Raw genomic sequence first — 136,895 nt, 5'->3', positions numbered from 1 at the left:
GGGGGCGTCAAGCCCACGTGACGGAGCCCCCGGGCCACGTGACTGCCGCTCCTCAGCCCGGGGGGCCGGGTGGGGTCCCAGCTGCTGGGCGGTGGGCGGGCAGAGCGCTGCCGCTAATCTGCGGGGCCGGCGAGGGTGGGTACGCAGCGTGGGCTTGTGCTCCTTGGGGGACTTCGGGAGTGTCAGGCGGAGGAGGTGGGGAACCCCGGCGTTCTCGGAACCTAGAGGGCACGGGTGGGGGAGGGGGCGCCGCCTCTAGCCGGAGCAGCCGGCGAGCCCTGAAGGGAACAGAGGGAACCTGTGTGGCTGGAGGGGCGGATCTGTCCCCGGGGAGGGAGGGAGCCCTGCCTGGCCGGCGCCGGCCCCCCAAGGAGAGAGAGGCTCTTTGTCCGGGCTGGGCTGCAGCTGAGGGGGGCGGGAAGGCGATTCCGGGCCCTTCTCCAGAATGGTCCCCTCTGGAGGGCCGAATGGATGGGGAACTGCACCCTAATACTTACGTCTGCTGTCCCCACAGGTGGTGGGCAGTGGCGGTGGTGCTGGCTACGCTTCCCTCCCTGGGCGCAGGTGGGGAGACCCCCGAAGCCCCTCCGGAGTCGTGGACTCAGCTGTGGTTCTTCCGCTTTTTGGTGAATGCTGCTGGCTATGCCAGCTTTATGGTACCTGGCTACCTGCTGGTGCAGTACTTCAGGCGGAAGAACTACCTGGAGACAGGTGTGTGGGGAAGTGTGCTAGGTCCATATTAAGCTTGCTAGCTGGCTGTCTAAACAAGGACGTGGCTTGGAAAGGGAGGCAGGACCGCAGGCCTGACAGCAGGGTGGGCTGGCTGCTCTGGGGAAGATATGAGGTGCTGGGGAGAAGACTGGGGCTTCACCTTGTGTGCCTTCTTCAGGCAGGGGTCTCTGCTTCCCCCTGGTCAAAGCTTGTGTGTTTGGCAATGAACCCAAGGCCTCCGACGAGGTTCCCCTGGCGCCCCGGACAGAGCCTGCAGAGACCACTCCCACTTGGCAGGCCCTGAAGCTGTTCTTCTGTGCGGTGGGACTCCAGGTAGGTAGGGCAGGGAGGCAGGCTCTGCTTCTCTTCCTGGCTTGGCTCCCGTGGGCAGGGACTGTGGAACCATAGTTTCCACCTGACCAGCCCCAACCGTGTGCTGGTTGGTGTGTTATGTGTCCCCCTCCTCCCAGGGGCACACAGTACCACCATCTTAGAGGTGGTTGAAGGAAATGTCTTTTTTCCCCTTTTCTGTGATTTATACTGTGCTTACTATTAACATATCTTCCCTGCAATGATGGGTGGCATATACTGTAAACCTAATGGTAAAAGTTTGGGGAAGCCATTCAGCCTTCCCCCACACTGCATGAGACTGAGACGTGCTCAGATGCTGACCTCGTAGCATTTTGGAGTGGGCACTAGTAGTTCCATCTCATATACCATGTTGAACTGACAGATGTCCGATCTTCTCTAAGAATTCTTGCCTCCCTGAATTGGTTGGGAATAGATAGGAAGATACGTGGGATGAAGTCAGCTCTAACATACCCTACCTACCGTGGAGACAATTCGGTCTGGGCAGTCCTAAAGCATCTGTTGCTTTGTTTCACACACACTTGATTCCCTGCAAGGTGAATCCAGGCTTGAGAAGGGAGGGGCAACTTCTACCGTGTTCCCTCGAAAATAAGACCTGGTCGGACCATCAGCTCTAATGCGTCTTTTGGAGCAAAAATTAATATTAAGACCCGGTCTTATTTTACTATAGAACTGATGGTCCAGCTAGGTCTTATTTTCGGGGAAACGGTGGTTACTACAGAGCAAGTGCTTTAAATCACTTAAATACCATTCTGTAAAAGAGGGAAGTTGTTGAGATCTTTTTGCCCTTTTTCCTCTCTGTTTCCACCCTCCCCCACCCAGGTGTCTTACCTGACGTGGGGAGTGCTGCAGGAAAGAGTGATGACCCGCAGCTATGGGGCCACAGCCACATGGGCAGGTGAGCGGTTCACAGACTCACAGTTCCTGGTGCTAATGAATCGAGTGCTGGCACTGATCGTGGCTGGCCTCTACTGCCTCCTCTGCAAGCAGCCCCGGCATGGGGCACCCATGTACCGGTACTCCTTTGCCAGCCTGTCAAATGTGCTTAGCAGCTGGTGCCAATATGAAGCTCTCAAGTTCGTCAGCTTCCCAACCCAGGTGCTGGCCAAGGCCTCTAAGGTGATCCCTGTCATGTTGATGGGCAAGTTGGTGTCCAGGCGCAGCTATGAACACTGGGAATACCTGACAGCCGGCCTCATCTCCGTTGGGGTCAGCATGTTTCTGTTGTCCAGCGGACCCGAGCCCCGCATCTCCCCGGCCACCACTCTCTCAGGCCTGATTCTGTTGGCAGGCTACATTGCCTTCGATAGCTTCACCTCAAACTGGCAGGATGCCCTGTTTGCCTATAAGATGTCATCGGTGCAGATGATGTTTGGGGTCAACTTCTTCTCCTGCCTCTTCACAGTGGGCTCTCTGCTAGAGCAGGGGGCCCTCCTGGAGGGGACCCGTTTTATGGGGCGACACAGTGAGTTTGCTGCACATGCCCTGCTGCTCTCTGTCTGCTCTGCGTGTGGCCAGCTCTTCATCTTCTACACCATTGGACAGTTTGGGGCCGCTGTCTTCACCATCATCATGACGCTCCGCCAGGCCTTTGCCATTCTCCTGTCTTGTCTCCTCTATGGCCACACCATCACTGTGGTGGGGGGACTGGGGGTGGCTGTGGTTTTTGCTGCCCTCCTGCTCCGAGTCTATGCCCGGGGCAGGCTAAAGCAACGGGGAAAGAAGGCTGTGGCTGTTGAGTCCCCTGTGCAGAAGGTTTGAGGGGCAAAGTGGAGGGCCCTTACTGTATCCTTTTCCTCTCCTACTGTAACTTCTGAGGCTGCTGGCTCAAGGGCAAAATGCAGGTGTTTTCTGTATGAAAGCAGCTCTGCAGTTGGGGGTGGGGAGCCCAAGGAGGCAGCCTTCCCTTTTGCCTTAAGTCACCAGTCCTCTAGTAGGCAGGATTCTTGAGCCCCAGGTAAGAGATGAGTCCTGTGTGGAGGGGCCTCTCCCCTCAATTTCCCGGAAGTCTTGCCCTTGGCTCTGCCACCAACACCTCACCTGTGCTTGTCCCCTACCTTGAATAGCCAACCCTTTTAGACTTCCAGAGACCTGCATTTCTTACTCTGGTGAGAAAAGCACAAGTATTGTAAGCTCCGAATGCTGCTTTCCTAGGAGTAAGTGGAAGGCGGTGCGGTGCTAGGGAAGGAGGATGGGAGAGCCCTGCCTAGCACCACCACCCTCTGCTCCTGGATCCCTAGGCTCTGCTCCATGAGCCAGTTGCAGGTTTTGGTACTTCGGAAATGTTTTAACTTTCTGCTCTCATAATTTTATTTTATTAAATTAAATTGCTGCAATGGGCTTGGTCCCGTGTTTTGGTTGACTTGCATTTACCTTCAGCCAATGCTTTGACTTAAACTGCTACACGGCCCCCAGTGACCTTAGCTTTTGATGTACTACTAGCATGTACCAGGTAACCTGTATTCAGGATGATGACAGCAGGTTAAGATTTAGACAGAAGCTGAGGAAACTTCAAAGGTAGCATTCTATCCACTTTACAAGGGAGAGCAAAACTGTATAAAACTGCATCTTCTTTATTTTGCATACTTTAATTTCAGGACAAAATAAACAAAAACTCCCACAACACACAACATCCAAACCCAATGTCAAATGTGGGAAGGGAAGGCTGGAGGCCCTTGTATCCCCACCTTAGGCAGAAAGACAGGAGAGGAAAAAACCACTAGACATGAGCAGAGGAAACCAGGTGCCAGGGCCACCTAGGGCTGCTGGGGGAGCCACGGACACTATACACAGGGCACGCCGTCTGCAGGTAGAACTCCTCCTAATCTACTTCTTCCATGCGAGATGCATCCTCGTCACCCTCCAGGGGGGGGATCTCCTCTGGAACAGCAGCACTGGGTTCTTCTGCTGTCACTTCATCTTCGTCAATGCCTGCAAGTGGGAAGAAAGTCACATGACGTTTGACCCAAATAGCATTCCGAGGAATCTGTCCCGGGGAGACAAGTTCCCTGGTAAACGGCACTCACCTAGGCCCAGCTTGATCATGCGGTAGATGCGGTTGGAGTGGGTCTGGGGATCCTCGAGGGAGAAGCCCGAGGACAGCAGCGCGGTTTCAAACAACAGCACTACTAGGTCCTTGACGGCCTTGTCGTTCTTGTCGGCCTCCGCCTTCTGCCGCAGGGTCTCCACGATCGGGTGGTCGGGGTTGATCTCCAGGTGCTTCTTGGCCATCATGTAGCCCATCGTCGAGTTGTCCCGAAGGGCCTGGGCTTTCATGATCCGCTCCATGTTGGCTGTCCAGCCGTAGGTGCTCGTCACGATGCAGCAGGGTGAAGACACAAGCCTATTGGAGATTGTCACCTGAGGACAACCAAAAACCTTAGGTTGGCACTGAACCACATTGCCATGTGAAGGCAACAATAATGGTATTTTAAGTTCTGTTCTCAGAACAAATGCCTCATCTTCCAGAAAGCAACGCCCAGATTTACAAAAATGGCAACCTTAAACCTGCCTGCTTGAGAGGGAAACGGCCCTAAAGGCATTGATTATAAAATAGATCTTAGTCCCACAATTGCTTACCTTCTCAACCTTCTTATCCAAGATTTCTTTCATGAGTTTGCAGAGGTTTTCAAACTTGGCCTTGCTCTCTTCCATTTTCTTCTTCTCCTCTTCATCCTCAGGGAGCTCCAGGCCTTCCTTGGTAACTGAGACCAGGCTCTTCCCATCAAATTCCTTGAGCTGTTGTACGCAGTACTCATCGATAGGCTCTGTCATATACACGACCTCGAAGCCTCGCTTCCGCACTCGCTCCACAAAAGCCGAGTTGGCAACCTGCTCTTTGCTCTCACCTGTAGGGTTATTGAATGTGATTCAGGTACTAGAACACATTTTACCACCAGTTCCCAGGCATCCCTCAATGTCCCCACCTCTCCCCTACACCTCTAAGGAGAGGCTTTGATCAGATGTAGGCTCCAACGCACCAGTGATGTAATAGATGCACTTCTGGGTCTCTTTCATGCGCGAGACATATTCTGAGAGAGAAGTCATTTCATCTCCAGACTGGGAGGTGTGATAGCGGAGCAGCTCAGAAAGGCGTCGCCTATTAGTTGAGTCCTCGTGGATTCCAAGCTTTAAGTGTGGAAAAGAAACAACCAATCTTCCTTAGAAACAATCTCTTACCCTCTTAACACAAATGAAAAAAAAATCCACAGTAATTAAGTAAGCATTTGCTGCCTTCTTACCTTTAGGTTTTTAGAAAACGCCTCATAGAACTTCTTATAGTTCTCCTTGTCTTCCGCCAGCTCGGAGAAGAGCTCAAGGCACTTCTTAACAATGTTTTTACGAATGACCTTCAAGATTTTGCTCTGCTGGAGCATTTCTCGGGAGATGTTCAAGGGCAGGTCCTCAGAGTCGACCACACCACGGATGAAGTCTGCAATCAAAAGGGAAGGAAGCACAGGTGAATGAGGTAGACAGCCACCCAGATTCAGCAGGCTACATTTTCCCATGGAACCTTCTGTACTTATGGTGCAGAGAATCCTTAATTATCTGAGACAAAGACTTTAGTCCCCTTGAGAATGCTGAAAGCCTCACAGGACTTGACCCAACTGTTACATTAGGCCAAGATACTCACTGAGATACTCTGGTATCAACTCATCACAGCTGTCCATGATGAACACACGCCGGACGTACAGTTTGATGTTGTTCTTCTTCTTCTTGTTCTCGAAAAGGTCAAAAGGAGCCCGACGGGGTATGAATAACAAGGCCCTGAATTCCAATTGACCTTCCACAGAGAAATGCTGTTAAGAAATTCAAGATGTCATTAGTGCACTTTCAGGTAAAAGACTAGCTTTTAGTCCCAACACCAAATTATCAAAGTGGAACAAGGATCTTCCCTAAGTACTAACGATAGGGCAGCTGTTGAGAAAATTAAGCCCTGATGTCCTAAACGACGAGAACAGTATAAGCTTTGTATGATCCTTGAGTCAATGAGAACAGTCAATTGAGAACCCAGGATGTATAAGGCCAGCATGAAGACAAAGTTAGGTCACTAGAAAGGATGTCATTTCTCCACCCCGTGGAAGTGTCACCAGTAAGTGAACTCATGTGGTTCCATGGCTTTCACTCCCACTACCAACCAGCTGGGCAAGTTCCACGTGTGTATGACCAGCAACACCCTTCTACCTGCTCCTATTGGCCCAGCATGCAAAGCGTGTCACCTTGACTGCCAAGTGGTCTTCCCAGTCATTGGTTAGGCTCTTGTAGAACTCTCCATATTCCTCCTGGGTGATGTCATCAGGGTTTCTGGTCCAAATGGGCTTGGTCTTGTTCAGCTCCTCCTGATCGATGTATTTCTCCTTAATCTTCTTTGTTTTCTTTTTCTTATCCTTAGCACTATCTTCGTCATCGGAGCCCACGTCTTCAATTTTGGGCTTATCGTCATCATCTTTATCCTCCTCTTTCTTCTCACCTTTCTCTTCCTCTGCTTCATCATCACTGATTTCTTTCTCTCGTTCCTTCTCCAACTGAAAGCACCAAAGACAATAGTTTCAGAGTACAGAACACCAGGGATAACAAAAAACCAGGAACCATGCAATTCTCCAGAGCAGCAGACGTCATGTGTTGGCAGTTTCCAGCGCATACTCACATAAAGGGTGATGGGGTACCCTATGAACTGTGAGTGCTTCTTCACCACTTCTTTGACCCGCCTCTCCTCTATGTACTCTGTCTGGTCTTCCTTAAGATGGAGGATCACTTTGGTACCCCGGCCAATGGGCTCACCTACAAAGTCAATCACAATGGAACATTAAAAAATAAAAAAAAAAAACTAAATGCACAACTGTAGTGAAATAAAACTGCTTTACAGATAGGACACTCAAGATGTCTATTTACGTTTCCCCTGCATTCTAAGCCAGACACTTTCACAGTTAAGCCAGCTTACCGTGGTCAGCTCGTACAGTGAAGGAACCGCCGGCAGACGACTCCCAGGCATACTGCTCATCATCATTATGCTTTGTGATCACAACCACTTTTTCTGCCACCAGGTAGGCAGAATAAAAGCCCACACCAAACTGTCCAATCATGGAGATGTCTGCACCAGCCTGCCAAAAAGTTTCAAAGTCAAAACAAATTCTGAAAACCATAGAAAGCCAAAGAAAATAGATAAACACGAATGGTGTGTGCCTAGCTAAAATACCACATACCTGAAGAGCCTCCATAAATGCTTTAGTACCAGACTTGGCAATGGTTCCCAGATTATTTATGAGATCAGCTTTGGTCATGCCAATGCCAGTATCCACCAGAGTCAGAGTACGTTCCTGGGGGTTGGGGATGATGTCAATTTTCAGCTCTTTACCACTGTCCAACTTGGAAGGGTCAGTCAGGCTCTCATAGCGTATCTTGTCCAAGGCCTGGAAATACAAATTTTATTCTTACAATGCTGCTTTCTTAAAACACAACTCTTCATCCAATAAAAAACTTCATTTTTTATTCCTCAATAGCTTCAATTCTGATTACCCTTTGAAGTTTAAAAACCACATACAGTTAGTTACACTATTCCATCTATCCATAGAGTAAGACAAACCTTTTTGGAATGCTAGGTTTATCCCCTTCAATAGCAGGCCCCACAAAAATGCCAAACCACCCCTTATCACTTTTCCGGATTGCTAAAAACAAACAAATACAGCCACGAAGACCCCCTCCCCAGCACTTACATCAGAAGCATTACTGATCAATTCCCGAAGGAAAATTTCTTTGTTCGAATAGAAAGTATTGATGATGAGAGACATAAGTTGGGCAATTTCTGCCTGGAAGGCAAAAGTCTCCACCTCCTCCTCTCCATGGTGCACTTCCTCAGGCATCTAAATAAGAATAGTCAAGAATTACAAAAGAACAGGATGGCCCTGAATTTAAGACTCCTAAAACTCACCCCAATTACAGTGAACACTGAGAGAGAGTTGGTTCAAACTGCTCTGAGCGAGGTACTACCTATCCATTCCCCAAGAGGGTTTGCTTTCTTCAAGATTTCAAGATGCACCCTTAGTCGCAAACCATTTGGGGGCTGGGAAGCCAACACATTCTTCAACGAAACAGAAAAGCAGGTTTTTTGGACGTCAAACTACTGTTAAGCGGTCCATGTACCAGCAGCCTCAGCATCACCGGGTTACCTACCTTGTTAGAAATGCAGAATATTGGCCCCCAACCTACATGTCTCAAGTTAAGAATTCCAGGAAATCCACACGCACGTTTAAGTGTAGAAATCCCTAACCACAGTTTTATTACCTTTTTTTGGTCTAGATGAAGTAGAAAAACCCGAGGTCACTCGTTTTATGGTAACGGCAATAACGTGCAACTGCTTCCCAAGTAGGTACCTCCTACCTCGCCCAGCACGGGATTGCTGACTCACGTGGTAGGGGAGGGTAACCCGAGAGCGGTGGGATACCCGCCGGCAGGGGAGGGGGACTATTAAGACAAAGAAGCCGATAAAACAAAAGCACAGTCGTGACCCCTCAGCTCACGTGACTCAAGTATAGGCCTAAACACAACTAAGATGGTGGCCGTGGTCTACCGGATCGACCCTCGTCACTACCGGACATGCGTCGGCCAGAGCCACGCGAAAACGGGGTGCCGCCGCGCAGCCTCCCTGCGCTCCAGCATTCGGGCACCAGGGCGGGGCGCCGGGCTCCAGAAGCTTCCAGAACAATCTCAGCTCTGGGAGAAGGGCGGGGGTTGAGGAGCCCACGAATCTTCCAGAACCCGCCTCCTCCCCTCCTCCACGCCAACACAGGAAAGATCTAGAAGGACGGTGGGCCAGTAGGGATCCAAAGCGTTCCTTGCCGCGGACCCTCAGGGACTTGAGAAACGCGTCTAAATAAAACAGGTGGCACAGCCAGAACAGCACCAGGCTGTGCTGAGTCACACCGAGCGCGCACACCCACAACCCTTGCGGACCCTCTAGCGCCCCGTAGCCGCGGTCCGGAAATGGAGGGGCAAAGATGGCAGCGTCCCGGGCCGGCGCAGCCACCACGTGCAGTAGCCCACTACCCCAAGGCCACTGCGCGGCCCACCTCAGCCAAGGCTAGTCCTGGCCCGGGGGAACCTCCGCCGCCTAAGCATACCAGGGCAAGCAAGCTCCATTCGAGAACCCCCTCCCACCCACCTCGGAAATTGTGTTATCCCAAAGGCAGCCCAGCACAAGATCTGGGCTTTGGAAGGGAAAAGAAAGATGAAAGACGCTCAAAGACAGAAAAGGTTGAAAAAGTGCGGCCATACCTTAAAGGTGAAGAGACGCAAGTACTAGAGAGAAAGGTGGACAGCGACTGTGACCGGCGCACACCCCGCTACAAGCGCGCGTGGGGATAACTCAAAAGAAGGACTATGTGACCCTCTAGTCGCTCTATATAGGGCGAAGTACAAGCCAGATGTCCTCCCACGGATCCCTCCGCCTTAAAGCAGGATGCCTGTCAGCTCCGCACCTGCCGCCGCCCGCCCACCTTGACGTCATGGCCAAAATAGGGGAGGAGACAGTGAAGAGCGGGAGCAGGCGTTCGCAGGAGCGCACACTATTTTATTGGCTTACGTATCCCCATCTACGCACTTCACAGGCATGACCCCACCAGAATTAGAGGTTGGGAATGCTTAGATGGTCTAGGTGGATTTAGGGTCCAGGGTCCCACTGATTTCCCTTAAAACCTGTGGGGCAGGCCCCTCCACTGATACGTCCTGGCCTTGAGGGACACCTAAAAAGGGGCGGATGGAGGCGGCCAATCACTCCGACCTCCGCTCCCAGGCTAGACCTCCCTCTTAGAATCTGCCCTGCACATTCCTACATCCCGATGAGGGGAAAGGGTTTTCTCTGGGGCGGTACAGAATTCCAGGCCCAACTTCGGGCAGCCGCCGGATCCCGGCCCTCCGGTGGTTGAGCGGTGGTGGGCGGGGGGAAGAGCCAGCGTTTCGCAGCGGGGCGTGGCGCCGGCCCAGACTGGTGGAGGGACTCTTTGCGGCGGAGGGAGAGACAGCGGCAGTACTGCGATGCTTCCAGCAGTTTCCAGACCCCAATTGGCGGTCCCGCCCCCGCCCCACCCTCTTCCCTTGAGGCTCCGCCTCGCCCGCTGCGGCCTGGGTGGTGTCTCTGTGGCGCGGCGACAATTCTACCAGAGTCACCCGGGAGCGGGTAGGCTGCGCCAATCCCCTGTACTCTAGGAGGCCGCGCGCGGGACCCTCTATCTCACCTACCGGGTCCAGCTGGCTTGGCACTGCCTCGTGGGTGGGGTGGAGCCCAAAGGGAGTGATTGACTGCTCCTGTCCCCCTTCAGTCACACAGCACCCTGCTCTGCGGGAGCCGCCTGGCGCAAGCCGAGATAGGTCGCTTTGGAAGGGACCCTCCCTCTGGGAGGGACCCAGCCTCTGTAGCTGACCATGTGTGGAACGCAGAGACGTGCCACCTCCCTACATACCGAGGTGTGATTAAAAGATAGGGTGAATATTTAAATTTAAAAAAAATTTATTGGGGCTGGCAGGTGCCTCAGGTGGTGGGAGCGCTGTACTCCTAACGCCCAGGGAATCAGCGCTGTACTCCTAACGCCCAGGGAATCCGCTGATTTCCCACATGGGCCAGTGAGCTGCGCCCTCTACAGCTAAGATTGTGAATGGCTCTCCCTGGAGCTGGGCTGCTGTGAGCAGGCATGAGCTGCTGTGAGCTGCCCTGAGCTGCCGGCTGATGACCGACTGCCTCAGCTGGGGGGAGCGCAAGGCTCATAATACCAGCATGGGCCAGGGAGCTGTGTCCTACACAACCAGACTGAGAAACAGTGGCTTGAACTGGAGTGTGGGGGGAGGCGGAAAGGGGGGAAACAGGAAAAAAATTTTATTACAATAAAAGGCACATTGCCATTGTCTTCATCCTCCATTATGGCAAAGCTCTGTGTAACACATTGCTTCTGGTATATGGCAATTATTGTCAAATAAAAACGTTATGGTGTGTCCTCATCCACCTTATTCATGGGATATGGCACTGTGTGACTTCTGGCTCTTCCCTAAAGTCAAAATGACTACGAAAGAAAAACATTTTGAATCGATTCAGAACATCGAGGCAGCCACAACAGCTCAAGTAAAGACACTCACCAAAGAGGACTTCCAGAAATGCTCCAGAAAGTGGCCAGAATGATGGGATAAGTGTGTTCAAAGCGAGGGGTATTAATGGCAATGGGTCTTTTACTGTAATCATTTTTTTAATTTAATCATTCACCGTAGTTTTTGATCACACCTTGTAAGCACATAGAGCTGTTTCTCAATCTGGTTTTGTTTCTTTTCACCCGCCTACCTCCTGCAGCTACCTAGACCTGGGGAGGGGAGGGTCTCCAGGGGACCCCTGCAGGATGCAGTGCCTTTTGGAGGCCGCGTGAAGACACTGGTCAGATAGCGCCGACGTCAGACGTCCAGAACCAAGTTGTCCTCCTTCAGCTGTGGCGCCTGATGCCCAGAGAGCTGCAGGTTGCCTTGCCTCACCCGGCTCTGCAACTTTGCATGCCCTCCAGCTAGCAAACTGACTTTGCCTTTCTAAGGCCTTATCTTGGAAGCCTGCTGGACCCATAGCCTCTCCAGGATAGAATGGCCACTCCCTGCTCTGTGACCTTGTAGATGTCCATCAACTCCCTTCCTGACCCACTCTGTCTGTCCCTGCAATGCTGGGGAGGTGTTCCCCCACCACCACCTGAAGTCCTCTATCGCCAGCCTTGGTGCCCAGTTTTCTTTCCTTCCTTCATATTTTCTTTGTTCGTGTGTGGAATTCCAAAGAACAAAGGACCCTTGCTTTCCTTGCCTCACATCCGAGACCTCATCACCCTTGCCACCAACACCCCAATTTCATCTCTCCTTACCCATCTACACCCCATCATTATGGTCTGTGAGAAACCTGTGGTTGGGAGATGTCAATGAGTATGGGAAGGGGCATGGTGCTGCTTCCAGGAAGGCTCCAAGATTCTCTCGATCGAAATCTCAAACAAGGAGCATAGTCCCTTAACACACCCCCTTTCCCTCTGGGCAGAAGGGGCCTAGCTAATTACAAATCTGTTTTCTAGTTCACAAGGAGCATTCACAACATCTCACAGTCCTGTGAAGAGGTAAAAGTGAGACTGCATATTCTAGGTATTGGGAGGGGAAGGCTTCAGGGACTACATCAGGGTCAGTCAGCTCAGAGCCTTTGGTACACTAACTCCCTTGCTGCAACCCTGCTACAGAAATGGAGTGGGGAAGCTGTCTCCCCTCTCAGGACACAAGTCCAAAGCAGAGCGGGAATCACTCCTCTGGATCAGTGTCAGGACCAGAGACTACTCAGGGGTTTTCTAATGGGAAAAATCTCAAATCTTGAACCAACACAGAAATTCCAACTTCTCTTCTGGAGGCTTCCAAGATGACTTCTCCCACTCATTGATGCTCAGTAAGCCCCCACTGTGAGCCTCACCTGGGGATGCAGAGATGCATGAGGACAGGGAGTCTTTAGCTACTGGGCACTGCCCCAGGCCAAATGTGAATCATAGCAGTATGGGAGAAGATCAGAGTCTCCTAACTCATTCCTGGGGAAGGCGGCAGTCTTAGGGCTATGGCTAGCCAGGCCACGTTACCGGTCTAAGAGAAAAACAAGGCACAACCCTGACAGAGGGACCATAGTCCACGAACCCCTGAGGAAGGCAGGAAGAGCTGAAAGTGACTCTGCAGGCAGGGGTCAGGTTTTAAAAAGGCCCCAAATGCCATATCAAGAAGTTCTGACCTTAACTGAGGGTGAGAGAAGCCACTGGCGGCTATTAAAGATGGTTTAACCTCCCCGCCCCCATCTCCAGAATCCTACTCCCAGCAGTACTTGCAATGCTTGATGTTCCCTAGATATCCATTATTCCTGACCTGGCCTCAAAGACCCAGCCCAACCTTTTGCCATTGGAGGGCGGCGACATGAAACAAGACAAACTATGGCCTGCAGCTAGTGAGCCAGTTGCTTGTTTTTGTATGGCCTATGGGTAAGAATAGTTTTTACATTTTTTAATGGTTGGAAAAAAATCAAAAGATAATATGTTGGCATGTGAAAAGTATATGAAATTTAAATTTGTGTCCACAAAGTTTTGCTGAAACACAGCCACACTCAGGCTCATTTGTTTACATGTTGTCTTTGGGGCTTTCGTGGTGTGATGTCATGGTTGATAGTTCTGACAGAGACCACAGAGCTTGCAAAGTCTAAAATATTTACTCTCTTACCTTTTACAGAAAAGGTTTGCAGATCCCTGATTTAGCTAAAGCTAGGTGAGGTCTTGGAGGGAGCATGGAGACTCAGGCTGGGCAGAGGCCTCCTGCCGCTGCTCAAACTGAGAGATCTCCTAGTTGGGCAGCACCACTGGCGTTTCAAGGGGATCTAGGAGGCTGCTGAGGGGTGCTCTGATAAGGGGCAATGGGTGAACAAGGTACCCAGGGGGCATCAGGACATCAGGGATTGTACAAGCATGGGGAATAGCTCTGGATCCTTAGCTCTCAGAACAAGCTCAGGACCTGCCAGGTGTGTTCTGTCAGTTCTGGTCCTTTCCAGTTCCATAGGGTTTACATCTCTGAATTTCATATGGAATACCCTGAAGTGACATCCTCACAAGCCAATAGACTTGATGTTCAGATACTCGTACATTAGACAATTGAGCAGGTCTGCATGGCCAGCCTGGACTCTGTTCCTTCACCTCAGTTTCCATGTTCTGCTGGGACATGCGAAGTCTCTTGTACAACTTTCAAAGCTCGCTTTATGTGTTAGTTCATTATTATTATTATTATTATTGATGCTATGGTAAATGGAAAATTTCCTTCAATTTCTGTTTCCCAGAGCTTGAAAGCAATGGATTTTTGTATATTGAACATGCATGTTGGCAAATTACCTTATTAATTCTTTTTATTTTATTTTATTGGTTTTAGGTGCACAAGACAAAGCAATATTTAGACGTTTATCATTTAAACCTTATTAATTCTTAATTTGTTCATCAGTTTTTTTTACGTTTTCTAGGTATAACCTTATCTATCAGCTGAGAACAATGACAGTTTGGTTTCTCCCTCTCTAATCCTTGTGTCTCTTATTTCTTGTTATACTGCACCAGCTAGGACCTGCAGAACAATGATGAGTGGAAACAATGATTCTGGGCCTTTCTATATCATTTCTGATCAGAAAAAGAATGCTTCTACTCTTCATCATTGAGCATATTTGCTCTTTCTATCCCTAACTTATCATTTTAATCTAAATAGGTATCAAAATTATTTTTTCTGCATCTATTGGGAATATCATTTAAAAATTTAATCTATTTATATGTTTAATTTATTAATGACTTACTAATATTAGACTGAAATGATCTATTTCTTTAAAGTTTTGTAGAACTCACCTATGAAACTGCCTAAGTCTGTAGTTTTCTGTATGGAAACATTTTAACTAAGGACTCAATATATATATTTTTTTAATAGTATAGGAGTATTCAGGTTTTCTACCTCTCCTTGAGTCAATTTTGCTTAATATTTTTTCTGGATATTTCTTGAAATCTTTAAATATTGTGGCATATTATTTTCTTTGACTATCTTTTTAATCTCTGTTCTATCTAAAACATGTCTCCTTTTTCATTCCTAAAATTGTTCTCCATATCTTATCCCTTTTTTGTGTGACATTTTGCCAGAGATTTATCTATTTTATTTATATTGACCTTCATTTCATTGTTTTCTTCTTCTTTAATTAATTAATTTATTTTTTAATTTATTTTTTAATTTATTTTTTAAGGAGGGTGCAGCTCACAGTGGCCCATGCGGGGATCAAACCGGCAATCTTGGTGTTATCAGCACTATGCTCTAACCGACTGAGCTAACCGGCCACCCCTAACTTCTTTATTTTTTAAATTTATGCTGAATTTTTATTTCATTATTTCTATTTTCTCTGGGTCAATTCTGTTGTCCTTTTTCTATTTTCTCAACTTTAATATTTAGCACATTAAATTTCAGCCTTTTTCCCTTTACCGATATAAGGATTTAAGGCTACAAATTTCTCAAGTACTATTTTAGCTATATCCCCATAAGTTTCAATGCATATTGTTTTTATTATAATTCGGTTTTAAGGATTTTCTGATTCTCCTTATGGTATCTTCTTTGATCCGTCTGAAAGTGTTTTATGCTTCTACAGACCCCTGATCTAGCTAAAGCTAAGTGACGTCTTGGAGGGAACATAGAGACTCAGCCTGGGCAGAGGCCTCCTGTTGGTTCTCTGACTGAGAATTCTTAATTTTTAAAAATATTACCCTTTAGTTGTGTTGTAGACATACAAAGTGGTGTGTATTAATACTGGGTCTTTTGTATTTGAGACTTCTTTTGTAACCTAGAATGTGGCTAATATTTATAAATGCTCCATACATGCTTGAGAAAAAATATATATTATCTAGTTGTTGGTAAAGGTCTAAATATGTTATATCTATTAAGTCAAGCTAGATAATTGTGTTGTTTAAAACAAAAAAACACTTAGAAACTCCACAGGACATAGCTTGGAGAAGGGAGAGGCCGAAGGTGGAGAGATGGGACAGGGTGGGGAAGAGATGTGTGTACATCTTTTCTCAGAACGATAGAAGGTGGGGGCTGCGGGGAATGGAGAAGTACCGCTCTCGGTTGCAGGAAGTCTGTTTTAGGTATGTTGTGGGCCACCACGGAGAGATGTCCTAGAGGCAGAGGCTGATGGCTGTAGTCATGGGCAAGAACCAAGTCCTCAGGGAGTGTAGTGAGGCCAGAAATTGCGATCTAAGTTATGCTGGAAGCGTAAATCAGACATCTTTGGTAACTTGCTCTATTAATACACATATGACTGTGTCTTAACTCTCCAAGGATGTAGTATCAGTGGCCTAAGGGGTGTGACTCAGTGCTGCCTACCTGCCATTGTCAGCCCAGCCCAAAATTGTTTGTCCTCCTCCTGCTATCATGCCCACCAGGCCTCCCTTTTTGTCTTGGGTGTTATTCAGTGTTCCAGCCCACCTTGATGAAGAAAGTAAAATTTAACCCCAAATTAGTTCAGCCCAGAGCAGACTATAGGCAGGGGAAGGTGCAGGGGTCAGACAGTACCACAAACAACCGTGACCTACTTAACTGTTCTGCCTGCCACCTGTTTGGCCCCCGGTACAAGTCACTCCTCAATGTACAGGTCTCAGCTGACTTCTAGGTCATTCATTGGGCCCAGTGCCTGCTTGGTCCACCCACACCCAGATAAAGGACTAGTAGTGCTACTGGGGGGAACTGAGGTTAGATGTCAGAAAGGACTTTTCTGGTTTCACCTGGGAAAGATGATATGGGAGTTCAAAATTCTAGGATGCTTGGGATCCCTGTGAAAAGAGATGACTCTGGAATGTTTTGGAAGCAGGGGAGGAAGGGGCACCAACCCTGCATTACGGTGCCACGCGGTCACATGAGACCTTGTAGTATCTTTCCATCCCCTTCACTGCCTGGGAACTCTCTCATCTGTGTGTGTGTGTGAGTGTGTGTGTGTATCAGAGAGAGAGGGGGATGCAGACATTTATCAGGTGCTTTGCAGTTTACAAAATATTTTCCATCTTTAACCTTTTCAGCCCCGGTTTTCTGGAGTAAAATGGGTATAGCAACAGTTAGCATTTCATAGGGTAATTGGGATAATGTAGGAAATAATACATATGTGATTAAGACAGTGGGCAGTGACAGGTGCAAGTAATAGTTGTTTCACAACCGCGAGAGGCAGGCTGGGCAAGTGTTACTGGCCCTGCTTTACAGATGAGTGGCTCCGAGATGGAAAGTGCCTGGCTCAAGGTCACTCAGATTTAAAGGGCAGTGGAGTCCACCTGATACCCCGTCTGGTCTCCCTGGCCAGGGGTCAGATGCGGAAAGCTGCAAGGGTTGGGGCTGCGCTCCCGCCAGGGGGCGCACGGAGGGGTGACGTCATCCTCCTCCCCTCTCCCTCGCTGAGGGGCGGGGCTGACCAGGATCATCGGCTCCGGTGGTTTCTCGCTCCGCGTGGAGCCCCCGCCTGGGCCATGTGGTTATCCGCTTTCCGCGCCAGGCGGGGTCCCCAAGGGGTAGTTCTGAGAATGGCTGCGGTGGGGGAAATGAGGCTTGGTTCTCGAAGCTTCCGGGGCGGGAGGGGGGCTGGAGGTGTGGGGCAGAGGAATGGCGTCTGGGGAGGAGCAGCGAGCCGCTTAGGTGGGGGGCCGGGAGCGCACCGTGCTGGGCACCACGCGTCTCTAGGGTCCTCACATCCTAGGTCCAGGCTTTCCCGCAGACTCCCTTAATTCCCTTAGCAAGTCCATACATATATGTTACCCCGTTTTAAGAACAAGATGCTGGGTCATAGAGGATGAGTAATTTGTCCAGCGTCCCACAGCTGGTACCTGGCACGCCCAAGATGAAATCCTAGGCTCTGAATCTCAACCACCCTACAACCCCATAGGAAGGTCTGGGAGAAGGCAGCTTTCATAGACAGAGGGCCCCACTTTTTGGGGTCCTGCTGACTCATTTAGCACGAGCCCTGCAGTCTAGAGCCAGAATGCCAACTGGCTCATTGACAGGGAGCACCAGGACTCCTGAGGCTTTTAGCGGGCTTTAAATGAGCACATCCTCTCCCAGAGGGGACCCACTGTAGAAAGCCAGGTCATGTGGAGACAACTAGAGCCCCAGCTAGGAAATAGGCCATTGATGGGTTGATTGGGTGGGTGGGTGGCTCCTCCCATCTGAGGTGCCCATGTCTACACTCATTGCCAACTTGCCCCAGGAACCAGACAGGCCTCACTGCCAGCCTGGCCTCCCTGTCTAATCGGCTGGTTGGCTGACCTCCCTCAGGCTGCTGCTTTTCCTGTGTGACAAGACTTATGTTTCAGGCAGGGCCTGCTGGCCAGAGAATGGCTCTTTTTAAAATGACTGCATTTCTCTGCTCACATCTATTTTGAATCACTATCATAGTTTAACTCTCATAGTTGAACATTCTGAGAATAATTTATGTTCCCAATAATCAGGTTTTTCCTGTCAAGCCACCCCCCCACACACACACACATTATACTGCCTTCACCATCTTTCCATATTCACCTGAAAGAATTGATATATTCATCAGTTATGCCTGAGGCTTCACTTCCGTTTTTAAGGAAGACTGATTGTTGGGGCTCTTCGCTTTTGAAAAATGTAAAGCCCCTACAATTTACCATATCAGATCAGACTAGAGGGAATCTCTGTGTTGCAGTAGCAGCCATCCCAGGGTGGAGAACAGCTGAATACATAGACTGATGCTTTGGGCAGAAATGTCCCATGGAAGGAAGGTGATGACCAGCATAAGTCTGGCAGTATCAGGAATACCTGGCAGATTCTCATGCTCAGACCTCCCCACTTTATAGGAAACAAAGTCCTACAGTGTTTCCCCGAAAATAAGACCTAGCCGGACAATCAGCTCTAATGCGTCTTTTGGAGCAAAAATTAATGTAAGATCTGGTCTTCTATAATACCGGGTCTTATAATATAATAAATATAATACCGGGTCTTATAATAAATATAATACCGGGCCTTATATTAATTTTTGCTCGAAAAGATGCATGAGAACTGATTGTCCAGCTACGTCTTATTTTCGGGGAAACACGGGAGGAAAGTGGTGAAGCTCATGCCTCCCACAGGCGGTGTTGCCTGCAGAGCGCCCACTTGTGGTCTCGAGCCATCACTGCAGTTGGGCAGGCAGAAGACCTGGATGCTGCTTTTTCTAGCCCCTATTCCTCCCCGTTTTCAGGTGAAAATACTGTGGTCAGGAGAACGGAAATGAGTGAGATTGCAAACTTTCGTCATTTGCATTAGGAAACGTCCTGCCTTTCTGGGAAGAGTCTAAGATAATACTTTTGGTAAAATATTCTAGTAATTTTCTTCAACATCAGAGTAAGTACAGAAAGAAGTGACTAAATGTTTTTTCCTCCTTCAAATCATTGCTGGGCTTGGGGAGCGTACTTAACTCCTATCTCCATCCCATGGGCACAGACAGCGAAATGAGTGCTACCACCCAGCTGGAGTCAGGCATGTGAAAACTGTGTGGGACGGAACCAGCAGATACATGGAGCAAACATTTATGAGTACCCCTGGGAGCCAGGTACTGCACTTACAGCTTAGCCAACCTATGAAAAGAATGTAGACTCTTACCTGAAAAATGAAAGTCTGGTAGCTGGAATAGGAGAAGCGCCTGATAAAGGATGTGTTGCAAAGTTACAGAAGTTCCGAGGTGCAGAGAGGGAAGAATTGCATCATCTGGCTGTTGATGTTGCTGATGGTGGAAGATTTGGAAATGGTAGGCCTGTTCCCGGGAGCGAGACCAGCAAATGACTAAATTTGTTTTCAGATAATCCTGTGGCTATGTGTGGGATGGTTTGAAGGAGACCTGGACAGGAGTCCTGAGAAGCCAGGCAAGAGGCGGCGAAGGGACCCAAGGAAGAAACACAGGATGTCTGCAGGGCTGACAGTACTGAGGAAGGAGCCCAATAGGTCTTTCAGGTTTGGGTATAATAGGGAAGTCTCGAAGGACTGAGAGGAGAGCACAGGCTTATCTCCGCCTGACTCACTGGCTCTGCAAAGACTGGAGACCCTTACTTTTGAACCTCAAAGGAACTGCCTTGTTGTCACCAACCTCAGATATGTACTCTGGTTCGATATGGAGTACATGAACTCATTCCCCGTACAATGATATACTAACTACCCTTGAATGAGGCCTGAAGCCTTCAATTAAATTAGACTCAGAAACGAAGCCCTGACAGAGAATGCCAACTCTTTAGCAATTTGCTGGTCACGGATCAATGAACAATCTGGGCTGTGTGGTAATACCTCCTGCCCTTCTGGGAAGTGTGAGACATGTGCTGAGGGCCAGGGTCAACGAAGTGTGTGATGGGGGGTTTGGGGGTGGGGGTGGGTCCACGGTGGCCAGAGCTCTGGTCCCATTTTCTGTCAGGAAGAGTCTTTTTTTTTTTTGGGGGGGGAAGGGGAAAAGGACTTTATTGGGGAACAGTGTGTACTTCCAGGCCTTTCAAGGTACTTCCAAGTCGTTGTCCTATCAATCTTAGTTGTGGAGGGTGCCGTTCAGCTTCAAGTTGTTGTCCTTTCAGTCTTAGTTGTGGAGGGCGCAGCTCAGCTCCAGGTCCAGTTGCCATTTCTAGTTGCAGGGGGCACAGCCCACCATCCCTTGCGGGAGTGGAGGAATCGAACTGGCAACCTTGTGGTTGAGAAGACGCACTCCAACGAACTGAGCCATCCGGGAGCTCAGCGACAGCTCAGCTCAAGGTGCCGTGGTCAATCTTAGTTGCAAGGGGCAGAGCCCACCATCCCTTGCGGGAGTCGAGGAATGAGGAATTGAACTGGCAACCTTGTGGTTGAGAGCCCACTCGCCCATGTGGGAATCGAACCGGCAGCCTTCAGAGTTAGGAGCATGGAGCTCTAACCGCCTGAGCCACCGGGCCGGCCCAGAAGGAGTCATTTTTGAGAAGGGGGACCCAGTGGTATGGCCCCCTCCACTGAGACGCTCTCATGGTTCCACACCATCCCACCTCTCCCTAGGCCAGAGTTTCAGAAGAGGGCCCAGCTTCCATGCAGAGACACCTAGGCCCCTTGTTCGCCAGGAAGTCTGAGCTTTGGTGTCAGGGCAGAGTGCCAGGTAGGAGAGAACCCTCAGGTGCAGCTTCTTCTTGCCGGGGTGTGTGGGAGTATAGCCAGGAGCTGGGTGAGGGGAGGTGGGTAGGGGAGAGCTGACCAGTTTTGCAGAGCTCATTCCCGGGGCTGGGGTTGAGGACAGTCAAGAGGGTGACAGTGAAGACAAAAGAAAGATGGGGTGCTGTCTCCATTCCCCAGTGCTATGGAAGGAGTGAAGCAGCCAACAATCTGGGTGTTGTGGCTCCAGGCCTATCCCTCCTCTGTGGTCCCAGCAGGGGGCACTGCAGCCCCTCTGGGGCCAAGAGGATGAACTCCCACCCCACCCCCAAACTTGGACCCAGGCCCAGAGCTCGCCAGGACCCAGCTGGGTCATGCTCATCCCCCCAGACTCAGGCTGCCATCTCTCTACTCTCTCCTGGGCATGAAGCCGTGGCTGGAGGACACAAGGAGCCACGGAGACAAAAAAAAAAAAAAAAAAAAAGTTTATTTACTCAGACAGCCTCTGTAGGTGCCTGGTTTCTGTTGAGTATAAAAAAGGCAGTACAATGGCAACTGAGCAGGGTGCATGATGGGTAGGAATAAGATGGGGAGCAGGGAAGGGACAGGGAGAGGTTACGGGAAGAGGCACGGGGAGAAAGAGGGGGATGGAAACATCAGACTGGACCTTAGAACAGACAGTCCTGGCCCCTAGCCAGGCAGACAAACATACAGCAGACATACAAACACACACACACTGAGCCGAGGAGCCTCTGCTGTGCCGCTCAGTCAATGATCGGTAAGAACCAAGAGTGGGGTATTCGAGCACAGGCAGTGACTGCGTCCCCTCCCCCGACTCTGACCCTCAGGCTCACAATGTCCCCACTGTCCACCCAGAGGCTGGACACCGGGGCCCCGCACAGGTCATGAGAAAGCAGAAGTCAGCTAGAAGAGAAAACCACCAGCTCACCCCTGCCCATCTCTGAAGAAGGGGCAGGAGCAGGAGCCCAGCGCAGTTCTCTCTCCATCCACGGTCACACGATCGCCCGGAACAGGAAGGAGAAGACAGCCCCCAGCGCCAGGCCCAGAGACAGAAAAAAGGCCATGATGGCTCCAGCTGTTTCCGCCTCAGCCGGCTTCACTTTCCTAAAGGAGGGAGGGAGGCAAGGCCACCTTAGGATGGCTCCCACCCAGAGCATCACGGGAGACTTGACTGAGCACCTCATTCTGCTGGCCAACCCGTCCTGCTTTCCCAACCCCAATCTGTCTTTTCCCTCCTGGGGGAACATGTCCTGGGTGCTGTCTTCCACCTTACTTGCGAGCCCCCTCCCACATCCCCACCTAATCAAACCTGTGCACCCCAACCCTCACTCCTCACCTTCAGCCTAGGTGCCCCTCCCTGGCTGTCTCCTCTCTCCACCTGGGAACCTTAAGCTCCATTATCAGGGTTTCCTTTTGCCCTCTCTTCCTCCATTGCGTGTTCCCCACTGGGGCTCTAGACCCTGCCTGATGCCACCAAGTTCCCTACTCACTTGGGCCCGAAGCACATGCAGAGACTGGCAAGGTAGCCGTTAGAGAAGGCGAAGGCAGCCACGAAGATGAAGAACCAGGCGTCGTGCTCAAAGACCACCGTCAGGTATCGGCGGGGCTGGACGTTGCACAGCAGCAGCAGGGGCACGAAAACCAGCCGGGCTAACACCAGGCTTGGTAGCCAGCGGCTGTCCTTCCCAGGCTGTGGGGACCAGGCAGTGCCTCAGCCCGGGCTGGCCCCCAGGGCTCCATTTGGAGCCCCTCAGGATCTGTACTGACACCTCAAAGCCTGGTTACCCTTGGGGGTACTGATTGAGAGGGGGCAGAGTAGAGCCTTCTGGAATGCTATAAATGTTTTCCATCTAGACCTGGATGATTATGCAGGGAGTATGTGTGTGTGTGTGTGTGTGTGTGTTCATTAAGCTGTACACTTAAGACTTGTATACCTTACTATACATACTTCATGCCTTGTTTTTTTTTTAAAAGCGTGGTCCCCTTGCCACATACTTTCCTGGTGCCCTTTCTGGGTTTCAAGGGGGGCTCCTGCATCTCACAGGGGCTTGGTGCCGTCTTCTACTTACCCACATGGTTACAGCTGTGAGGCTCCGGCCCAGCCAGTCAAAGACATTGAAAGTCAAGAAACAGGACACAGGAATGAAATAGTCTCCTGGAAGAGGAAGACTACATTAGGGGATGGTTATTAGGTCCAGAGGTAGATTTAGCAAACTTGACCCTCACGGGGGCTCAGTTTCCCCAGCTGTCAAGTGGAGAACATGCTTTTAGCCCAAGGAAGGGCAAATGAACCAGGAGAGTCCCAGGGTCCCTCTCCCCGACCCCAGTCCCTGCCCAACCCCATCCTGGGAACCCCTGGTGTCCTCACCCCAGGCACTGGTGCCTGCAATGCTGGACTTGACCTCAGCAGTCACAGCGGGAAACACCCCAATGGTGACCGTGAAGATGAAGCAGACAGAGAGAGCCGGGACTAAGATCTGGAGGAAAGGGACCCAGGCCCACGTCTTCATGGTGTCTGTGCATTCAAGATCGAAGAATCCCCACCCCGACACACATACACACACACGCACACAGACACGCACATGAATCCCAGAGAGTGGCCAGTCTCAGGTCAGAAAGGGATGGACTGCATAGTGCTGGGCAGAGGGTGGAGAATGAGGAGAGAAAGAGGGTAAGAGATAGAGGGCAGGGCACCCATGCGCCACGCACATTTTTGAGGATGGCTCGGACTGAGTGGCTTTTGTTGGTGGGCTGAGAGTTGGGAGCTGAAACTCTAGACTCCTCTTTGCCTGCTCTTGGCTCCTCTCCTGGGAGGGGACAGGTTGTGGAAGAATCTTCAAGTTATAAGAAAGACAGAGCAACAGGAAATGACACCAACATTTCCCAAAGGGGCCGGGGTTAGCTGGGGGTGGACATTCCCTTACACAGTACACAGCCACACCCTAACACTTAGCCAGACCTCCTCTAAATCCCCATAGCGACAGTCCCTGGGTCCAGTGCTCTCCCAGGAGCCTCAGCTCATGTTACACCTTTTCCAAGAATCTGAAATTGCTTCCCACTGCCCTCAGGCGAATGCCTTGAATAAGGTCATTCAGGATCCCCCCCCACTTTATTTTTCCCAGCCCTTATTTCCCATTGTCCCCCTTATCCGACCCCTGGCCCCTCTGGCCTCTGGCTCATTTCTCTGCCAGCAAATTGTGTACTCATTCCTGTCCTCTGTGCCCCGCTGCCCCCCGCCAGAGGCCGTCCTCCACCCCAGCTTCCTCAGGAGACTCAGACCTTTACTAATGAGATCCAACTTGGTCTCCTGCTCCCCAGGCCCTTCCAGCTTGAGCTGCCGATAGTAGCAGTAGAACTCCTATCAAGTGAGGGAGACAGGAAGTGGATTCAGGGGCGGGGTCTCGTGAACCTTTGCCTCCCCCCAGGTTTCAGCCTCAGAATACCCTTGCTCTGGCACCCTGGAACCCCCCCGACGAAAACCCCCTATTTTCTCCTTTTGCTCACCAGCCGGGGCAGGCACAGGTAACAGATGATAGTCAAAATGATGACCACACAGGCTGTGATAAAATAGCTGAAGGCACTTTCTGACAGCTCCGAGCCACCTGGGGTGGAGGGTGTCAGTGATGAGACAGGCCCCGCCCCCTTCTCCCCGCAAAAACTAAAGTGACAGGCAGATGGACAGCAACACTTACTGGCAATGGCACAGATCATGGCCACCGACGCGAAGATGCCTGCCAGGCCCTGACCACTCATGATGGGGGCCGTGTAGTTGGCAGGCAGGAGGCCAGCCAGACCAAAGAGGCTGCCCTGCAGGATGGCACCGAATGCTGGGGGAACAAGGTGGGCATTAGCAGGGGAGGGGGCCGGTTGGGGTTCATGGGAAAAAAGGTCCCTGTGACTCCTGCCTTCCTCCCAGGGAGTCTTGACGCTCAGTGGCCCTTCTCTCCGGCCCCACTCTGGCCTCTCAGCCCTGACTGCCCATGGCATCCATTTCCTCTGGGGGTCGGAATGGACTCCCCTCTGGCTGCCTGTGGTCTGAAGGAAGGGTGGGGGCATGTGGGAAGGTCTCTGCCCCAGGCCCCTCCCAGCCCTGCTTACAGTTAATGAGCATGATCTTGACCATGGTGATGACGAAGAAGGGCAGGGCGTCCAGGTGCACCTTCACCAGGAGAGCAGTGGTCAGGAACACCAGCAAGATGGCCACCAGGCCGCCCAGGATCCGCACAGACTGGGGGATCCTAGGGGACAGGCCAAGGTGGCAGCGAGGCGTAGTTAAGGCAGGGGCTCAGCCCAGGGCGCCGCGGAGGCAGCCAAGGCTCAGGCAGGGCCTGGGCGCTCACCTCTGATGCAGGAACGAGTTGAGGCAGGTGAAGATCAGCAGGGGCAACATGGCACACAAGGTCATGACATTGTTGAAGATGGCACTCAGAAAACTCCGTGGTGGAGCAGGTGTCGGGGTGGCGGCCGAGGCCTGGATGTCCCTGCTCACGTTGGCAGTGACCGAGGACGCATTCTGGGGCTGGTTCAGGCGGTTTGTGAAATACTGTGGGGGACGCAGAGATGCGTGTGGGCACCTCTCTCGCTGTGCCCACAAGTACAGACCCAGACCCGACATGCCCAGTGAGATATGCCCCTCGGAGCCCAGTCCTCCCAGGCTCACCTGAGTGGCTGTCATGAAAAAATTCCAGGGGAGCAGGGTCCCCAGACCCAGCATGAAGAAGATAAGCCAGACGGCTTTGTACCTGGGGATGGGAGAGGAAAGAGGGGCCAAGTGACCCGCCATCCCACCCTCCTTCCCAAATCAAACCCAGGGAAGTCCATCCCTCCCTGACATTCAGTCCCCAGCTGTCCCAGGGCTAAGGGCATCTGTTTTTTTCCCAGTGCATGTGCCCTCCTATGGGTGTGTGTGGAGGGGGAGGACTCCTGGGATAAGGAAAAGGGCCCGGCAGAGTCCCCAGGGGTGGGGGAACCAGAACTGAGTGAAGGGCATGTCTCAGGATGGTGGTTTTCAGCCCCCTGAAGACTTGGGGGACCCTGCAGGCTTGGAAACCAGTGGGACACACACATCCGGAGGTGGTTTTGGAAATCCTGCTAAAGGCTGGGGGTGGCGGGTGAGTAAGAAAGCAAACAAAGTATTTTTCACCCCTGCCGGGAAGGCTGGAAGTGATTATACAGTCTGGGCAGGGAACTGTGTAGCTCCCCAAAGAGGATTCTGAGGTCAAGAAACTCCAGACCATTCTGGACCTAGGGGACAGGCAGGCGTGGTGTCTTGGGGCAGCTGGGAAGTGAGGGAGCTGTTTTTTCTGGGCCCAGACAGAACTGGCTTTGTAGGTCACACCACGTAGGGTAGGCTAGGAGGTATCTGGCCATTGGATGCCAACCTGGGCCCCAGAGTATAAATAAGAGCAGCTCCAGCTTTGGCCAGCACATAGCCCCAAGCCCTATACCTCAGGGCCTGTGTGGGAGGGGCCAGCTTCCCAGCCTTCAGCCTTGGGCCCCCGCACTGTGGTCTCCAGATATGTCTACCATACCCTCCCACAATCAACATCTGCTTTCTTCACAGAGATGGCAGGGACAAAGCCCATGCAGTTGGACAGGTCTGGCCAGAGCACTGGGCGTGCCCTCACACAGGGAGGGCCTGGGGGAGAGCTCCGATTAGGCAGGTCTGAGCCATTACAACGGCCTCTTATACCCCCTACCTTGAAAAAGAGAGCGAAGGGCTTGATTCAGAGACCCAGGATGGAGAAACTCCCAGCCAAGGTCACACACGATAGAGGGTCAGAGTGGGGCTGGATGAGTGCAACAGGTGATGGAGATGGAAAGGGGTTCAGAGAACGGCTGGGAGTGGTGAGGCTGGGAAGGGGCAGGCAGGCAGCCTTGGAGTGGAGGACACAATGGAGGGAGCCAAGCCTGCACTTACTGTCTCCTTAAATTCTCTCCCATTCAAATAAACCTCCCCTCTATTTTACAGGTGGGAAACAGTCCCAGAAAAATCAGGCTAAGTGCCCAAGGTCCCACAGCTAGAGCTGGGCTAGTTCTGTGGCCTTTGGCACAGGTGGGAGACAGAATGGGCAGGGGTAGATGACGGGGTCAGGGGCCTGTGTTGAAGAGCTTTGGCCCTGAGGCATGACTTCAACTTTCTTGGGTCCTAGGCTCCTTGGAGAACTCGAATCAAGCTACAGCCTCTTCCTCCAAAACATATGTGCATGATTACAGTTGCGGGTCTAACTTGAGGGCAGTCACAGGCTCCAGAGGTGGGGAGGAGAAGGTCATATGAGGCAGGGGCAGCCCTGAGGGAGGGGCGAGTTCTGCCAGATGTGCTCTGGAATGAAGAGTACTGCCAAGTGCCTCCCCCATGGTGGTAGAGAAGCCAGAAGCTGCTGGCTGGCTAGAGAGCAACAGTGGAAACACTGACAGGCCAGGGAGGGGCTGCCACTCACCAACCCTGGCTCCCCCCACAGACACCCCAGCCAACATCCAGCTAAGGCATGTATAGCCCCCACCCTTGATACAACCTGACTCACAGCTACATGGATGGATGGCCAGTCAGCAGTGAGAACTCCAAATTACAAAGAACACTGCCTCCAGCTCCCCTGGAAACCCATCTTCACTCCCTTGGATCCCCAGCCCAGGTCCCTCAGTACCTGTCCCGAGGCTGGTGACTGGTTGTCATGGTGACGGCGGTCTTGGTTTTGTCTGGCTGACAGCTCCCTCCCTCGGAGGCTTGCTGGGGGCAGAAGCAGTGTGAGGCCTTGTCTCCACCCTGTTTCCCCACAGGCCTCTTCAGACTCTTGAGGGGTGGTTAGGAGGGGGCAGGGAAGACATGGCTGGCAAGCTCTAGAATCCAGCAGGACCCTCTCCTGGCCCTGCCTCTCAGGATTGCTCAATCTGACCCCTCTGGCCAGTCCTGTTGGGTCCCCCTGCCTGCTCAGGCTTTACCTGGCACCAAGCCTGGCCTGGCTGCTGCCACCGCTATTTTTATCCAGCAGCGAAGCAGTTTGTAAGCTGGGAAACCAGAGGGTGGAGAACAGGGAGAAGGAGGAGGACTCTGAGAGGGAGGGAAAGACAGGCAAAGGCAGGGAAGAGGATGCGAGGGGTCAGGGACAATGACGACAATGGAAGGAGGGACAGGATGAGGGAAACAGAAAGGAGATAGAACAGAGGGGGGAGGGGAGGGGAGAGGGAGAGAACAAAACGAGCAGATCTGCAGCAGCACAGCCACAGGGTGAAGAGTGAGGCCAAGCCACAGAGGCCTCCCCCACTTCTCTGCAAGTCTGACCTCTCCACCCTCCTGGGGGAGCCCCTGGACTCATGGCTAGGGTGCGCTCTGAAGAACCTCCTAGAGGCACCCCAGACTCCAGCCTCTCTGCTGGTGGCACCTTCAGCTTCCTTTCCAGCCATTGCCAAGGAGCTTCCTAGTTCCTGGCCAGTTTTCCAGGAAAATACTTCCTGATAGGTGTGGAGCACAGCTTTTTCCACAACATAGCCTGGCCTCTCCCCTCACATCCACTCCTGGCCTCAGGGTCACCCCATCCCCCCTTGGTTCCTCCCTGACTCACTTCTAAGCCCCAGCACTCTTCCCCTTTCCGAGAGCAAACTTGAAGGGAAGATTGGAGGGGAGGGGGGGACAGGACACAGGCCTGACAAACTGCATAGTCCCAAAGCTCCTAGCCTCCCCACTTGGTGTCCCTCTCCTGCTCCCCCTTTGTGTTATTTCTGTAGCCAGGACCTCTTCAGCGCCAGCTTTCCCTTCGGATAGCATGGAAAGCCAGGTAGGCATGTGCTGTGCATCCCCCACATGCAGGTCTAGCTCTGGAGCCAGAAGGACATGGCTTTCCCCCTCGCCCACCTGGGCCAGCACTCACCGGGTGCCCAGACTTGCCTGCAGAAGGGTGGGAGCAAAGGGGCCTGGGCAGTCCCTGGGAGGTGGTCCTAGCTCCAGCTCAGGTGGCAGGCTTTGTCCATAGGATCCTCCTGAGGAAGGGTCCAGAATGAAGACAGTGGCACAGGGCATATGCGGAGAGAACCCCCCAGGCCTTGCTGTGAGAGAAAGCGTCCCCATTCTGAGGAACCACATACACTCAACCAGGGAGATAAAAAAACAGCCCTGTAGCCCAGGAGATAAGAGACCCAACAGTCTCAGCAGGGGAGCTGGGGGTGGGTCTACTCACAGGTACAGCCGGTGCTCCAGGTCCCAGCCCAAGGCAAACAGACAAGGTCGGCTAGGCGGGACCCCAGCCCTCAATGGGCTTTTCTGTCAGTCCCAGTAAGTTCTCTCAACCCCTTCCTGGGTAAACTCCACCCTCCAAAAATCTTCCTGAGCACCCCAGCCCACACCTGAGTTGTGAGACAGGGAAGGGAGGAGCATACCCAGGTCCTTTCAACAAATATTTACGGAGGACCTCTGCCCACTAGCCAGGCACTGGGGACAGAGTGATAAACAAGTTTTTACATTTTCTAGAGGGATGGGGGCAAGAGGGTTCTACCCTGAGGGGTGGAAGGAGAAGGCTCAGGACTCAAATTTTCTATTAGGAAATAGGGAGGGGAACCCCCAGCTTCTCACTTCAGCACATCGTATGCTTCACCCTACCCCCACCCCACACGAAAGGTTCCCAGCAGTAAAGAGCAGGAGCAGTTTCAAAACAGAGCAGAGACTGGGTGGCGAGAATAGGGTATGTCCCCATCTTTGATGAAATCTGCCTCAGGCTAGAGGAGTATTACTTTCTGCCCTATCCCCCAGCTAACACCCCTGCTCTGTTCTCAGGAAACCCACCCCAGTCCTGGGCAAAATTCAACTCCAAGGACAGCCCCCACCCCCCCATCCTGACACGCAGCAGGCCAGTCTAGGTGTTTTACTTCTGCCTTTGCCCAGTAGCAACCAGGGATATGATAACAGCTCAGGGCGTCTGGTGTCCCTCCAGCCTTGCCTTGGCCAGCCCAGATGGGGTCCTGAAAGCAGCTACCAACCTGAGCACCTCCCCACATCCAGGTTCCCAACACCTCTCATGCACCCCAGCTTCTAGACACACCCTTGTGGTAGCATCAAATGCTCCACTCCCCAGGATCCCATAGGGGGCCAGCCACTACCTGCAGCTACCTACTCTTCCCTCACAACCATCCATAAACTAGTTCTAAATTGTCTCAATTGAACATATAAGGGCAGCTCAAGTTCAGAGCCTAAGGTCACAGATCTAGTGCATGAATGAGGTGGAATTCAAATTCAACAGTACAGCTTATTCTAGGCTCCTTCTGGGATGGGGAGGAAGGTATAAAGATGCTGGGAGGTGGGGGTGCTCTAATCCAACTAAGGGGGGAACATTAGGTGGGGGCCGAGGTCACCTCCAGTCTGACATGACTGCCAGGTGTAAAGCAGCCCCATCCCCCGCATTAATACACACAGCCTGCCACGGAGAGCTCACACAGGCAGGTGGACAAGTGGAAGGGTCTAAAGGTTACCAGAGGACTACACAGAGGGGAGGTCCCAAGAGGGGTGAGGGGCAGCCCTCACCCACCACTGCTCTCCCCTGGGAAGAAAACGTGAAGCGTGTGTGCCTTGTCCTTTCTCTGAGTGAAGGAAGGGTCCTCTTTTGGGGAATAAATGAGGACGCGACCAGGAACACGAGTTGGCAATAAAAGGCGGGGGTTAAAAGGACAGCTCCTCCACCTCGGGTTCAGCGTGCCCTCAGCCCCATTCTCCTCACCCTGCGTAGTTAGCGGCGCAGCCCCTCCCCTGTACCAACAGGATTGATCGAGATTAACCATCTACTAGCCCTTTGCGGAGGTCAGCTCAGCGACAGCCAGTTTCTGGCCCAGAAGAAGTGCCACCCCGGCACCACTCGGGTCCCGGTCCCCGCAGGGTCCCCTCTCACCCCGACCCTTGCATGCGGCTCTGTCAGCTCCGCACGGGGGTGCCCTACTGGCGTCTCCTCTCGCGGCCGCGTAACTGCCAGGCCCGACTTCCCTAACCTCGTGGCAGGCAGGAAGTGGTGTCTTCTGCCCGGGGGTCCCCAATTCCCCTGTCCCCCGGCCCTAGGCAGCACCTGCTGGGAAGAAGTCCTCCCGCGATGAGATCCACACGCTCTCTGGTCGCTTCCCGCGCCCGCCGCAAAGCATTCAAACCCGCCTTCCGCTGGGCCCGCCCCGGGCGCGCCCCCGCCCCCGCCAGCTCGCTCGCCTGCCCCAGCGCCGCTCGGGCCCCGCCCCGGAATGCCCCTGCCACCCGCACAGCCGCACGGGACCCGAAGGGGTCCCCCATCCCGAGCCTCTGCGCCCCCCAGGGCGGTCTGGCCCACACCTTGTGTTATTTCTGTAGCTTGTACCTATCTGGGCCGGGCCCCACTAAAACCTACCCCAGCAAGGAGCACGCGGCGCTGGAGCGTCGAGTCTCACACGGGTACCCCCAGTCTCTTCTGCGCCAGGGCTTCACAAATCCTACGGAACTCGTCTCAGGGCTCTGTCAGCTACAAACCTGCTCAGACAGGCCCCGCCACCCCCACGTGCGTACTCCATCTCAGATGTTCCGCTATCTCTCCCTAAACTCCCTCGCACACCCCTTTCTTCCACACTGCACCTTTTTCCTTTCCAGTGACGCCCTCCCGTTTCAGTGCCATGTTCTTCCTTTCAGACCTATACGGCCCTCTGCTTTTCACCTTCCTCCCACCCCCACCCCCCACGCCTTGGGATCCCTCCGACATAATCTGTTTAATCAGTGACTTGCATGGTGGGTTTTTTCCCACCTCTAACACACACGCACACCACCTACACCCTGACTTGGAGGGGGAAAGTGTGACTCCGCGTGGGGTGATAGGTAGAGGCACAGCCCTGTACCTCACCTCATGGCTCACTCTTTCTACATCCAGAACTTTGGAAAGATTGAGGCACAGTTGGGGACGGCAAGAGAAAAAGCCCGGAACAGCCTTACATCCTGAGTGAATCCTATTGTCCTGAAAGTCAGGGTCAGAGGCAGAAGCTTTACCCTGCCCCACAATCTCCACTGGTGGAGGACGAAGGAGGTGGGCATGCTGAGGAGTTCATCAGGCCTTCTGGTACTTCCAAGGCAAGGGGAAGGGAGTCCCTCCTTTTTTGTTGGTTAGTAAACTGTGGGGAGGGGGAAATCACTGCCTCTACAGCAGCCCGTAGTGCTGGAGGAAAACCAAAGGCTGAGGAGCGAAAACCCCATCCCCTGCCCCCACCACCAAAGATCTGTCCCCGGGAGAAGCCACAGACACTAATCAACAATTAGGAGTACTGGGGGCTGGCACGGTGGCTCAGGCGGTTAGAGCTCCATGCTAACTCCGAAGGCTGCCGGTTCGATTCCCACATGGGCCAGTGGGCTGTCAACTACAAGGTTGCCAGTTCGATTCCTCGACTCCCACAAGGGATGGTGGGCAGCGCCCCCTGCAACTAGCAACTGGCAACTGGACCTGGAGCTGAGCTGCGCCCACCCTCCACAACTAAGACTGAAAGGACAACAACTTGAAGCTGAACGGCACCTTCCACAACTAAGATTGAAAGGACAACAACTTGACTTGGAAAAAACGCCTGGAAGTACACACTGTTCCACCAATAAAGTCCTCTTCCCCTCCCCCAATAAAATCTTAAAAAAAACAACAAAACAAAAACAATTAGGAGTACTAACATCATAGGGATAAGGCAGAGTCACACCCTCTCCCCAGAGAACAGACTGGGTCCTGAGGGGAGGGGTAGCTTTTCGACTTAGGATCAGTGGGTGCTCGCCAAGCTACTCCAGAAGGGGTATTTCCAGCCTTCCGGCTCCTTGTCCCACAGAGACATGGCACAGCATCATCCCCCAGCCTTAACCAAGCAGAGGGCAGGAAGAGGGGTATTGGTGGTATTTTTCTAGGCACTGCCCCATGGCTCAAGGGCAGCTTCATGTCTGGGTCTACACTCCCCCGTTTCCACCCTGTGTTTGTCCAGTCTCTCTTTCTTCCTCTCCTGGCCCTCCTCTCGCCTATTCCTTGGCCCTTGTCTCTATCCCCAACTTCATTGCCTGGCACTGGGCCTGAGGGGGTGGCAGGCCTTAGTGGTCAGACAGATCCGCCAGGCATGGCCAGGCTGGTGGTCAGTATCTGCAGTTGTATGCAAAGGGAACTGAAGTGGAAAGAAACTGGAGGGAAGTGGTGAGGGTCCCAGCTCGGAACAGGGTTCCTCTCTCCACCCCCACTGAGCCTGGCCTGCTCCCTAACCAGGACTGTTATTGCTGGAGAGAAGCCCATCTGGCACTCAGCCTGCCTGGGCCCCCAGCCAGCACCCAAACACCTCCTGAGCCACCTCCCTGGGCAGAGATTGTTGCTGGGTGCCAGGGCCCTCTGCTGGACAGACTAGGAGCCCCAACTCACAGGGGCCTGTGCCTGGAGGTTTTCTAGCCAGGCCCAGGCAGTCCTCCTCACCCTCTGCCCAGTTTTATGGCTCCCTCAGGTGTCTGGCACAGGAGTGGGGTGGGAAAGACGGATCCAGCTGCACCCCACCCCCACCCTATTTGAACTGTGGCTTGTCCCAGACTCCCTCCTCCCCCCTCCAGGCCCTAAGCTTGCCTCACCACCTCACACACAATCCTATCTTCCTCTAGCGCTGTATCCATTTGTGTTCGCTGGAAGTGTGTTGGCTCAGCCCTGCGTTTTGCCACCAGCACATGTCTCATGACTCTGTGTGTTCTCAATTGTGTTTGTGGTTATATCACCACACCTTGTGGCAGGGCTGGGATGAGGGCAAGGCCAGTGAGGCACTTGCCTGAGGTGTAAAATTTAAGGGGGCGCCCAAAACTTCAGGAATCAAGATATTTTAATGCAGTATTTTTTTTTAAAAAATCAAAGTTAATGCAAAAAAATCCATGATGAACAAAACATCAACATTTAAAATAAATACAGGATCGGGTCTCCTAGGGTCAGCCTCACCTCACTTCCCTCACTTTCTTTGAGTGGGTACGGGATCTGTTCACTAGGTCTGGACTTGGCCTTCTAGCCTAATTTCTCAGATCTCTGCCCCTACTCTCTGCTTGGGGAGGGTCTCTAACCTTGCGTGATCTGCACGTGGTTGACGTGGTTGGGATGAGGGGCAGTCATCTAACTGCGGCAGTCAAAGTCCCAGAAAAGTACCCCCTTTGCCAGAAATTGCAGATTCTGGCTCCATTGATATCCCCACCCCATAAGGGCCCCATGGGCACCTCTCCCCCGCCCCGCCTCCCCCCCCCCCCCCCGGCCCCGCCTCTGCTCCACGCACACCTGCGCTGACCTTGGAGGAGCATCCGAGTTGGGGAGGAGGGGCGGAAATCCTCAGCCCGGCTGGCCCCTAGTAGTCCTCTTGGCCCCCTCACCTCGGGGTTGGGGCCGAAACGGGAAATCGCAGCCCGCGCGGGGTCGGGCGGGTCTGTGTCGCCGGGCGGGAGAGGGGCTGTAACGCACTATCCCGCGCCCGGCCGACGCTGCTAGAGAGTGGGAAGCGCTTCAGGGAAGTCGGCGGCAAGGGAGGCCCGCGGAAAAGGAACAAGGCCCGAAGCAGGGGGATGGGGCGGAAGGCGCCGTGACCCCGGAGGGGGACGGGGTTCCCAGAGGATCTCACCCACTTCATTCTGCCCCTCCCCCTAGGCCTCCTTGCGGAGAGGGCCGAGCACGTGCACTGGCTTTTGAGGACTCCTGGAAGAAGCAGATGGCCCAGCAAGTGGGGAGGCAAGGGTCTGGCGGAAAGCCCCGCAGAGGCTGGGATGGTGGGGGCGCACAGCTCTGGTCTCAGGTCTTCCCCCTACGCAAGCTTCTGACGGGTATGGGGACAGGATGAGGGTCCTGAAAGATGCCTGTATCCCTAGAGCCCAAGACTCGCTGCTGGAGGGAGGGAGGGAGGGAGCGCGGGAGGACTATTGCAGGGCAACCCTAAGCAAATTATCCGGAGGCTGAATTGCAAATACACATAACAATTCTTGTTTGACCCCTGAGGGGCCTCCCATTGGGGAGGGTAAATGAAGCAGTGAATTCCTCAGGTCACCCCTCACCCCATCTCTTAAGGGGCACAGTGTCCCTCAGGGGAGCAGTGCATTTGTGGGGGGGGGGGTTGCCCACGGGCTCCCTAAACTAACAAATCTCCCACCACCACTAGCTGAAAAGAGTCTCCAAACTCTTTCAAGGACGTTTTCTTCCTTACCTTGAGGTGGACAACCGAACTCTAAAAGAGCCTCGGGACTGCTGGGTGGGAGTGTGCAGTCCTGACTGAAGGGAGACAAAATAAACAACTTCCTGGAGATGAGGACTGACAGGGACAATGGAACAAGGAGCCTTGAGTTGTTCCCCATGCCCATCGCCCAGCGGGACTGTCTTGCTGCACAAGCTTGAGTGCTGGTGACAAGACTTTCAAAGGCATCCCAAGAATTCAAAAGTATTTATTGAGTACCTGCTGCATGCTGGGCTTGGGTGTGGAGGGGTGGGGGGGCGTGGGGGTTGGGGGGGTTGGAAGGACTGATTCTCTGGGGAATCAAGTTCTTCATTCTTTTAAGGTAAATCCCGAATCTGGAAAACAGTCTGGATTAAAATCTTGCCTCTCCACTAAATTGTCAGTTGTCCCGAGGATAAATATTGTCCCACACTGGACCTCCTGTCCCCACTTATCTGGGGATGTGGAGACCAGGGAGAGTCAGTTCCTCTCCAGGCCAAGGCCCGAGGCGATTAGGATGGGTCTTGGGAGGAATGCGGGAAGGGGGGGGGGGCGGGTAAAGATCAGTTCTCTGCTGATGCTGGGCATCGGCCTAGTCATTTTTGCTGGGAGCCCGGAGGCATGTCTTGGTCAAACCCATCTCATGCTCAGTCCTGCTCAGTCTAATGCCCTGGGCAAGCTGCTGTCAGTGATGGTGCCAGGACTCGTACTCCAAAAGAAAGCCTTTCGTATCTGCTGCTACCAGGACTCATGGCCTTATTTTTGCGGGGCTAGCCTCTCCCTCCTCTCCGGGTGGGCCACTCTGGAGGCCTCCCCAGCATCTGGCCGGTGTCTCTGGCTGAGGATGAACAACAGACAGCCCAGCAAAGCCTCTCGCATGTCTTGGGAGCCCAGGCGGCGAGCCAGTCGGCGCAGCAGGGGCAAGAGGTGTTGGCGGGCCAGACGGGCGGCAGGCAGCAACAGGCCGGTCAGCAGCATTCGAAGCAGCAGCGGGAGCAGTGGAGCGGGCATGGCCGGGTCAGTGACTCTGCAGGCAATCCAGATTCTATGCCTGCCTTTTCTGCTCCCTCCTCACCTGGCAAAGACATGGGGTGGGCAGGATGCCCCCCACCACACATCCCGTTTACACGCTCATGCTCCCCAGACCTCAATTCACGTGTCACTTCTGCTTCCCTGAAGCCCTTTCTCTCAGCAAGGTACCTATGGCAGGAGGGTTCTCACTGTAAAGCCGGGACTAGGGCCCCCAGGGGCTCCTGCTGTTCCCTGTACTCTCCCCTCCTCCCCTGCTTTTGCACACCCTCAGTCTCCTGACATTCTCCATCCCTTTTCCCTCAATCCAGCAGTTCTTCCCCAGCAAGTTTTAAGTTTTCTTTTGTAGGCCCTTGATCCACCCTGACCTGACACTTCTTACCTTCCCCACTCCCCATCCCCATCCATGGGCAGCAACTCTCACCAGTCAGAACCACTGCTCAGAAGCAATCTCTGGCTGAATTTGCCTGTCGAGACACAGCCCACAGTCGCACAGGACACTCAATACACAGGGCTGCCCCACCCAGCTCAGCCCTACCCAGCAGAGCTTGCTAGGGTGGGGGGGAGCAAGGAAGAGACAGCTGTGTGTTGGCACCTGGTATATGGAGAGAAGGGGCAGCTGGGCTGCAAGAAGGGGAGGGAACAGATGTCGGAATTCTCCCTGCTGGGTGCAAACCTCGGAGTTGGAACCAAGATTGCACTTTCTCATGATGTAAGTGGAGGCACATTGATTCTTTAAGGCTCCAGCCACCTCCTCAGCTACCTCCATAACTGGGACTAGCTGGGAGAAGTAAGTGGAATGGGACTGTATCTGAGACCCACTTGTCCAAACCTCAGAAGCAGTAAGACTGCAGCCCAGACACACCAGGCATGCTCAGAGTGGCCACGACAGGGAGAAAAGGACCTGGGCAGGCATTGGTGTGTCCTCTTCTGGGGTAGACTAGTGGAGTGACAGTCCAGCTCATAGCTGGGCCCAATTGGACAGAGCTGCGTGGCACTCCCACTTAGGAACGGGAAGAGCAATACCCACTTCAGGTCCCCCTTCTCCACCTACTTTTCCCCCCCAGGATTAAATGAGGTTCCATACGACAGCAAGATTTAGAGACACCCTGGGTTTGTTTTGTTTTTAAATACAGTAGTACCTTGGTTTTCGAATGTCTCCATTGACGAACATTTCGGTTTACGAACGCCGTAAATCTTATGGGTCTATGGTATCATTAGATAGTACAATTCCTGCCAAATTTGCAGTTTTAGGGGTTGCTTTTAAAGGTCTGGAATGGATTAATCCATTTTGCATTACTTTCTATGGGGAAACCGTGCCTCAGTTTTCCAACGTTTCAGAATTCGAACTGCCTTCCAGGACGGATTACGTTTGAAAACCGAGGTACCGCTGTATCTGATTCTCCTACTTAATAAAATGGAAATAATTTCTGCCTTGCTGGACTCACGTGAGGTAATGGCCTTGAAAGTGTTTTGTGAACTTCACAGCCTTGGGAATAGGATCACTTACCCACCACCAGCCTCCCTGAGCATTATCACATCTCCAAAACCATTGAAGCCTTTGAAAAAAGACAACTTAACCATCCAAAAGGCCTGTTCCACTTCTACCTGGATGAAGCAGGGGAGGAAGTAGGAGCTAGAGTGTAAATTTATAAACATTTCCTCCCTCGCCTTCCAGTTGCTTCCTGGAAAGATATGGCAACGTGTCATCCCTTGGCCATGGGCAGCATGTGTATGACAAGCCTGAGTTCCTGACCTCACTCAGTTCTCACTACCACTCTGGAAGGGTGTGAGGACTATAACCATTGTACGGAGGAGGAAACTGAGGTTCAGAGTGGTTAAGTAACTTACCTATGAGTAAAATCACACAACATATACATGGCCTGATCTCCCCCCACCCCCCAAACCTGCTCCTTTCTCAGGCTTTCTCATCTCTGTAAATGGCAACTGCACCTTTCTAGTTACTGTGGCCCAAATCTTGGAAGTTATCCTTGACTTCTCTCTTCCTATCACCTACATTAGTCAATTCAGGTGACTCTACTTTCAAAATGCTCAGCATCTCACCACATCTCACCAACACCACATGACTACCCTCGTCTGAGCCTTCATCACCTCTTGCCTGAATTATTGTAGTAGCTTCCTAACTGGTGTCCTGTTCCTCTTTTCCATATAGTGACCGGAATAATCTTTATACAACATGAATCAGATCCTGTCCTTGTTTTGCTCAAACTGTCCACTGACTCCCATTCACTCAAAGTTAAAGCCAAAGGCTTGAATTATGACCTACAAGGCCCTGGATGGTCTTACCTCCCCTGGCTTCCTGATTCAACTTCTAGTTCTCTCTCTCTCTCTCTCTCTCTCTCTCTCTCTCTCTCTCTCCCCCCCTCCCTCCCTCCCTCCCTCCCTCCCTCCAACCCCCTCCTCCAGCCACACTGGGTTCCTTGCAGCTCTTTAACTGTGTCACACATATTTCTGCCTCAGGGCCTTTGCACCTACTATTGCTCCTGCCTGCAAGGCTCTTTCTCTTGGTATCCACATGGCTCCATCTCTTATCTCCCTCAAGTCTTTGCCCAAATGTTGTTCATCCATCCTGTTTAAAAGCATACTCCTTCCACCCCATCCGCTCCTCTGCTGCCTCCACAGCAAATCATTGTCTGACATGCTGTATATTTAATTGTACTTCCTTATCTTGTTGATTATCTGCCTCCCCCCCGCCCGTAGAGTAAAAATTCCATGATAGTGACTTATGCCTTTTGTCAGCTGCTGTGTCCCTGGTGCTTGGCAATAAACATGTGATGTAAGAATACGTAAATGAAGGTTCTGTGACGGGCCCCACCTGCAGGCCTGCTTGCTCCAGAGTCTGTGCCCCTGAGCCCCAGAGTTCCATTGATCCAAACACACTCCTAGGTACTTGTACGTGTGAGAACCCTGCAGGTCACATACAATTGGACAGAGCTATATGGAAGGGAGGTACTGACCATACTGAGCCAAAGGAAGGGAAAGTCAGGCCTCGATGGGTCTCTCCGGGAATTTCCAAAGCATGTCATTTCCAGTATATCATGGAGGCTCCACCAAGGCGCTGGCCCACATCTGCAGTTGCTGTGACCTTGGGTGACATATACTCCACCCATCCCAGCCTAATAGTTTTTGCAGCTGTGGTATCTTGTAGCTGTGAGATTCTTCGACCCTGGGCCTGGGGACAGTGAGGAAAGTAAGGGAAACAGGATGTAGGCCCTCAGAACAATGGGGAACGCCAGAGGACTTTGGGAACAGAGGTCAGGAGGGGCAACGGCTGAGTCCAGGGCAGGGATGGAGTTATGGTTTATTCTCTACCCCTACCCCCTCCTGGGGTTAACTCCGCTTTCCTCCCCCTCTCCACCCTCACCTGGGATTAACCCCACCCCAGCCCCCTCAGCGTGCCCCAGATATTTTCTCCAAGGCAGAAAACCAAGGGCTCTGCTAAGTTTGTCCTCAGCCTTTTCTGGAAAGATAACCATCCTTTCTGGCAACAACGCTGCTGTGGGGCAGTTCCTTCCAGTTCCTGATTAAGCCTCGTGTAATGAATCCTGCCTGTACTGCCATGACCTCTTCCCCTCATCCTCTGCTGACCAGGGAGGGGCCCGGCAACTTTGAGGAAATTGGCCAAACCTCCTGTTTTGAAAAGTAAACTGAAAAAAAAAATATCTGGGGACCAACGTGTGAAGTGGAAACCTGTGGACGGGGCTCTTGTGAAACCTGGGAGCACGGGGTGTCCTGCGCCTCCCACCTCTTTCTGTTCATCTCATCCACACATTCAAATGACTCTACAGCCTGGCTACCGCCTCTGCAATGGCCTACACAGGGAGGTGAAGCGTGCTTCTGTATGTGCTGGCTCAGATCTGGATTCCCCTGTGGGGACCCTGTCTCAGGGCCGCTCTGGCTACCTGAGCGGACTGTACACTGCACAGCCTGGGGTGGGAATGGCACCCTCGGGGGGGGGGGGCTGGTCCTCTTCCCTAAACCGGGAATGATCGTAACACCTACCTCCACCAGGATCAAGAGATGGGAGAGTAGTAGGTCAGAGCCTGGCTCCTCGAATGTGTCCAATAAACAAGAGTTTCCTGCCTTCCATCATTTTGGGTTTTCCCTCTTGGTATACCCTATGTCTGACGCTAGCCCAGGGAGCGGCTTCCTGAAGGCCTGCCCCTGAAAATGGATGCTGGGGCTCACTTCATGCTTGAAGAATTGATGGAGCCCCTGGGACTTGGCTCTGTTATGTTTCACGGTCCTGGTGTCCCCTCCAAAGGATCGGCACTGGCTTAGAGCACTTCCTGGTCGTGGGAGGTGGAGGACAGGGCTGATGTCCACACAAGGAGCTCTGAAAAGAGGCCAGGAAGACCTCATGGAGGGAAGGGAGTGCTGAGAGGCCCAGGGGCCCAGGAGCAGGCGCGGAGACTGGCTGGGTTGAGGAAGCGTCGACGGGGAAGGCTGAATACTAGCCCAGAGGAATAGGAGTTCAGCCCTGTGACCAAGCACAGCCACAGTGGTCCTGAAACCACCCAGCTGAGTGGAGCTGCTGGGAGGATCTGAGGCCTGCATGTAGAGACAACTGAAAGAACATTTTGTAAACTGCAGCACCTCTGAGGTAAGAGGTGCTGCATGCAGGAGGGACTGTCCCTTACCCATGACCCCCATTCCTCTGCCCACCATGCCAGGCAAGGATAGTCCCATGCCCAGGCAGTTAGGCAGTAGGACACACACTACACATGCTCAGAAGACACATAGAAAGTGGGTCAGGGAGTTGGATGCTGCCTGAAAGAGTAGAGCTGACAGGTGGGACCACCCTACCCACAAGAGCAGCTGCTCTGCCCAGAGAGTGGCCTGTATAGAATGCAGGCCATTGTCTCCACTGAAACAACTGTCACTCTCCCCAGACTCAGCTGGCAGGACTCAAGTTGGGAATGTGAAAGCAACCCTTCTGGCAAGGCCTCTCAGGAAAAGGCACAGCTGTTCCTTGGACAGTGGGAGGGAGAAGCATGGACTGAAAGGCTGGAGTTGGGATAAGGAAGGACATGCCAGGCATATTTGATGCAGAGAGGGAGAGCAGCAAAACCCACAGGCCCCAGGGATAAATTTAGCAAAGATTGAGCAAGACCCTCACGGAGGAAAAAAACAACATTTTTACAAAAAAGAAGTTTTAAATGTTGGATGGATGTGCCAAGGTAATGGTCAGGAAAGTTCATGTTATAAAGTTGTTAGTTGTCTCCCAAATTAATCTGGAAATTCAATTAGATTCCAATTAAGAACCCAACAGTTGTTTGTTTTCCCTTTCTGGAATTGAGTAAGCTGATCCTAAAATTTATATGGAAGGAAAAAAGGGCCAAGAATAGCAAAGTCCATCTGAAGAAGAAAAAGAAGAGGAGATGCAAATCTGGCCCTATGGATATTAATCCGGTGAATCTGGTCAGATGGGAATGAAAACAGTGTGACAAGACGCAAGAATATGGACACAGCGACTAAAGAATAGAATACAGAGTTTAGAAACAAGTGCAAGAGTATATAGGGCAGAGGTAGAATTTCTGGTTAGAGGAGAAAGGACATACAGGTCAGAAACGGGGTTGGGACAGTTGACAATCCATGACAGAAAGATAAGATTTGATCTTTTGACATACCAACTACAAAAATAAATTCCAGTGGTGTTAGCGACCTCTGGGTGGAAGGTAAAACTGTAAAATCTAGGAGCTGATCTTTAGGAATTTGGGATAGTAGAGAATTATTTGTTTTATAAATGTTTACCTCTAGTTATGGTAATTGTCATGCAGGGACTCTGGTCCCCCTCCCCACATAAGAACACAGGACATGGTGAGGCCAAAAAGGAGCACCCACGGAACCACAGATAGGGGAGTCGTACCAGTATATTCTTGCTGGCGGCTGGTCGAGACACACAAGCAAACATCCGCCAGTACCCCAACAAGGGGTCTTCCTGTACCCCAGTCTCGCTGGCGGCCAGGCTAGACACAGGAAGTAGGTTCCACACGATCCACAATCTGCCATCCATGCTTGCTAACCCCACTCGCGAGCCACAATCTGCTGTCCACTTCTCTGCCAACCAACCAAGAGTAGCCACAACAGTTATATTAGTGGCTAATGGTTAACCGGTAACAGCTGATGGCCATCTACTACACGAGCCAGCACCTTTCCACGTGAGGCCGAGAGCCTGAAAACTACTCTCTGGGACTCTGTCGCCACAGGGGCCCTGTATCAGGTACCCAGCTCATGCTAAAAAGTTCCAGTCCAGCTCAAACAATGTCCCAGGGGGTGTCCCCCGATGTCCACCCACCAGTCTTTCTGGGCACACAGCCAGACCTCTTGGGCACAGACAGGGTCTCTCAGGGTACCACCAGCTTTTCTGGGCACAACAAGACCTCCTGTTTACAGCCAGGGTCTCTCAGGGTACCACCAGCCTTTCTGGGCACAGCCAGACCTCTCGGGCACAGCCAGGGTCTCACAGGGTACCACCAGCCTTTCTGGGCACAACCAGACCTCCTAGGCACAGCCAGGATCCTCAGGGTACCACCAGTCTTTTTGGGCACAGCCAGGCTTCCTAGACACAGACAGCGTTCTTAGGGCACCGCACTGGAACAATAGTGACTCTCAGCCAAGGTGCCTACATATTCGCGACAGCAGCCAGTCCTGACACAAAAGCAAACATCCGCCCGCACCCCAACAAGGGGTCTTCCTGCACCAGCCTCGCTGGCGGCGGGTCAAGACACAGGAAGCCTGTTCCGCTATATGGTGTACATTCCCAAGCAAACAGTCAAGTGGTCCATCAAATCAGGGATGGAAGGCACTTGCAGCATGTACAGGTGGAATCACCTTATTCAATTCCCCATAGTCCACAGTCATTCGCCAGGGCTGTGCATTGGCCTCACAATGTGTGCCCTCTCCGCAGGGCGAGGGCTCCAAGTCCTCCCCAACCTGGGGTTGAGGGACAACCTTGACCTCACCGCATCCTCCACCGAGGACTCAGCAAGCATTTCCTCCTGGGACCACAAGTCCCGCATCTGGGCCACCCCAGCAAGCACTGCACAGCCCACACGACCACAATGACCTTCACTTTCTCTGGCCTATGCTGGTTGGAGAGACATCCACGTCCTCCCACCCCTCCACAGGGGTCCAGCTCCCGAGAACGGTGGCCACTGGGCACCACACACTGTGTGGGGGCCACCTGTCCTCCTGCCCGAGTCAGACATCATTCATACCTGGCCGGAGTCCCGCTCGCCGCGCCAAGTATCTGAGTGGGTGGAGGCCTCGGTGCAAGATGTCCACAACCCTCAGAGCCTACAGCAGCAGATTACCAAAAAACAGGCGACGCCCGTCATGGCCAACAGGGTGGCGTGCCATCCAGAGGCTAGAGAGGCCCACCAATTCACCCAGGGCTCACGTTTCTCCCAGGCAGATTGTGTTTCCTGCTCCCGGTGCTGCTCCTCACGGGCTTCCCGAGACTGAGTATTCATATGCACAAAGTGCTCCACAGCCCTTTGGAGAGTTTTGGCTGGCACCGTACCCTGCTCGCTGTGCCATGTGTCATGCAGGGTCTCTGGGCCCCCTCCCCGTATAAGAACGCAGGATATGGTAAGGCCAAAAAGTAACACCAATGGAGCCATAGACAGGGGAGTCATACCACTATATTCTCACTGGGTTGGCGATACGGGAAGCAGGAGCCACATGATCCGCAGTCCGGCGTCTGCTTCTCTGCCTGCCTGCCTGCCAGCCAGCCAACCAACCAACCAACCAACCAACTAACCCCACTTAGTAACTGCAATCTGCTTGCTAACTCAGCCATGGCAGTTATATCAGTGGCCAATGGCTAACTGGTTACAGCTGATGGCCAACTAGTCACAGCTGATGGCCATCTACTACCCGAGCCAGCACCTTTCCACGTGACACCGAGAGCCTGGAAACTGTTCTCTGGGACTCTGTCCCCACAGTAATTTTCAAAATTATATAAAAGTGGAGATAATATAACGAATCCCCTTTTATCAATATAACGAATCCCCTTTAATCAATCACCCAGCTTCAATAATAATTCAGAAATGCTCAATTTACAAAATACACTACAAATAAAGTGAAAAGACAGTCCCTCACAGACGGGGAGAAGAAATTTGCAATCCACATAACTGAAAAAGATTTAGCACCAATCATAAATAATTTTACAACAAATAAGAAAAGGACAAAAAAAAAAACACAACAGAAAAATTAACAAAGGACACGAGTAAGTTATTTCCTGAGGAGGAAACATGAGTGGTCCATAAATATGAACAGTATGAACAATATCCTGAAAGAGCTACCTTTTTGCATCCCTGAGCAGTGGAAATTCATAGAGTGCTGGAGGGAGGGTTACCTGCTATAATACAATCGTTGTAGAGGGCAATTTGGCAATATCTGGTAAGACTGGAAACACACATTTCCTTGGAACCCAGTGATTCTACTTGTAAGTGTGACTCTAGAGAAATTCTCACAGATACACACGGAGAGACGTGTATGAAGATGGCCTTTCATGCTTTTTGTAATAACGAAAAAACTGGAAACAACTGAAATGTCCACCAACAGGAGAAAAGCAAACTAGGTCATAAAACGGAATGCTATACAGCAGGTAATATGAATGCACTAACTGTTATGTATCAACATATCAACAGGGATAACTATCAAAAACATGATGTTGAGCAAGATAAAAAACCAAGTGGCAAAAGAATAAGAGCCAAATGATACCATTTATGTAAAAATTTTAAACCCATGAGCAATAGTGTGTGTGTGTGTATTTGTGGATACTAACCCATGTAAAACTAGAAACACAGGTGGGAAAGACAGACAGGACTTTAGGAGAATGGCTTCCTCTAAGGGAGAAGGGCCAGAGGAAATGACGGTCCACAGATGACTGTGCCCCCCATGGCGACCCAGGCGATCACAGCCTGCTCCCTGAGCCGCAGACTCAGAAGGAGTGTGGTGCTCTCCACACCTCCACTTATCTCTCTTCTCCTGCCCCTTGTGAATCCAAGGGAGACCCCACCAGGCTGTCCTCTTCCCTTCCCTCCCTCACCCCTGTCTCTCTCAGTGAGGGAATTCTGCAAATATGAGGCAAGGGACTGCACACCTCATCCTAAGAGTGGTTGGTGGACCTGGAGTGGTGGGTTTGGGGAATACACATCTGCCAAGACCACTGACAGTAAGTCTGTATCAATTATGGTAAAACAGATGCCGTTAAACTTGTCTGTTTAATTCAGTGGATGAGTATTTATTCTGTTGGAATCTAACAATACAAATGTCCAATAATGGAAAATATGGGTATGATTCTTTCTAAGGAGCTACCCTTGGAACGTGTCTTCATTCTTGGAATAGATACATGTTTATCTACACAAAAGCCTACCTACAGAATTACCATTCTAGTTAGAATTGTGCTGGGAGAGGTCACACCAACCAATTAATTAATGAATTGAAGAGGGTAGCTCTCAGACCTATAAATAATACTTCATTTATCACATTGCCATTTACAAAGATTATGATTCATTTGGTCCTTATAATTTTCCCCTGAATGTTCTCATCTCTGAAGAGATAAATAAACTGAGGTTCAGACACGACCTCAGTGACAGCCAGAAGAGGATGGTAGGAAGACAGTTGAGGTAGAGGAGTTTGCGTATCAGACCCAAAAGGGTTCCAATTCCAGCAGGGACCCCTTGGCCCTGCAGGAAGCATCCTCCATGGGGAGCTTTAAGGTTCAAAATGTGGGACGTGTTCACATTAGCTAGGAGAGCCGTTCGTTTCCTTAGTCATACACTTATTTAGTGTTCATAGGTGCATCAATGACTAAGACTATCCTGTGCCAATAGATAGTCAGTAGGGGAGTCAGAGGAGTAACCAAGAAATGACAACAGAGAGAGATTAATAAATGCTATGCCAGGAAAAATGCCTGGTAGCTTAGGAGTCCCGGGCACCTGGCCAGGGTAGGGCCTGGGGTGTGTGTACATACCACGGAGCTTCTCAGAGAAGGGCTCCTGGTGGACGGAACTTCTGAGCTGAGGCTTGAAGGAGTGGCCAGGAAGGGGTGAGGCCTCAGGAGGAAGAGGAAGAGGCAGAGGATGTGCTGGGAGCAGAGGATGGGAAGAATGTGACACACAGTTGTGGGGAGACCTGCTGCAGGTGGGGGACAGAGCCCAGGCGAGGAAAAGCATGAAGGCTGAACAGAGTGGGGTGAATTCAGGAAATGTTTGGTGCAGGCAGGCATTGACTGGAAGCAGTGCTTTGGCGAGTCTTGGACATTCCTCCTGGCTGCTGTCACGAATAGTGGGAAACCAGGATCATTTTGGGGGAAATGGGTTGATGAACCCAGGTTTCCAACAAGGTGGTTCTGAAGACCCCATGAGACCTCGAGTTTGACGTCTCTGGCAGGAGTGTGGGCAGCAGTGAAGCTTGGAAGGGGTAGGGGCGGGGCAGGAGCAATGTGGACAGTGATCCACAAGACAGAATGAGACTGTTGTGGGGATAGGTGGCGGGGGTGGGGGGGTGGGGGGGGGAGAAGTTCCCATTCACATCAGCACCTTGATTTCTCCTCCTTGTGGAGACAGAATTAGCCCAAGAGCAATCCAAGAAGTGGGAAAATGAAGTTACAGATTTCCAAAGGGAATGGGTACGTGTAAGACATTTATTTTGTAAATAAATAAGCACACATACAAACACACACAGGCATTGACAAACAGGAAGTGGTGACCCTGGGAGGTGGAATAGAAGGTGAGGTTTGGTTTGTTTCTCTGTGCTGTTCCGTATTTTCCATGTTCTAAGAAGACTATGTGACCCCTGAAGTCCAAGAAGGACACAATAGTTGTTATTTATACACAAGAGGCGTCTTCCGTATAGAGTCAGATGTCACCAGGAAGTGTGAGGAATTAGCATAGCAGGTTTTGGGGATGCATGTAGCTTTACGAGGGGACAGGTGGCCTGGAAAGGGCAGTTCTGCTGGAGTGAAGGGGCGGAGTCCATGTAGCAGGATTTAAAAACCTAGTGGAAAAAACAAAACAAAAACAAAACTAGTGAAAATGATGCAGGATTTGTTGCTTAGTGAATGCGGAGGGTTTGAGGGTTCATAGTTTCATGGAGCCGAAGAATGGATACACGGCAAGAAGTTTCACAGTTTAAGAAGATAGTTTATCATAGTAAGCAAAGAATTACAGCTTCGGAGTGCGAAGGGGTACCCGAAACTGGGATGCCCACTAGCTAAGGCATAAGCTTGTGTGTATATACCTTTATTTCTACCTGGGAGGGGATGCTGGGATGTGGGTGCCTATGGATACAATGTTTTCCAGACTCCCTTTACTGCTTAGCTTGGGGGGAGACCAGTGAAACAAACCCGATTGTCCCAGAGTATGATTGATGATATTTTTGTTCTGGTACAGTTGTTCTGGTACAGTTGCCCTGTGTTCTGTTTTTGTTTTGTTTTTGCTTAGTTTACCAAGGAGTTTTTAACTGCCTGATGTTATATTAACTAATCTGCTTTAATTCCCCCTTTGAAGACCAAACCCTAACTGCTGTTAGGGAGTGGGGGGCATGACTGCTTTGGCTACTTCAGGCTGAGGAGGGGCATAAAGAGACAGGCAGGTAGGGCTTGTCCAGAGGTCTACTTAAAGGACCTGTGTAGACAAGCGATTGCAGATGGGGGCAGTGTTGTTTCCTAGGCCATCGTAGCCACCCCAGGGCTGGTTTGCAAGATGAGAGATACACTGTAGGCAACAACATGAAGTGATTTCTATAATGATGAATAAATGAAAAATTAGAAAAGCTTTTTTCAGTTCTGTTAAGCTAGGAAGCCAGGAAGGACAGATTTACGCTGAAAAATGTTGTTCGTTGTTTAATGTATGAATTTGTTGAACTTTATTTTTAATTAGCTGAGAGTTGTCAGAAAGATTGAAACATCATAATCCTTTAAAATGTTTACATCCTTTATTACGTTTGAGGAGGAGGTAGTCTATGGCAGCTCTGTTTTCGAGAACTGCTTCTCTGACCTGTCCTAACTCTTGTCCCATGGCATGAAGTGCCTGTGAATTAGCATTCAGGGCCTTTGCCATTGAGCAAGCTATATGATTAATTTCTACATTTAGGGCAATGGTTACAGCAGGTACCACAAAAAGAGACAAGAATATATATTCAGCTGGACTGACATGCACATTCCCGTTGCAGCTAGGATTTAAAGTAAGCTCTTTGCGGTGTCTACCTTGGCAGCTTTTGGGGAAAGAAGACAATTAATCATCCCAGAGAGCACAATCCCTCAGTGCTGTAAGCTGGAACATAAGAATAGGCAACATTTTCACAAATGAGAAACCATTCAGCTGGCAATTTGTTATGGGCATTAGCATAGCTTATGAAGATGATGGAGCTACAATTTAGGCTACAAGTGGTAGAAAGACTAAAACATTGTTTGGAGCACCCAGTAAAAACAACACATTGATCAGCTGGAGTTACAGTTTTTACCTGTAAAGGAAACATTTCTTTTGGGTGCTGGTGGGACCCCAATTATAAATACTAGTATATATTGGCTTTTTTTTTTTTTTTACTTAACTGTAATGCTCGGGTGAGAGCTATTAGCTCAGCCAGTTGTGCACTGGCACCAGAGGGAATGCTTGCATTTTTAAATATGTTATGTGAAGTAACAACAGCATATTCAGCTCTCCGAATGCCATTTTTCATAAAAAGAGCTCCCATTAGTGAAGAGTGAACAATTTGGATTATCTAGGGGTGTTTCTTGTAGATTTGCTTTAGCAGCATAGGGTTGTAATAAAACTTGTTGGCAGTTATGAGTTAATCTTTCTTTCGTTTTTGGAAGGAAAGTAGCAGGATTAAGAGTGGAGTAAATTCATATTTGGATTACAGGACCTTTAGCATTTAGTAGTCCTTGAATATAGTGAGGGGCATAAACGGTTAAGTCTTGTCCGTTGTAAGCTTGGTTGCCTCAGGGACCAGAAGAGCAGCTGCTGCTACTGCCCAGAGGCCGGCTGGCCAACCTCCCCACAGCTCTAGTTCCTTACTTAGCTAGCCCACCGGTTGTTGTGATGGTCCCTTGGGCTATGTTAGGACTTCTAAGGCTACTCCCTGTTTTTTTTTTTTTTTTTTTTTTTTGGTTACATATATATGAAAGGATTTTCCTGTGGGCAGATTTAAACCTGGGGCGCTTAAAAGAGCTTGTTTTAAAAGGCTGAAAGCCTATTTTGCCTTTGGGCTCCAAAGTAACAGGTGGGTATTTGCAGTCTGAGTGTCTTTAATCAATTGATAGAGAGGACGGGCTATTATTTTGTATCGGGGGTCCATAGATGCAGTAGCCAGTGATGCCTAGGCAGCCCCTTAGTTGCTTAAGGGTCTTAGGTAGGAGATATGAGGAGATGGGGTGAATTCTGTCCTCCCCTGGGCCCTAGTCCCTTCAGAGATAATTAGCCCAAGGTATTTGACAGAAGTCTGACGCATTTGGGCCTTGGTCTTGGAAATTTTGTAGCCCTTAGAGTGTAAAAAATTCAAAAGAGCAGTGGTGCCTGGCTAATGAGGTCTTCAGATGGAGCACACAATAGGAGATCATTAACAGATTCTAAGAGCGTGCAACTGTCATAAGAAAAGTCTGACAGGTGCTTAGAGAGGGTCTGTCCAGGGAGGTGAGGACTATCTCTAAATCCCTGGGGGGGATCGGTCCAGGTGAGCTGTGAAGTCTGGGACCTCAAAGGCAAAGAGATATTGTGATTCAGGGTGTACACATATGTAGAAGAAGGTATCTTTTAAGTTTAAGACTGTGAACCATTTGGCAGTTTCAGATATTTGAGCTAAGAGCGTGTAAGATGTGGAATTATAGGGTGTATAGGAATAACGGCCTCACTGATGGCTCGGAGGTCTTGAACTAATTTCCATTTTTTATTGGATTTTAGAGTTTCTAAGATGAGGGTGTTGCAAGGGCTACTGCATTCTCTAAGAAGGCCCTGTTGCTTGAGATTGGCAATTATTTGTATCAGTTTTTTGAGTGTCTTAGGTTTTAGAGGGTATTGTTTTTGGCAAGGAAATAGAGTGGGGTTCTTAAGATGGATGTATACTGGGATGGCTGTTAAGGCAAGACCAACTACGCCCTGTGAGGCCCAAACATTATGGTTGATGTTGGCTTTTATTACCAGGAGGCAGCTAGGAATACTTTCAGGGGCTAAGAGAACAATAGTTCCCATTTCAGTCATAATGTCTTTTCCTAATAGTGGGTAGAGCTTTCTGGCATAATCAAGAAAGAATGGGAGAATATTAGGTCACCCCACATACAGCCTAAGGGCTGAGAGAAATATTTAGTAGCTGGCTTGCCCCTTACTCCACGGATAGTAACATGTTGCTTGGAGAGCGCCCCTGGGTTGGAAAGGAGGACGGAGAAAGTGGCTTCTGTGTTTAGAAGGAAATTAATGGATTTTTTTTTTTTTTTTTACTTTTAGGGTTATCCGGGCTCAGGTCCCGATAGTGAAATGGGAGAAGGGAGACATTGGTATAAGCCCTGGGACCCATCAGTCTCCAGCAGGGGTCGGCTAGGCGAGGCTGGCCCCAGGGGTAGAGGCCTCTGGGGACAGTCTGACTTCCAATGATCCCCTTGGCGAATGAGACAGGGCTGCGGAGATCTCCAAGTTAGCTTCAGTGGCCATGGGCATTCCCTTCGCCAGTGGCCAGACTGTCCACAATGGTGGCAGTCAGACTTTCCTCGGGTACCCTGTTGAGCTGGGGTGTGTAAGGCAGCCGCTAATACCTTCGCCTTTTAAAAAAAATTTCTTTTCTTGTTTTGGGCTTTCTTCTGGTCCCAATTGTAAAAGACAGTTTTGGCTACCTTGAGTAACTGATTCAAGGTGTCTTCAGGACCAATGGCCAATTTTTGTAATTTTCTGCAGATGTTTGGGGCAGCCTGAGTTACAAATTTATCCTTTAAAATGATTTTTATTTTAAGGGAGTTTGGCCAATAGGAGTGTACTTGATTAGGGCTTCCCTGAGTCTTTCTAAAAAAGCTGAGGGATTTTTTCCCGAATTTTGGCTAATGGTAGATAGTTTTGAATAATTGATGGGCTTAGTCCTCGTGTTTTTTAGACCTTTTAAAATGCATGCCAGAAAATGGTTTGTTTGTTTTTGCCAGTTTCCCATGGCTGTGTTAGGATCCCATTGTGGATTTGCAGTAGGTATTGCTTGCTTTCCTGTAGGGAAAGTCTTTAGAGTGGGGTCTCGTTCTGTTTGTTTATTATGATATGTTAGGAACTGATTATTTTCAAATTTTTTGGCTGCTTGTAAAGCTACCTGCTTTTCAGAGTTAGGGAAAGTCTGATTTAAAAGTAACATAACATTCTTCCAAGAAAAGTTAAAGACCTGAGAGAGGTTTTGGAAGGCTTCTATATATTTGTTAGGGTTATTTGAAAACTTCCCTCGGTTCCCCCTTTATTTGTTTGAGATCCTGTAGGAAGAAAGGGACTTGAACCCTGACAGGCCCAAATTTTCCTGGCATTTCCTGTAAGGGAAGGAGATTTGTTCTTAATTGGACGCGCCTTCGTACAGGAGGTCCCAAATGTGGGGCAACAAGACAGAGCTGGGGTAGGAACCGGCTTCAGAGGAAGAGGAGGGTATAGAGCTTTGGGGCGATGCCTTGACTGGGTGTTCATTAAAGGCACCTCCTCAGGAAAGGAGAGTCCTGCTGGGGGTTCCTTTGGAGGAGTCTCCTTAGGAGGGGTTTTCTGAGGAAGAGTCTCCTCAAAAAGAGTCTCCCTAGGAGGAGGGAGGCAAGAGATCATGGCCAAAAGAGCCGGGTCAACTTTACGTTTTTTACAGAGATTTGGGTTGTTCCTTAGGATGAAAAAAGCGGGTACATAAGGAACTTTTGTCCATTTGCCTTCCCGCCTACAAAATAGATTTAACTGCATGATAGTATTATAGTTTGTACTTTCCTTAGGAGGCCAAGTTTTCCCATTTTTCAGCTTGTATTGAGGCCAAATCTTGGCGCAAAAGAAAACCAAACTCCGCTTTTTTAAAGTTTGAGGATTAAATTTGTCCCGATGTTTCAAGATGCAATTCAGGGGGGTGAAGGCGCGTGAGGGCTGATTGCCTATCTGGAAGGGAGGAAGAACAGAAAGGAGTCCCTTTGAAATTCATTTTCCACAATTTGCTCTAGGGTGTCCCCTAGACACGGCCATGGACACCGCGACCGGTTCCGAGGCAGGTGGGGAGACACGGCGTGCCAGGATTATTCGCACTTCCCTGGGCGGCCAGCCCATGCTTCCGTGAGTGCCTACCCAAATCCGTGTGTGTGTGTGTGTGTGTGTGTGTGTGTGTGTGTGTGTGTGTGTCCCCGCCTGAACGTCTGGCACTGGCCCACAGGCCAGTAAAGGCTGTGGCTGATAATAAGATGTTTTAAGGTAGAGGGGTGTGGGCCCCGACTTTGAGCGTTACAAAAAGTGATGGCACGATTAATATAATAGTGGCCTTTTAAATAAAGATGTTTAAGGAGGGAATATATACTTAAGGCTTGTAAAGAAGGCATGTGGTCAAAACAAAAAGGTGTAGGGGGTTGTCTTGAGATTGGGAACTATTTTGTTTCCACCTATGATGAATGTAAGTAAGGTGCTTGTCAGCTTGTAGGGCTGTGCTGGCCCAGGGAGTTAGGGCCAAGCGGTTAACGTTTAGCTCGTTTCTGTTAGCCCATAAGCTCACTTCTGTTAACTTTTTGTTTGTTCCATCCTACCAGCTTACAACCTGGTAACTGTTAACTTCTGTTAACTGTTTATTTGTTTTATTAGGAAGGTTGCAAAAACAACAGAGCGATTTGGGGTGTGTATCAGGACACTTCCACCTGCGCTTTAAACTTGAAAGAGATCCCAATAAGAGGATATAAGAGGGTGAGCTAACTGACAGGAAAATTTTATTCTGAGCAACAAGGGATGTCCTATAGAGACAAAGATCCACGTTTTTACCTTAAGGTGTTTTGAGGCTTGTGGAATGTGTTGAGGAAATTTCACAGGGGAGAGACCCTGGACCAGTGTTTTAAAAGCTAAGGAGAGACGGTGACAGGATGAAAAGAGCAGTATAGACGGAGGAGTTATTCCACTGGCACCCTTATGGGCGGTTGGGCTGGGAAGGAACCAGAGAGACCTTTGGGACCCACCACAGAATAGCCACAGGCAGGGTCCCTCAGTTTTCTGCAAAGGCCCACAGTCCTGGCCACACGCCAGTATTTAGCTTCCTCGAGGAAAGGAGGAAAAAATAGCAGAGGTGTAGGAGAAAGCAGCTGAGAGGGGGAGGGAGAGCCTCTGGATGGCACCCTTCTGGGCAGTTGGGCCAGGGGAAGACCCAGGGAGCCTTTGGGACCCACCGCAGAGTAACCGTGCCAGAGCCCCTCAATTGCTTCCAAGAGCCATTCACCCCTACCTTGCTCCATTTTGGGGCTCCCCTTCTCACAAGAGAGAAAGCAAGAGGAAAGGCAGTCAGACTCTGGCCAATGTTCCTCCAGCTTGGTGGTGGAGGGGATTGACCAGAGCCTTTCTTCAAAGCCTGTCCTCTGAGTCTTAAGGTTGGCAGCCATGCTATTCACTTTTAACTGGCTGACAGAGGCCCAATATTTGTGTGACAAGAGAAAGAGACAAAAATAATGAAAGCCCATAAGTGGGCAAGTAGACAAGGACAGATCATATTTACCTCTCCCAGGTCCCGGACGAGCCCCCAAATGATGCAGGATTTGTTGCTTAGTGAATGCCGGGTTCGAAGTCTTGTGGAGCCAAAGAATGGATACACGGATCAGGGAGAGGCAAGAAGTTGCACAGGAAGATAGTTTATTATAGCAAGCAAAGAGTTACAGATCCCAAGTGGGAGGGGGTACCCGAAGCTCAGATGCCCACTAGCTAAGGCAAAAAGCTTGTGTTTATATACCTTTATTTTTACCTGGGAGTGGGTGTTGGGATGTGGGTGCCTATGGATACAATGTTTCCCAGACTCGCTTTACTGTTTAGTTTGGAGGGAGACCAGTGAAACAAACCCAATTGCCCCAGAGTATGATTGGTGGTATGTTTTGTTCTGGCGTGGTTGTCCTGATACAGTTGCCCTGTGTTCTGGTTTTGTTTCGCTTTTGCTTAGTTTACCAAGCAGTTTTTAACTGCCTGATGTCATACTAACTAACCTGTTTCAAAAAGACAAATAACAAGCAAAGAAAAATATTTGCAGGCTCTTTGCAAAGTTCAAATCTTCCTAAAAAAATACCTCCTAGAACTTTAGAGGGAAAAACACAGAAAGCCTGTATAAAAATGGGCAAAGACTATGAAGAGACAGCTTACAGGAAACAAAATGCAAGCAAAACATGGATATTTGATCAGCTTCACTTGCAATAAGAGAAATACAAACCACAAGGACACTGAGAAAACATTTTTCTTCTATCGGATTAGAAATATGCAAAAGTTTGACCACACACCTATTGATGAGACTGTAGGAAAATACATACTCCCTTATATTTCTGGTGGGAATGTAAATTGGTATGACCTTTATGGAGGAGAATTTGATATTTATCCGAATTACAGATATATATGTACTCTTTAGCTCAATATCCCACTTTTATAAATTTATTCTATAGAAATATTTGCCCTGTATAAAATGGCATATGTATAGTTTATTCATTATAGCATTGTTTATAATAATGAAAGATTGAAAACAACCCTCAATAAAGAACTAATAAATAAATGATGAAACTTCACTGCAGTAGAAACCTCACTACTATGTACTTATAAAAAATCATAACAGTGGGGTGGCCAGATGGCTCAGTTGGTTAGAGCGAGAGCTCTCAACAACAACATTGCTGGTTCAATTCCTGCATGGGATGGTGAGCTGTGCCCCCTGCAACTAAGATTGAAAACAGCGACTGGACTTGGAGCTGAGCTGCGCCTTCCACAACTAGATTGAAGGACAACGACTTGGAGCTGATGGGCCCTGGAGAAAACACACTGTTCCCCGATATTCCCCAATAAAAAATTAAAAACAAAAATCAGGAGCTCTCTATGTACTAAGAGAAAAATATGTTCAAGGTATATATTTTAATTACTTTAAAAAATAAAGTTTATTTTAGAATAGTTTTACATTTACAGAAAAGTTAAGACAGTACAGAGAATTTCTGTATATCCCACACAAAATTTCGCCTATAATTAACATCTTACCTTAATAAAGTATATTTGTTACAAGTAAAGAACCAATAGTGATATTGATATATTAGTATTAACTGGAATCCATACTTCATTCAGATTTCCTTAGTTTTTATGGAATGTCCCTTTTCTGTGCCAGGATCCCATCCAGGATACACCACACTTAGTTGTCTTGTCTCCTTAGGCTCTTCTTGGCTCTGACAGTTTCTCAGACTTTCCTTGTTTTTGATGACTTTGACAGTTTTGAGGAGTATTGGTCAGGTGTTTTGTAAAATGTCCCTCAAGTGGGATTTGTCTGATGTTTTTCTCATGATTAGACTGGAGGTTTGGAGAAGGAACCACAGAGATAAAATGCCCGTCTCGTCACATCATATCAAAGGTACCTTGTATGAGCATGACGTCACTACTTATGTTCACTTTCATCACCTCCCTGAACTAGTGTTTGTCATGTTTCTCTACTATGAAGTTATTCTTTTCTCTCGCTTTCCATACTGTCCTCTTTGGAAGGAAGTCAGCCCACGCTTAGGGGATGGAGAATTACGCTCTACTTTTGACATACTTCCATCATTGTGTTTTGCTATTTCTTTGAGCACTTCCTTTCTGGCACTAAAAGATGCCCCCAGGCTCATCTTGTATATTTCCTGCCCCCAGTCCTAGAATCAGACATTTTTCCAAGGAACCCTGGTTCTACTTATTGGAGAATGCTATTAAAAACAAAGTACTGAGCACTAGGTGTGTTCATTGCTAGTGGGGTGTTGTTGGTTTTGGGCCCTCTCAGCTAAGAGTAAGGAAATGCACGCATGTATACTAATCCCTGTATATAGACATATCTATAGCTATAAAATTGCTGAGATCTACTCTCTTAGCAACTTTCAAATATGCAGTAACAGTATTGTCAACTATAGTCACCATGCTGTACATTACATCCCCCATAACTATCTCTATCTATATTAAGCTAAACATGAATTCATATTGATATTTCCAAATCTAATCTATTACCACATGGATCATTCTAATCTTTTCCCCTTGCTTATCTGGACTTTTCCCAAGATATATATTTTTTAAGTGAAAAAAGTAGGGTGTAGACTGATGTGGCTGTTAGGAGCACGGTGCTCCAACCACCTGAGCCACCGGGCTGGCCCCGCTTTGCTGTTTTCTACTCAGCATGCTTTTGGGCTATAAAGCTGTTGCTGTGTGGCGTCTAGTCCATTGCTTCTAACTGGTTGTCCATGGTTTTCCTAGCACATTTTATTTTATTTTTTATTGAGATATAATTGACAGATAGCATTATATTAGTTTCAGGTGTACAACATAATAATTCTGTGTTTCTGTGCATTGAGAAATGATCACCACAATAAGTCTAGTTACTATCCACTAACATACATAGTAACACTTTTTTTTTTTCTTGTGATGAGGACTTTTAAGATCTACTCTCTTAGGAACTTTCAAATATGCAGTAGAGTATTGTCAGCTGTAGTCACCAAGTTGTGTGTTACACCTCCATGACTTTATTTATTTTGTAACTGGAAGTTTGTACCTTTTGACCACATTCGCCCATTTCTCACACTCCTCACCCGCTGCCTCTGGCAACCACCAATTTGCTCTGTGTGTGTATATGAGGTTTTTATTTTTATTTTTATTTCACATATAAGTGAAAGCATATGGTATTTGTCTTTCTCTGACTTATTTCACTCAGCACAATGCCCTCAAGGTCCATCCATGTTGTTGCAAGTGGCAAAATTTCTAGCACATATTAAACACCATTTTTTCAGAGATCAGAGGTTGAAGCTATAGATGTCTTCTGTGGAACAGGAGACGTTGAGTTGAGGCTGTTCCTCTGATGTGGTCTTTGAGTTAAATTAGAGGCGGTGGAGAAGGTTCTGGAGGAAGCCGGGGCAAAAGCTGTGGCAGTTAATGGCAGTTAATCAAGAGATGAAATCTAGATTGCCACGTGGCCTCAATTGAGTTGACACAACCCAGGATGAGTTATGCAGGGTGCAGGCAGCATGGTTTAGTGCCCTTCCCAGGTAGACCTCCACCACCCAGCACTCTGAACACAGGAAATTACCGTTGCCGAGACCCAGAAAAGAAGAGCAGAGAGTGTGGTTACGCACCCTTGGGAGATAGCAAGGACATAGTGAGAACAACTTCCCAGGGCATTAGGGTGGGCAAGGAGGCACTTGAAGTAGAACTGGGATTGAGTCAGAAGGGGCTATAGAAATGGTGAATGATGTGGGGTGCAGAGACCAGATTTGGCAGACAGAAGGGAGCAGCCAGGCTATGGTGTAGCTGGGGGGGAATTTTTAGATTTCGGATGTGGAGGAATGTGACGCATATTTACACACGTGTTGAATGCATGTGTTAATTAGATATACCGAGGGTGCAAAAACTATGTATACAAGTGGACACTTCGGTCAACGTGGCTCAAGCAGTAGTTCGCCGTAATCAGAAGTGTCTGGACGCTGATGGTAACCACTTTGAGCACCTCTTGTCATTGCAGATGTCAAACGTGACTTGTATTCATCTTTTGTTACTGGTATATATTGAGTAGTATTACAATTTTAATACAGTTTTCCTTTCTTAAAATGTATATACGGTTTTTGTTGGCACCCTCTGTATTTAGTAAATGGATGCTAATTCATCTCATGTCTCTATTGCAGGACAGCCATGTGGTAAAACGCTGAAGGTGCCGCTCACGTAAACTACATGAAATGACTCCCCCTTGAGTTGTTCAGCACACAAACTAGATAGGGCTTTGCTGGAACCTGAGTGTGACAATGATGAGCTTATCACCTATGGAATGCTTACTGCGTGTGGAGCACTGAGCACACTGCCTCACGTTCACTGTCTCAGTTGTCCCCACGACACCCCTTGGAGGTAGGCCCTGCCACCCCGAATTGCCAGATGAGAAAAAGGACTCTGTTCTCTGTTAGAGAAGGAAAATAACTTGTCCAAGGTCACCCAGCCAGAAGTTAGCAGCATCTCTTGCTCTGGCTCGGAGCACGGATCAGGCCCCCCAGAACCAACTGGGACTACCCAGGACCTCTCAAAAGCTCAAAGGACCTCTTAGTTTTCAGGCCTCCCCACTGTGATCCCTGACCCCGCCCCTGGGGACCTTCACTCCTTAGAGAGCAGCTCTTTGGAGAAAAGGTGGCAAAAGATAGGGGTGGAGGAATCAGTCATTAAGAGGCTTCTTGGGGTGACTGGTTAGCTTAGTTGGTTAGAACGTGGTGCTAATAACACCAAGGTTGCCAGTTCGATCCCCTCAAGGGCCACTGTGAGCTGCGTCCTCCTTAAAAGAAAACAAAAATAGGCTTCTTAACACAGTATGACCTTGAGGGGAGACAAGGGAGAGGGGGTGGTAGGGCCGGTGGGAAATGATTCCTCAGGAGGTGGTGGGGGTGGTGATGGAAGGAGCATTGGCAGATTCGGTTTAATCTTTGAAGTCACAAAGGAGTGGGGGCAGGGCTCATGCAGTTAGTCTCGAGATCAAGGGATATTGGAATGCCAGCCCCCAACTAAGCATAAGAGAGGTGGGTGGGTCAGTGCAAATGGACAGGAGCCTTTAGCGTTGCTCTAGGAGGAAACATGAAGCCAGCTATCTTGGGAAGCAGGAAATGTACACAGATCAGGAAGGAGTTAGTCATTTGGGGTTGACAGCTCCCTAATCAAAGGAAATGTGGAGGCTGTTCCTCTCCAAGAGGCTGAGAAACTCGCATGCCCCAGTGTCCCGGTCAGAGAGACCAGAGCTCTGGAAGCCGTGGAGAGATCAGGAAGGATGGGGACGACGGGAGGAGTGCTGGTGAGGAGCTGCGGCAGGTAGTCTCCAACTTTGCACGGCAGCTGGAGGCTGGGGGCTGGGGGGCTGGGAGCGTCTGGGCAGAGACTCCAAGGTCAAGACCTGGTGGACTGAGGATCCCTGGATGCTTCCTGTGAGGGCACTAGTTTGGCAGCAGCAATGTTCTGACAATAATAACTATTTGAATATGAACACCTCAAGGCAGGAGAGAATTCACCTGTGTCACAATCCTCACCCCTCCCAGCGTCACACCCAGGAGGGTCAGTTCATATCTGACCTGTTGGCTTTTGCAGCTGTTGGATTTTTGACCTTTAAGACACCTGCAGTGCCACCTCTGGAGACCCCATTTTGAATGAGGAGGGGAGGAGGCTCAGGGCCCTGTGGACCCCTAACTTTGTTCAGCTCCAGTGGGGGTGCTTGGCTGGGCCCTGGCTCAGCCCTCCCCTCGGACGCTGCCCCATGGCTCTGCTCAGTACAGTTCACAGGGATGTGCCTTTAGCATCCCCTGCATTGCCCATAAATGCCAATAGTGCCCTCTAGCTTTTGTGACAACCACAAATGTCTAAATGCTCCCTGGAAGTGGGGTGGTACCATCCTGAGAACTACTGGAACCCACCCCCCACTCGCACCCCTTCCACCCTTCCACCCCCTGTGCCAGGGAAGTGACTTCCACCCCCGCCAGTCTTTTCCTGGCATGGAAACATAGAGACACAGAAGGCAGTGGCATGTGCTGTTTATTATAATAATGCCCCTGAGTGAGAAAGGAGAGAGAGAGAGGCCATGCCAAGCAGGGTGGTCGGCAGGGTGGTGTGGGCAGGACAGAAAGTGTGGAGAGCCTCCCCAGCCAGGGGAACTGGGGAAGTGTCACTTAATCTTTAATAAAATAGACTCAGAGAGGGAGAGAGACTATGGGGGTAAATCCAGCCACCAGAAGCCTAGCTGGGGAAAAAGAGAAACACTTTGAACTGGGAGGGTGGGCATGGAGGTCCACTGCTAGAGAAAACATGGCATCTGGGCCCAAGTGCTGCTACTGGAGCCCATTCCGTCAGCAGAGACTGCAGAGCTGAGAGCTGCAAAGAGTACTCGCCCCCTGGGGCAGAACCCCCAGTGGGCGGGTGGTGGTGGTGGTGGTGGTGGTGGTGGTGGTAGTGAGCCAGGCTCCTGAAGCCCCTCTAGCCCCACATGGTTATTTGCAGCCACTGTGGGAAGAGAAGCAGCAGATGGGAGAGGTGGGGGTGGGGCAGGATGGCTGGAGAGAGCCATGGGTGGGGGCGTGGTAAGCTCCCTTCCATGTACCTGGTTCAGATTCAAGTGAATATGGCCAGTATTCTTGGGGTCCATGGTTAGAAAGTATGCTGTTTTGGGGAGGAATCAAGAGAGGCGGAGTTGAGAGCTGAGTCAGTGGTCTGAAAGACCCACTCCCAACCAGGGAGGATGTCAGAGCGTGTTAGAGGCTGTCCCTTGCTGCTCCCCAGCTAAACCCTCCACCTCCCGCCACGCAGGGGATTAATGACCACAACTCAGAAAGTTGCCATGATCCAAGCCCAGCTCTGAGTGCTGTCCATATACTAACTCATTTAATCTGTGCCTCCTTCCCATGGGGGCATGACTATTATTATCTCCGTTTCACAGGCGAGGCAACAGAGGCACAGAGAGATAAAGCGACTTACTCAAGGCACAGAGCTAGCAAAGTGGTGGAGCTAGGGTTTGAATGCAGATTATCTGAATCCTATAAGGGGGAGTGGTTCTAGGGCAGAGCTCCTCATGCGGGTGTGTGGGAGAAGGCCAGGGGTCCCCCGCCTAGGATGGACAGCGGGCAGATGCCTGACTCACTGAACATGGCCTTCAGCCTCAGGAAACAGCTGATGAAGCTGTCAAAATCCATGATCATGTTCTCATTTGCGTACCTGGCCACCATCACTTGCGTCACCTTGTTAGTCACCTTGATGCCTGGGAGAGAGAGGAGTGTGGAGGGGGAACGGTCTAGCCCTCTGACCACTGCCTCCCCCTCCTCCAGACCCCTGACCACCTGCTTTCTCAATTGCCAAGCGCATCTCATAGGAGTTCAAGGTGCCTGAGTTGTCCTGGTCACACTCTCGGAAGATGTCCTGAAGGAACACACAGATGAGGGAGGGCCATACGCATGGTATGGTGCTTGAAATAATGAAACAACAGACCCCGTTCTTGTGTGTGTGTGTGTGTGCGTGTGTGTGGCCAGGGGCTCCAGTTCTAGGTTCATCCTCACTAATCCCCATCCCTCTTGAGGACCTCCCTTTCTCACACACATGAACTGCCCACCCCCCCACCCCGCCCCGAAGTCCGTTACCGTCCATTTCTTTATTTTCTTCCATAGGATTTGGAACTCCAGGAGCCCCAGCTTGCCAGAGCCATCTTTCTGGGGGGCGCGTGGTCAAGGATATCAGAGGAGGAGTGAGGGGTCATTGTGGGGGCAGGGAAGCAGAGGGACTCACAGGGTAGGGGGACAAGACCACGGGGTGCTGGCTGGTAACTATGGTAACAGCCAGAAAAACTGGCGTCTTTTGCTGCCGGAGAGTCTACTCCCCATCAGGAAGGAGGGAATGGCTGGCCAGAGAGTTAACCTCCGGCCAGGCGGAGGGGTAGGGGGACAGGGGCGGAGAACACCAGACAGGACCACCCACTGGACAGGAAGATACATCCAAGATGTTGATCATGCTGCGACACACGTCCAGGCTGAAGCCCTTGCTCTTAAGGTTACTGACTGTGAGGGAGGGAAGAGGCAGGAGCAAGAGAAGGGGTGAGTGGGGGTGAGTGGGGGCTGCAAAGAGTGGTCAAGGCTGGGGAATGCTGTGGGGAAAGGGCTGTGAGCAGCAGGGCTGGGACACTCACGTTTGAAGATCACCTTGTTGAGCAGCCTTTGTAGCTCGTACACGCCTATCTCCTTGCCCTAGGAAGGGGGACCGTAAACCCCTGCTCTGGCCCCTTCAGCTCCAGTCCACCTCCTTTCCGCTCCCAGCTCTCAGCCTCTCACCTCTCCTGCCACTATCTCAAACAAATGTCTGAAATCTTCATCTATATCATCCTCAGAGATGTTCTCCTGGAAGGAAAGGAGTGGGAATCGGCCCCAGTCCAGGAAGTTCCTTTACACCTCCGCCCCCCAGAGGCTTCCTCCGATTCCCCAACCACAGAGCCTTCTCTCACCTCTTGGAGCAGCTCAGCACAGTTGGCTTCATCCATTTCCCTGGGCAAAAGTGAATGAAGCTCAGGGGTTACCAGATGTCAGAGAGACAGGGATTTCAGTGGGGTGGTTAGGGGGTTTGTCATAGCATATATCTGAAGCAATATGGCATCTGGGTTCTGGTTCTGGCTCTGCTACTAACTGGGACTTCCCCTCCTCATGCCTCAGTTTCCCTCACTGTAAAATAGGGATAGGGTAGGGGAGGACCAGAAGACTGCTGCCTGAGTTTGGTATCTTACAGCTCTTGGGCAGGTGACCTTGGAGCAACGAGGAGGGGCCCCTCACCAGGATTCGCTGTGCTTCTCTGTGAAGACCCGAAGCAGGAAGTCAACATCCCTGTGTGGCTCGAAGGTGGAGGGAATGATGATATATTCCCCTGGAGGCAGCTGGAGATGGCTGCTCACCTCCCGTGTGTTGGTGAAGATCTCTGAGAAGCCATTATCGTGATACTTCGTGAAGAAGTCCTTCTTCAGGTGGATATCCTGGATGTTCTGCAACTACATGTGCCCTGGAGGTGGGTTCAAGGCTGGCCTGGGACGGCTGGGAGAGAGGGACCCCCAAGGTGAAGCTTGGCTGGGTAGGCATCTCCGCCAACTGACTGGACATTGCCCAGCTGGCAGGTAACCCCGGTGCGGTCTCTTCTTTCTCCGACTCCCACCCAGGGCCTGAGGGGGCTGGAATCCTAACCCAGGGGCCCCCAGAGCCCTTTGCCAAATTCCACCCTTTTCCCATGCACAGGCATCCTGGCCACGATCAAGCCCAACGTCTCTGTACCTCCTTTGGAACCTGGGGAGGGAAGAGACAGGAGGATCACTAGGGTGGTGAAGGGGCTCAGGCCTGTGGAATGTCCACAATGTGTGTGTGTGTGTGTGTGTGTGTGTGTGTGTGTGTGTGTGTGTGTTGGGCGGGGGTGTATTAAGGCCCTGGGACACTGGTGATGGGGTGGGGTGTGGGCTCTGAGCTAAAAGTCCCAGAATTAATCATTCCTCAGCTTTGGACAGCAAAGTACAGGTTACACCGTGTTTTGCCAGGGGGAGACTTTTACCACTGCAGGTTAAGGACAGGACACAGGCTCCCCAAAAGGTGAGGTAACATGCCCCATTTCACACTGCTCAAAAATGAAAAGACCTGGGGTGACAATCTAGGAGAGCACTTTCCTAAACATGAGCATTTCCATGGAACGCTCACATCCTGCAGGAAGCTGTCTAATAGGGGAGGATGAAATTGAGGGTTCAGCACAATTACATTTGTAGAAAGGAGAGTGAAACCAAGATACATAGATTGCTCTCCTGAGGGAACGACCAGAACAGTTAATATGCTGATGGCACTGGAGAGCTCTGGGTGGGGGGAAAGAACAGAGCCTTTCCCAGAAGGAGTGCATCTAACCTTGCAAACATTTTGAAGCGTGTCTGTTAAGTTAACCTGGGGAACTCGTGGCCTAGGAGAAGTGCCCGGCTTGTGTCTGTTTTGTTCACTATTGACCCCCCCGGAGACTGGACTGGGTCCCAGCATACAGTAGCTGTTCCATAAATACTCGTTGAATATAGAAGAGAATGAACAAACGGCCATTTCTAGGATTTTGCAAAGCATGGTTTGGGAAATACTTGTCGGGGATTTCTCTTGGCTGCTGGAGTCCAGGTTCTTGGTGGGACATCTGGGGGGAGGCTTGGTGGTGGGGGCTTGTGCAGAAATCTCGGAGTGTCTGGGAATCGGGACACACACTCTGCTGCTGACCCCTGCCTGTGTGAGCTTGGGCAAGTGACCTCACCTCTCTGGCTCTCAATCTCCTTTAGAAAAGGCGTTACTATTCACAAGGCCCTTGGAGGGACGCCTGGCACAAAGGAAGTGTTACCTACATGTTTTAGATTTAAAAATCTGTTAAAAGCAAACTGTGGGCCTGTCTCAAAAGCACAATGCACTACTTAAGAAAGAGCCAGGGCTGTGGAGCCTGTTGGAGAGGGTGCCACTCCCGAGTGGGCAGTGGCCCCGGGGGTGAGGCCAGGAGAAGGAGCAAGAGTGGCTGAGGGGTCGGCTGGGGCGCCCACCGTGTAGATGACAAAGCCAATGGTCTGCAGCTGGGCTCCTTGGGGCCGTGCCTGCCGCCAGTTCTTCTGCATCAGGGCCACCAGGCAGGTGCAGACAGCTTCCTCATCCTCTAGGTCATCGTCCTCCTCGGGGAGAGAGATCTTAAACTGGGGGTTGGTCCAGAATGTGTCTGTGGAGGAAGTGGGTCAGGATGACTCTGCCCTTCCCAGGTGCCCCGGCTTCCCAGCCACAAGCCTGCCTCCCCTGCAGAGCCCAGTGGCCCCTGACCCCATCATGGACGCTGACCCCCGTGACCCTGGGTCCCCAGGTGGGGTTGTGTGGTGAGTCAGTGGCCCATCCCAGGCGCCAGGCCCTCTCACTCCCCTCACCCACCAGGGTGGTTCCTGCAGCCCCCCGCCGTGCTGCCCCTCCGCCAGCTGCCCTCATAGAAGGTGGTGTGCCAGCAGCTCTTGTAGTCCCCAGAGAGCGCGTCCGGCATCAGGCTGCAGATCTCCAGGGATGTGAAGTTCTTCAGGAAATCTTGATAGGACATCCTGTGAGGCAGGGCGTGGGTGCTACAGCCCATCAGCGGCACAGCCCTTCCCAGGAGCCTCCACATCCAAGGCACAGGAGGGAGGGTGGGGGTGGGGAGAGGAAGGGCTGGGGTGTGGGGGGAGGAGGAAGCCCACCCAAGCCACACTGACCAGAACTCCCCATCCTCCATCTTGTGCAGCAGCTGCTTCCGGATGCCGGGGGACACCTCTTCCCACTCACTGGCACTAAAGCAGAGACAAGTGAGGGGGAGGGGGAGGGGCTGTAGGTCAGGAGGCACCTCCTTTCTCCCCAAGACATTCCCTCACCCTGAATGCCTGCCTACAGGGGTTCCTGGGTCAGCCGGAGAATCTAGAGGGGAGGAAAGCAACCTGGTGCACCCGTGGGTCCCTCTGTGGCACGGCCTGGCTCATGGGCCTGCTGTGTGCTCTGCCTCTCACCTGGGCAGGGGCACCTACTTGTCACTCCAGGCTCCATTCCACTCCATCCGGCCCCAGGGATTCCGGACCCGAATCAGTGTTTCCGTCTTGCCTCGGTACCAGACCTGGGTGGGGTGTGCCGTAAAGGTCAGGAGCAAGGGGGCGGGAGGAAGTGCTCTTCCTTCACATGCCCCTCAGGGTCAGGGGCAGCTGTCAGACTCACATCCTGAAGTCCAGTCACTGAGTAAGCATGTCCTCTCACCAGCCTCCTCTGGGTCACGGATTCCAAGTCACTGTCGCTGGTGATCTACAGAACAGAGAGGAAGGAGAGGAATTCAGGACCTGGTCAGAAGGATTGCGACGCCTGACCAGAGGGGAGAACGCTACGGGCTCATTTCTTTAAGATGAAACTTTGTATTTTCAAATCATTGTAGACTTACATGCAATTGTAAAACATACTACAGAGCCATCCCCATGCACCCCATATCCAGGGCCCCCTTTGTGCAAAGACTAGTACAATATCAAAACCAGGGTGATGGCGTGGATGCAATCTATCAATCTTTTCCAGACTTCCCCACTTTTACTAGTATGTGTGTGTGTTCTGTGCGGTTTTATCACATGGTTAAGTTTGTGTACCCCCCATCATAGTCACGGTACAGATTTCCATCCCCACAAGCATCCCTTGTGTTGTCCTTTTATAACCACACCCACCTCTTTCTTATTACCCTCCTCCCTCACGTCCGACAACCACTAATATGCTTCCTGTTTTTTTATTTTGTCATTTCAAGACTGTCATATAAATGGAATCATATAAGACAGAACCTTTAGGGATTGGCTTTTTTTTTTTCTTTAAGTGATTTTTTTTTAAGTCATTTTGCTAGTCATAAGCGAAAGTGCTCGAATACTTTCCTCCCCCTGTTTTAAAAAACTTTTATTTATTTAAGTGTGTTTTTCCAGGACCCATCAGCTCCAAGTCAAGTAGTTGTTTCAATTTCGTTGGGGAGGGCACAGCTCACAGTGGCCCATGTGGGGACTAAATCGGCAACCCTGCTGCTAAGAACACCAGGCTCTAACCAACTGAGCTAACAGGCTGCCAGCATACCCAAGTTGTTGCGTGTGTCAATAGTTCATTTTTTATTTTTTACTTGCTGAGTGTGTGCACCACAGTTGAACTATTCACCCTTTGAAGGACATCTAGGTTGTTTCCAGTTTCTGGCTATTACAAATAAAGCTGCTATGTTCAGGCTTTTGTGTGGACATAAGCCTTCATCCCACAAGATTAAATGCCCAAGATTGCAATCGCCAGGTCATACGGTGGCACTCTAGGTTCACTTATTTATTTGAACAAATATTTGTTGGGTATCTATTGCATACCAGGCACCATGCTAAGTTGCAGGATCCAGCAGTGACTAAAACAAAGTCACTGCCTCATGGAATGTGAAAACTGTCTGGAGAACAAAGGCTATGAATAAATACATAAATAAGTAAGGCAGTTTCACATCATAATTTCAAAGTAGAGACTAGCTAATTTAGATTGGAAGGCAGGGAAGACTAGTCTGAGGAAGGGGCATTTGAATTGAAACATGAATGAGAAGGAGCTATCTATGCAGGTATCTGGGGGAAAGAACCTTCTTGTGACAGCAACAGCAGGTGCAAAGGCCCTGAGGCAGGACCAAGCATGGCTTACTTCGATGGAGCAGCCCATGAGGGAGGATCGATGTGTGGCCTTCCTAAGTATTCGCAGCAGGTTCTTAGGGGGCCTCTGGAGTTGGAAGTTATGGGTCACACCCCCTGTGAAGTCCTCAAAGCCCTCTACCGTGCTGCCCCCTGACAGTGCTTCATAGGACCCGCTCAGCCTGTGGGCACAGAGAGAGCACTGTTCGGGCTCTGGGATAGAGATGTGAGTGTGGATATCAGAGGGTGTGGTGAGGGAAGGGAAGGATGCCCTGCCTACTCCCTGCCCCTTCCCTTGATTCCAGCTGCCCCCATATCTGCCAACTGGTGGGGCAGGTTTGGAGGCAAACCCAGTTCCTTGGCTCAGGTCACTCACTTGGCATACGCTTTCTCCAGCAGGGCACTCCAGAACTCAGTGCCCTCGTCTGAGTGCACGAACACCAGTTTGCCATTCTTTGTGGGCAGCCGGTCGTCCACCACCACGTCCACCCACTGCCCAAATTGCCAAATCTGTAGGCAGCAAGATGGACCTCAGCGGGGCATGGGGCATCTGTCTGCCCCAGGACCCCCCTCCAAGCACATGCATATAACACACACACACACACACACACACACACACACACACACACACTCCTTGTGTGAGAAGTCTGTTACACGAACGCCTCCTGGTGGCCATGTTCAGTGACACACCAGTGTTAGAGAGCCGACTCTCCAGAAAGGCTGAATAGAGAGAGTGAAAGGCAACAGAAAGCATAAACCGCACCCCCACCTCATTTCCAGGTCATGCCAGGGCCTCCAGAGGGACCCTACCCATCTTTAGACTTTGGCTGAACTTTAGGATTTCTGAGGTCTTAAAAACCCCAGTGATTCTCAGAAATATTTTATGATATGGGAATTCATCCACATGTCACTAAATTTAAAGAGCAGATTGCAAAACTTATGTGACACAGACTCCCAAAATCACATACACACACATGTGTATATGTATGTGTGTGTGTATGTACTGAGAGAGAGAGAAAAAGAGAGGAGAAGGAGAAAGAGGAGAGTCACAAACCGATAACAATTATTTTGGGAAGGCGTTTAAAAAATTGGTGAACAGATTTTTAGTGATTTCTTTACTGAGCAGATATTTCTCTGATAATAGGCAAAAACCCACCCTAATAAATGTCATTTTTCAAAAAGAAAAAAGGTAAACTTCAAAGCACGTACTAATTCTCTCTCTCCCTCCCTCAGTCCCCCCCAACATGCACCCCACAGATCAGCCTTCACCTGAAAATGGAAGATTCCAGCATAGTTTCTCTGGAAGCTCTGCTCCTTGGGTACCACGCGGTACAGCAGTTTGGGGCACGTGGTGAGGGAACCAATGGCAGCCAGAAGCCAGCAGTCCCCTGGAAAGACAGGCAGGGGCTCCCCCGCTGAGCACTCCCGTATGTATGTAGGTCCCAGAATCCAAGCCCTTGAGGAGCAGCCGCTCCCTGGCAGGCCCTCCTGCTACAGAAGCAAGTGTGGAGATGGAGGGCCGAAGGGACAGGCCCTGCAGATGGGGTAAGCCTCTCTACCATTTCTGTCAGGAGAGGGATTTACAAAGCAGAGCCAGATGCTTTGGTTTGGGGGTTTGGGGGTGGGGAGGAACTTTTAGCCTTGGTCTTGCTCCTCACTCTGGGACTTGCTTTCTTTGGGAGGGAGCCAGTTTTCTCTCATCCCTTCAACAAACCGGTCACCTTCCCCCATGCCCCCCACATGTACCTCATGACAAGCTATCTCTCCCTGATATCACCCGCATACTATTGGAGACCCAAGGGGCTCAGGGGCAGTATGCCTGGTCTGAGGTCATCTGTTACCATCTCTCTCCTGGGGATCTCAGACCCCATGGGCTGGGGCTGTAGGGCAGGTGGTGCCTGGTGTGAGGACTTTGAGCCAGGCTGAGGCTGAGGGGACTGGGAAAGCTCCTGTGGCCTCTGGAGGCCTGAGATACGTAGAAGGGAGGCAGAGGGTAGGAAAGGAAGGTTAAGGGCACCTCCTCTGATATCCAGCCCGGGGCTGCTGTGGGAACTAAGCTCTCCTTGGCCTCTGCCACGCCCACACCTTGCCCTCTTCTCTGCCGCATATGTGACAGAATTCAGCCCACCCTGGCCTTTTTCCTAAAGATGCAATGAGGGCTTTGGAGGAAACCGTGGAATAGGACCTGGTTTAGGGAGGAAGATATCTCTTGGGACTGCCCATAGGAGCCAGTGGGAGAGTAGGCTGAGGGGGCCCAGTGCCTCTTTATTTGATACCTGAGACAGAGGAAGTTCTGGCACCTGCAGTGGCTTTAAAATACTCCTATGTCAAGTTCTTTGACATGCCTCCCCTCCTTCTCCTCCCCTTGAGTGTGGGCCAGATTTTGTGCTTGCTTCTAACAAGTAGAATGCAGTGGAGGTTACTTTACCGTGTGTGTGTGAGGTGTGAGAGTGTGTGTGTGTGTGTGTGTGTGTGTGTGCGCGCGCGCGTTCTGAGACTAGGTGGTAAAGGCGTTATGGCTTCCGCCTTGTTCTCCCTCTTGGCTCACTCACTCAGGGAACGGCCAGCTACTGTGTGGTGTGGACACTCGGGCCTCCTCCTGCTATGTGAGCACACCCCTAGAAGCAAATCCTCCAGCTCCCACCAAACCTTCAGATGACTGCCGCCCTGACTGGCATGTAGGCTGCAGCCTCCTGACACCCTGAGCCAGACCCGTCCGCTTCCGAATTCCTGCCCACAGAAACTGTGAGACGCTGTCACATTTGTTGTTTCTTGAAGGCACTGAAGTCTTGGGGTAACTTACTGTGTAGTGGTCGATAACTAATATATCACCCTAGCTTACTCCCAAACTATATTGCAGCAGGTGGGGGTGCAATCCAGATTAGGGGGGAGCAGAAAGACCCACCGGACACTCTCACTACCATCTCCTCAGAAGGGGATTCTGAAGCTAGGGGTCCCAGTTCCCCAGCCTTCAAAGACGCTGTGGCATTCTGGCCCCCACCTCAGCCCTCTGCCCCAATTCACCCCTGCCGCCCCCAGTGGAGACCGACTTTCTGCTCCCCACTCACCAAGTACCCCCTCCACTCACCGAGTAGCCCCTGGCAAATGTCAGTCGTGGTGATCTCATCCACAATGAAATGAGGATCATTTGTGATTTCCTGCAAGGAACGAATAAAGGTTTGAGGGAGCCCAGGACCCCCTCCCCAATCTCCTTCCCACCTTTCCTGGGGAGTGATGCCCGCCTGCAAGTTCCAGGGGAAAACATGGATAGGGGAGGGGAGAGAGTGCAGGACCAGGTCGTTACAATTGCAGGTTGGAATGGCAAAGGTTGGTAAGTAACTTTCCCAGGGGTTACCTGAGATGTTTTGCTTAAGCATGTGCAGAACTGTCCCCAGCCCTGACGGAAGGGTAGCTTAGTGCCAAGGCCAGGATAGGGCTATGGGGGACTGGAAATTATCGAAGTGACATGGGCATCGCTACAATCCTCCCCTCAGCCCAGGAGGCCATGCCTTCCCTCCCAGTACCCACACCGGGCCGTTTCCAGAAGATGTTCTGCACATTTTTGGAGTTGGGGCCCATTTCCTTGAAGCCCAGTGAAGTGGGTTCGGCAGGGAATATGGGGTCCCGGAACAGTTCCCCCTTCCTCAGACAGAGTGCTTGCAGCTCCTCGAAGCTCTGGTTACTGTAGTTCCGGGCCTTGTGGTGTTGGCCCACGCCCTGGGCCTTGAGTCGGTTCTGGCTTATATGAGCTGCCATTCCCTTCTCCGTGAACATGGTCTCCACTTAATCATAAAAGGACAAATAACCCAAGTAAAAAATAGGCAAAGGATCTGAATAGATATTTTTCTAAAGAAGATACACAAATGACCACTAATCACATGAGAAACTGTTCAACATCTTTAGACACCAGACAAGTGCAAACCAAGGCCATAATGATAAACTACTCCACACTCACTAGGATGGCTCTAATCAAAGACTAATAATAACAAGTGTTGGTGAGGATGTGGAGAAATTGGAAGCCTCATATACTTCTGGTGGGTGTGTAAAAAGGTGCAGACACTTTGGAAGACAGTCTGGCAGTTCCTCAAACAGTTAAACACAGAGTTACTATGTAAACTAGCAATTCTACTCCCAGGTATATAGCCAAGAGATATGAAAATGTATGTCCATTCAAAACCTTGCACACACACACACAAAAAAAAAACCCCAAAACAAAACAAAACAGAAAACAACCAAACAAACAAAAAAAATCTTGCACACAAATGTTCATAGCAGCATTATTTACAATAGCCAAAAAATGAGAAAAAACCCCAAATGCCATCAGCTGATGGATGGACAAACAAAATGAGGAATGTACAGCGCCTGGCCCAGCAGGGGCTCAGAAAAGCTTTTGGTGGATGGATGATTGAATGAATGAACAAATGCCTTGCCTTGCACTGTAGTTTGCAAATCCACATTTTCTCTCTCCTGCCCTCCCCAGCCCCCCAACTCTCTGTCTCACTCTAGTCCCTGATGTACTGAATATTTTATTGTTTTCCTCCCTTACTAGATTGATAGATCATGAGGACAGGGAGTTTTGTATATTTTGTTTGCTGTTGTATAGAGCACATAGCAGGTGCTCAATAAATGTTTTGAATGCTGTTCCCTGGCAGCTCCTGGGAAGGAGGAAGTTTGTGCACCTTAGCTCCTTCACAGGAAGAGGGCCCTATAAGGATCCTGTGAAGGGATAGATGGGTGTGTGGCTCATCCATGGGACCCTCTGTTCCATCAGAGAGATCCCCCCCACACCCTTGAGCAGGTGCCCAGTAAATGGTGGGACTTGCAAACTCTAACCCAGCACTGCCAACAGGCCGTGCCTGGGGACCAAAAAGGGCTCAGCTTAACTCAGGGAATCCAGAGCACTGGTGTGGGCGATGGGCAGAGGTCCTGGCCACAGGATAAAGGTTTCTTTGGGGTCCCCTTGGGGTCCTGAGGCCTGGAGGCGCCCAGCCCCACTTACTGGTCATAAGGATTAGGGTGAGTTTGCTGCAGAAAGACTTGGGATTCTGTCCTTTGCTTTTTCCGCACAGCCTGTCGCTTGTGATGAGAAGATATTAGGAATACTCCCTTCGTTAGAAAAATAACTAGCACTTACATAGCATTTATAAAAATAATAGTTAACAGTGTTTAAAAACTCAGCACAGGCGTGCCATGGTCCTAAACACTTTATGTGCATTACCTCATTGAATCCTCACGACACCCTCTTGGTTAGGTTTGTTGTTATTGTCTCTGCTACAGAGGGAGAAACTGAAGCCCAGAGAGGTTGACCTTCCTCGAGGCCGCACACCTGGCAGGCAGCAGAGGCAGGGAGGGTCACACCTAGGCAGGCTGGTGCCTGCTCTCACCCATCACACTCGCTGTCTTACTGGGAGGGAGCCTTGGGTGCAGGGGCAGAGACTGTGCTGGAGAGAAGGGTGAGTGGCCCGTCCCTTCCTCCATTTTATTCCAGCCTCTAGGTGGTTTTTGTTAAACCACTTCCCCTCAGCTGAGAGGGGCAACTGAGGATAGATAAGGTATTGGAAAAGGGGTGAGGGAGGCAGCCAATTCCTCTTTAGCAGACCTAGTGCCCTGGGCACTAAGCCAGAGTGAGTAACTGTGTGACACGGGGCAAGTTGCTTTAGGTTTCTGAGTCTTGGTTTTCGCATCTGTATAAAGAGGCTGCTATACCCTACCTTGAAGGGTGTTTCGGGATTAAATGATACAACATACATGAAAAAGACTGGAGTTTAGCAGGGGCACAGCTACTGTTAGTTGCCTTCTCCCCACTGACCTGGCTGGTTGACTAATAATATTTATTGAGCTCTTGCTAGGATCACATGGCCTCCTGCCCACTCCTCCTTCATAGGCCTTAACGATCATCAGGAAAGCCGCAAACACACGTAACATATTGGGAACATCTGTGGGCTTGTTTTTCTCTGTCACTAGGTTTGAGCTCCTAGGAGCCAACCCCAGCTCATCTCAGCCACCCTTTGGGAGCATTTATTCTGTGCTGGGCACTGAGGAGTCAGAAGTGAACAGTCCCCTGTGTGGAGCTTTGAGAGGACCATCCCCAGGCTGACCCTCCTCGGGGTCAGCTCCGTGGGCCACAGAGACAGGGAGAGGGTGCCAGGGAAAGAGGCCACCGAGGCTGGGATAATCAGGGAGTTCTGGGGGAGTGACTACCTCCTTTCTCTGCTCTGAGCTCACCCCGCTCCCTGGAGGATGGGGTGCACCATGAGTTCCTGGTTCTGGAAGAGTGGGGGTTGGGGGGACAGGGAAAAGGGTGAGTGAAGTCGAAAGCTGGGATTTCTTCCCCCTCCCTTTCCTTCCACCCTCTCTCTTCCAACCCAAATGCTCTGGGCTTCTCTTAGACATGGTTGCTGAAGCTCCTTCCCACTCCCTCTGAATAGGGGGAAAGGAATAAAGGAGTGTGTGTGTGGTGTGTGTGTGTGTGTGTGTCTGTGGAGTGTGTGTGTCTGTGGAGTGTGTGTGTCTGTGGAGTATGTGTGTGTGGCTTATTTCTTTGCCCTAAGATCCAGTGGAAAAACTAGGGAGACCCCTTCAGATGAAAAGGGCCCAGAGATGAGGGTGAAGAACATCTCCGAGAAGGAGGAGAACCGAGAACTTTGTGTCATCGCCCGGTCCTTTCCCCCGTGTGGCCGGCAGGGCGGGAATGACTGCCGTCTGTCTGACCCAGCTGCAACCCAGGGCCCGCCCAGAGAAGTTAGGTCAGTGGTTCCCAACTGGGGATGACCATGATCATGCCCCCAGGGTATGCTTGGCGATGTCTAGAGCCATTTTTTGTTGTCATAACTGGGGAGAGGGGTGAAGGGTGCTGCTGGCACCTCGTGGTGAGAAGTCAGGGCTGCCGCTGAACATCCTACAGTGCATAGGACAGCTCCCACAACAAACAATTATCCTGCCCCAAATGGCAAGAGTGTTGAGGTTGAGAAACCTGGGTTAAGGGCGCCCACATGGTGAGGGGAACTGCTCTGTGACTGGCCTGTCCCCGGGAGTGAGTGTGCAGAGCTCTCTTGGGGGTCTGGAAGGACCCCAGAAGGTGCTGGTGCCAAGAGAACGTCAGAGGGCAGGCAAGGCGATGAAGGTTAAAATTCACGTCCCTCATTTCCCTGGGGCCCTCCGTCCGCGGGTTACCACCCAGCCCAAGGAGCCATTGCTCACCGTCCTGATTCCAAAACCTGCCTGAGATCCTGCATATCTAGTCCGCTGGGTGTGAGCTTGTTACTCAGCCAATTGGCAGGGAGGACTCACAATCACACACACATACTCCACCATAGTTATCAACACAATGTTTCCAGAGAGGGAGACAGGCCCAAGCCCCTGTCACGTGGGCAGGGACAAGCTGAGACAGACAGATAAGGCTGGCTGTGGAGAGAACAGGCAGATGGCCAGAGCAGGAATGGATAGGAAGCTTTCTGTCCCTGGTGTGTGTCCTGTCTTCCCCAGTAGGCTGGGAGTCATCTCTGAGACTAGGGGCTGCCCCCTAACCCCCGCACCCCCATCAGATAGGACCTGTAGATTTATGGACAGCTGAATATCCAGAGCTGGGAGGAAATGAAGATATTGTCTAGAATGTTCAGCTTAAGGAAACTTCTGAAGAGCCAGGACTGGGTTGGGGTCTCCTACTAGGGCTAGGCCTATATTTCCAGGGCTCAGGCAGATGTGAGGTCCCAAGAAGCCAGGAGGCTGGGTCTAGGGTGACCTTATAGCAGAAGCCAGCTGCCCTCCTCGGCTGGCTGGGGGGCAGGGCTGAGCCCCTCGCCAGCTGGAGTCAGCTGCCTCTGTCCACTTACTTCCCCCCCCCACAGAACAACTCAGCTCTGCCAGCCCCTCCTTTCCCCTCAGTGCTGTCTCCTGCGGGTCCTGAGGTCTGGTCCCGGCCTGAATATGCAACGTGTTCCTGCGGCCTTCTTAAGATCTGGACTTTCTGCACCGAGGGGCCTGCTTCTCGAGCCTGGGGAGAGGTTCTCTCTGTTCCCGGAGGTTTAATTCTCTAACTCTGCTGGGACCTCCCTCAGGCAAGCCTTTTCCCCAAGGCGCTGTGACAGTGGGATAACCCATCCCTCACTTCTCCCGACTCCAACCTCTCAGTGGAGACCAGGAGGAAAGGCTCCTGTGGTCTGAACACCAGCAGCCTGTTCTTTCCCAAATGTCTGAGGAGAAGGCTCAGCTCCTGCTCCGAGAGAGCATCCAGTCTGACGGAAGAGTCACCCTCAAGGGGACACAGCCCCTTTTGTGGGGGGAGGCCCTGGTACAGGAGTGAGACAAGCCCCCATCAGCGCCTACCTGCAGAGTACAGTCTTTTGGTGGCTAGTATGCTGTTTGACAGTTGAAGGTTCTGGGGGGAGGGGCAGGAAGATCCCCACCCCCACCCAGAACTCTCCAAATGCAGTGGGATTCCTAGGTCAGTGGCACATTTTAACAGCTGCCTCTTCTCTTCTCCTTCCCACTGGTCCCCACAGGCTGGCACTGTCAGTAATGTAGCCCCTTTCTCTCTGCCCAGTCCCCACCCACCAGCCTGAGGGCCATCTCCCTGCAGAGTCGGGAGACTCAGCACCCCCACCCCAGGTGGCCGCCTCCAGGCTGGCTGCCCTCACTGTATAGCCAATCAGGACGTGTCGGAGTCCCTCTCCTTCAGCACAAGGCTTCCAGGGAGGGGTTGTCCCTGACACCCCAAACCGACATTTTATTTTATCCTAAAAGCCTCCTCATTTCCAGAAGCCGCTTTCCTACTGACAACAGCATTCTCTCTGTGTCTCTACATGGTGCGTTGTGTCCCTTTCTTCTTCTTACAAAGACACACACACACACACACACACACACACTCCCCCCTTATTCCAGCATGATCTCATGTTAACTAATTACTTCCAAATAAGGTCACATGCTGAGGTACTGGGGGCAAGGACTTCACCATATCTTTTTTGGGGGGACACAATTCAACCCTTAACACTCTCCTTGGCATGAGTAGGCCACTGGCCTGACGGTCGTGCCTCTCAGGAGAAAGAGTGAACTCCGAGCTGGGACGTCTGCCTTGGAGCTCAGGTTTATAGGACAGAATGTAGGGCCGCTGAGGACGGGGACTGTAGGGTCATCCTGGTGCCCCTCAGCCCTGCCAGCTGGTGTGTTGGGTACAGAGCAGCTGCTCAGACAACTGAGTGGAATCCGGAGCCTTATTCTAAGCAGACCTTGGGCAAGTCCTCCCTGCCCCCTATTCTGGGTTTCAATTTCCTCACTTACAAGAATATCAATTACAGTTTATTAAGCCTTTATTATGTACCAAACACTGGGCTAAGAACTTTCCATGTCTTTAATCCTTAAAACAGCTTGAGGACACGGTATCATTAGTACCATTTTTTTTTTAAAACATATTTTTAGAGGAACAGGACTTTATTGGGGAACAGTGTGTATTTCCAGGACTTTTCCAAGTCAAGTTGTTGTCCTTTTAATCTTAGTTGTGGAGGGTGCAGCTCAGCTCCAGGTCCAGTTGCTGTTGTTAGTTGCAGGGGGCGCAGCCCACCATCCCCTGGGGGAGTCGAACCAGCAACCTTGTGGTTGAGAGGACGCACTCCAACCAACTGAGCCATCCGGGAGCTCAGCGGCAGCTCACTGACTTCATTCTAGTTGCGGGGGGCGCAGTTAGCCTATGTGGGAATCGAACCGGCAGCCCCATTGCCCAGAGCTCACGCTCTAACCAACTGAGCCACCCACCTGCCCCTCATTGGTCCCACTTTAGAAAAGTGAAGTCCAGAGGTGACATAATAAGACATATCTATTTGGTCTCTGCCCGTGGTTCCTGACACAGAGCTCCTAAATTTCTGGGGATTTCCTAAGTGCTAAGAGCATCTTTTGTTCTAATGAGGTGATTCTTGGAGGCCTCCTGGGTGGCGTCCATGCCATGACTAGAAGCTTGGAACTCTTAGCCCCAACATTTATACTCCAGGGAAGGGAGAGGGACTGGAGATTGAGTTAATAATCCATCATGCCTACGTGATGAAACTGCCATAAAACCCCCTAAAATACCAGGTTCAGAGAGTTTCTGGGTCTGTGAACACATCCCCATGCTAGGAGGGTGGCACATTTCATTTCCACGGGGACAGAAGCTCTGTGGTTCCTTCTGGACCTCACCTTGTGTACTTCTTCAGCTGGCTCTTCACCTGCACCCTGTATCATATCTTTACAATAAACTGGTAAATGTAACTAAGAGTGTCCCTGAGTTCTGTGAGCTGTCATACATAACAAATTATTGAATCTAAGAAGGGGATTGTGGGAATCCGTTTACAGCTGGTCAGTCAAATGTACAGGTGACAACCTAGGACTTGTGACTGGCATCTGACTGAGCCCTTCACCTGTGGGATCTGACGCTCTCTCCAGGTAGACAGTGTCAGGGCTGAATTGGATTGTAGGACACCCAGCTGGTCCTGGAGGTCTGGAGAATTGGTTGGTGTGGGAAAAGCCCATGCATTTGGTGTCAGAAGTACTTTGTGTGTAAAGGACAGCAGGAAATCTCCAAAGTCACACAGCTGGGATTTGAACCTAAAGCCTCAGCACCTATTGATTATCTTCTGCTAGCCCCAGCTGTAAGGAGAGCAAGTGAGGTACACTTTGGGTCTCCCCGTGGCTTTCCTCTCCCTTCCGCGATTCCACCACTGCACCTCTTGGATCCTTTGAAGCACCCAGCACAGAGCTGGATACTCAATCCTTGTTCAGAAAATGTCTGTCAAATGGCTGTGTTGTAATTCCCCCTGCTGACTTGGGCTCTGCCGGTGAAGACACACCAGGTAGGGTTGGGGGGAGCTCAGGCGTTCCCCTCTACCACAGCCTCCCAACCTGAGAGGCCCTCCCTGGGGCCTTCACTTCATGTGTTATTTGGGGAGTACCTGGGGCCTCACAGCTGCAAACACTCAGACCTTGCTTTGAGCTCAGGCCCTTCCAGAAGACCCTGTGAGCTGGGGTTAGGGGAGACCCTCTCCCGCGGGAAGGGGGGCATGCTGGACACTGAGGAACCAAGGGGTCTAAACTGACCAGAGGCCCAGCCTGAGGTCTGTCTAGACCATGTTGTGGAGACCGATGGGTCTTGCTAGGCAACTGGCAATAGTGTGTCAGCCTGCCCAAATGGAAACAGGCTCTAGGAGGCCCAAGGGGACTTCACGAGTCAAGCTGCTCAGTTCAAAACTGCTCCTGGCTGCTTCTTAAAGCCTATCCTCCAGGACTCTGCTTAGCACCACACTAATCAAAACCAGTGGTCATTTCCAGATGGTCAGTCTCCTGAACACAACTGTTTTTTCCCTTCCTCTGCTGTGTTCTGAAGAACTGATCTAGAGCCTTCAGAGGCCGGGCCCCTGGCCCCAGGACATTTCCTTAGTGGCCTCAGCCTCTGCAGACAATGCCAGCCAGCCCTGACCTGGGATCCCCGCCCCCTTCAATCCCTGCCCTCCCCCCAGTTCCTCAACCTCACTTGGCCTTCTGGACTTTTCTGTTTGAGCTGATGAGGGGGTCATCTCACTGCCCCACCCCCAATCCCAGCTTCAGAGGAGGTGATGGGAGTGATTCTGGTTTAACCCAATGACCCTGGGGAAGGATTGTGGGTCCTTGTCACTCGTCGTCTTTGGATGTCAATTTTCTCAGCTGAACAGTAAAAAGTTTGAATGAGGCAAGATGTCCTGCCTTTGGGGTCTCATAACATCCAAATATTTTTTTCACCCTTGTCCTACTCCATTGGGTACAAGCTGTGTCAGCTGGGGCGAGGGACCTCACCACTGCGTGCCTCAGGTTTCACAGCTATGAACTTGGGACAAGGCTTCTGTGAGGGTTCGGTCAACTCGAAAAGTGCTAAGAACAGCGCTGGACCTAATGAATGCTTGAATCTGTCTGTTCCTGCCCACTGGGCTGTGGGTGCCTAGGGGGCAGCCTTGGTCCTCACTGTGTCATCAGCATCCAGCTCAAGGTCTGGCACACAGTAGGTGCTCAGGAGGGTTCGATGGAGGATCAAGGGTGAGGCGGCTGTTTGCGGCCTCAGGGCCCTGCTGTGTGAGCTCCTTGTTGGAAATAGCCAATTTTTATCCACCCACTGGCTGGTACTCTACTCCCCAACCCTTGCCCTGGCAGTTCCTGCAGCCCTGGGACTTGAGGAACCACATTTCACAAGTCTGCAGACCTGCTCTACATGTGAAGGCTGAGGCTCACCCTCCGCCCACAGCCAACCACCAGGAAACACTGGCCCTCCAAGCCGTGTTTGTAGCGCAGGTGGCATCTCTCACTTCAGGCACCATTTGCTTCCTGCCCCTTGCTGGCACCTGGGCAATCTTTATCAGGCTTTGTGCTGAGTTTGCTGTCCCCACTGCAGGCTGTTTCTAGCTGACAGTCTGCAGGCCTTTATGGTGCCTGTTTCTCCTCCTCTGGGCTCTTTGCCCCTCTGGGTGTTCTGTGACTCACTTTCTCATTTTTGGGGTCTGCTGGTAGGTGGTGGATGGATGCCCCAGGGCCTTACGGGTCATCTGGTCACACTGATGAGGAAATAGGTCCAGAAGGGAAAGGTGAATTTCCCGGGTTGCACAGCGAGTTAGTGACAGAAGCAGGCCTGAGGTCTGGGTGTCCTGGCTCCTGCTGCACACAGTACATACTGTGGGCCTCTGGAGGGTGGGCTGGAGCGGTCACGAGAAACTTCTTAGAGAAGGTGAGTTTGTGTTGGGTCTCAGAGGATGGGTAAGAGTTGACCTGAGGGCAGGGACGGGGCTCTTTGGGGAGGGCCTTGGACACTCCTGAAGGGGAAGGACAGATAGGCTGGGGGTCAGCTCACTGAGATGCAGCAGGACCTTTTAAGACCCATCCCAAGCTGGTAACCTTGGGCAAACCTTACACCCTCCCTGAGCCTGTGTCCTCATCCACAAAAAGGAAAACCACACCTGCTTTGTAGGGACTATTAATGATCATAGTATTAATTATAGTTGACATTTACTGGGTACTTACCACGTGCGAGGATCTGGGCCAAGTGAGCACTTGACATATTTATTTCACGTAATCCTCACAGCAAACACACACCTGACCTGAGCAAACTCTCTGAGGAAATGCTTTAAAGCATATAGTAGTCACTTAGCATAATCCCAGGCACATAACCACTCAGTACCTTGTAGAACAATGACAATAATGACGATGCAATTTTGTCAACTGCTGCAGCCCCATTTTCTTGCCTCTTCTCCCTCCACAGCAGCCTGACAATTTGCTTTCTGGAAGCAGCTGTCCTGGGATCTTCCTCCTCCAGGAAGCCTTCTTGGACCAGTGTGGAACTTGTGGCTTTGTACAGTCTTTCTCTCCTGAATCTCTGTCCTGTTTGTGTGGCTCTCAGGGATTCAGTGTCGGCCTGGGTCCCCGTCCCTTGGTCTGAGAGGCCCCATAGTTTCCTCAGGGCAGTGGGTGGTGGCAGAGCTGGCAGATGCAGGGGAAGGTTGGGGGGGTGGAGGGGCAACATGAGCACAGCAGACCTCTTTCCAGAGATCCTGCAGACCCACAGAAAGGTGGCTGGACCCCAGGGGTGTCCAGGGCAGCAGCATAAACCAGACACCTGCCTCAGAGCTTTTCTTCCCACTTTTATTTTAAAGGAAAAAAAAAAAAAAAAACCCAAACAGTGCAAAAACCCATTTTCCAGTGTCAGCCATGCCCACCCCCCACCCCAGGTCACCCCCCTGGCTCGGGCCTGACTCTTCCTCCCACTCAGCACCCCTCCCCTCTCATGCAACCCATTGGGGCTGGAGGCTCCACTTCCCTGGAGTGCCAGATCCCAGGGGGACTTTAGAGGGAGGAAAGAACTGGGGGGGCTGCCCTGATCCGCAAGCCCCTCCAGGTCTCCAGCCACGGCACCAGGTACCCCTCTTGGCTCTCATTAACCCTTTCCTGACCATGCTACTAGCCTGGGGGGCACTGATCTGGGGGAACTGTGTCCATACCCCTCTGCCCCGGGTCCTGCTCGGGGCTCTCCTCACTGAGGTTAGGGGGTTCCCTCCCTCCCTCCATAGTGGGGGGGGGGAGTGGCGAAACCTCCAGGTTTAAATACCTTAATGAAAGCAGGGGATGGGGAGGAAGGGGCTTTAGATCTAATAAATTATTAGCGTTTTTTTTAGTGTCCGTGGGGGGCGGGTGGGGTGGGGCAGGGCGTGGCCTCCAGGGCCCCTCCCTCCCCTTACTGGTGAATCTCATTCTCTATGAGGCTGTCCTCGCAAGACTGGAAGTCTGTGTCCGTGAGGCCATCAGGCGGCATCAGCAGCTCCTCATCTTGAGACGAGGATGATGGGGGCTCGTCCCCTGAGCTCCCAGGAACCCCATCCCCATCCCCGTCCACCTCTGAGTCCTGCAGCACCTGAGCGATGTATTTCTGAAGGGGAAGAGGAGTGGGACATGAGGATAGAGAGCTGCCCTTTGTGGGGAGGGGTGATGGGGAGTCACAGGACCTACGGGCGGAGGGGCAGTATCCTCTGCCCAGGGGAGGTGGGCAGCCCCCAGTGAAGCCAGGTCTCTCCCTGCCCATTCCCCAGTCCCTGGGGTTGGGAACAGGCTTGTTTCTGGAGGATAATGGGACACTCAGCTTTGGGACTGAGTCTCAGAGGCCCCTCCCACCCTCGGCAACGGCTCAGAGCACTCACCGCAGATTTGGGGACAGCGGCAACAGTGGGGGGCCGTCCATTGCTTCTGGGGTCCACAGCATCTGTCTCTGTGTGCTCAATCTTGAGGGACCCAGAATGAGTCAGGGGGTGGGGGCAATTCCCCTCCCCTCAGCTGTAATCGTGACCCTACACCCTTTTGACATCCTGGTTGCCCCTGCCCTCAGATCCCAACCATGTCCCTGGCCTTCTGTACCCTCCGGAGCTTCTGCCCTCAGCCACCCCCCACGCCCCACACCTTGTAGTTGTGGGCACTGAGGTATTTGAAGTGTCCGAAGCAGACGTGGCAGAGACAGATGACGATGGTGATAACCAGGACGACGAATGTGAACATGGATGTGGGGGCGAGGAACCCTGGTGTGGGGGAGGGGACACAAAATGGGGCTGCTACTTCTCCTCTGGGCTCCCCCCGAGGCCCACTGTGCTACCTTCTGAATGCGGCCGTGGCCTCTCCCAGTCACCTTGTCTGTGGCCCCCAGCCATCATGGACTTCCCCCTTCACTGCCCAGGGGGGTGCCTGCTGTTTCGACTCTGGAGGAAGTCCTCTCTGCCCCCATGCCCCCCTCCCTGAGAGGGGGCCCTCACCAGTGCGCATGGTGGAGAAGAAAAGCAGCCAGAAGAGGCAGAGGATGGGTGCGGCCACCACCTGGTTCACAGCCCCCGAGTGAATCTTCTTGTCCAGCTTGGCCGGCAGGTAGGCGTAGTAGAGATTGTACCTGTCTACCAGGTGCTTCAGCAGCATGTACATGAGCCCTGGGGGAAGCCACATGGGCCCTGACTTCGGAACCAGTGCCGCCAGACTTCCACGTGTCTGTCACAGGTTGTCCCAGTGCTCCTGAGGTCGCTTAAGGGCTGGCCTCCCTTCTCCTGCCCCAGCCCTATACAGGATCGTACCCCCAACAGGACCAGAGAACCTCAGCTTCCTCTGCTCCAACCCCTCAATTCTGTAACCCATTACTAGCAATTCCATTAGGAATCTATTCACGTGCGTCAGTGAGCATCCTCTTAAAACCCATACCGGTTTTCCTACCCGTTCCTAAACATGAGTATAGATTAAGCGGTAAGTTCTATTTCCGGGAGGCTGAGGGAATGGGAGCTTTCGAACAAGGACAAGGTTAGTTTGGAGCCTTCAATAACCAGGGAGAGTGGTTAAGGAGTTGGGATGTTTTCAGGGGGAATTTAGAGACCACTAGTGGGGGCAAAGGTTGAAGAGAAACTTTGCTAAATTTCCGAAGGTAGAGGGACTTGCCTAAGTCACATAGCTCAGCTACAGCAGGGCATCTCCATGAGTGGCAAGGACCCAACCCCACCCTGCAATCCAAAGGTCTCTCCTGAGTTTATAGGGCTGTGTACAAGTGTGCCCATGGATCCTGGGTAGAAGAGTGTGGGTGTGAACACCTCAGTGGCTATGTGATATATGTCCTAGTATATCCATTGGAGTGAAAGCACTGGTGTGGGTGAGTACAGCCATGTGGGCATGACTTTGCTCAGGGGTCCAGCCTGGGCTGAGATGGCTTTCCCCTCCTCCCCCCAGACCAGACCCCAGACTGAGCCAGGGACCGGGCGGGAGGCCCGAGGGGCCGGTCTCCCAGCCGAGGCCCTGTCCACTCGGGGTGGCCTGCCTTACTAGAATGGAGCCGGTGAGGTCCTGGGTCCCCCCGAGCAGGGCCCAGGTCCCGGCGCGGCGGTGCCTACCGAAGGGCACGATGATGGGGCAGGTGATACTGTAGGTCATGACCACCGTGAAGACGCACATCATCCAGGCGTAGGCTGCGCCAAACTGGAACTCGTAGGCCTGATGCTGGGGGGGAGATGGGCAGGAGGGTGGCTCAGGGAGAGGAGGGGCATACTGCAGGGCGCGGGGAAGGTGGGAGGGGAGGAGGCGGGGCCAGGAAAGGAGCAACGGGAAAGGAACCCCACGTCCAGGGTAGGGAAGAGAAAAGCAGATGGAAAGAGGGGCTGTGCTGAGAAGGAGGTCAGGGTGGGTAGTCACAGGACATGAGGAGGGGCGTTCGAGGGATCAAGGGCCGGCAGGGGGTGGGCTTGGGAACGGGATTCCCTCCTGTGGGGTTAGGGCCCAGGGATCCTAGTGTAGGGACCCGGACCGCCCCCAACTCCCATCGCAGAACACTAGACTGTCAGAACTGGCCAGGGCCTTCAGGGTTACCTATGTGGATTCATCGCTGTATATATGGGAGAACTGAGGCCCAGAGGGGAAGGAGCCATGGCACTGGGCTCCCCAAGTCCCAGCACCCTTGGGCCCCACACCCTAGCACGCTGCCGCTGTTTCTGGTTGGGCCCACCAGGGGGCGCTGTGCGGGCCGGGGCGGCCCAGGCGGCCGTACCCGCTTCACGTTGCGCCTCTCGGCGGCTGAGCGCGCCAGGCAGAGCCGGATCATGTACATGAGCAGACCCGGGATGCGCAGCAGGTCCATGGCGTTGCCGATAAAGGCTGAAGCAATGACGTAGTTCACGAAGAAGGCGCCGTTGTCCGGCAGGAACACGCACCTGCGGGCACCAGCTGCTCCAGCACTGCCCTCTTGGGCACGCGGTGGTTGCCTGCCCACACTTTCACCCCCAACGTGCCTTGTGGACACCCATGTCAGCTCCCAGCTCAGCCCTCAAGCACCTGTGCCCCAGTCCCCCCAGAATGTAAACCCCAAAGGCAGGTACCAGAGTGTCAATAGATACCTCCAACACCCTCAAATATGCGTAAACACGATCTGACAGTGTGAGCCCAGAGGCACCCTGAGAACTTGTGCCCCATAGACTCATGGAGAGTGCTGGAGACCCCTAAGGCCGCCAGTGTTCAGGGTACGACTGCTGGAGACGGCCACAGACAACCCCACGGGACTTCCAAAGGCCGGAGGGTATGACCCGCAGGAACGTCCAGGAGGCTTCCTTTCTTAGACTTTAACTTAACTCCCAGTTACCCCAGAGTAGGAGCCTCTGTCACCTCCAGAACACAAGCTCCAGAGACCCTCCCCCAGAAATCTTCAGAGGAGGGAGCCTAGGAACTTTTGTCAATGCTCGTGACACCCCGAGTGTGAGCCCAAGATTTCCACTGATGGCCCAGTGCAAGACTCCTAGAGCGTGCACCCCAGTATTCAGCCGGGGTACATGCCCCCTAAGACACCTTCACAAGAATTCTCAGAGAAGGAAGCTGCACCAGAAAGAACTCCAGTCACACCTCTGAAGAGGAGCCTGAAACTTCAGAGGTGTTCCCAGAACTCATGCCCCGTCAGCACTCCGAAGCGTGAACCCCAGAGTCCCCCACAGATATTCAAAAGTGTGGGCTCCAGAGACCCTGAGGGATACCTCTAGGAACTCCCAAGTCACTCTCACAGTATACCCAAGATTCCACTACAGACCCCTTGCCAAACCTTCCGAGTGGTGTTCCAGACCCCCAAAGTTCATCCCACAACACAAGCCTAGAGCCTTCATAGAAACTCCCAGAATGGGGGCCCCCAGTACACCTTGAGGGTGACCTCGGAATCCAGAGAGGTTTCCCGAGAGACAGCTCTAATCTAGAGCCTGGGGACATCTACCAGGTACACCTGAGACATCCTGTGTCCTTCGGAATGATTATGCCAGCCCTTGATGTAAGCCCCTCTGCCTCCCCGCAGAAGCGGTGGGGAGCTTTAACTGCACCCTCCCATGGGGAATGAAGTGTCTCTCAGGCAGACCCACCCCCGCCATCCAGTCTCTTTTCTTGGGGGCCCCAGTCACTCACTCAAACCGAATAGCTGCCTCAGCCAAGAATTTCTTGTCAAAGAGCCAGCGGAAGAAGAGGTCCAGACTGGAGAGGAGGAGAGGTAGGGTGGGGGGCTGGAATGGGGAGGGGAAGTCCCTGCCAAGAGTCTCTGGGGATGCCCCCCTGTACATGGGGCCTTTGGCTTGGTAGGGGAGGTGGCAGCCTGAACTGCTCCCTCTCCCCCTCTTGCCACCTCCTCCTCCTCCACCCCGCCTCCCATCCCTTTCTCCAAAACCTACCTGCTCAGTCCCAGTGAGGGCCTTGCAACCCCCCCTCCCAGCCCTTCCTCCAAAACCTACCTGCTCAGTCCCAGCGAGGGCAGGAGCAGCACCATGAAGATGAGGAAGGTGTAGCACTTGTGCATGGTGGTCCTGTTCTCCCCGGAGCTGGGGCACAGGGCACAGGGGCAGAGGTCAGGTGGGCCAGCTCCCATCCTGCTTCCCCAGCCCATACAGTATCCCAGGAGGGTCGCCTGGGAAGGGGAGCACTTCCCAAGGTGCGGATGCTGGCATCACCCCTCCCTGCGAGCTCTAGGACCTCCGGAGCAGGAAGCCTGAGTGGCAAAGGGCTGCCCAATGACACTGTGTACCCCTAGGAGGCTAGAGCGAGGCGCCGGTGTGTGAAGGGTCTCACCGTGTCCAGTGGGCTTCAAAGAAGGCAGAGTAGTAGACGATGGTGGGGAGCAGGGCTGAGAAGCACCACAGCAGCAGGGTGGGGAAGAACTGGGTGATGATGGGGTTCTGCAGTGGGGAAGGGGGGCGCTGTGTCAGGCGGGGGCAGTTTATTGGGCTCAGCTTACTCTGCTTACTTGCCCCTCCCCCACTGAGTCCTGGGCTTCAGGGCTCTCAGAACATCTTGAGGGCAAGGGTTGAGGGTGGGGGCCAGGGCTGTATGTACTACCCCAGGGTGAATAATACTGTGTTTTTCCGAAAGTAAGACCTAGCCAGACCATCAGCTCTAATGCGTCTTTTGGAGCAAAAATTAAAATAAGACCCAGTATTATATTATATTACATTACATTATATTAAAAAGACCGGGTCTTATATTAATTTTTGTTCCAAAAGACGCACTAGAGCTGATCGTCCGGCTAGGTCTTATTTTCGGGGAAACACGGTATTAGTTAGCTTTTGCTGAGCACCTACCCTGTGCCAAGCACTGATCATGTACTTTACATGCATTCCTCCTCACAACAATCATATTATCCTATTTTACAGATGAGCAAATTGAGGCACAAAGTGATTCAACAGCTTAACCAGCTAGTGAGCAGTGGGGTGGGGATTTGAACCCAGGAAGTCTGGGTCTTATCTATTATGCTATTATCACACAGTGATTTTCAAACTGTCTCTCTTTGAATTTTGAGGCGCTAAGGAGGTACACTGTGTATGTGGCAGGAGGGGTGAGGAGAAACCAGGCAAAATGGCCCCCACTCTACTGCCATCTGAACAGCTGTGCTTTTCCACATCGGGTTTCAAGGCAGATTCCTTTTGATAAAAGCATTAGACTCTAAGTTTGGAAGCCAATGATCTAGTCTGAACCTTCCATTCTTTTGTTGGGGAGCGCGAGGGACGAGAAGGGACTTATCTGAGGTCACATGGTCAGTTAGGACTGGGCCTGGGCCCTCTTTCTTCCCTGGGTGTCTCTCTAGGTGTGTGCACACCCAAGGGTGGCCTCTTGTAGGGGAAGGAGGTGGGGAGCCCAAGAGAAGTGCACAGAAGGGTATGCAGCCCATGGTCTTGTGGGAGCTTCTTGGTGGAGCCAGCCTGAAGGTAGAACAGGAGCCACACTGGGCGGGGGCATCCCGGTTTCCCCCCGGAGGAGGGATTCAGGGCCCGGTTTCTGTGTCTTGTGACACAGCCTGGAGGGGTGAGGTGGGTGGGGTGTGGCCTCACGTTGAGGTACTCCACAGGCTTGGTGACGTTGAACTTGTCCATGGTGGTGATGATGATGGCCGGGGTGGTGAGGAAGAAGAGGAGGATGAAGAGGACGACGTTGATGACCAGGCAGCGCAGCCACCAGATGACGCCGCGGATGGAAAGGTGCTCCCTGGGGGGGCGGGGAGGTGCTCACTCGGGGACCAGACACCTGAGTGGTCCTCAGTGACACCTAGGACCTCCCTGCCCTCCCCTCTACCTACTGGGGTCCACCCAAGCCCCACGAAGCCTGCCCCTCCCTCCCCCTTTGCTCACCAGTAGATGTTTTGGGGGTCAGGGGCATAGGACACGGTCCAGTTGGAGATGTGCAGGGACTCGCTGCAGGATGAGGAGCGCGGTTCCCCGCGGCAGGTGCAGCCCTGGCACTTACACACATTGAAGTCCTTCAGGATGCTGAGGGGATGGACACCGGTTACCGCAGCCCTGGCTACAGGGGACCCCACTGCCGTCAGCGGGCTGTGAGCACAGGGACCCGGGAGCCACAGCTGGTGACTAGGGGGCGAGGCCAGGGTGGGCAGGCGGGCAGGGGCTCACATGGCGGTGATGGTCTCGTTGTGGAAGGTGACAAAGGCCATGCCGAGAGGCTTCTCGTTCACCTTCTCCTTCTCCCGCTTGTAGTCTTCCTTCAGCTTCTGTTCCAGCTTTGTGTAGTACTCGATGGCCTCCACCTGCCGGGGGGCAAGGCAGACTCTGGGCAGAGAGCTGGGCGGGGGCCTGCAGCACCGGCCAGTGCTAACCTGGAGCTTCCTACAGGCCAGGCAGTGCTTTAAGCTCTCTCTGTCTCTCACAAGAATCCTATGAGGTAGGTACCATTAGCCCCATCTTACAGATGAGGAAACTGAGGCACAGAGCAGTCAAGAAACTTGCCTAAAGCCACAGAGCCAGTAAAGACAGCATAACACTGTCCTTTTGGCTGAGCTCTTCTGATTTGGGGTTGGAATATCTGGTTACTATAGGGATATGGAACAACCCAACAGTGGGGATGGGACTTCGAGGAACATAGGAATAGGTGGGGACCCTCTGAGGGAGGGACTGCGTCCTGCTCCTGGTCCTGGTCCCAGCCCCGGCCTTGCCTCCTCTGGGAGTCTGTTTACCTTTGGGTGTTTGTGACTTGTCTGTCCAGGACCTTCCAACCCCTCCCCACACCATCAGGACAGGGGCCCTGAGATCTGAGCCAGGGCTGGGCACGCCCCATGGCCAGCCCACCCCATACCTGCTCACAGCCGCGAACCACACAGCAGCAGAGATGGCCACAGGGCTTGGGGTTGATCATGGTGGGGACATTCTCCTTGCTCTGGAGGTTTGTGAAGTACAGCTTTCCCCGTTCGGCCTTCTTTCTGCGGGACCCAGGTGCCCAGTCACCCACTGCCCAATTGGGACTGGGCTTGGATGGGAGGATGGGTAGGGAGCCCAACTCAAGGGTCATCTAGTCTACGCCCCAGTGACAGGAGCTATACTGCTCTTGGGTTTGTTTAAGATGCACAGTTCAGACAGGCCCCCATCCCAGGGTCTTCCTGCCCATCCCTTGAGAGCCAGAAATTCTTCTTATAGTTTGGCTTCCATTTCTCATACTGTAGCTGAAGAAGGGTCTGTCCTCAGACAGGGTGGGGATGGTGGACCCCTTTCCTCTTGCAACCAAGTCTAACCTCCAGGCTTTGCTCTCTCCAGAGGTTGAATTAAAATCAAATGCCCTGAGAAACACCTGGAAGGGGAGCCAGGCTACTCTGTGGCAGCCAAGACACCGTCCACAATGGGCAGGGGGCCCTCTGGTGTCACACCCCCCTTCCGTCCCCGGCCCCCTCACCTCTCTGCATCGAGGAACATAAGACGAGCCACGTTGTAACATGGGCGGGCTTCTAGAACCGTGCAGTTGGGGTAGGCCTCCCTGAAACACAGTCCACCATCATTTTCTGCAGGGATCCCCTGCCCCCGACTTTCACACATAACCCCATCACCAAGACACACATCCCCAACTGCAGCTCCCTTTTGTTTTCCTTAGTCTATAAAAATGAGAGTCACCCAAGAATAAAACTTTGAAATTCCTCCTCATGCTTATCTGAGTGAGGGGGTGTGTGCACAGAGGCATGGGGACCGTGTGAGCACAGTCTGAGCCAGTGGCCTGGGATGGGGGTGCACACAGCGTGGTGCTGGGGAAGCCACGCCTGTGGTCTGATTCTTGTCCTGGGCTGTCAACTTGAAGTTGAGAGAAACTGTTTCTAGTCGTGGGTTGTTCCCTTTACCTGTTCCCAGACCTGGGTACAGTCCAACACTGAGTCTGGACCACGGACGGACTCCAGCCAACCCACAGCCCAGTCTACAGAATGAACCCTGCCCCCAGACCAACCAATGACTGATTCTGAACCCTGACCTGAGATTAACCTCTAACCTGGGACAGAGACTGATCCTTTACCCTGACCCAAACTGACCCATAACCTAGACCCAAGACTGACCTCTAACCTGACCCCAAAGTGACCCAAACTTGACTTGAGACTGACCAAAGACAGACCATCCCTGACTCTGTACCTGGTAGGTGGCAGGGCTTGAGGGGTACCTGCTGAGTGCAGGAGCCGTTCCTTTTACATTTTGGTCACACACTGCTCCTTGATCCTAATCCCTAATCTAGACTGAGCCCCATCTTTTTAAAAAAAAATGAATGAAGGACCAATAAGTGTCAAACAGGCACAAGATACGGTTTTAAAGTAACACGATGGACTGCACAAACCCATGAGAATTTGGAAACGGAAATCTGGGATGGGGTCCTTCAAATGCACTTCCCTGGAGGCTACAGACATTTCCCCAGACACTGTTGTTGCTCAAATCATTTTAAGGTTCCCCTTTGGCAGCGCCTCGCCTCTGTGGCAGGCTGAGGCCTCGTTCTCACGTGACTACTGTACTCTCTAATCACCTCGTCCCCACCACGCAGGCTCCCAGATTGTGCACACAGGATATTCCCTGACTCTGCTGGGTTAGTCCTCCAATCCAGACAGATCCCAGACCTGGACTACAAGGCCAGCCCAATGCTGTTGCCTTGCCCAGGAGCCCCATGATGACAAGGCTGCCTTTGGCGCATCCCTATGTAGCCAGGCCTGAGCTAAGAGCTGACACATAGCAGGTGCTCAATAGACATGAACAGAATGATTGGGTCAATGAAATGGCTGTTCTGTAACGTTCACCTTACTGATCCCCAAAACTCCAATTAGGACCACTGTCTGCCACACGCTGCTTACAGGCTAACCACCAATTGTAATCACAGACTGTTTCCTAAACGAAACTATAGACTGAGCCCCAAAACAGACAACTTGGACCATGAGCTCCCCACGGACAGCATCAGGTTTGGTTCTTCTTTGTCTCCCTGGTATGATGCACATAGTAGGTGTACAATAAATGTGTGCTGAATGGATGCTTGGCTAGTGGAGTTCACCCCCTCACTGCCTGCAAGTCTCTGCTCAAATGTCACCCTGTCAGTGTACCACCCCCGCCCCCACCCCACCCCGGCCACCCCATCCAAACACTCTTCCTGACTCCTTCACTCGGTCCCTCTCCCTGCCTTGGTTTTCTTCTCAGCACCTACCCCTACTTGACAGTGTCTAGTATTAGCCCATCTTTTTGTCTGCCTTGGCCCATTAGAAGGTAAGCAGATGAAAGCAGGGGCTTTTTCTTCTCTGTTAACTACTATTTCCCCAGCTCCTGCTCCAGCGTGGCCACATAGCAGCTGCTCAGTAGATTCTGTTACTGAAGGACTTGTCAGTGCAAGCTGACAGCTGATTCCAATTGGACAGTAATATTAAGATGGCACTTAGAATTCTGAGCACACACTGTCCTTAATCCTGACCCAAACTGCCCCCTAATGCTGATCACAGCTTGAACTCCAGATAGGACCCCAAGTCGTTCTCTCGTATCGAACAACTTAGATCTAATTTTGACTGCTGCTCTGTAAATTATAATGAGGGCAGGGCCTGTGCCTCATTTATTTCTACCTGGAGTATAGAAGGTGGCCAACAAATGTTGAATGAATGAGTATTCGTCCACTAATACTGATCAGAAACCAGTCCTTTTCCTGTCTCACAGGAGTCTGGAATCTCATCACTCAGAACAATGCCTGACCTCTGTCCAGGCCACCCGACAGTGGATGCAGACCTCATAAACTCCTGACGCTGACCAGAGACAGCCCTGATCCAGGCCACCAATGTCCCTTGTGAGGACGACTGGCCAACTCCGAATTCTGACCACACACTAACCTTAGGCCAAGCTCAGATCAGAGCCCGGACTGGCTCCTAAAACTGACCTCCATACTGGGAAGCCTCCGAGAGTCTGGTGATCTTTTCTGTACTTTTATGGTCCCGAGGCCCGCCCCGGTGACTTATGCCTCACAGCACTTGAGAAAGTTTGCTGAGTAGACCGATGAATAAACGCTAGGATCCCTAATCCCAGACACAGACTATTCCGGCCACCGGGCACTCCTGGGGGTGTATATTCTCCTTTCCCCCCAAGACAGATTTCCAGAGTGGAAAAAAGCCTCAGCGCCTCACGTTCTCCTAGGCTCCTTGATAATCTGTTGAAAGCCAAGGAGCTTCTCCTTGCTAGTCTGCACACAAACTCCAGCATGTCACATAGACTTTTAAAGAAGCCACACACCATGGACCCTGGGGCAACAACCCATGACCCAGTTCAAGCCGGAGAAGAGGGCGGGTGGGTATGTGAGGGCAGACTGGACTCACTTTTCAAGTATTTCTTCTCAAGCATTGCAAGTATTTCACTTGTGTTCTTAGAGGGGCCTATCACCCAGCCCAATTGCTAGCCTGCCCTGAAGTCAGAGAATTTTTCTTCGTCTGACCTCCACCTCCACTGCAGTGAGACCTCTGAGGGAGAGGTGTGTGAGGAGGGTCTTGGGAGCTGAAAGGCAAAGCAGGGATCGCAGATGCCTGGGATTGGGGGTAGGAGTGGCTACTTACTCAAAATGCTTCTTGATCTTTTCTGACTCTGCATATTTGGAGATTCCATTGATGAAGAGAGTCCGCTTCACCTGGAGTGAGAGGCAGGTGAGAGGGGCCGGAGGATGCAGGGAGGGCGTGGGGGGAACGGGCGAGCAGAGAGAAACAGACGGGGTAGGAGGAGGCCTGAGGAATAAGCCAAGTCCCAGAGAATTTCTAATAGAAATCAGGCAGGAAGCCTACGGAAAGAGCCATCTGGGCCCTTGCTCCTTGAGGGATGTGGTGTGGGGGGAAGAGTTGGGTACTAGTCTCAGATCCTCAGGCCATGGGGACCCAGCACAGTGGGCATTCATTACTTGTTTAGTGAGTAAGCGTGGCAGTGGAGGGAACTTCACTACCATATCACCCATCACAACTGTTTTCCGAGCGCCAGGCACAGCCTGGCGTCCTTCCCACCATCGTCTCACGTTACCTTCCCAGCAACAGTGGGAGAGGTACTGCTGTTATCTCACTTGACAGATGAGGAAACTGGGGCTTGGGGAAGTAACTAACTTGCAAGATGAGGGCTCCTGAACTGCTGGGTCAGGATTCAAACTCAGCTGGCCTGACCCTGGGGCTGATACCCCGAAGTGCTGAGGCAGGGGAGGCCTGGAGGGAAGGGAGGAAGGCTGGGGGTGTGGCACCCCTGGGCTCTGCTCCACTCACCAGGTCATCTTCCTTGTAACGCATCTTGGAGGTGTGTCTACGCATGCTGTAGACGGTGAGCAGCAGGTACAGGAAGGCAAAGGAGGTGTGCAGCCATAGCAGGTTGTTCCTGGGAGGAGCAAAGCGTAGGGAAGCCACGGGGCTAGGGACATGCTCAGACACCCCTTACCTCCCCCAACCTCCCAGTGTTGAGGGCCCCTGGCACTGACACCCCACAGGGTGGGCCCCACACGCCACATCATCTAGACATCCCTAAAGCTGTTCCATTCCAACTGAAGTCTCCATGACCATGTCTTCATACCCTACCCACTGGCTGCCCTCCCCCCCACCAGCCGGCCCCGCGACAGCCTCCCCTACCCACTGGCTGCCCTCCCCCCCACCGGCCGGCCCCGCCTGCTGGAGGTTGCACCCTCCTCTTTTTTCCCCCTCCTTCTTCCGCCTCAACCCCCTCCCCACTCCAGTTCAAGCCATTGTTTCTCAGTCTAGTTGTGTAGGACACAGCTCCCTGGCCTATGCTGGTATTATGAGCCTTGCACTCCCCTCAGCTCACAGGGGCACATGATAGCCCGCAGCAGCTTACAACAGCTTAAGCCAAGCTCCAGCTGCTCACGGCAGCCCAGCTCCAGGGAGAGCTGCTGTTCACAATCTTAGCTGTAGAGGGCGCAGCTCACAGGCCCATATGGAAATCGAACTGGCAACAGGCGATCTGGGTGTTAGGAGTACTGCGCTCCAACCACCTGAGCCACCTGGCCGGCCCGCACCCTGCTCTTCTTAATCTGGTTATTCTTTCAGCAGGGATCTACCTCTCCTGTCTCCAACCCAAGCCCTCAGGGCCCCTGAGCCATCTCTGCAGCCTCAGCCACCTGTCCCCTGAACACTCCCCCTTTCCTACCCTCCTCATTAGGGCCCCAATTCTGGCACAGACCCTGGCCTCACTGATCAGCTTCCCAAACTTACCCTGATTTCAAGTTGGCAATGGTGGTTCTCCCGAAGCTGTAGGCATTGTTCTCTGGGGGGAAAGAAAGGGGAGAAGACGATGGTGGAGTCAGGGCCTGTCCCCTCTCTCTGCCCCACCCATCCTGGCCCTCACTGACCCAGCAGGTCCCCTGAGAAGTTGACAGGCAGCACAATGCCGACGGAGAGGACGCCCACGACAACCAGCAGCCCGATGATGTGCCGCTGGAAGGACAGGTAGTGCACGGCGTCGGCTCCACACTTGTCCCGGATCTCATCATCCCTGTGGTGTGGCGGCAGAGAGGAATTAGGTGAGAACCAGGGCAGCAGAGGGGCCAGCATGTGCCTGCCCCTGCCCATCCCCACCCACCACCCCAGCCTCTACCAATCTGGTAGCAGTGGGGGGTTGAAATGGGGTCTCTGGGTCCCCTATTTTCTGGGAAGGGAGGGAGAAGAGAGGGAGAGAGAAATGGAAGGAAAAAAGAAGGATGTAGGGAGAAGGGGAGGGAGACGGGAAGAATAGATAAGGAGAGAAATGACAGAGGCGAATAGGAAGTTAGGGAGGAGCCAGGGAGGAATAAAAGGAAGATGGAGAGAGAGAGAGAGAGAGAGAGAGAGAGAGAGAGAAATGATGGAGAGAAAAGGGAAAGAAGAGGAAGAGGGGAAAAGGGAGGACGAGGCCAGAGGACGAGGAATGGTGATAGAAGAGGCAGAAGCAGGAGGTTGGATGGGGGTTTGAGGCCGGGATTCAGGAAGCAGAAGCACCTTATGGGTGCTGGTGCAGCAGGGTCCATGATACACTTGGGGAGGGGCCCTGGGGGGCCGTGGGCAGTGGCAGTGCTGACCTGTCCATCTTCCTGCCTCAGCGCTCACTGCCTGCCTGTCGCACTCTGGCTCGATCTCCTGACTTCTGCCTGCTGGATACTGGCTCCTGCCTGCTGCCCCCACCCGCTGGCTGCACGAGGCTGAGGTGGGGGCTCCAGCTCCTGCTCTCATAGGGTAGCAGGGGCAGGGAGAGCTGTGGGCAGAGTGGGCGCCCCCACATAGGGGGGCACACAGGAGACTGTTGCGGGTCAAGTGAGGCCAGTTCAGAGGCCAGCAGAGGCCAGGTCCCCAAGGCCTGGCCTCATGGAGTAGGGAGGAAGGGTGCTGGGCTGGCTAGGAGCGCTAAGGCCCTCAAAGCTGCTGGCCTCTGGATTTTGTGGGGAGATGACCGGTTCTGAAGTTTCTGTTTTTCTTTCTTTCTTTAGAGCCTGAAGACCGTTCACTTACTTTATCCTGAAGATGGCTGTCAGCCAGGAACAGAAACCCTGGGGGGACAGAGAGCTATCAGCTGGAGCCCCTATCTCACTGCCCCAACCTCCCTTCCCCCTCAAGTCCCACCCACTCCATTCTTATAATCACCCCAGGCTGTGGCTCACCCTGGTGGAGCTACTACAACCCCCCAAGAAAACTAGCTCTCCCCAGAGAGGGGGAGAGGGAAGGTGCCAGCCCTAGGAGAAGAACAGGACCAAGGCCAAAGGGGGTTATCTGTACACTCCCATGCCCAGAGCTACAGACTCCTCAAATACCCGACAGAGCAGGAGAACCAGAGGAAGCCCTGCAGTAGTGTGTGTCAGGGTGGGTGCCATTTGGGGTTCTAGGAAGAGCAGTGAGGACCTCCAGACCTGTAGCTAATAAGAGTTTGCAACATGGCTGCCAAAAGCAGAGGGGTGGGCCATACTGCCCAGGTTCCTGCCACTTATCTTCAAGTGCACTCCAGAAGGACCAAAACCCTGGGTCACTGTGAGCTTCAATCTCCCACCCGCAAGCCCCTAGGTCTGCCTTCAGGCAGAGACCCCACTCAGAGCAGGGTGGAGACACACGGGGGAGGGCTGGGCAGGGAGAACCCTCCCCCACCTTCCTACCAGAAGGTCTGGGTTTCACACCGGATGGTAGAGAGGTACCCTCCGGCCCAGATGCAGGACTATGCTACCTGTTGTCAACATCACCTGAGTCTGGGGACGACATGGACGCCTCCGGCTGGCAGGGGTGATAGCTTTGCTTGGCCACTTACCAGTTTGAGTCCAGCTCAGGAAGCTGACAGGCTTCTGCTACAGCTGCTACAGGAGCTGCCACCCTGGGACCCCCAGCCTAAGCTGGACTGACCAGGGCCACCGTAGGGCCTAAGGATTAGACTTCTGCTTAGGACCCTCGCCCTGGCAGAATGACAGGGAGCCAGGCAGGTTACAGCAGAATGCTGCTTCTGACATGAAGGAGGGTCTGGGGACAGGTACAAGCCTTGTTTCAGCGGTGACTGCCACTCTGCTTCAATACACAAGCATGTCAAGTGGCCCCACCCAGCCCGCCAGGGGCTACCCCCGCGACCTCTGAGCAACACAATGGATTCTGGATATTTTGCTAGGTGGCGTGGAAGGTTCATTATTACTTCTAAGACCATGTGTAAGGAAAAAGGGGTCCTTAGAATGAATCAACAGAGGCAGGCACAGAACTCGACGGTGGAACAAAGTCTGAAATCACAGCCATCAGGCTAGCGCTAGTCGGGAGGCAGACATGGAGGGCAGAGCCATGAGTCCTGGGTCTGGGTGGTTATCCTGTGCTTCTCTGACAAGCACAGTCCCTGCTGAGAAGGCTACATGCCATGGGTCCCTGACTCTGTATCGCTGCAATCTAGAGGCTGCTGAGCCCACCTGGTCTGGAGGAGGAGAGGGTGGCTAGGAAACCCGGGGAGGGCACTCACATTGTCTCTTTGGTCAAAGTCCACGGAGCTGGAGACAGACGTGAGACGCTCATACCGGTCATGACTGTCCCCGTGCAGAGCTGAGGCCACACTGGGGGCGGGGAGATGAAAGATGAAAGAGCCTGGTGAGTCCGAGGCCCTGGAGAGCGGGGGTGAAATGGGTGGGCTTCCCCTCCAGAGTTCCAGGGTCAGACAAGGCACAGAAAGCAGAGAGGCTGAAGCGAGGAGGAATGACTGCCTTCTCCCTGCCTCCCTTAACGGCGCCTCTTCCCTTCTTCAGGGGGCTCTGGGGGCAGAGACACAGGCAGCAGGGAAAGGGAAGCAGGTGTCTCCAGCATCGCTCACTGAAGGTTGAAGTAAGAATGTGAACCCTCCCTGCAGTTCCGGAGTTGACCAGCGGGGGACCGGGGCAACAGATCCAACATTATGTACAGGGGAAGGGGAAGGGGAAGGAAGGGATGGACTAGGAGAGCCCCAGAAGGGTGGGGGTAAGAGGGGCTGCGCCATGTCTCCCAGATGGGCCCCTACCCTCCCTCTTCTCTGACCCCGGAAGCTGCCGCAACTCCAACACCAGTCCTACAGACAGAAACCGTGATGTGACACAAAGGGCCCGACTCGGGGCTCCTTGGGCAGCATCCCCCACACCTGCCTCCAGAAGAAGTGAGCAGGGAAGCCTGAAATATGAAGAACTAGCTGTTAGGGCACAAGAAGCCCCTGGGGACGCCCAATCTTGTCTCTGACCAATGGGCGAGTGTACTGTGAGTTTCTGGGAGGACGGCCCCTCCACTCCAGCTAACAGCGCCCTGAAGGCAGCACAGGGAGGGACTTCTCCCAGGCAGAGAGCCAGAGGGAGAGATGGGGGGAGGGGGAGGCAGAGACAAGTTGGGGAGCCCCCTGCTCTGCAAAGCACACCGCCTGCGTTAATCCGAAACATGAGCCTGCAGAGGAGAAAACTGCAAAGAGAAACCAGCAACTTGGCAGGAAGAGAAGAGAAGCATGAGAGAAGAAGAAAGGGGAAAGCCGGTTCAGTGGGGATGAGGGGGCTGGTGCCCCACATACTATTCCTGTTCCACTCGGTCCCTTTCCTGCCGCCGAAGCCTGGGGACAGAGAACAGACAAAGTTAGCAGGGGAGGAGGGAGGGTCCCAGGGGACTGACAAGGAACAAAGGCCCCTGCGGGCTCTCCTGCCCCCCATGGCCTCTCTGGGACTGGTCCCTCTTCATCCCCCCAACACAGGGGGATGAGAGAGGGCTGGTTCTTCCCTATTCCTGAGGAGTGTGGAACAAGGTGTGTATGTAGGGGTGAGGAAGAGTCCCAAAGCTTTACCTGTCAGCATCTGTCACCAAAGCCAGCCGCCCGTAGTCCCAGGCCACCTTCCGGAGGATGGAGAATAAGAACAGCAATGCCTGAGGGTAGAGAGACCACTCACCCCCAGGACTCACCAGGAGGGCAGGGGCAGAGGGGCCAGAATCTTGTCTCAGTAGGGGATGGCCCTGGCCTGGGTGCTGGTGCGAGGAGAGGCGTGGGCTAGGCGATGGGGGTCTCGCCTGCAGTGAAGCCTGGGGAGTCAGGGTCCAGTGGGAGAGTGGTTAGAGCTGCGGGCGAGGGGTGGCACGGGGCACTCACAAGGAAGCACATGAAGTCGAGAGCCAGCACGGTGGGGACGCCTCCAAAGGGCAGGCCCTGCAGGACGGTGCTGCGGATGCGGGCACTGTAGCAGTAGTCCTTGGGGTTGGTGTTGTTGAGGGCCGTGGTGCCCAGTGTGGCCAGCATGAAGGGCAGCATGGCTGCTACTGCCGCATGGTCCTCCTGGGCAGAGGGCAGAGCGGTCAGCTGGGCTCAGCCCCTGTGCCCCTCATGGCTTTGGTACGGTGGGTGAGAGGAGGGGGCAGCTGAGGGCAGCTGCAGATCACAGGGCTGCCTGGGTGGGTGGAAGCTCTGGCCTCCAGAGATAAGGCCTGGGGAGGCGAGGGTTGAGTCACATGGAATTACCTTCACTGGAGCTCAGGCTGCGACCCCACCCTGGGTCTGGGGAACTTGGCCCAGATCTGGACTGGGGAGACTGGTTTTTCTAAGGTGGAAGCTGTCTGTGAATCTCTAACATCTATCTCCCACCACCTCTATATTCTCATTCTCTCTCTCTCTCTCTCTCTCTCTCTCTCTCTCTCTCTCTCTCATCCCCAAACTTACAGTCTGTCTCTCCCAGTCTCAGGCAGGGGGCGGAGCTGAGCCTGAGGGAAAATGGGGAGGGGTCATCAGTCTGAGGATCCAAGGCTAGGAGGAGGGGTCTCTGGGCCAAAAAGGATGGGTTAGGAGACAGTACCTCACCCTGATCTTCTTTCTACCCCTATTAGAAAAATGGCATGTTTCCATTTGCTTAGAGTTTTCAACTTTGTTAATCACCTCCCCAATATAATTGGCTTCGAAATAAGATAACATGTTCAGCTTCAGAGTAAGGGGTCTGAGAGTAGGGTCAGAATGGGAAGTCAGTTAAAAAGTAGGATTTCTGGATTTGCTTTACTTGCCTGGACCCAGTCACGCCTGCTTACCCTCATTTCCTTTTCCTCTGCTAAGGCAGCACCTATACCTCTCTTTCCTCCAACTTCCTCACGTTTCCCCAATTATCTCTGCATAGAAATCACCTGAGTGGTCTCAGAACTACAACTCCCAGAGTGCCCTACTCCTGCCTCCGGAGCAGGGCAGGCTGGGAATGTCGTTTCTCCATGGAGCTCTTCCATTGGCAAAGGAAGAGAGAGTGTGTGTGGGGGGGAACTCTTAACCTGCCTAAGCCTCCTGCCACCAGGATACTGCCCTCTAGCCGGTTTCTTGCTACTGCTGGATCGTCTAGCCCTCAATGGTCAGATGGTACATGTGGATGGGGTGGGTAGAAGGAGGGAAGGGACAGGCAGCCCAGATGCCTGGGTTCTGGAAGTGCCTGGGGATGGGGTGAAGCAGGGCTCTGGGGAGGCTCCCAGGGCAGAGAAGTGCGGCTGTGGCATCGCTGCCCCACCCCTATCCTACTGGAGGGCCCCTGGGGGCCCTTCTGCTGACTACACCGAAGCTCTGCCTTTGGGGGAGGGGGGTCTCCAGGGAAGAAAGGAAACCAGACAAAGAGAAAGAACAACAAACCCAGAATCAGTGACTGCAACTCTGGGAGCCAGTGTTCCCCCAGCCCCCTGGGGTGACTCAGAGGATTTCTCCTGTCCACCAATCCCCAACCCCCCTTCGTAACACTTCAACTGCTGGGCAAGAGGCACCAGCTCTCAGACTGAGGAGGAAGCTGGGGTTGTTTATGTGTTTCACTTGGTCCCAGGGAGTCACTGAAAAGCCTGTGTTAGGAAGACTAAAGAACTGCCCTGTGTGTTATGCTTCCATCTTCCTTCCCAGCCCAAGCTGCCTTAAAAAACAAAAACCAAAAAACCACCAATTTAGTAATCGCAGCAGGCACCATTTATCGAGTGCCCACTGTTTCAAGAATAATAAGTACATGATTTCATTTAATCCTCAATAATCCTGAGTTGGATGCCATTGTCATTTTAAGATGAGTGCATTTTAAGATGAGGGGCTCAGAGAGGTTAAGTAACTTTCCCAAAGTCACACTGTTAATAAAATGATGGACCCAGGATTCAAACCTAGGTCAACTTCTTTCTAAACCTAGAACACTTTTCAGGGCACCACAATGGTTTTCTCATGTGCCCAGAATAGGGCTCTACATGGAAGCTTCATATAAGCTCATTAAATGTTCTCTGGCTAAAGAACACCAGAACACTGTGGGCACGTGTGTGTTTAGGTGTGTAAATGCATGTTGATGTGTGCGCATGTGTGCATGGCAATCCACGGCAATGAAGTGTGTTGTTGGTCTCTGAGTGGGGGTGTGTATGTGGGTTTGTCTGGGAGCCTCGCTATGTAAACATAAGGCATTCAGAACCTTGGGGTACCAGGGGAGGTTAAAGGTAGGTATAAGTATCTTGGGTCTGTGGTAGTTGGGGGGCCTCTAACTTAGCCCCCCTTAACTCCCAATTCCAACGCACTTCATAAATCAAGACAGCCCATTCCCACTCCTTGCCTGCTTCTCTCCCCAACTCCAAGGCTCCACCAGGCCAGAATGGAATGGGTACAAACCCCTGGAGTACCAACCCCCTTTCCCATCCTCTCCACTTGGAAGAAAGGTGGGACGTCCTGGGAACTTGTACATTAAGTGGACCTGGTGGGGCGGGTGAGGGTCAAATCACCATGTCCATCGGGTGCCTCCTTTTTAACAGCTGCAAAGCACTCTGCCCTCCACAATTGCATTGATCTTCCCACCTACACCCTGAGGAAAGCAGGGCAGGCTTGATCAGATCACTATCCGCATTTTCATGGACCCACGGAGAAGCAACTGGCAGGAGGTCATAGGGCAGGTAAAGGGTGGAGCCAGGGCTGGTGGCTCTGCTTGCTGACAGGGTTACTCCAAGCTCTTAATTGTGGGGGCGGGGTTGCTGGGCTGAGTTTCACCAAGGGCAGCTGCTCTCAAAGCCCTCACTGAGAGCAGCTGAGAGGGAAGAGAATGAGGCAGAAATTTGTTTGGGGGGGGGTAGATAGCAGGGAAGGGGGAAGCAATTCCTCCACTCCACAGGGTTGCCAGAGCCAGCTGTATCTCGGAATTTCTCTAGTCTGACACTGAGGCTTTTAGCTGGAAGTGTGTAGATAGAGTGATGGAGGGTTTTATTTCTAGCTAACTGAAGGTTATGTTACCATTAAGAAGTGTGTGCATGGTAGGGGTGGGGGAGTTATAAGTTACAAATTTTTTTCTTATCTTTACCTGGGAAGGTTTAATTTAGGAATCATAGGAAGGCAATGTGGTCTGATGGGAGGAGATGAAGATGGAGGCTAGCTCTGTTACTATGTAACCTGGGCCTCAGTCTTCCAGTCTGTAATAGATACTAATATCCTTGCTCCATGCCTACAAACTTCAGAGGGATGGGCAAAAATGTATCTACAAATGAGGATAAAAGTAGTGTAGGACAAGAATACATTTATCAAATACTTATTTAACTCTTATCCTGTGCCAGGCACTGTTCCAAAGGCTTTACAAATATTCACTCATTTATTCCCCATCACGAGATAACCCTAGGACAGTGAGGTTCAGAGAGGGTATATAACTTGCCCAATGTCACACAGCCAGTCTGTGGTAGAACTGGATACGGACCTAGGCAGCCTGGCTGGAGTCTATGCTCTTAACCACTGCACTTTGCTGCCTGGGCCAAGAGAGGAGCCACTTCCACCAGGGAACTGGGGGCTGCCAGCTACCACTCTGGAGAAACGCCACACCCTATTTTCTACTTTGGCTTCCTTCGCCTCCTGCTTAAAACTCCCAGACCCTACACTTGGGCCATGGGTTTGTAATTTTAGGTTCTGAGGCAAGTGTAGGGGACAGGCAACAGAGCCTGTGGTTAGGATGAGACAGATCTCGCTTCTGAACTGGGCAAATTATTTCATCATCCTGTGCCTCGGTTCCTTCATCTGTAAATGGGGATACTAATTCAGTTGTGTGGTTTGGAGGATTAAACAAGATGACTTATGTAAAGCTCTTAATACAGTTCAAGGCACATAATGGGTTCTGAAAAATTAGCTACTATTATTAATGAAGTGTGGAATAAAAGGGGTTGGTTTAGTGGAGGAAAACTGGTAAAAATCAAAATAAAAGAAACTATAGAATTTAATATGATTGAGCCCCTCAGTCAGGATGGGCTTCTTGTTTAGATCTAATGGTTTACACTGCATTCGGGACTCTGCTACTCAGAGGCAGGGAATGTTCCCAAACTCTTCAATTATACCTGATCCATCTGCAGCAGGCTGGGAGGTGGGGGTATGGGAGGGTGAGGCTATGCCAGGATGGGTCAGAAGTTCAGAGAAGATAACCTGTTATTGATCAATTACCAGGCACGGGTGCCTGTCTCTACCTGTGTTGTCTAGTTTGATCCCCATGATAAATCTTGAAAGGAAGTGATAGTAAACACACCTTTAATTGAAATTAAGGTTCAGACAGGTAAGGTAAGTCGTCAAGGTCACACAGCTTAAAGAATAGCAGAGCTGGAATTGGAACCAAGGTCTACAAGACTGTTATCATTGGAGGGAACTTGTAAGATGTCCAAAAGGGGGTTCTTAGCTACCCACCACCTGCCTCTGCCTTGCCACATCCCCACCCACCCACCCATGGACCAAGACTGAGCTGGGTGAGCCAACAGCAGGCCTCAGCATGTGCCACCTGGGGCATGCCAGAGCTTGGACCCTCTGGTGCCAGGGAGGACAGTCAAGCTACCAGCACACCCCCGCTGGAAGCCTCGTAGACACTCCCACTCCCTTTTTCACATGTGCCTGGGAGGCAGCGCTGGGGGCCCCCTACTCAGGAGGGATTGGGCACAGCCTCATTCTTCCTAGGGTGTTGCAGACCCAGGATGAAGCTAGAGAGTTGTATTGGGTAGAGAACTCACCCGGGAAGTAGAGTGCAGAGCGGCCAGACCTCCGCCCAGGGGACCCAGGCAGATGGCAGCACACAGCCCCAAGGGCAGCCCGCCCCTCTGACCTATCCTCTCCACTTCCCAAGCTTCCTTCTCGTCTGGAGAACAAGACGCCAAAGCTTTGGGGCTGTCTTCTCTAGGTGGTCAAGAAGGCCAGGAGGCACAAACGCGCCCCCTCCCCCCAAAAGGGCCTTTGCCCCATTCCCGGTTCCCCGCTGAATCTTTTCCCCACCGTACCCTCCAACGCAGGCCCGGGCGGCTCATGAATGAACTGCACTGTATGGGGCGCAAGAAGAGGACACGCTCCCGGGGCCAGTCGCCTTCCCAGCCCGCCGACCAGTCCTCAGACCGGCTGGGGACAGCGGCCGGCCTCGTGCCAGCACCCACGAAACCTGCCCTTGCTCGAGCTCGACCCCCTGCCCCGCGCGGGCTTCGGCGGTACTCGGCCCCGGGAGCAGGAGAAAATATAAAAGAGAACGAGGCCATCAGACTTGGCGACCCTGGAATTCAAAACTCGGAGGCGGGGGCGGCGGCGGCAGGTTCCCTACAGCGGCGGCGGGCTGATGGGGCGCAGCTGGAACCCCTGAGGGGCGCGGAGGTGACGCGCACCTGGACCAGGCAGGTGGGAGAAGAGTGGCTCTAGGGGGCCGGGGGCGGGGGTCCCACCCCTCGGGATCTCCGGAGGGGTGGGGACAGGGGTCTGATGACTCACATTTGGCTCTGGATGGTTCGGGATGGGGGCAGCGCGCGGCACCACTGGGTCCCGCGGGCCCGGGCACCTCTGGGTCCCGCAGGAGGTTGAAGGGAGGGGACGCGCAGCTGAGTCCGGGGGTTTTCTTTTGGATAGTGGTGGGATCCTCAAAGAAAAGAGATGAGGCTTGGGAAGGGTCGCGTACTCACCCCCAGGCGCAGACTCGGCTCCGGCTCGGAGCCCCGGGTTGGGGCGGGGCGGGGCTGGGGGAGGGGGAAAGGGACTCGCAGGGCTGCTCGAGCTCCGGGCTCCTGCGGCGTCCGCGGCAGTGTCGGGGGAGGGGGAGCAGGAGGAGGGAGGGGAAGAGGGGGCGGGGCCGAGCAGGTCCCACCCCCCACGCCAGCACACGCACGGTGCTCGCGCACTCTCAGATCACCGCGCGCCCAGCTGGGTGCGGCGCGCAGGCGCAGGGGGAGAGGCCGCGTGGGGTTCGGGGGGAGGCGGTGCTTGGCCTGGGAGGCCCGCGGCGGGATATTCCAGGGCGGCGGGAAAGGTATGGAGTGGAGGTGGGGGCGGGGGCGTCCGGCTCCTAACTCTCCACTTCCCCTCTCCATTTCTCCCCTGCAGTAGGGGAGGCGCACTGCCAGGGTGGGTGAAGGAAGGCCCGAGTGGGAGGACAGTGGACCCTTTGGGGCAGTGGGAGGGGTCCCGACGTGGCGGGAGGCCTCTGACCCGTCCCCCCCCCCCACTCCCAAGAGCGGCGGGGCTCCCGTGGCCTCTGCGCCCCCGCGGCCGGCGCTCACCTGCCTGCGGAGGGATGTGGGCTGCTGGCCTGGACAGGGGCCGGCTGCCGTCCGGCTTTCGCGAGGCGGCCTCGGCCGCTCACTCTGGCGCGGCTCCTCGAGTGTCTGCTTCTGGTGTCCTCCCTCCCCTTCCCAGCTTGGGTCTGGAGACGACTTTGTGACTTACTTGCCAGGTGCTTCTGATGTGAAGAGTGAGTCTGTTGCTTTCACTGCCGTGCCGATGAGTGGCTACCCCCTCCCCCGCTTCATGGGGTTCCCTGGTTTCTTCTCATTTCACCAGAGGCTGCATCTGCCAGCGATTAAGCATGGAAAGATGAGGGTGGGGTGGGGTGTGTGTATGCGCGCGCACGTACATAGATACAGGAGTATGTCACCCCCACAAAGATGGTGAACTGAACTTCCATTCAAACTGAGCCCCACTGGTTGGAAATGAGTTTAGTGGATCACAGCCATCCTTTATAAAACAAAGAAATACAAGACAGTAGAGTGCATGATCCTTTGTAAGGGTCAGCATTACTGCTTGGCACTTGCTTCAGGTATATGCACATGTGTGAGATGTGAGATAACGTGTTTCTGTGTCACAGAAAAGTTCGAAACATTGGTCTCCTGGATCCTCCTGTTTGCCCTCTTTCCTTCCTGAGTCTGAGTTTTCACTCTGTTAAAACTGTCCACGAGGATGCAGTTAGCACACCAGGAGTATGCAGTCAAGAACAGAGGGGGTCCCTTTCTTCAGGGAGGATACTGCCCAAGAAGGAAGACGGTTCACTCTTCATTCTTTGGAAACGTGCAATTGAAGAAAAGGATTTTGTTGGGGTGGGAAGTAGGTTGGCTTACCTAGGAAGAACTGTCTTTGGTAGACTGCCTGGTGGGAAGCAAGTGTCTGTGGGTTTGGTTGCTGGGAGTTGTTTTTGGGTAGGAGCAAGCAGTTTAGATGAAAAAGGATTTGCTCTAGTTGTTCTTTGTCTTGGATGGAATTGCCCATTTTCCCCTTAGAGCTTCTTGGATGTATATTTCTTACGGAGCTTTTTACATACTGAGTTGAAGACATTGCTTATGTATTATTATTTTTAATAATACAGTTATGAATCTGGCCGTGTGATGGATTCTTGACCTATTTTTGCCTGTACATAATTAGGGTCACCACATGTTAACAGACAGAGAAGAGGAAACATTTCAGAAAGGCTGAAATGAGCATAGAATTAAGTATACTGTGGGATCCATGAAGGAACAGTGGCCAGAAAGATGTATTATTGCCCCTGAATATGAATGTTAAAACTTTCCCTGAGGTCCATATTTCAGGAGGTGTACTCTGTTGGGTAGTGAACATGATTTAGACTCATCCTCAGCTTCTAGAATCTTAGATGATGCAGAGTCCTTAAAGCCTATCTTGTCCCACTGCTGTCACGGTGGATTATAACATCTGGACCCACAGCAGATGGATTTTCCTATTGTTTAGTTTTTATGACCATGTGTGGGCTTTGGAGGGTCTCAGAAACCAGGTTGTGATTTAGCCTTCCTTTTTAAAGGCTGATGGTTTGTTTTGGGTTGTAGCTCACACTGTGTGATTTTACATGTGTGTTAATGATGACAACCAGCATGTAAGGAGGGTTGTGATTCAGATCTCAGAAATGTTGCTCTGGGTCAGGTAATACGCTCTCTTATTCAGAAAGGTACTCGATTGCTGATTATTCACTAGGGAAACAACTCAGAGTTGGAAAGTCTCCCTGTCAAAACTTAAAAATATCATCTATGCCTTTACGAAAGAGAGGGAGCACTTTCCCATGTCTACTTGAAGCTGAAAAACACTTTTAGGACTGATTGGTCTTAAAGAGACTCTCAGAGTGCTGCCCTGAGAATCAGAGAGCGAGGCTGTTGTCCCCAGTCAGGATCTGGAAACTCACTGCTTATCCTGCAGATCTGGTCCCTACTGGTTAATTCAGAAAGGGATTCCACACTTTAAAACGATCACTTAACAGGAGTGAAGCTAAAAGCATGTTCACGTCCGTGCCTCTTTGCTCTTCCCAATTACCCCTGCTTGGAAGGGCCGTTGGGGCCTGCAGAAGTTGATTCCAAGGTCACAGACTTAGCAGGAGAAGAGGGGAGCGTGGGGTGGAGGAGATAGGCTCTCCATAAGTAGCGTTTCATGTTTGAGTCCAGGGACCCCCCCCCGGCCCCCCCAAGCTCTTCCTTTCCTCTGCTCCCTTTCTGCCCACCTGACTGTCCTCCAGAAGCCTGGCTCCTTGCCACGGGCCCACTAGAGGTGGTACTAGGAAGGAAATACGAACACGATTAAATAGAACTGAACTTTGCTTTGGGCAGTTTCTCTGAGTTGAACCATACCGATTATTGCAAACAGTTCTGGACTATAGGTGTTTGCACACTTGTGAAGTGGGGCTGGGGAGGGAGCAAAGCGAGAATAGGTAAAATGTGCACATTGAAAAACCAGCTTGAATAATTGAGAATTGTCAGATGCATTTAAGAACCACTGCTTTACATACTTCCGTAACAAGGTGGGGCATGAGGTGAATAAATAAATACAGGGCAAAAGCCCTGGGAACATTTTTCTTTTGTGAATCAGATTCACAAAATGGGGTCCTGAATGGCAGCCATGGCAGAAACAGCCCATTGTGCTACTGAGGGATACTTGGCTTCTTGATAGTGACGCTGGGAAGACTCACCTTGGCAGGTTGTGGTGGATGTAGTGCAGATATTTACTGAAAAGACAACTTTTAATTCCTGAGTCTTTAAAGATTATGTGAGAGGCTCCATAGAGAGGAAAGAATACTTGCCCTGCGTGGGGTGTGTGTCCCCCCCCTCCCCCCCGTGAAGTTTATTAAAGCAGAATCTTAGCTGCACAGGTATTGTGCAGGATGTAATAGAAACAGCCTTCTAACCTTGGACAAGTTAACAAGTTGTTTATCATTTAAGACTTCATTTCTTGTCTGCAAACTGGTACTTACTCTGTGGAGCCCCCAGAACCAATCTGTAATGCTTAGCTGATTGAACCCCTCGCAGACTGTTGCTCTGTTATTTGTCTTTGTATTTGCATTGGGTGCTCAGGAATGAAATCATCCAAGAAAATGGTCTGTGTGAAGATACTTTGAGAATTTGTAACATGTTATACTTGTGTGAGGTTAAAAAAATTCCTGAAAGAGCGACCCTTGGACAACAAAACAGTAATGAGTTTTTAAGTAACAATACGAATACTTATTGGTCAAGAATGATTGGGGTGAAACCTGCAGGAGATGGCAGGGTAGCACAGGGTCCTGGGATTTCCTTTTCTTGGTTCCTTGAAGCTGCTAGGCCTCTGCTTTTTCCTGCTTTACCTAGGAAAGATGGGTAGGTTCTCACGCTTGTGGCTGGGCGTTGCATTTAATTTCCCTTAGTGTTTCTTTCCCCTATTGTTACTAACAGAATCTCCTTTAAGCACTCCTTTGCGACTGCGGAACTTTTCATTTGTTTTGTCTCTTTTTTATATTAGCGCATTCCTCCTGGAAGGCATTTGAAATGTATGTAAGGTGCCAGCACCTAAGGGTGGAAATTGTTCGTGTGGAAACAATGTGTAATTATGTCTAGGTCTGTGATAGTAAATACATTTATTTCTATGATCCTCAAAGCTCCCGGAGTGGTATAAGACTTTCCAGCTTTCTACAAAGCATCAGAGCTGTAGGCTCTTTCTATTTGTTTTTTTTTTTTTTCAGCTCAGTCTCCGTGTATTAAAATTAGCTTAAAAATGAGCTCTCAGTGTGTAGGAGGTTCCCTCAAGTCTCTGGGAACCTGGGAGAAGGGCCCAAGAACCCCTCCCCCTCCAACATGGAGCCTCTCTGGAGCTGGAGGCTGAATTGCAATTACAGATTCATTTTATTCATTTAACAGCTACTCACTGAGCTGCACTTGTGTGCCAGGGACTGCTCTGCGTCCTGAGCACGCAGGCAGGCACGGCCCCTGCCTATGAGGTGATGCAAGTGAGAAACTCACCTTGTGTGCACGTGAAAGGTATAGTTCCCCCCGGGCTCCACAACTGACTGGAGCGCTTCAGGTTAAACCAGGATGGAAAATGAGCATGGCTCTTGGCTTGTATGAAGTCGTTTCCCTCCCTTCCTTCCCGCCCTCCCCCCCCCAGGTTGTGATTCATACTCTAAACTTGGAGGGCAGCACTCAGTGCTGACCAGGAAGTGGCATTAAAAACCATCTCTGGCACTGGAATCTTCGGGACACCTGGCTTGTGAGTGAGAGTGTCATAGAGGAGGAAATATCATTGGGGTCACTTTCCATGCAAACATGAGAATCAGTGTGGAAACAAAACACAAACAGACTACATCCGAAGTGAATCAGACTCTGTGTCAGGGTACATTTGTGCTAGGAAATAACACCAAGGCCAATCAAAGTTGCTTTGAAGGAAATTGCTGCCTCCATTACTCTTCCCTGATTCAAGCCAGTTATATGGTGGTTGGATGAGGTGTTTTTCCACAGTGGGCAGTGTAGGCACGAGGCCTGGGGAATGATTCCAGGGGCCTGTAAACACAGCCTGGGCTAATCCTTCCACGACCAGCACATGGTTTTCCCAGAGCATGTTTGTGTGTGTTGCCCTGGTTCCGGATAGAGAAGCGCTCGCAGTGTGTGGGGGGCCGTACGTGGGGGGTGTCCTTCTGGTGGCTCCCTCATTCGCTTTATTCAACAAGTGCTCATTGTGCTCCTCGGTGAGGACCTGCTGCTGGGGTCAGAGTGGAGGGGACCACAGGTGTTTTGTGTTTTGGGTATTTTTGAGGAATAAGGAATATATATATATATATATATATATATATACACAATAAGAGAATATATTTGTGTGTGCTTGCGTGCGTGCGTGCTTTCAAGTTCATAGGAAGGCTTACTGTTGTACATTTGATGTCTTATGTCCTTTGGGTCTGGAGATCCACCAAGAGCTAGTGAGAAGTCTTTGAATCGGCCCCTTGTGAAAATGGAAGTGCTCCTTGGAGACAGGAACGTGTGACTCTTGCGTTTGAGGGCGGTGCAAGTAACCCTCATGAGCTGAGCCTGGGATTCCTGAGTTCCTGCAGTGAGTTCAGATGCCCAGTGATCGAGATTTGTGTGGTGTCTGCGTTTGGGATGGTGAGTAGCAAGAACTAGCCGGTCGAGGGAGATCATCAGCCTTGTCTCAGAAAAGGTAAATAAATTATTCCGTTTTTGAATCTGGGTAGTGAAAGTGGGAGCAGTGAGAGTTCCTTTGGCACGGGATGCCTGGATGTCCTCATTACACGAGGGGTACCAACTGAGGCTGGGTCAGAGTGGGCCGGGTAGAGATGGGTGTAGGTTGGGGGCGCGGCTTGTGAGCGAGGTGTGAGAGGAGGCCCGGGTTTGCGGTTTTTTTTTGCATAGAGCGCCCTGCAGAGTTTGGGGAGGTGCCTTGCACGGCTGGGTTTGTTATATCCCAGTCAGGAAAGTTCTGGGGAGCCCCCAGGCATGGCTGCAGTTCTTGGACGAACATAAGTGTTATTGAGGCTGCAGTGCTGTGTGTGGAGAGGCAGGTGTCACCTTCTCAAGAGAGGACATGTGGGCGGTGCTGGGCTAACCTTGAGGGTTCTGTGGAGTTGCTGGGGAGCCTCTTCTCTCCTGGGGAGCGAGAGCAAGGGCCCACCCGCATCAGGTGGGAAAGCTTGGCCGGGATTGGGGGTCACTGCAGCCTGGACCAGAAGGGCTGCTTTTCAGAGTTATGGTTTTTTGTTGTTGTTGTTGTTGTTAAAGCCAGTTTTCAGTTACTGCTCAGAGTATGGAGCTCCTCTTACCCACCTACACCACAGATCGTCTTCAACACTTAAATTGGATTTAAGTGAATATTTTCCACCTGGTGTTTGCGTACATTTCAGTTGGTCAGCAGACATGGAGTTGGGAATGGGTGAAATGTGCAGCAGTGTCAGCATTCTTGGTGGAGCAAGGATGATTTAACAGTTGGGAAAATATTAATATTTAAATTAAAGTTACCATGTTAACTGTTGCCTAAGGCTAAGAGCATGGGTTCGGGAAGCCAGCAGCTTTGTCCCTCCCAGCTGTGTGACCTTGGGGACATTATCTAACCTCTGGGCCTCATTTCCTCATGAATAACAAGGGGCTAATAATAATGCCCGTTTCATAGCGTTTTTGTGAGGCTTAAAGGAAAGGATAATGTGGAAGGACTTAGCTGAGTGCCTGACCCAGGAAAACTACTCATATGTATTTTCAGAAAGGAACTAGAAGAGCAGGTGACCCTTCCAGCTGCTTCTTACCCTGAGCTCCCTCAGGTGAAGTGAGTTTTGTGTTGCAGAGTGAGGTGGAGTGTGGCGAACGCCTTGGGCAGAAGCTGGATCTACTTCTGCTTCTGGTTCTACCCGTGGCCCGTGGTGGGGCTTTACAGGCAGTCACTTCATTTCTCTGTATCTCAGTTTCCTCATCTGTGAAATGCGTTGTGACTAGATGACATCGATGATGAGGACAGCTAGTGGGTATTGAGTGCGAGGCGCTGTGCTCTGTGGTTGGAGCGGCTTCTCTCCTGACCGCCTTGTGAGAACGTGTACATGGGAAGCCCCGTGTTACAGATGTGAAAACCGGCGCTCGTAGTTCCTCGGCTAGGGTTACCTAGCTATAAAGGGAAAGCTGGCCTCATCTAATAACCTTAGGTTCTGTGTATCGGATGTTAGTCGTTCTATAGGTTAGCTGCCTTCTTTTGCATTTAATTTTCTGATCATAATTACATTTTGGCCGATGCTTCCTGTGTTGTCATAAGGAAAACACTGGAGAGTAGCCTTGTGATTTGAGGCTAAATTATTATAGTTCATAAACATTTCTGAAGTGTCTAGATATTCCTTTGGAAGTAAATAGTGGGTTTCCCCCCACCCTTATTAAACAGAAACTTATCTGAGGTGCTTTGAACTTATGCAAGTCAAAGCTGTGTGTAAATACTACAGTGGTAGAGGCCTTTCTCAGCAGAGCTCTCGAATGAGGCCCTTTGCAGCCAGACATTTGGCTGGAAGAACAGCATTTTTTGCAGCTGGAAATACCAAGTGGCTGTCGGTTTTTCTTAAACCCACCCCGACCTGTTTCCCAGGTGTTGCGCGAAACAGGGGTTTGCCGTATTTGTTGGTGCTGGGGAGCCACAGAGTTGAGGTGCTGCAAGCCGGAGTCATCTGTGTTGGGCTCGTGTTTGCTCTTTCTCTCCAACGTGTTCTCCTAAACCCCGCTTTTAGCTCTAGTCTGGGGTCGGTCGTGTTCCTGAGGTGTAATGTGGTTTGGGAGACTGACTCACATGGAGGCCTCGGTCAGTGGCTTGGCAAGGCCTCCTCTGGCTCCGCTTTGCTAGCCTGGATCTGTGCAGGTGTTCCAGCTTTTACCTGGGGGAAAGGTGCTCTGGTGACAGACAACCTGGGAAGTCGCTCAGAGAATCTGCTTTCTTTCAGGGAGTACATGTTCTGGTTTCAGGAGACTGCGAGTGTCGACCAGGGCAATATGGTGTGCAGGCTGTCGTTGGAGAGCTTGGAAGGGGGTCACCAGCCTGTACGTACCAGAGGACGCATGTTTCCTCCTGCCTGTGGTAGTGAGATGATGCTCGCGTTCTCCGTGCTGTTGCAGTCCTCAGAGCGAGGAGAATTCGTGTGGGTCATTCCAGCTCCCTGACCCCAGTTCGAATATGAATCAGCAGAATTGTAGCTGGAGTTCCAGCTAATCACCTGCCTGTCTTTTAACCACTAAGATTTATATTTAGTGACTAATGATCTTGTGCGAGAAGTGCCATCTCCCATGCAAGTCCCCGGCAGTCTTTTATTAAAACAAAACAAAACACTGGCTCTGAGTAAGGGCACAGACTTAGAAATAAATCCTTTCCCCCCTCTTTTTTCCTGCAGGATTCGCCCTGTGTGATCCCATGGCTTCCTTTACTGGGCTCTGGAGCCCTGTTGCCCATGTAAGCAGAGCACTCAGCCAGCGCTGTTTCAGGTAACTTTTCCCATGACGTCCTTAGCTGTCTTTGAGTCTTAAACCTCCCGTCCTGGCTGGATATTATGGTGATTAGAACAGGAGTGGAGACCCAAGGACGTGGGCCTGGGGTCAGGGAGGCTAAAGGAATCAGATGGAGCTGTGTCGTAATGTCCGGTTAGGTGAGGACATAGGTTAGGAGGTGACATTGCTGCTGAGAGGTGGGACACAAGTGGCAGATGGTAGAAGATGAAACTTTGCAGCCCTTGCCAGACTTGCAGTGAATCTGACATCTCTCGACCCCCAGTGCATTAAAACTTTCTCTTTTAAGAAGGGAATCATTTTTTTAAAAAATTATGTGCTTATTACCAAAAACTCCAGCATAAGAGAAGTGTGACAAGCTCCTCTCCTCTTAGATGCTAAGCCAGGGGGAGAGCATGGGTTGCATTCCTGTTGGCAAACATGCCTTTCGGCTCCATTCGTATACTCATTCACAAGCATTTGCTGAGCACTGTGCCTGGGATTGGTCATAGAGAGATGAATAAGAATTGCTTCCTGCCCTGAAAGAGTTCTCACAGTTGGCCACGGGAGCAAACTTGGAAACAAATAACTCTAAGAAAATGTGACAAGTATAATAATAGAGGTTTGTATGGTGCTGTGGAAGCCTGAGACCAGAGCTGCTAATGGAGGAGGGGGTGGAGGAAAGGGAAGTGGAGGCAGCCTTCCCAGAAGAGAAGAGGGAGGAGGCCCTGTCCAGGCCTCCAGGGAGGGCTGAGCGCATGGCGTGCTTGGAGAGCTCTAGGGGTTCCCGGCCCGGGCAGAGTGGGTGTGGAAGTGGCTGGGCCTCAGAAGGCAGGTACGTACATTGTGGCCGGGTTGTTGACAGTGTAGAGCGTGGGGAACCACTGGACAATGCTAACCGGGGGGTAGCCTCGGTTTTATATTCTGAAAAGTGCTCTGGGTTGGTAGAGTGAGGTGCACTGGCAATCAGTGAAGACACCAGTGTAACAATCTCGGTATAGGAGAGTGAACTGCCGAATTCAGAAGTGTTGATGGGGGGAAGGGAGAGGACAGAGGTGCTTAGGCGGGGGTATCAGGAGGACCTGGGAGCAGTGGGTGTTGATGGAGAGAAATGTATGGCTTGGGAGCTGGAATTTCTGGAGAAGCCATCATCTTGATAGGAAATGCAGCCGCAGGAGGAGGATTACAAGAGGAGGCAATGAGCTCAGCGTGGGACATGCAGTGTTTGCCGTGTTCTTAGGACACGTCGAGAGTGTAGAGTGGAAATACAGGGCTAGGATACAGGAGAGAAGTGGGACTAGAGATGGAATTTACTAGTTGGAAGCAATGGGAATAGATAAGATTGCCCAGAGTAGAGGTGCGGAATGAGAGGAGGGGACCTGGGATTGCCCTGGAGAACACCAGCACTTAAGGTGCTAGCATAAAGAAAGCGAAATCCCACTATCAGCAGATTGCTAAAGAGTAGTTTATCTGCCTTTAATAGGACACTTTAAAAAAAAAGTTCTTTCTAATGGGGAAAAATGCATTAAAATAAAAGATTGTTACTTTGACTTATTTCTAGTTCTGCTTTGTTGTGTCAAGGGACTCCCTTAAGCAAACCTACTCACTCATATCTTCTGGTTCCCAGCAACATGTATGATGTGTGATCAAACACTACAGTGAATGTTTAAATAAAAGAAATTTATTGGGCTGGCCTGGTGGCTCAGGTGGTTGGAGCCCCATGCTCTTAATGCTGAGGTTGCCAGTTCAATGCCCACATGGGCCAGTGAACTGCACCTTCTACAGCTAAGACTGTGAACAACAGCTCTCCCTGGAGCTGGGCTGCTGTGGGCTTCGCAGTGTTGCCACAGGCTGCTGAGCTGCTGTGGGCTACCTTGTGCCGCCATGAGCAGCCAATGGCCAGCGTGAGTGGCTGGCAGCCAACGAGAGCTGCGGTGAGTGGCCAACCAACTACTGGCAACCAACTGCCTCAGCCAGGAGGAGTGCAAGGCTCATAACACCAGCACAGGCCAGGGAGCTGTGTCCTACACAACTAGACTGAGAAACAACGGCTTGAACTGGAGTGAAGGCGGGCAGGTGGAAGAAGGAGGAGGGAATTTATTACAGTAAAAGACACATTTCCATTAATCCCCCTCTCTTTGAACACACTTATCCCATCGTTCTTGCGTTTCTGAAGCAGTTCTGGAAGTCCTGTTTCGTGAGTGTCTTTAGTTGCGCTGTCATGGCTGCCTCGATGTCCTGACTCATTTTGACTTTGGGGAAGATCCAGAAGTCGCATGGTGCCAGATCCGGTGAATAAGGTGGATGAGGACACACTGTAATGCTTTTATTTGACAGAATTGCCGTATCAGAAGCAATGTGTGACACAGAGCATTTCTGTTGTGATCACAAACTATTGTGAATGCTGTTGCCGAGTGCCATCCAACGGAAAGGCAGGGATCTTCAATGTGGGAAGTGGCGTGTCAAACCTTAGTAACAGTGTGTGACAAGTTTCAACTTGTTCAGGGCAGTCAGTCGGGTGTGAGCTACGGTTGAGAGAAGGTGTGTTTTAAAGTGTGCCGTCAATCATCCTCCATCATGACAACACTTTGTGTCACACATCGCCTCTGGTATGGCAATTTCTGTCAAATAAAAATATTACACCATATTGTTTGATCACACCTCATAGATGAGAAGCTGTGGGAATCAGTGTATTCTGGGAGAGCAGGTTTTGCAGGGTAGGCAGTGGGTGAGGCCTGACCCATACGGTATTCTCTTAATCCTCAGAGTCCTTTCGGAAACTAAAGGCTTTAAATTATGGGTGCCATGAAGGTTGTTGTAACAGAAAATTGTGTTCTCTTTAAAACCCATCCAAACCCAATCTTGACCTGGCAGCAGAAGCTTTTGGCTGTAAGGAAACTGTTGGGTACAGAGAAGTCCTCATAAGCACCTGACTTTGTGTCAGGGCCCTGGGTTGTGCTCTGTTCAGCACGTTGTTGCTCACGTGTGCTCTCTCCCAAACCTTGCCCTCTCAGAGGCCTCTGCACCCTGACCAGGAGGAATCCAGATCTCAAACTGTACTCTCTCCCTCCAGCACTGCCGGGAGCCTCAGTGCGATTCAGAAGATGACGCGGGTGCGCGTGGTGGACAACAGTGCCCTGGGGAACACCCCCTATCATCGCCCTCCTCGTTGCATCCACGTCTATAACAAGAATGGGGTGGGCAAGGTGGGCGACCGGATACTGCTGGCCATCAAGGGGCAGAAGAAGAAGGCACTCATTGTGGGGCATCGAATGCCTGGTCCCCGGATGACTCCCAGGTTCGACTCCAACAATGTGGTCCTCATTGAGGACAATGGGAACCCTGTGGGGACCCGAATTAAGACTCCCATCCCCACCAGCCTGCGCCAGAGGGAAGGCGAGTTTTCCAAGGTGCTGGCCATTGCTCAGAACTTTGTGTGAGCAGAGCCCAGGCTGCTGGCTGCTGTGGGGCTCGCGAATGGAGCAGTTCTGAGAAGTGCGCCTTTGCCAAAGGGAAGCTGGGGGCCCCGTGGCTGGGAAACAGTGTGTCCTGTGAGAAATAAACATTTGCACGTATGTTTTCTTCCTCAGCTTTCCAGAATGTGGTTGTGAGGTCAGTGGCACTGAAGCAGTAGAAATGGCCATGTGTGGTCACACAAGATGGCAGGCTTTGCATGGAGTAGCCTCTGAGCTCCTCCAGGAGTATTAGGCTCTGGAAAATGGAGGTACAGACCAAATGCCTGTTTGTAAATGTACAGTGGAATCTGTCATTTCTAACCAGGCAAACTCCCCCCCCCGCCCCCCCACATCCAAAGTATCCCCTCCCTGTGTCAGAGGGCTTGAGATACTACATGGTTATGAAGATTCCTGGGTTCGCATGACTAAGAGCACAGTAACTTGTTTAATGGAATGTTGCCTTTTGGCTCTGACAGCACCTAGACAGTAATCCTTTCTGTACTGTGGAGTACCCTCTGCTGGGGACCAAAGCCTTCCTCTGTGCCCAGAGCACAAAGCTGCCGCCCTTGACTGCTGGGGAAATGAACTAGCCCTTGAGTTTTGCAGATGACCTCATCTTGGGCCTGTGCAGGAGAGTCAATGCCAGCTTATCTTCCATTTATGTGTTGGTATCCTTAGGGAGTTTGGGGTCTCCCTTAGTTCTTCTCCTGGAATTTCATTTATGAATTCATTTGTTCACAATATCCTGGGCACTTACTCATTAAATATTCCAGTGGCCTCTGAGCGGTAGAGCAGCGTCATGATTAAGAATGCATGCTGTACAGACGGCCGGATGGCTCAGTTGGTTAGCGCGTGGGCTCTCAACAAGGTTGCCGGTTCAGTTCCCACATGGGATGGTGGGCTGCGCCCCCTGCAACTAAAGATTGAAAACAGTGACTGGACTTGGAGCTGAGCTGCGCCCTCTACAACTAGATTGAAGGACAACTACTTGGAGCTGATGGGCCCTGGAGAAACACACTGTTCCCCAATATTCCCCAATAAAATTGAAAAAAAAAGAATGCATTCTCTATATCCAGACTGCCTGGGGTCTTATCCTGACTCCACCCCTTACCACTTACTAGTGACTTCGGGCAAGTTATTTAACTTCTCTGTCCCTCAGTTTTCTCACCTGTAAAATGGGGATATAATAATGGTACTTACTTGATAGGGTTGATGTGGAAGTTAAATGAGTTAGTACCTACAAGTGCCTAGTGATAATAAGCACTCGAGAGGTATTAGCTATTTTCTAATATCATTATTAAGCATGTGCCAGGACTGGGAAACAAAGGTGAGTATCAGCAGATACGGTCTTTGTCCTCGTGGAGCTTATAGTGTCCTAGGGAACATTGACACAAATCGTGTAATTAATCAAATGCAAATCCCCAAGTGGAACAAGTGCCTGTGACAGAGGAGTTAGACCGTTTCTGTGGGGTTGGAGGCAGCTGCCCAGAAACGGTTGTGTCAGCTGCGTTCTGGACAAGGAACAGGCATTGTGATAGAGGTCAGAACAGTGGTTACCTGGGGATGGGAGGAGTGTAGACTAAAAGGCAAGAGGGAAACTTACGGGTGTTGGAATTGTTCTCAATCTAGATCTGGGTGGAAAATACCTGAGTGTATACATCTGCGACTAATTATGGAGCTGTGTACTTGAGTGCACTTTATGTACGTTATATAATAGTTAAATGGATAGGCATTAGCTAGGGGCAGGAGGAGGGAAAATGTTTCAGGCAGAGGGATGGAGTTCCAGGCATGTGCAAAACCCCAGTGGCAGGAGGGAATGGGGTAAGTACCAGGGACTTGAAGAAAAAGGCAGTGTGGCTGGAGCAGCGAGAGCCAGAGGGAGCGAGTAGGGTGTGGGGTGAGGCGGGCGGCGGAGGAGGAGCAGGGCCTGACTGCAGCGCCTCGTGAGCCCCGGGAAGGGGTTTCCTTGTGTGGAGGGCACTGGAGACTTGTAGGGCATTTAGCAAGCAGGTCGGCGTGGTGGGAGGGGAGACGGGTAGATTTGCTCTGTGGAGAGGGGCTGAGGGGGGCTGGCATGGCTGGTGCAGGCTTTGTAGGAGGCGATGTGCAAGATGATGACATGTTGGCCTCGGGTGGTGATGGAAGGGAGGAGACACCTTCAGGAGGTGCAGTGGGAAGGTCCAACTGACTGGGCTTGGTGGGGGGGCCAAGGATGGGTCCTGGGTTTCTGGCTTCCATGCCTGTAGCAGAGAGAGGCCTGGGAGTGGGGGAGGAAAAACAGTGGGGGGCATCTGATTGGAGGTGCCTTTGAGACACCAACAGATGTCTAGTAGGTAGCCGGATATAAATAATCTCTTCAACTGGAATAGCACTTGGTATCTATTTTGAAGGCATTTATGTACACGCATATTCTTGGTGTTCCTCGCAGCCCTTAGGTTTGGCAGGCACTGGTCCCACTTTTTAGATGCGGACACAGAGGTTTAGAGGTGACGTGATTTCTCAGGGTCCTCCAACTAATAGATGGTAAGGCTGGTCTCAAAGCCAGATCCTGCGACTTCCAACTCAGGTCTTCCTACGTTACGGGGTCTTTGGCGGTGGGTGAGCCCTCGCCGTCTGAGTTGATGCCCCCTAGCCGTGCTCCTAGAGGAGAAGGATCCGATTTTCCCGTGTTCGGTGGGTACACCCTGGAGCCTCTTGCCTGCTAGGCCTTGATTGCAAGGAAGTGAAAGCTTTTAGTTTTCTGTCTTCCCGGTTGAGGAGTGCACTTCTCCCCAGGGCTCCTCTGACTAAGCTTGATTCAAAGCACCTCTGGGTATTTTCGGAGCTAATATCCCTCTCCATCTGACCTCGGGAAGGGCCAGTAGAATCTATGGCTACTTGTTCTGCTGCAGTGGCGACTGTGGCCAAGGACGAGGAATCACCCAAACCAGGCCTGCTTTGCCTGTGGTGTCTCCACTGCAGCAGCTCGTCTCCAGCAGGCTCTTCTTTTCTGGTTTTTGGGCTGCTCCCCAAAGGCTGCGGGAGGAAGAGACCCCTGTCCTGAGGTAATGGAAAGGTGGAATTGGTATTCTCAGCCTGGCACCACCAGCTCGGGCTGGGCCTTGGGTCTGACCGGGGCAGCTTGACCTGAGCCACCCTCTAAGTGCAGGTCACTTGCCTTCTGCGGCCGGGCTAACTTCTTCCTCTCCCCTTAATCCGCAGAAAGTGTGTTCATCCTTTCATGAGTTCGCAGGGTATTGGCTGCTCTGCTGAATCCCCTCACCGCCCTCCCAGCTGTCAAGGTTTATCCAAGTCATTCCAATGACTCTCCTTGCTGTCCCCTCCTCTGGCCATCCCTGGCCTCAACCACTCCTCCCAAGGTGTTCTTGCCGACCCCTGGAAGGCTGTGGTTTCCACAAAGTTGGTGGCCACAGCCCACGCTCCGTTTGTGACGCAGGCCCTCGCAGCACACAGCCCAGAATAGCCTCAGCTTTGCTGCTTTTCCAGCTGCCCTATCACTTTGCAAACTGGGATCTAATTTGCTGTCCACCCTCCCCACCCCAGTCTCTCAGCCAGTACTGCTTTCTTTGCTCATGAAATATTTATAATCACAGATTCTGTTTCCCTAGGAGTATAAACTTGCTTTTGTGTTTTTCCCTTCCATGCCCTAAAGAAGCTGCCCCTGACGGGTCCCAGAACTGCATTTCTCTGGGTTCACACACTTCATCACAGTGGCTGCTGCCATGCCCAGCTCCACCCAGGGTTGGATTCCCTCTGCTACGCCACTGCCGAAGAACTGCGGTGGCAGAGGGCTGTAGATGGGTAGTGTGGTCGGGACACCTGGGTTCCATCCTGCTAACTGTGTGACTTCGGGCAGGCCACAGCCTTGGGGGTGGGAGGCCTGGTACGCGGGACCCAGCAGTGGGGTGTCTCTGCAGTAGACCAGGCATGGCTCTGATTGTAGCCCTCACCCGAGCAACCTTGAAGGGCGTGCCCTTGGCTGCACATGGGGACCTGGCCAAAGAATGTGCAGAGATCATCCCGTCACCATCAACACTCCTGGAAAAACAGTGAGAAGCCAACCACCTCTGGCAGGGGTGGCCAGGCCACTTCCTGGATGACAGGCAGCTCCTTCCTGGAACTCAAGCTCAGCCTGGCTTCAGCGGGGCAGCTGAGGGCAGTGAGAGCTCACTGTGAGGCAGCAGTCATCCCAGGCAGGCCTCCTTCCAAGTCAGTGGGAGGGGAGCCCCTCCCTCGGCAGGGGACAGAGCCCTGGGGACTGGCTGGGGCCTGCGGGGGGCCAGGGGGCCTGCTGCTTCACTCTGGCCGAAGCCGCAGCCGGGCACCTCCCTGAGGTCCCTGCTCCATCCTCTCCTTGCCTTGTTTGGCTTCTTGCGTTCTGTCACGTTCTTTGAGAATTCTTGTTTGTGACCAAAATTGCATGATATTGGAATTAAATACTTAACTGAAATTCAAATCTGTCCCAGCCGCTTTTGTGTTTTTCCTTTCTCTAATTTTGAAATTCGATCTTGAACCCAAAGTCGCAGGATTTTGTTTTGTTCTTTCCCACCTGGAGGACAGTTAAACAGCACAGTTCAGTGCCTCTCAACATTGTGGACAGTTGCTGCATTGTTTTGCCAAATATGAATACTTTTCCAAAGTATTTGGGCTTCCTGGACTCAAAGTGGTCATCGGTTTGTTTCTCAACTTTCGGCACAAGCCATTATGATTTTTTTAAAGCCGGTGGTTTCCAGCCAGATCCAGGAATAGTGATAATCTGTTGTTATTTGCTCGATATGATAGGCTATCTGATAAGACATATCACAGCATTTTTTTAAAATGAAAGTGAATTTAAACTTATTTTATTTGGAGGATTTCACAAGAGCTCTTGAATAATTGGGATGCCCTTGGATATTATGAAACCTTGTTTGGCAGTTGATTTTTGGCCAAATATTTACATGCGAAATAGAGGCAACTCTTGGTCAATTGGGAGTGCTTAGGGCTGCCCTCTCTGCTCCCCACACCTGCTGCTGGCTCCCTGCTGGCTTGTGCCACCCGAGAGCAGGGAGGGGAGAGAAAGAGAGAACTCTTCCACGGCTGAGATTTTCAAGGATGCTTTGCATGTCCTCCTGTGGACTTCCAGGGCTGGGAGTGGGCTGTGCCACCCCCTCCCCACAGGCTAACCCAGTGCCCTTGCTGTCTGGCACACACGGGCCAGGGAGCAGAGCTTTCACTGGTCCATGTGCCTCACTGGCACTGTCCTTAGCCAACTGAGTTAGCTCATCATTTTGCTGCCAGCTCTGGTTAAAGGTTTGCTGGTGAAGAAGAATGAAACCTTTGCTTAAAATGAGATTTTAGGGTTGTCTGAATTTTGTTGTCCATGCTGGTTCCCACAATATACAAACTGAGAGTTGGTTATATAGTTCTCTATTTTAAACAGCCTTTGCTGCAGACATTTCCTGTCCCATAGGCTTCCCTTTATACTTAATTAAATTGCTTTCTGGTACGTAACTGCTTGCAGAGAGACTGTGTGCATATATGTTTTCTTTGTTTTGTTACATATTATAACAATTAGTTTTACTCTTACCCATTCCCTTTATAAGATCATGTATTTCTGTTTTTAAAAAGCCTGATACTGAAGTACTTAGACGTGCAGTGTCATGATGTCTGCAAAAAATTATCAAGTGATGACCCTAAATGAGTATGTGGTGATTGTACTATGCTTTCAATTTTTTTTTTAGGTTGCACATTTTCAAGGTAATGTTAGGAATAAATGAAATAAAAAGGAATCATTGCCTTTTTATTTTAAAATTCGGATGATAAAACCAGCCTGTGATTGAAATGTACTCCTGCTGGCCTGGGCTCAGGCTGGGCCCCCTGAGCCTGGGGCTCTGCACTGGCTGCTGGGGCCTGGATAGTTCAGCGAGCAGTAGCCGGGCTGCCATGCACTTATCCACTCACTGCTGTCCCCGCTCTAGCTTCTGGCTCGGCCTTCCACACCGCAGCTCCCCTCTCCCCGTGGCCCCGGCTTGGGTTGTATTCTTCCCTCCTTCCAGTTCAAGAACGTTTAACTCTGCATTCCCAGCATCTGCCACATAGTAGGTATGCAGTAAATGGCGAGTTAATAAATTACTTCTGTTCAAGTCTGTGGTAAATTTTTAAAGGAAAGGAGAACTTTGTGTTTCCCAAGTAACCACTGCTAGTCTAGTGTGTACTTTGAGTTTTCCCTTTGGTGACGTAGATGGGAACGCATAGGGTGCCTGTCGCACCAAGGCCAAAGGCATGTCAGAGCTAAGCCACCTGCCACTTGAGTTTATTTCAAAACAAAACTGGTACGGTTTGAAACTGTCACTATGACCGTGTAGACTTGGGGGCTGGGGAGGCCCCCAAATTTCCCAGATGAAAGTAGGAGATTCAAGAAGAGAACTCGGATTTTCAGGGTCCCAGTGTAGTTCTCTTAAGTGTACCTCACAGCATCACTGAGCACTGATTTTCACCACTGAGATTCGAACTATGATGAACTTCCTGAAAAACACTTATGGGTGGGGCCATACCCGCCCTGGGCTGTCAGGGTGGAAAAGAGCGTTGCTGGTGAGGAATTGGGAGAAGCTTAGCGGCCCTGGCGAGCGTGAGATTTCCCGAGGTGTGGTGACAGGGTTTGGGGGTGCCACGGTGATGGCCTGCGGGAGGAGCAGGACGTTTGCGCTGCTGTGATGGCTGAAGCCTCCCCTCTGACGCCTTCATTCCCCACTGGGTCCCAGAGCTTCAGAGCCCACCTCACTGCTTCCTCTTCTTCTGAGTAGCAGCTGCTCCCTCATGGGGTCCCCGTGGTTCCTGAATACCGCTGCTGGCAAACCCCTCCCTCTGCAGTGCGCTTTCACTCTACCAAATGCTCTCACCTCTGTGCTCTCACCTCAGGCCTACTGCTAAGGTTTCCTCCAGCCTTGAACTTCTGGACTCCAGCCTTGGCGACAACTCTGGATGGTTGGTAGGACTGAGGTCCTTATTTCATAGAAAACTGAGTAAGTACTCAGTGGCGTTGGGCCCAGGGTTCTTCTCATTCCTCTGTGGGGCCCCTGCTGTGCCCGGCACCCCCACCATAGCACTTTCACACCTTTGCAACTGGGCAAGCCCCTCGGGCTCAGGAGCAGGGTCCAAGGTCTTGTTCACTGCTGTGCCCCTCATGCTCAGTAGGTGCACAAAAAATATTGAGGTCTCCAAAATTCAAATTAGGATTTTCAATTGAGGAGTCTATGTACAGATGTCGAGTATAGGAGTTGGCAAAAGTGGAGACATTTACAGAGTATTTCCAAAGACTGGTGCTGGACAGGCTTGCATATATCCATATAGATCCTTACCCGGGGATTTCGCCCACACTGGCTGGGTGCCCAGTGTTTCCTGCTCATAGGATACCTTTCCCTGCCAGGCGTAGACCGACAACCCTGTTAAACTGTAGTTCACATTCATGGTCAAAGAATCAATGTGTGCTTTCTTGGAGAGAACCCATGATGAGGTGTGGCTTTGGGCCATACCTTTGATGTCTGTCCAGGACTAGCCAGGATGAAAAAGGAACCCTGAACTGGGACGTGGTTTCTTTCTTTTCCAAATATAAAATATGATGTCCTCACCTAAACTTAACTTTCAATCACAAAAATGGTAGTACCTTCAAAAATTTCACGCAACGATAAAAAAGATAATTACAGGTGGGTTATTTTTTTCTACAGGGGTTCAGAGGGCAGCAATCCCTTCAGGCTGGGTGAAGATGGGATGGGTGGAAGGGGTAAGGTGAACTGAAACAGCTCAATCCTGGGCTTACAGTCATTGGGTTTAAATGATGTCCTTGGAAGCAATCGGCAGCCCTTGCGCTTAGACAGGGGACAGAAAGAAAGGGAGTAAGAGTGGAAAGGAAATAGGACGAGATGCATGTGATGAAAAGTGACAGTGTGTCACCGTAAATTGGCTTCAGTGTTCTTCAGTGCCCAGGCCGTTGGTTACTTCTTGTTGGCAATTTTCCCACCTTCCTCCAGCTTGTTGAATAAACATGCGTGCTAATGGACTAAAGTTTTTAAAATCTTCACCATGTTTAGGAGAAAAGAAAACTGTGCAAAGGATAAGGCAGTGGTTCTCAACGGGGGCGTGTGGCAATGTCTGAAGGAGACATTGTTGGTTGTCACAACTGGGGGTGGCATGTAGTGGACAGCGACTAGGGATGCTGCTAGATATGCTGTGACATAGAGGACAGGCCCCCACAAGAAAGCACCATCCAGCCCCCAGTGTTGGTGGTGCCAAGGGGGAGAAACCCTGGGGGTAAGACTAGGTGGGAGCTTTTGTGTGTGAGGGGACAGGGCATCTGGAGTCATAGCAAACTGTTGCGTCCTAAATAATGGTATAGAGTTACAGGAATGAAACCCACACTGAAATCCATGGAACCGCACTGTTTGACCACTGTTTATCTGCCCATTGCCCTGCCTTGAGCCTTGACGCTGGAGGGGTAATGAGGATTTAGAAGGGCTACAGCTTACTGAAGAGTTGAGAAATACACTAACAGAGTCACAACAGAGTCAAGGCCACCAGCAGACTGGGACATTTGGCTCACAGAGTGCAGATGGAGGGACGTGGTCCACACGAGACGTCAGGCTGGGGTCAAGGCTGTAGGTTGGGCTCAGCCACTTCCTCATCATGGGCTGGGGCAGCTCGGCCAGTCACTTTTCTCAGAATTTTGGCTTCTGCCTCTGCCCTTGTATCCATGACTGTCCTAGCAGTAGCACCAGCAACCTTCCTACCTTATAAGTCTTACAACTTGGGAGTCACTTTTGGGTTTGTCCCGCTTTTCCCTGTCCGCTTTTAGTGTTCACAAAGCGCTGCCCACTCGCCAGTGGTAGAAGCGATCATCCTCCATCCCAGGGCCCTACCAGCCTGGGCACATGCTGCCCAGTTCCTGTGCCAATCCAGCTGCCCACCAGAGGCCTCTCTCTACGTGGACATCGCATCTCTTTCAGCCTGGGGTCTGTAGCACATGGTTGTAGGAGCCGAGAAGAGAAACCAATATATTAAGGGCTTGTTTTGTTCCAGTTTTGTACTAGGCATTTTGCACATTCTGTTCCAAGTAGTGCTCGCGATGACATGTGACATCACCGTTGTGACTAATGTTTGAGTGAGAAACCCAGGCTGAGAAGAGTTAGGGGATGGGTAGTAAGTGGCAGGCTGGGATCTGAAGTCAGGCCTTGCTGACCTCATAGCTTCTGCTCTTTTCTGCTGTACTGACCTGTGGCGGAAGTATTCTCAGTAACATGCTGTCCCTCAGCTATTAAAATCATCTTCCGGAAGCATCAGTCGGATGAGCACTGCAGATACTCACAGGTGCTTCCAGTGGCCTCTTCGGGCAGCTGCTTCCAGCCAAGGGCAGTGCTTCCTGCTGGAGGCCCGCTCCCTGCCTTATTGATCAGCACTGTTTCCTGTCCCTTGCAGCTTGAGCATCTACTCTGGCCAAAGAACTGGGCCTCCGCCTTCCGCTCTGTGTGCCCAGGCCGACTGCGGGTTCTCTGGGCGCCTCCTCTCGGCTCTCTGTGCAACACTCAGCACCAGTACTGGCTGGGCTCTCAATGTTTGCTGACTGTTTGTGTCCTTCTCCGCCCCCATGTCAGACTGCTTCCGCTTCTCCAAACCCATCCCTCAGCTGGAAAACCCAGGCCAAGGAAGTCCTGTAGAGGCCAGCTAGACAGCTCTGCTCACCTGGTCCCTCCAGTGTGGTGATGGGGTTTGTTCTGCTCACACTTTGTCTCTCCAACCCTGTCCGCTCTGCTGCTGCCTCCATGCCCAGCACGAGCCTAGCTGAGCCCACAGCTGAGCCTTTGCATGTGTTTGGCTTGGAATGTCCTTTTGTCCTGGAGAGGCACGCACTGATCCTGTGCAACCCTGCTCAGACATCTCAGCGGTGAAATTCTGATCTACTGGTGGCTGGCCAGGTGGCTCAGGTGGTTGGAACACCTTGCCCCTATTGCCGAGGTTGCCGGTTCGATTCCCACATGGGCCAGTGAGCTGCACCCTCTACAGCTAAGATTGTGAACAATAGCTCAGCTGCCACTGGCAGGAGTAGCTGGTGGCCACTGTGAGTGGTCGGCTGACCAACTGCCTCAGCAGTTGCAGCGCAAGGCTCATAATGCCAGCATGGGCCGGGAGCTGTGTCCTACACAACTAGACTGAGAAACAAAGGCTTGAACCGGGGAGCGGGAGTGAGGGGGGTGGGAGGCAGAAGAAGGGAAAAAATAATTCTGATCTACTGACATTTATTGAGCCCCCGGATTGACATCTTAATTTGCCCTTCAGGACCCCTCTTGCCCCTTCCCACCCTGCTCCATGCCCAGGAGACTGAACTGTATGGACTGCACTGGGGGCTCCCGTGTTCTCTGGCCTCCGATTGGGTGTGGCCAGTAGGAGGCACCAGCCGGAGCTTGAAAAAAAGGGTCGGGGTGTTTATCACTGCTCCCGGAAGGGCCGCCTTTCCCCCACTTCCTGCTTTCGCTTTCTCCCTGCAGGAATAGCCTATGTCACCACACTCCTTCCAGGAGCCGTGGCCCCAGGGCACTGCAGTACCCACTGTACTGGCCCACACCTTTGCAAATAGTCCCTTTGTTAAACCTTCTTTAAATCATCCTAACTACTGAGCGGCCCACCTGTACGTGCTTGGACTCCACTTAATACAAACACTGTGTGGACCCAGCTGGGCAAAATATGGTTCCTGCCCTGGAAAAGCTCCCAGAAGGTAACCGAATCGGTTCATTCTATGGTAAGTGTCAGCGTGTCTGTACGCATGGCCACCCTGAGCCTGGGAGAGTCAGGCTGCCTGAGGAGATGCCTGGAAGCTGGACGATTAGTCAGAGTTAGTCAAGTGACAGTCGGAAGTGCCAGCACCTTTCATCCCAGATAAAGCCAGAGGGTGACACCCAGGTGGATGTACGGGGACCTGCCCGCAGTTTGGGGTTCCTAGAGGGCGGCAGTGAGTGAGGAGGCAGGTGGAGGTCACACCAGGGGCCCAGACTTAGATCTCGTCACTGTCCTCCCGTGAAAGGCCCAGGGGCTCCTCATCCCAGATATGCATTTGTCAGAACTGCCCAGCTGTTGTGTTGAGTTGCCCTCTAAGGGGATGGGGTGAGGGGCCAGGCAAGCAGCAGGGAATCTGTAAGTTCAAGAGATGATAAGAACAGGAGGGCAAGGCAAGGCGGGGATGGAGGATGGCAATCAAGAAATATTTGGGGGGAAATAGGTATTTAGCAGGTTGAGATAGTTTGGCATAGAGGAAAGTCATGTTGGGAGACAGGGCAGGGGCCCAGAAATTCAAGTTAGCACAACCACGCTATTTGGGGATACGCTTTAAGGGGTGAGCTTTGTTTTCAGAGGGACCGTGTGGTGGGAAACAGTGAAGGAGGGTGGATGGGGAGGGGAGGGCTGCACATGGGGAAACCAGCAGGCTGTGGAGGGAAGCTTGGCCAGCTCGGGTGGTGCTGGTGGTGGCCTGGGCTGAGGAGGGAGGGGGCCTTGCCTGCAGCATCCCTGGGAGGGGGCCCTCAGCTGCCCAGTGCAGCTTCTCAGCCCTGACCTTGCACTCAGGAGCTGCCCCTCCTTGAAATGAGCCACGTCCTTGAAATAAAATGCATCCCTGCACCTTGCACCTTGCGTGTTAAAGCTGCTAGGCCACCTAATTGTGAAACTGCCCCAAAGGTGGAATGCGCCAGATCTGGTGAGTGAGTGGAGGCGGAAGGAGGCCAGGGTGCCTTCTTTCTTGGTCTTCCGGCTTGGGGTGCTGGTGGAGCTCCTCATGGGGTTTGGGATCCTGGGAGGGGAGCGGAGAAGAGGAAGGGAGTTCTTTTCTGGTTGTTGAGGTGTGTTTGTGGACAGGAGACTACACTGAACACAATGTCAGGGGAGAGAACAGAGTAGGAGATTTCAAAGGCATCAGGATGTAATGGTTCTTGACCATGAGGTCACTTAAGGAGAGGAGAGGGAGAGAGGAGCACAAGCCAAGGGCAGAGAGCTGATGGAGAGCACTGATGTTTAAGAGGCGGGTGGTGGAGGAGGAAGTTGGGCAGGAGATCAAGAAGAGATGGTCACGGAGGGGCGGGGGTGGGCTGGGGAGCCGAGTCCGAGAGGCACGGAGGTGAGCGTGAGGAAGAAGTGGTCAGCCTGGTCAGGTGTGGCCGGGCCCTTTAAGTGAGGTCTGCAGAGGAATGGGTGATATGACCACACGCCCGTCATTGGCGAAGTGGGCAGAGGCAGCCCACAGTGGGGTGAGAAGGGGGTGGCCCAAGGGGACAGTCGCTGGGAGTGTGAAGGACTTCTTCAAGAACAGAGGTGGGCCGTAGCTAGAGGGTGACATAAGGCGTGTTTTAGCCTGAGAGAGACCTGGACATCTTTTTATAGACATGTGTCTCCATCCCCTCGCTGCGACGGTGGTCTTTGGTGAGATGTTAGCATCGGTTAAAATAAAAAAACAAATGGAGACCAAGCTTGAAAATCTCCCGAGTAGACAAAACCAGTTGAGTCACTCAGGCAAAGCTTAATGCAGCTTATTTTGCAAGACTAACTTGACCTGTGTCAGTTCTTGCTTATGCCCCTGGAAATCACAAGCAAAATTGAAGCTGTTTCCCAAGGTCGATATGAGGTATCCACTGAACAATTCCCTATCCTTTAAGAACATTCTAATATTATAACGAGTCCTTAGGAAGAATAAACAGAGCCTTGTCACAATCTGAGCTGCTTTACAGCAATATACCCCTGAGCCTCATTCTGAGTTTTGGTTTGAGCGCTCCCAGTTTACAAACTGTCTTTTTGGTGTGTGTGCAATAAACTCGTACTGACTGCTACTTTACTGATTCATTGGTTTCTCTTCTGTTATTGCTGAACTTTCGACACGTGGTAAGTGCTCAGAGGTCAATATGAGCAGCGCAAGAAGACCCGCTAGCACTGCCTGTGTTTCACTCTGAAGGTCTTCCCTCCAGTGATGCCCACGCCCGACCAGGCTGACCCCTGGAAGGATCTTGGAACAAAATTGCCTGATGGAGAGCCGGACCCTGGGTGGAGGTGGGCAGAGATCCTAGGAGGGATGGATTTGAGTGTTCCTCTGACTTGGACTGAAGGATGATTTGATGTTCGGGAAAGTAAACAACCATTTGGTGCCATCCCCGGATTCTGCATTTCTGATCACCTGAAGATCATTGCATGGTGCCTTTGTGCCCTTTCAGGTATTGTGGGTGTCTCCTGCGGGTTAGAGCAGCAGTGATCTCATTTAGCGAGCACTCCCTGCCTGCCAGCCCCCTTCGAAGCATTTTCCGTGCTAATACCATCTCGTCTTCCCAAGGCCTTAGGAGGCAGGCCCTGTCCGTCTCTCTGGGTTTTGCTCTGTACTGCAGATGTGGGGAGTGTAGCTCAGACTGGGGGGATAAGTAACTGTCTAAGGTCCCGGGGCCAGGAAACGGCTGCGGTGGGGTGCTGAGCCCCTGCAGTGCTGCTGGAGGTAAGAGGAGGCTGTGGTGCCTGATGGAAGGAGGTTCCAGCAGAGGGAGAAGCAGGGGAGCCTGAACAAGCGAAGGGAGCCTCAGTGCCCCGCTGGGCAGCACACCGGGTGCTCAGGGAGGTCCATAGGGGGGGCAGGATATTGAAGTTGTTCACTCCTGAAGGCCTTGGTGGGGCGGCTGTCCATTGAGGGTCGGGGTAGAGAAGGCAGAGCTAGGCTGCCAGAGGGAGGGAGAACCCTGGATGAAGAAAGGGTTGTCAGTGCCCTGGGGTGCTGAGCCCCCCTGATTCCCTGTCTGTACAGTGGATAGGGTCTGTTCCCCAAGGCTCAGTGGCCACGTGGGGTGGCGGAGGAGAGCAGGTAGCTGGGTCGTCCTGGGTCAGGGTCAGCAGGGCCTGGCAGGGGGAAGTGCCCCCCCCAGTGCGTTTGTGGCCCCAGGACAGAGTTAACTCCACCCTCCTATCTCTCTGGGTTTTGAACACACTTCTGTTCCTGAGGGCCATGCGGAGGGTTGTGCTTGTTGAATTACGTGTCTTTCTTCAGAGGAGTTAATATCTAACTGCAGAGGAATGTCATGTCAGACTCTAGAAGGCAAAAGAAGAGGAAGAAAAGAGGCGTCTTTTTCTGTCTCCAGCACTTGGTACAATGCTGGCACCTGGAAATATTGCTAGAACCCAACTGTCTTGTTTTCATCCCCTGTGAGTTCCCCAAGGTCAGGAGCCGTGCTTGGCGCCTACGAGGTGACTGCATATTTGCTCCACCATCCTGGAAACTCCTCAAGGAAAGGGGTCCAGGCTTCTGCTTCTCAGGAAACCCTGGCCCCCTTTTGGTCTCTGCTTCTCCCAACACATCTGTACATACTCGCACATACGCACAAACTCACACTCACATGAAGGTCCACTGCCCCTGAGCAGGACCTCTAGGTGCAGGGCCTGTCCTGGGGCTTCCAGTACCCGACTGGTGTGTGGCCCAGGGAGGCTGGGCGGGGATTCCGCTCACAGCACAATCGCTCCTCCGTTTGTCCATGGCAGATTTAGGCTCTGAGCCTAAGTGGGTTGTAGATTCTGGGTGAGCCTTGGTGCCTGCCGTGGAGAAGGTTCTATTGTCTAAAGGGCTTGGCCAGAAGTGAAGGAAGCCAAGGACAGGGACACGTAGCAGTACCTGCTGGTGTGCTAGACGTTTGGCACAGGTGATTTCATTCACTCTTCATACCTAGGAAGCAGGCATTACTCGCCTCACTTTATGAAGTGGAAACTGAGGCTCAGTTACCCACAGTGAGGGATGGAGCCAGGATTTTGACCTAGGTCTGACTCGAAAGGTCCCCTCAGCCCTACATGGAATCCTTATTGGCAAGACCACTGGCGGGGAGGTGGGGGGGAGGAAGAGGCTTTACGCTGCCCACCTTGTCTTCTGAGCACATAACGTGTGGGAACAGAGCCAGGAGTGCTGTTTCCAGGCTCTCGGCCTCATGTGGAAAAGTGCTCACTCAGGCAGTAAATGGCCATCAACTGTGATTGGATGGCCATCAGCTGTGGCTAGTTGGCCGTCAGCTGTAACCAGTGAGCCATTGGCCACTAATATAACTGCCGTGGCTACGCTAGCAGAAAATGGGGGCTAGCAAGAAGGTGGTGGCTGAGCTAGTAAGAACAGATTGTAGTTAGCACGGCGGATTGCAGCTAGCAAGTGAGGTTGGTTGGTTGGCAAAGAAGCGGACTGCAGGTTGCAGATCATGTGGCTCCTGCCTCCTGTGTCTCCAACCCAGCCACCAGCGAGACTATAGTGGTATGACTCCCCCATCTATGGCTCCATGGGTGTTCCTTTTTGGCCTCACCATGTCCTGCGTTCTTATGTGGGGAGTGGGACAGGAGACCCCACATGACACCCTGCACAAATATTAACATCAGCTACACCTGAAACCTGGTGAGGGTTATGGACCCTCTCCAAGCAGAGTCCACACATGCAGAGGCAGGCTTAACAATATGACAGACACAAAGAAGTGACAGCCCATGCCCTGCACAGGACACATGTCACAGTGCACAAGGAGGTCTGCTTGTGTACATTTATTTCAGTCCCGTGTTTAATAGCAAGAACTGGAAACAAATGGAAAGGCCACCAGGAGTGGGCTGGTTCAATAAACAAAGCCCTTGCCTGCAACGGAACACCACACAGCAGGTCCAAGATAGGATGGCATAGGTCTAAATAGATATAACTCCCCAGACATATTGTTGAGTGGGAAAAAGCATGTTGAAGAGTGACATACACACATTTATGCAAAATAAAAGCACTCAACAATATTGCTTGTTTCCTACACGTGTAGAAACATATGTGAATGCATGTGTAAAGGGCTAGAATGATATCCAGGACACTGATAATATGGGGGTACTTTGGGGAGGATAGAAGGTCCTGGTCACAGGTGACACAGCCCTCTCTATAGTGCTTTAATTTTTTATAAGGAGAATATATCCTTGTATTATTTATATAGTACTTAAAACTAATTTTTAAATGCAGCACATCCACTGGGTAAGTGAGGGAAGGAGGGAGGAGGAAGGGATTCTGAAGGAGGTGATGTGGGGTAGGGAAAAGCCTTCATGTTAGACTGTATTTCAGTCCTGACCTTGACAATTACCTGCCTGTGACCTTGGGCAAGTCATTAGGCTTGAACTATGAGGTCATGAGGCTTGAGGCTGAGCTCTCTGAGCCTCAGCTTCCTCATCTATGAGATAGGAAGATAATGTCTGCCTTCCAGGGCTCTTGTGAGGATCAAATAGGAAAAAGAACTCCTAGCATATAGTAGGGTCTCAATGAATCATAGCCATGATCGTTATTTCAAATTTCAGCCCCAACGATATTTGAGCTCTTACTAGGTGACACTTGGATTAAGACTTTGGGACCACATCTGGTTCAATCTGACATGACTTCCTGGCGGAGGAGGAGCTTGAGCTACGCATCCGAGTCAGAGAGAGGGCAGTGTGCAAAGGCCAGGAGGGACATCACAGACAAGGACCCTTGGAGAGTCTAAATAAGTTGCCCGTGGACACATAGCTAGGAAGGGCAAACTGATCCCACAGAAGGAATGAACTGAGGAGGAAAACTTGGGGAAATGCAGGAAATGGAGTGATTTTATGGGAGGGAGAAGAGGGAAAGAGTGGGCTTTGGCACCAGAAAGACTCTTGAAGACAGATGTGGGGCTTTGAATGGCCCAGTGTGACCTCGGTGAGCACTCAGTAAAGGTGGGGAGAGCAAGGACCTAAGGTCTGACATTTGCAAGATGTTTTTGACATCTTGTTCCGTCCAAGTGGGAAGGATTTGGCAGGGACGCCAGTCTGTGCTGTCCTGCGAGGCCGGTGGGCTTTTCCCCAGGAACCCTCCAAGAAAGGGTGAGTGGAGAGCTGGCTGGTGGTGTTACATCACATTAAGTGGACATGTATCCTGTGACCTGGCAATTCCTCTCCCTAAGTTCTCTGACAAAGCCACAGGGGTCCTGTGCAATGGCGCTCATAGCTGGATATGGAGGGAACCGAGGGACCTTCACCCTCAGAGCGGGGCAATAAATGCATGGGGTGCTCACCAGTGACTAACTGCCTATTAGCAGCATGGACGGGTTTTACAAACACTAAGTATGAAACTGAAAAATGCACGCCCATGTGTTGCAAAAACACATACAAATGATTGGCTGTGGGGTGGGGGTGAGGAATGGAGATAAAAGTGAGATAAATACAAAGGGTGTGTGGTGAAAATTCAGTCCCTCTTCGGATGAGAGGGGAGGCCCAACGCTCAAACCCACACTTCTGTGAACATCTCGCCATCTAGTGGGCACAAGGGCTCCTAGCTCCCCGGGTCCCCGTTGGTACACGCCTGGCGTCAGGGCACCCTGGGCAGGCACTGCCTAGCTGGGCCTCTGGAGCAGAGGGGTGGGTGAGAGCTGACTGGGGTTGGCTGTGGGCAGGCTGCCAGGTCTGGGCGGGCCCTATACTGGTTGGTGCAGGGTGTGGAGGGTCAGATGTGCTTGCCCTGCCTCCCCCAGAGGGGCCCTCTGACATCGGGCAAGCTCCTCACACCCGACCCCACCCCACACTGTTGCAGGCAGGCAGGTGGTTCCTGAGAAGGCAGAGGCTGAGGCCCAGATGCCAAGTCCCCACAAGCAGCCCTCACTCCTGGCATCTGGCGTCATTGTCATGAAAGCAAAGAGTGTTGAGAAGAGATAGGAGTAAAGACCTTCAGAGCCAAAGGAGAACAATGACTAACTGAAGACTCAACGCAGAGCAGAATCTACACCCAGACCCTGGCACCAGATTGCCAGGGTTCAAATCCTTTGGGCAAGTCCCTGGTGCCACATTTCCCCCTCCTTGGAACACAATAGTATTTACTCTGTAGGGATGTCGTGAAGATAAAATAAGTAAAAATAAAGCACTTAGAGCAGGGCCCTTCTCAGAGTGAGGGCGGTTAAGGGTTGGCTGGTGTCAGTATCTGAGAGTCACCTGATCATGTGGAGTTGACACCCCACCTTTTATGCTCCCCAGATAATGGGAGGTAGGGCCCTGAGGAAAGATGATGGGCCTGGGGGTTGCGGGGCATGAACAGACAGCCCTAAGCTGATGGGGGTCGCTGGCAGCAGGGCCTGGGGCTGTTGGCTCAGAATGCACCAGGGACCTAGGCTGGGCCTAGAGGGGTGGAGTGAAGCAGGGTGGGGTCTGCCCTGTGGCACCCCATTCTTGGGGTCTGCAAAACTACCTCCTGTCTACTTCCTGAGCTCCTCTGCTCTGTCAAATAGCCCCCAGCCTGGTTGTGGAGGTTAAGTGTGATCAAGATAAACAAGCCACTGTCGAGTTGAGGACCAGCCATGCTGGTTATCTCTGGGTCTGGGGGGCCGGCCCTATCGTCCCACCTCCCTCTATAGACATGACTTACCCTTCCCACTTTCCTCTCTCCTTTCCTCACTTATTTCAGCCGTCCCTTCCCCCCAGCCCCAGCCTTTCCTGGCTCCTGCTCCAGAGGCAGCTTCCTAAAGCACAGAATAGCTTAGCCTGTTTGAGAACCATCCTTGGCTTCTCCTTGCCTGCGAGCGAATTCAGAAATCCGTGATAGGGGTGGCGGGCCCCTTGTCATCCGGCCCAGCCTGCCTTCTCACACCTGTCTCCTGTGGCTTCCATGCTCCCCCGCTCATCGCCTCTCAGCCCCCAGACAGGCCACGTGCTCCCCATCTCTGCCTTCCCTTCTGATCTCTCCTCGCTTTGAATGCGCTTTCCCCCCATCCCACTTCTCCACCTGGTAAGTCGTCCTTCTCATCCTTAAAGGCCCGATTCAGCCATGAGCTTCTCCACAAAGACTTCCCTGGCCACCTCCTGCCCCTGTCTTCAAATCAGTTGTCATTAATCACTCACCGGTTACCACATTCGGAACAGCCAGTCCAGTGCCTGTTCAGTGGGTAGAGGGACGAAAATATGTAGGCTCTGCCGTCAGATGGCATGGTGGAATCTCAGCTTGGCCACTCACCAGCTGTGTGACCTTGGGCAAGGTAGGTCACCTCTCTGAGTTTCGGTGTTCTTATCTGCTAAATGGGGATAAGGCTCTTATACAACCCACATTCCTTACGGCGGCCTGCAAGGCCTTGCCTGGCCTGTCGCCTTCCTCTCTCCCCGTGGTTCCCACGCTGCAGTCACGCCTGCCTCCCTGCTCTTCTTTGAGCATGCTAAGGCCTTTCTTGCTTCCTGGTTCTTTGCACTCACTGCTTTCTACCTAGAACATTCTTCTCATCCTCCTCCCCTTATTCCCAATGTCCTCTCCTCAGAGAGGCCCTCTGCAACCTCCCTCAACCCACCAGCCTCCTTCTGCTTTGTCTCACCTTCTGTTTATTTTTCTGTAGGCCTTACCCCAGCCCGCACTTTTCCTACTTTTTCACTTGCTTGTCAGCTCCATGAGGATGGGGTTCTTGTCTCTGGGATTACGGGTGATGAACAGACTTGATAGGTGTAGGTTCCGGACTCACCTCTTCTCCCTGCTCATCTAGGAGCCCCTCAGGGCGGGCAGGGGCTGCTTCCCTTTCATGGCTGTATTCTTAGCACCGAGCGCTAGGCCTGGCCCAGAGTGGGCCCTTCCTCTGTACTTGCTGCCTGCCCTCTCATCCTTGTTTTTCTCCCTTTTCTCCCTCCCACACTCCTCATGGTCAACTAATGGCTTCTAATGCATGCCAGGCTGAGACTGGCATCTCCAGAGTGGGAGCGTGCCAGGCAGGGCCCAGGTATCTGCCAGTGACTGCTTCCAAGCCAAAGACAGGATTTTAAGTGAGGAGTTGGGGTACATTCCTGACTGAAGTACAGAGGGCTTGGCCATGCCAGCCTCACCCTAGGTGGTAGGATGGTGACCTAGAATGGTCTGGTCTAACCTGAGAAACTTGGAAAAAGCCAGGCGGTCCCAGTGATGCCCATGGGCCCCTCTCAAGTAGGGGAGCTTCGGCTGTGAGTTGCTCATGGGGAGTGGGGTCCACATAGTCTAAAGAAGCCTCATTTGGTTCACAGGAAAATTGGTCCCTGAACATGGCTTGTCCTTTCTTAAGCTAAACTGGATGTCTGGTAAATGGGAGAATACCGTGGCTCCATGTCACCTACTCTGCTGCTGGAGGATGGGTCTCTTGTGCCAGGATGAGAGAACCAGCCTGTTGGCGTGCAGACGGTGGCCTTCAGGCTGTGGCCCAGCCTGGAATCAGTTAACTGCTATGGGGACGAGAAGGAGGGCCTGAAGAAAGCCACCCCGGCAGGGACAGACCCCAGGGCCCCATCCCCCTCCCATCCCCTGAGCAAGTGAGGCAGGATTCACCCCCTGCCTGAGGAGGGAGGCTTGGGGGGCAGGCAGGTAGAGCCATGCTCCTCGGAGTTGAGGATTTACCAACAATATTTTAAAAAGTCATTTTGGGAATTGATATAGGAGTTGCTAGAATTTTATTTTAAGTACAGGCAGGACAATGAAAAACAATTAATTTCTTATGACAACATTCTAAAAAATGAACATTTTAATACCAAAAAAGAAATAAAGACTAGTCAGTCTTTCCCGAGAAAGTGTTGCTAGGCATTCTCACACTGACCTTTTGAGGTGCGGACAGGTGAGAACATGGGCAGGGATGAGCTCCTGGGAATTGTTGGCTTAGGGTGTGTGTGTGTGTGTGTGTGTGTGTGTGTGTGTGTGTGTGTGTGTGTGTAGGAACGTGGTATAGAAGCAGTCAGCTGCCTAAGTGTATGACTGGAGGGAGAAAGGAGTGCCCCTCCATCCCAAATATTTCTTGGGTGAATCCAGAAATGTTTTGCTTCCCTCTGTCACTTAGGCTTTCTGTGGATTAACTCGTTTTTAATTTTGAAAGTACAAATATCCCATGGGCAGGCTCCATCAGGGACGCTGTGTGTACAGCTTCCAGGAAGGTGTTTGTCCAGGTGAAAAAATGTCAAGGGGCTTTGTGGGTAAAGGAGGG

At 51.8% G+C, this 136,895-nt stretch overlaps 7 protein-coding genes and 2 long non-coding RNA genes across 27 annotated transcripts in view; 4 read left to right on the top strand and 5 right to left on the bottom strand.

Annotated features, from left to right (window-relative positions):
• Positions 1-3,416, top strand: part of SLC35B2 (solute carrier family 35 member B2) — a 3,593-nt gene extending 177 nt beyond the window's left edge. The window contains exons 2-4 of the mRNA XM_019734696.2: positions 515-711; positions 890-1,044; positions 1,903-3,416. Coding sequence (XP_019590255.1) covers positions 515-711; positions 890-1,044; positions 1,903-2,841 — 1,291 coding nt within the window. The 3' untranslated portion in view covers positions 2,842-3,416. The remainder of the gene's footprint in view (positions 1-514; positions 712-889; positions 1,045-1,902) is intronic.
• A 217-nt stretch (positions 3,417-3,633) lies between these two features.
• On the bottom strand, positions 3,634-10,410 carry HSP90AB1 (heat shock protein 90 alpha family class B member 1). 3 transcript variants are annotated; one of them, XM_019734695.2, is made up of 12 exons: positions 10,315-10,410; positions 7,794-7,940; positions 7,284-7,490; positions 7,022-7,181; positions 6,728-6,861; positions 6,300-6,605; positions 5,714-5,879; positions 5,322-5,512; positions 5,061-5,208; positions 4,660-4,928; positions 4,107-4,440; positions 3,634-4,011 (listed from the first exon to the last, which is right to left on the bottom strand). In XM_019734695.2, exons 2-12 carry the CDS (start codon positions 7,938-7,940, stop codon positions 3,902-3,904), a joined length of 2,172 nt encoding a protein of 723 aa, XP_019590254.2. In that variant the 5' UTR covers positions 10,315-10,410; the 3' UTR covers positions 3,634-3,901. The 3 variants fall into 3 exon arrangements, with proteins under 3 accessions (XP_019590254.2, XP_019590252.2, XP_019590253.2); XM_019734693.2 differs by lacking the exon at positions 10,315-10,410 and adding an exon at positions 9,352-9,522; XM_019734694.2 differs by lacking the exon at positions 10,315-10,410 and adding an exon at positions 8,362-9,012.
• A 10,802-nt stretch (positions 10,411-21,212) lies between these two features.
• SLC29A1 (solute carrier family 29 member 1 (Augustine blood group)) lies at positions 21,213-30,845 on the bottom strand. Of its 2 annotated transcripts, XM_074333012.1 has the most exons (14): positions 30,807-30,837; positions 28,632-28,740; positions 27,411-27,556; positions 25,427-25,508; positions 25,107-25,309; positions 24,865-25,004; positions 24,459-24,593; positions 24,271-24,368; positions 24,046-24,124; positions 23,476-23,573; positions 23,135-23,243; positions 22,836-22,921; positions 22,257-22,456; positions 21,213-21,870 (listed from the first exon to the last, which is right to left on the bottom strand). In XM_074333012.1, the coding sequence occupies exons 3-14, from the start codon at positions 27,437-27,439 to the stop codon at positions 21,759-21,761; spliced, it is 1,371 nt and encodes a 456-aa protein (XP_074189113.1). In that variant the 5' UTR covers positions 27,440-27,556; positions 28,632-28,740; positions 30,807-30,837; the 3' UTR covers positions 21,213-21,758. The 2 variants fall into 2 exon arrangements, with proteins under 2 accessions (XP_074189113.1, XP_074189114.1); XM_074333013.1 differs by lacking the exon at positions 28,632-28,740 and having other exon boundaries at positions 27,411-27,493; positions 30,807-30,845.
• MYMX (myomixer, myoblast fusion factor) lies at positions 28,632-42,008 on the bottom strand. Of its 4 annotated transcripts, XM_074333014.1 has the most exons (4): positions 39,979-40,498; positions 38,934-39,148; positions 34,921-36,001; positions 28,632-28,740 (listed from the first exon to the last, which is right to left on the bottom strand). In XM_074333014.1, exon 3 carries the CDS (start codon positions 35,935-35,937, stop codon positions 35,683-35,685), a length of 255 nt encoding a protein of 84 aa, XP_074189115.1. In that variant the 5' UTR covers positions 35,938-36,001; positions 38,934-39,148; positions 39,979-40,498; the 3' UTR covers positions 28,632-28,740; positions 34,921-35,682. The 4 variants fall into 4 exon arrangements, with proteins under 4 accessions (XP_074189115.1, XP_074189118.1, XP_074189117.1 ...); XM_074333017.1 differs by lacking the exons at positions 38,934-39,148; positions 39,979-40,498 and adding an exon at positions 41,846-42,008; XM_074333016.1 differs by lacking the exons at positions 38,934-39,148; positions 39,979-40,498 and adding an exon at positions 36,380-36,756 and having other exon boundaries at positions 34,921-36,126.
• A 16,442-nt stretch (positions 42,009-58,450) lies between these two features.
• On the top strand, positions 58,451-66,398 carry LOC141571659 (uncharacterized). The gene is made up of 3 exons (XR_012496622.1): positions 58,451-58,944; positions 60,959-61,087; positions 62,400-66,398. It is a non-coding gene; the product is annotated as an uncharacterized LOC141571659 (long non-coding RNA).
• Positions 59,978-76,213, bottom strand: CAPN11 (calpain 11). The gene is made up of 21 exons (XM_019734798.2): positions 70,357-76,213; positions 69,917-69,986; positions 68,098-68,216; positions 67,205-67,338; positions 66,842-67,010; positions 65,378-65,461; positions 65,194-65,279; positions 64,888-64,962; positions 64,577-64,737; positions 64,204-64,373; positions 62,933-62,944; positions 62,444-62,655; positions 62,122-62,161; positions 61,952-62,017; positions 61,810-61,867; positions 61,617-61,681; positions 61,268-61,336; positions 60,971-61,049; positions 60,775-60,891; positions 60,238-60,296; positions 59,978-60,140 (listed from the first exon to the last, which is right to left on the bottom strand). Exons 1-21 carry the CDS (start codon positions 70,600-70,602, stop codon positions 60,114-60,116), a joined length of 2,118 nt encoding a protein of 705 aa, XP_019590357.2. The 5' UTR covers positions 70,603-76,213; the 3' UTR covers positions 59,978-60,113.
• A 4,224-nt stretch (positions 76,214-80,437) lies between these two features.
• Positions 80,438-104,831, bottom strand: TMEM63B (transmembrane protein 63B). 9 transcript variants are annotated; one of them, XM_074333005.1, is made up of 24 exons: positions 104,694-104,831; positions 98,160-98,342; positions 97,860-97,939; positions 97,593-97,631; positions 96,534-96,624; positions 95,066-95,103; positions 93,934-94,076; positions 93,797-93,848; positions 92,840-92,948; positions 92,156-92,226; positions 89,008-89,088; positions 88,417-88,540; positions 87,738-87,871; positions 87,459-87,596; positions 87,162-87,315; positions 85,906-86,012; positions 85,572-85,658; positions 85,252-85,317; positions 83,864-84,026; positions 83,214-83,319; positions 82,104-82,271; positions 81,757-81,872; positions 81,501-81,581; positions 80,438-81,232 (listed from the first exon to the last, which is right to left on the bottom strand). In XM_074333005.1, exons 2-24 carry the CDS (start codon positions 98,316-98,318, stop codon positions 81,041-81,043), a joined length of 2,499 nt encoding a protein of 832 aa, XP_074189106.1. In that variant the 5' UTR covers positions 98,319-98,342; positions 104,694-104,831; the 3' UTR covers positions 80,438-81,040. The 9 variants fall into 9 exon arrangements, with proteins under 9 accessions (XP_074189106.1, XP_074189107.1, XP_074189103.1 ...); XM_074333006.1 differs by lacking the exon at positions 104,694-104,831 and adding an exon at positions 104,528-104,654; XM_074333002.1 differs by lacking the exon at positions 104,694-104,831 and adding an exon at positions 103,934-104,065.
• MRPL14 (mitochondrial ribosomal protein L14) lies at positions 102,758-116,067 on the top strand. 5 transcript variants are annotated; one of them, XM_074333011.1, is made up of 3 exons: positions 102,758-103,655; positions 112,402-112,492; positions 115,507-115,564. In XM_074333011.1, exons 1-2 carry the CDS (start codon positions 103,296-103,298, stop codon positions 112,462-112,464), a joined length of 423 nt encoding a protein of 140 aa, XP_074189112.1. In that variant the 5' UTR covers positions 102,758-103,295; the 3' UTR covers positions 112,465-112,492; positions 115,507-115,564. The 5 variants fall into 5 exon arrangements, with proteins under 5 accessions (XP_074189112.1, XP_019594031.1, XP_019594030.1 ...); XM_019738472.2 differs by lacking the exons at positions 102,758-103,655; positions 115,507-115,564 and adding exons at positions 104,167-104,277; positions 115,566-116,067; XM_019738471.2 differs by lacking the exon at positions 102,758-103,655 and adding an exon at positions 104,200-104,277 and having other exon boundaries at positions 115,507-116,067.
• Positions 116,068-126,376: 10,309 nt separating this feature from the next.
• Positions 126,377-129,101, top strand: LOC141571658 (uncharacterized). The gene is made up of 3 exons (XR_012496619.1): positions 126,377-126,712; positions 127,534-127,663; positions 128,844-129,101. It is a non-coding gene; the product is annotated as an uncharacterized LOC141571658 (long non-coding RNA).
• Positions 129,102-136,895: the final 7,794 nt, after the last annotated feature.

This window comes from Rhinolophus sinicus, linkage group LG05 (assembly GCF_036562045.2).
Source record: "Rhinolophus sinicus isolate RSC01 linkage group LG05, ASM3656204v1, whole genome shotgun sequence".
Taxonomy (NCBI): domain Eukaryota; kingdom Metazoa; phylum Chordata; class Mammalia; order Chiroptera; family Rhinolophidae; genus Rhinolophus; species Rhinolophus sinicus.
This window is presented reverse-complemented; position numbering and strand designations above follow the sequence as displayed.

What these genes read in the sequence shown, in the direction of transcription:
- SLC29A1 (XM_074333013.1), bottom strand. Translation starts at nt 27,439, where the DNA reads ATGACAACCAGTCACCAGCCTCGGGACAG. An exon ending in AGTCACCAGCCTCGGGACAG is followed by an intron (nt 25,509 to 27,410) that starts GTACTGAGGGAC and finishes TCCCATCCCCAG; the next exon opens with GTACAAAGCCGTCTGGCTTA. An exon ending in CATGATCTGTGCCATTGCCA is followed by an intron (nt 24,369 to 24,458) that starts GTAAGTGTTGCT and finishes CCTCCACCCCAG; the next exon opens with GTGGCTCGGAGCTGTCAGAA.
- TMEM63B (XM_074333005.1), bottom strand. Translation starts at nt 98,318, where the DNA reads ATGCTGCCCTTCATGCTGGCCACACTGGGCACCACGGCCCTCAACAAC. An exon ending in ATTGCCAACTTGAAATCAGG is followed by an intron (nt 92,949 to 93,796) that starts GTAAGTTTGGGA and finishes TGCTCCTCCCAG; the next exon opens with GAACAACCTGCTATGGCTGC. An exon ending in AAGATCAAGAAGCATTTTGA is followed by an intron (nt 89,089 to 92,155) that starts GTAAGTAGCCAC and finishes ACTGTGTTTCAG; the next exon opens with GGAGGCCTACCCCAACTGCA.
- MRPL14 (XM_019738472.2), top strand. Translation starts at nt 112,422, where the DNA reads ATGGCTTCCTTTACTGGGCTCTGGAGCCCTGTTGCCCATGTAAGCAGA. An exon ending in CTCAGCCAGCGCTGTTTCAG is followed by an intron (nt 112,493 to 115,565) that starts GTAACTTTTCCC and finishes CTCTCCCTCCAG; the next exon opens with CACTGCCGGGAGCCTCAGTG.
- MYMX (XM_074333017.1), bottom strand. Translation starts at nt 35,937, where the DNA reads ATGCCCGCTCCACTGCTCCCGCTGCTGCTTCGAATGCTGCTGACCGGC.
- HSP90AB1 (XM_019734695.2), bottom strand. Translation starts at nt 7,940, where the DNA reads ATGCCTGAGGAAGTGCACCATGGAGAGGAGGAGGTGGAGACTTTTGCC. An exon ending in CATTTATGGAGGCTCTTCAG is followed by an intron (nt 7,182 to 7,283) that starts GTATGTGGTATT and finishes ACTTTTTGGCAG; the next exon opens with GCTGGTGCAGACATCTCCAT. An exon ending in CATGATCAAGCTGGGCCTAG is followed by an intron (nt 4,012 to 4,106) that starts GTGAGTGCCGTT and finishes TCCCACTTGCAG; the next exon opens with GCATTGACGAAGATGAAGTG.
- CAPN11 (XM_019734798.2), bottom strand. Translation starts at nt 70,602, where the DNA reads ATGTTCACGGAGAAGGGAATGGCAGCTCATATAAGCCAGAACCGACTC. An exon ending in CAACAAGGTGATCTTCAAAC is followed by an intron (nt 61,682 to 61,809) that starts GTGAGTGTCCCA and finishes CCTCCCTCACAG; the next exon opens with TCAGTAACCTTAAGAGCAAG. An exon ending in AGAAAATAAAGAAATGGACG is followed by an intron (nt 61,050 to 61,267) that starts GTAACGGACTTC and finishes GTGTTCCTTCAG; the next exon opens with GACATCTTCCGAGAGTGTGA.